Source organism: Haemaphysalis longicornis, unplaced genomic scaffold (assembly GCF_048455015.1).
Source record: "Haemaphysalis longicornis isolate Haplotype H1 unplaced genomic scaffold, Haemaphysalis longicornis Haplotype H1 scaffold_43, whole genome shotgun sequence".
Lineage (NCBI taxonomy): Eukaryota > Metazoa > Arthropoda > Arachnida > Ixodida > Ixodidae > Haemaphysalis > Haemaphysalis longicornis.
In genome coordinates this window covers 359,975-504,153 of record NW_027526371.1, presented here as the reverse complement: position 1 = coordinate 504,153, position 144,179 = coordinate 359,975, and the positions used below count along the sequence as shown (strand labels likewise).

General features: G+C 47.4%; 1 protein-coding gene across 2 annotated transcripts; it reads left to right on the top strand.

Annotated features, from left to right (window-relative positions):
• The first annotated feature begins 83,081 nt into the window (after window positions 1-83,081).
• Window positions 83,082-143,901, top strand: LOC144137646 (uncharacterized). Of its 2 annotated transcripts, XM_077669585.1 has the most exons (8): window positions 83,082-83,217; window positions 97,124-97,188; window positions 105,003-105,038; window positions 123,781-123,878; window positions 129,565-129,588; window positions 134,833-134,952; window positions 136,916-137,020; window positions 143,546-143,901. In XM_077669585.1, exons 2-8 carry the CDS (start codon window positions 97,137-97,139, stop codon window positions 143,642-143,644), a joined length of 534 nt encoding a protein of 177 aa, XP_077525711.1. In that variant the 5' UTR covers window positions 83,082-83,217; window positions 97,124-97,136; the 3' UTR covers window positions 143,645-143,901. The 2 variants fall into 2 exon arrangements, with proteins under 2 accessions (XP_077525711.1, XP_077525712.1); XM_077669586.1 differs by lacking the exon at window positions 134,833-134,952.
• The last annotated feature ends 278 nt before the right edge of the window (window positions 143,902-144,179 follow it).

The following is a 144,179-nucleotide window of genomic DNA, read 5'->3' as shown; positions in this document are numbered from 1 at the left end:
GGACGATCTGTGCACGAGAGCTAGTAGTGCGAGTACCAATCCGTTTTAAAGCTTCATTCGCACGTAAGCACTTCCTTGTGCTTTCTTGCGTTCTGCGTACTTGTTGGTCGGCTTGCATGTCTTCTTGAATGGGGACCACATGGCTCGGCCCTGCCAATTCACTCTACATGCGACCTTCTTGTCGGCGATGTATGCGTAACCATCAAGAAGACCTGCTGATTCTCACGCACGGTAGTTGTGAATTCCATCTTTTACCCCGTTAGGAATATCATTAGCTGAGGCACTTATGTAGATGCCAGTATCAGCGAACTTGTCAATGCTTATCCACGTGCCAAAGTGCTTGGTCCCAGGCTAGAATAAAACAAACCAGCAGCTTCTTAAGCAGTAAATTGGTCTAGCTCAAATATAAATACAACGGAAGAAATAACCGTGCTAAAACAACATTTTCATTTATTTTAGTTCATCCGCAATAAAAACTGTTCTATTTTGTGCGACCGATTTCGATGAAATGTCGTCGACGAAACGTCCTTCTACCAAACGGCGTTCGATAAAACGGTGTTCGTTGAAACAGCTTCCAGGAAGTGGCGTTCGATGTAATGGTGTTCGATGAATTGTCTGCAACCCAGGTTTCCTATAGAGATAAGTTTGAAGCCTGCCCTGAGAAACTGTGACAGTAACATCCAGAAAATTTAAGCGGTGCTTTCAGTAGGAGTGAGAGAGGGAGATACCGGAATGTGCCATGTTAAAAACCTCAATAAATGTCAAAAGTTCCATTTCATCATTCTGCCATATCATAAATATATCGTCTATATACCTTTTTTGGTCTTCGAATTTTGTGTTTCGAGCAAATTTGACTCTAGACATTTTAAAAATTTAATCACATAGTTGGGAACTATTTCGGTTCCGAATCACGTTTTACTGACTTGCACGTAATTGACACCGTGAAACTCATAATTGTTAACCTCTAGGATAAGGTGAAGAAAAGTTTCATGGGTGATAGAATCAATAGGCTTGTCACACGCCGACTGCTCATACGCACATGATACAGCGGTGATTCTATCGGCATGGGGAATGTCAGTGTATAGTGACACAATTGCGTGAGCAACGGTACAACTCGCAAGTTTTATAATCTGGACAATCTCCTTTATCTGGCTGTGAACGTTATCATCATGACATCATCTTCATCTGCTCAACCGCACCAGTCGTCATCATTGCTTCTTTGCAGTGTCCCGCCGGTTCTCGGCTTTTAGAATAAAGCCTCCTCCCCCATAAGCTCTTGACTCTTTTCTAGTGGTGAAGGTCCAAATGGATGCCAGGACGCCTCCTGTCGATACACCCCTGCACAAAAATCTGCATCTGTTTAAACGATACCAAATCACCTACCGCATACTCCCCTTTGCTTTCCTGGTAATTCTTCACGGACAAGAATTATTCCTGTCTTAATTAAAGGGCCCTTCATTTGCCATTCTGACTATATAAATATATATATATATATATATGAGATAATTGGAAAATAATGGGAGAGACCTTTGCCCTGCAGTGGGCGTAGATAGGCTGGTGATGATGATGATATATATATATATATATATATATATATATATATGTATAGTGTGGGCGTGGGTGAGTGCATTCAACGTTAATGAGCACTTGCTTCGCTGTAGGACCCTCATATATGCTGTGGCCAATCGCCGTGAGTTGGTAGGGCCAATCTCTCATCTGTGCGTACCCATTATAATCATCATCTTTAGATAATCATCGTCACGAGTGGTTTGTTCTGTCGAGTCACCGACGGGCGGATTAAAACCTAGACTGCTGGTACTGCTGCCGACTTGTGTGGGGTCTGCCCTCGCCTTACAAGTCGTGGAGGTTCCTTCTTTCGATCCTGACCTCTCCCTGACCAAGCTGCACCCCTGGAGCTCCGTTCCGGCCGCCGTGTGCTACCGCCAACCCAACCAATGGAGCGAGAAGGCGCACCGAATGCTGGCGCTTCTACCTTGCCGGCATGGATGGTGACTTGCCCCCAGCGCGACCCTCCATCCTTCGCTGGACGTCGTGGGGAAGACGTCGAAGAGTAGCTTGACCAGTTCAACCGGGTCTGCCAGTTTAACAGGTGGGACGACAAGTTCAAGGTAGAGAACGTCGGTCTTTCCCTGCATGAAGTTACGAAGAGGTGGTATCTTAACCAAGAGCCCACCATAACCGATTGGGCCTCTTTCACTGAAAAGATCCGCCAGATATTTGGCACACCGTCTGCTCGGTCAGATGAGGCCAAGAGGACACTAGATTGCCGCTGGCAGCGCCCAGACGAGACATATTCGTCTTACATTGAAGACGTCCTCTCTCTCTGCCGTCGGGCTAACCCAGACATGTCAGAGGCTGACAAGATTCGTCATCTCCTCAAAGGCATCGCAGAGTTTGCATTTAACTCGCCTGCCCTGCAAAATCCAACTTGTGTGGATGATGTTCGGACCACCTGTCAGCGACTGGACAAGCTAAAAGCAATTCGCCTGCAGCCAAGGCAGGAATCAGCTCCTCTTCCTCATGAGTCGGAGCTGCGTGCCCTCATACGCGATATTATCCGCGAGGAGCTCAAACAGCAAGGCCCATCGTGTTCTCATGGTGACCGCTGCACCAAGCCTGCCAGTGATTTGCGGGGAATGATTAAAGGAGCCATGAAGAGAAAACACAAGTTTGGTTCATTCGAAAGATTGCCTCGTTAGAACCATAACGACACCACTTATAACGCAAACTTCGCTCAAATAAGCTACATAATTAGGAAAAAAGGAAATGACCATGCGACCCACCAGCTCATTTTCCGCAACAGAACCTGTGATGTCACTTGGGAATGCTCTGCGATTGGCGGAGGCCGGCAAAAGCAAACGTATGTTAGGCAGGGCTTACAGTTTGCATAGCGAGCTAAATGCCCGTGAAACATACTGCACATTCTTTTTATGACAAAGAACGGTGGAGTAAACGGTTGAAGGTCCGAACGAACACGCAAGCGTGTGCGCCAATGCGTACGAAACTAGGCGCCGGCCGAGCTCGACATCTCGCCGTCGCGCAGACGAATTTTCGGGTTCGAGGCTCTTCGGGGCCAACGAACCGTTCCAGCACGCACAGCCGTGACCTTGCTTCGTATCGTAATCCCTTCACAGGAGGTTGGCCGTCATATCGCCAACCAGCAAAGGTAAAAATAGAAACGAGGGGAGTAAGGAACAGCAAGAAGCGACGAGATAGTGCCAGTCGTCGCGTAAGTTTCGAATGGTGTTGGCTTGCTGCTGTCGTTACGAGCTCGTTTCCAGTTTACAACCACTGAAAACTTCAGTTTGTTCGAGTACTTTACGATGAAATTTCGTTGCTGCGTTTTGAAATGCCCATGTAGTACGGGCAAATCGTCAAGGGAGTGCGACATCCCCGCCGGTGAGGAGATCTCCTTTCATGTGCTGCCCAACGACCATAGGTCGGCAAAACTGAAAGAACTCACTCAAACTCAATCACATTTTTTTTTATTTACGCTGTACTAAATCAAACTCAGACTCAAAAAGTTCGTCTGTTCACAAAATCACTCGTACTCACTCATCAAATACTCATTTGTAATCGTACTCACTTGTACTCAAACTCATTTGTGCTCACGAGTATTCGTACTCAATCTGTACTCATGAGTACTAAATCTGTACTCATGAGTACTCACTCTGTACTCATGAGTACTCACTCTGTACTCATGAGTACTCAATGAGTACTACTGCTCATGAGTACTACTCATGATTACTACTCGTTCTGCACTCGCGAGTACTACTCATTCTGCACTCGCGAGTACTACTCATTCTGCACTCACGAGTACTACTCATTCTGCACTCACGAGTACTACTCATTCTGCACTCATGAGTACTCAATTTGTATTACTCACGAATAATCAACTTATCTGCACTGTTAGCTAGGTCGTAGCTCGAATAAAAGACTAAGTAGAACAAATAAATTGTTTAATTGATTAGAAAAACACAGGTTACATATAAATCAGGACAGAGGAAGAAAACGTCTGACGCGGTGCACTGTCGTTGGGCGACTTACTGTGCGAAGGCACGTACACTGTACATGTGAGAAAGCGAAACGGAACGTAAGCACTCGCGTTGCGCCTGGCGTCTCGTCTTGTTCTCAGGCCGGGTCGGACTCAGGGGAACTCGGGGCTTGTCGGTGCGGCCGTAGCCGTAAACTGCGTTTTTCTGCCTGTCTTCAGGTGGCAGCTTTTGTCGTCCGTTTTCGTTTCCGGGCGCGCTGATACGTATCCTAATCGTGCTCTGAATCCGAAATGCGCCTGCCCCCAGGCACAATGAAGCGTTCGCGTAGATTGACGTCAGTTCGTATCCAGATCACTGTCCGCTTGTTCACAGATGCTGGATGCTGGCGTTTGTTTTTTGTTGTTCCAGATATTAGAAACTTCGTTAAGAGGGTGTTCGTCTCGTTGAGTTTCGGTGAATTTCAAATCTGCTTGATTTTATTGTGTGTGTGCCGTGGGATTCACTTCGTCAGACCTGAACTTGACAGTGTTTACGGCGTTGCGTTGGTTGCGCCGCTTCCGTCGGCGATTGTCTTCGTGTAGCTCGTCGCGTGCTTGATGCATGTGGGGGCGTAGACGTCTGGTTTGTCCGGTGGCGAGCTACACTGTGTAGGGATGGCATAGTTTGGCGCGTTGAGGACGTTGCTTGAATTGACGCGTGCGTTGCGTATGGTGCGGGAGCCGTTTGGCTTTTCGTTCAGTGTGCGGTAGCGGGGCGTTTTCGTAGGGTGGCATGGCTGATCGGTCAAAGTCGTTGCGGCTCCGTGCTCGCAGTCGCCGTGGTTGTTTCGGAAGTGAAACCGTTGTGTTGGGGAAGCGGGCGTAGTTTATGCCGTCCGTTCGGTCCCAGATTCCTCGGCGTCGCAAGCGTGACTTCATCGTCAGGGCATTCAATGCTTCGTCTGGATCGGGTTCATTCGTTGCCGTTCTTGCCGTGTCCGTGTCGTCGCTCAAGACCTCGTCTTTTGCCCGTTGTTTCGAGAATGCTATAATCGCTATCTCTCCCATACAAGCAGGATCCGTTTATCGCGAGTCTGCTTGCTCGCGGTTGCGTCTCTTGTACGAAATGGTGTTTGTCGTGTGATTCTCGATCGGAGCGCGGGTGCCGGTGATCTTGTTAATTCTGGCTCGGACATGCCGCATGCGCTGGCCGTGTCGTTGCTCGTTGACGGACCTACTTGCACGAGTGTCATGTCGTTCGTCCGCTGGACTCGGGCGGGAGCAGCGGGTGTCGGAGAGCTCGTACTTTCTGGTAGGGTTGAACCGCGTGCGCTGGGTCTTTTGTTGCTTGTGGCCAGGTGATTTCTGCGGTTGTGCCATTCGCTGGCCAAGTCCGGATAGCACCTGCAGTGGGAGCGGAGGATGTCGCGAACAGCAGTTTCCTCCGTGTGTGCTGCGGCTTGGTGGCGTTCCGTGCGTTGTGCATTTCGTTCTCCGTGGTCAGCTCCACTGGTTCAAGTTGGATGTCGTTCGTCACTTCTGGTGCGTTTCGTGCGCTGTGCGTCTCGTTTTATCTAGGAAACTCCCCTATAATTGGGGTGCGGTCGTTCGCCACGTATGGTGCATTTCGGGCGCCGTGCGTCTTGCTCGCTTGTCGTGGCCATATCCACCAATCCGGATGCGATGTCGTTGGTTGCGTGTACCCGCGCCGGAAGAGCACGTGCGGAAAATGTACGTACCGGCTCCATTGCGTTCTGTGCTCTCAGCGTTCCGTTCGTGTACGTCTGTAGCGGAAGAGCGGGTGCCAGGAACGTGGTGCCTTCTGGCTCGTGCGCGCTGCGTACGTTGCGCGTCTGGTTGCTCGTTGCTGAAATGACCTCCGCGTGGGCGGGAGCTCGTGGGCGATGTAGCAGAGCAACGTGTGTTCGTGATCTCGCCAGAAATGCACTGACCTTCGATGCGTCTCCGTAATCGTGGCGATTACCTGGGAAAAGTCCGGTGAGCACGCAATCACAATTTTGCATGCGTCGTCTCGTTCATGTGCTCGGATCTCGTGCAGTTCAGGCACCGGGGAAAACGTGCGGCCGACTCTCGCCAGTTGTCTCAGAAAACTTTCTCGTTCATCACGCAGCCTTCTGCTCTTAAACAGCGCCGCTCGCAGGGTCATCTGCCGTTTGTTGTCGGAGGCAGCCTGAAGTAGCGTTGGCACATTCGTTCGTTTGGAGAGATGGCGACGTTCTTCATTGTCCTCTAGAAGACGCAAGATGATGTCGTCCTTACGGCCAGAGCAGGGTAGCCCTCGTAATCGTAGTGCGCTCACGAACTGCTGTTTCTTCGTAGAGCATAGGACGTAGCGTTCCGTTGAAGTCAGCACTGTGTCGACCACCGCTGGCGTGGAGTGCGTCGGTGCCCCATGTCTGCGTGCTGCACTCTCGTAGTCATGGTTCGGTGCGGTCCGTCCAGGTTGTCCGTCCGTTCGTCCTCCCGTGGCCATAAATCATGATCCTGTCGGCTGCAACATCTTAGCTAGGTCGTGGCTCGAATGAAAGGCTAAACAGAAAAAATAAAATGTTTAACTAATTATAAATACTGAGATTACATATACATCAGGACAGAGGAGCCCGAGAAGAAAACATCTTACACGGTGCATTGTCGTAGGGCTTCCCACTGCGCGAAGGCACGTACACGGGAGAGAGCGAAACGGGACGTACGCACTTGCGTTTTAAATCGCGGGCTGAATCGCGGCTGAATCGCGGGGCAGTTGGCCAGTTGTAGAGAGGGCGCATTATGTACATGAAGCTACTTAACGGCGACCCCAGTAGCTCCCATGTGTACAGCGGGGCGTGATATTAAATTGCAATAATGAATTATCTTTATGACGGACACAGACAGACAGACTGACAGGCCAACATCGTCGCGCTCAAGTGGCCAAAGAAAGACTATCGTCTTTAAAACCATCTGGAAAGAGACGCTGCCGCCGCTGTTCCGAATTCTGCGAACATTGCGCAACCGTACCCCTCGCAACCGCCGCCAGCCCGCAAAGTAAGAGATAAACAGAAAGACGAAAACCGGCTAGCGCGCGAAAAGCCAAAGAGGGAGGTCCCGCCGCGAAAAAGGGACAGGACGGGCACTACGCGTCGTTGTGTCTATTTCCGTTAACAGCTAGGCCAAAACCCACACGGGTCTGATCTTACTAATTTTTCTATGCGTGTTTGTGCGGTTAACCAGAGCGCCCGACACAAATTTGCTGCACCTGGCGACGCGCCGACGGTGGGCCCGATTCGCGCCTCGGTCAGCCAGCCCGCGGCAGACGTGCCGCAACTGGCGGCACACGGCGCCGCCGAGTCTACTCTCGTTTTCCCATCGAGGTGGCCGGCACCAAATCATGCTTGGGACGACCGGCCCGCAAAAGACACGCAGCGACGAGTAGACTCTGGAGACGGCACCGCTGAGTCGCCTCCCCTTTCCCATTTGTGGCTCGGCTGACGCAATCACTTCTCCTGCATTCGCCGGATTCAAACTGCCGCTACTACTACTAAGTGGTTCAAGAGAAAAGGAAAGGAGATGCACTGGGGATATTATTGAGCCCAGCTGGGGGCTCGCCTGCATACAACCCAGTGCGGGGGGAGGGGGGAGGGGGAGGAGGGGTATATAAAGATTAGAGAGGAGAAAGGGAGTGATAAAGGGATAGTTAGGCGAGCAACAAGAGCGAGGAGTTCAAACTGCCGCCAGGGGTAGTCCTGATTGGAAAGATTCGAACTGCACGCGGCTGCGGCGGAACCCCGGGGGTATAAAACCAGCCCTGAAGCAGCGGCTGTGCGGCGGCATTTCATCGGAGGCACTGAGTTGAGAGAGAGAGAGAGAGTATAAACATCTTTAATTTGGAGCTTAATGGTGCAGGATGGTGAGAGCCCCACCGGTGGGGGGCGTCCGCTAGTCCGGGATGCCCTGGTCTTTGCTGGCTGCTCGTGCCCTCTCTATCAGCATGCGCTGGGTCGAGAGGTCCGAGCTGGACAGCCGGTCCACCCACTGCTCGTACGTGGGACGGGGATTGGGTGTGAGGGATGGGGATTGTTGGCACTCCCAGACCAGATGGTACATGGTGCCTGGTTGGGGGCAAAAGTTGCAGGTACTATAATACTGGGTGGGGTAGATATGGTGGAGGACGGTACAGTGCGGGTAGGAGTTGGTCTGTAGCCGGCGGAGTGTGGTCGCTTCGGCTCTGGAAAGGTGGGAGTTGCGTGGAGGGAACTGCTGGCGCTCGTGTCTGAAGTGAGCGAGAATGTCCGCGTAGCCATTCAGTGTGTGGGGAGCCTTCTCCGTGTCTTGGCTCTCTTCGGAAATGGCCCGGAGGGTGTGTACGCGGGCAGCGGCGTGTGCCGCCTCATTTCCGTCGAGAGACTCGTGTCCAGGGGCCCAAACGATATGAATGTCAGGTAGCTGCGGGATGGCATTCAGGATCTTGAGGGCGAAGGGTGATATGCGGCCGAGCTGGTAGTTGCGGCATGCTACTTGCGAGTCCGTAATGACTGTAACGTATTCGCTATGTGTTGTGGCTGCTAGGGCGATGGCGATTTCCTCAGCGGCGTTTGTAGAGGTGGTGGATATTGTGGCGGCTGTGACCTCGGTTCCCTGGTGGTCTATAACCGTGACTGCGTAAGCGGGTTTGCGGGTGTAGCGTGCAGCGTCCGTGTAGCGTGTCGTAGGGTTCCCGGCGTGCTTCTTCGTAACTGCATCGACCCGTGCTTTGCGGCGTGCTTTGTTGTAAAGGGGGTGCATATTTCGCGGCACGGGAGCTACACGAATGTGTTGACGGATGTGGAGGGGGACACGTTGGGGCTGGTCTTCTTTGGGCGGTACCGGGTATCCAAGGCGTTTAAGGGTGTCTCTTCCGGTAGGTGTCAGCTTGAGACGGGTGATTTGGGAACAGCGATGAGCCTCGTGCAGTTCTTCCAAAGTGTTGTGTACCCCTAGTTGGAGCAACTTGCGCGTGGATGTTGAGGGGGGTAGGCCAAGGGCGAGTTTGTAGGCTTGGCGGATAAAAGTGTTGAGTTTTTCTTTTTCGACGGATTTGAGAGCCAGGTATGGTGTGCCGTAATTCAGACGACTGATCAATATTGCTTGAGTTATTCTCAGAGTGTCCTTCTCCTGAAGGCCGTAGCGGCGGTGGGCGATGCGTCGTACGAGGTGCGTTAGTTGCGTGAGGGTGCGTTTTAATGCAGGTAAGGTTTGAGAGCCGCTTCCATTTTTGGGTATGTTGAGACCGAGTATGCGAAGGTGGGAGAAGTGCCTTTGTGCGAGCCATGTAACGCTCTTGCTACCTTTGTATATATTGTATATGAATGCAGCTTAAAATCACCGTCGGCTCGACAACTTCATCGCTCTCCTCTGCGCCGCGTCGATGACGGACTGAGCAGGGCAACGTCGCAACATCTATGCATCTGTATTGTTAACCTGTGGCTTTTACCTGTGGCTTTTTTTTATTGTTAACCTGTGTGTGTGTGTCTGTGTGTTCGGGGGGGGGGCGTGAAGAGGATATCGGTCGCAGTCGAGGGCCGCAGGGCACCCAGTTGCTGCCGGTACTTGGCAGCCGTTACAGCAGCGTAGAACTGCTCTGCCGTGCTTTGTGTACTCGAGAACAAAGTTTGTAGACGCGTTTTTCGGAGGCGTGATAGCTTGCACTGACGTCACTGTATTGCCGTGTTGGTGGCCATGGGTTGGTTGCACAATGGAAATCTGCAGCTGTTATCTCGAGCAACGCGGATGAAGCTGACAGCGATCGATCAAAAAGTGCGGTGACGTCGTTATGTTCAATCCACATGTTTTACGAGACGTTCCAAGATGCGAGCTTAAGCGACCATCCCGGCGTCTGGCGTTGGCGTTCATCAATTCAAAACAATTCCTTCACGAGGCCTCTCACAGTGCGAGCTTAAACTCGGCGGTATAGTTGCTAGCGAGGGGTGGTCGCCCCGCCTGTAAACAGTAGTGAAGGTAGGGGAATAACAACCACCGAAATTCACCATCATCGTCAGCGCCCTCATTACACGGTGGCATAAACGAGAAGCGGCGAATCGGGTTGCCAATCGAAAGTAAAGCCATTCGAAAGCAAAACGCTCCTCCAGGGGCAAGATGACAGAGCTCTTCGACAAAATGTGCGAGGCTAAGCAAGGCGCCGCACGCGTTGAACTGGATATTATGATGTCCGATTCACAACTCACAAACGTGCTTAGGTGTACTCGGATATTTTATTTCCATTGCTGGGGCAAATTCCACCGCCGCGCCTGCACGCCGTAGTGAACGGTGGGGCTATATGCTCACTTGTAAATGGCCCTACACGAGACCATATTACTAGCGAACCTGAGCAAAATGTTTCAAAACGGAAACCTAATAAAACAATATGGGCGCACGTACATCAGCCAAACTGTCGCTTGAATACGCACAGCGAACGTTACAAACCACGCAGTCGGTTTGACGCGAGTTACGTAAATTAACTGCGACTGTTGAAATGAGCGGTTCGGCTCACGAAACGACTACACAGCGTGACATGCGTTTACGGAAACTTCTGAAGACTGAAAAAGAGGGACTTCAGAACGCCTAGTTCGTGCGTTGTTAGCAGCCTCCACCGCCTCTCCCCTAAAACAATTGGAAGGCAGCAAGCGCAATGAAGCCGCCACGCGTTCACAGGCCGCGTCAACAAAAATAACTGCGGCAGTCAACAAGTCCCATCAGAGAAGAGCAACGGCGGGCGCGTTTACCGCCGGGCCCTCACCCCCTCCTTTTTCCCTCTTCACCGTGACCCCTTTGCGAGCGACCGCCGAAAAACGCTTACAGCGCCAAACAGGGACCGGGAAAGGAGGGAGGTGCAGTTTTCTTTGTCTAATTTTACCATGCGTGACAGTTAAGCTGCACAGCGGCACCGCTAAATGTTAGCGACTCGTACACGCGCGTCCGGACTCGAGCTCGTGATAAAACTTGTTTGCACTACTGTACTCAGCAGTGCATATACTCATGAATACACAGTACTCATGAGTACACAGTATTCATGAGTATTGTACTCATGAGTGCTGTGTACTCATGAGTACTGTGTACTCATGAGTACTGTGTACTCATGAGTACTGTGTACTCATGAGTACTGTGTACTCATGAGTACTCATACTCATTAGTACTCAAACTCATGAGTACTCATACTCATGAATACTGTACTCATGAGTACTCATACTCATGAGTAGTGTACTCATGAGTACTGTACTCACGAGTAGTGGACTTACCCCTGTACTCACTCGTCATCGTACTCACTGTTTTTTTCTGGGTGTGTGATCACTCATCATCGTACTCACTCGTGAGTTTGAGTACAAATGAGTGCAAATGAGTGTACTCACGAGTGAGTACGCCGACCTATGCCAACGACGAACCTAGGCGAAGCAAGTGGCTACGTTTTGTGAACTTTGCAAACGGAGGAGAAAGAGAGCTAAAGAAAGTACGAGTGTGCTCGCTTCATTTCCGAGGAAGTGATTACGGCAGGGACCCTTACGTTAGCTCACTCCTGGGACATGCTGGCGCTCGTCGCCGACTTCGTCAAATCGCTCTGACCTTGGGGAAACAAATGCCGTAAACACCGCGCATTGACGCTCGTATCTTTCTGGTCGAAGCAGAGAGCTCGCGCGAACGGCTTTCCATACACGACACCGGCCAACTGGCATAAGTGATACTGCTACTGAAATTGAACTATTATTAACCGTAATCAAAATACGGCACATACGTACCAGTCTATATTCGTCCGTCGCGACGGGGCTGACGAGGCAGCGGTGCCGACGGCTGGGCGTTCGTCTGTTGTGGCTATCGCGGAATGGTCGCTTTCCCGTCCACCGCGTATCCCACAACTCTTGCCGCTCGTGCACTTGGAAGCATTGAGCGTTTTAGTGGTGTGAGGTTGTTAAATGGAAGCCCGAGCTCCTCGGCGAGAGTTTTGTTCTCCGGATCAGGCGATTCCATGACTGGGGCTGCGGGTGCACTAGGTTTTACTAGTATTTTTAAAATGGCCGCCGTCTCGATCGACTCCCGCGTGTGGGTGCTATATGGAGTCGACATACTAAGTATCTGTTTCATGGACCGGCGCTATGACGCCATTGTACACGTCACGGAATGTTCAATTTTAGCGGGAGATTTAAAATTTTGGCTTAAATTGCCTTATTTCTCAGTGAATAAAGCATCATTTGCTTCCGGGAAAGCGCTTGGGGTACTATGAAACACCTAATCTTTCGAATAAAACAAACTTTTGTTTTCTCTTCATGGCTCCTTTAAAGAGGAGCTGGCGTCGATGACGTGTAGTCCACGAAGCGCCCCCGCAGTGGTTCTCGGCACGCCCTCGTACGCGGACGCAGTTTCGCATGCGCCGTTCTCGCCGATTGGAATTCCTGTGCCTCCGCCCATGGTCGGCCAGTTAACGGCCATTTCCTCACCGCCCCCTGCTTCGAATGCGTATTACAACTGGCGACCTCTTCAGGATTTCCATCGTAACGAACGGCCGGTCTGCTTCTATTGTGAAATCCGCGGCCACATCTCGCGGTTTTGCCGACGGCGCCAGCAAGATGAGCGGCGAGGCTACGCGCCCTACGAGCGTGACGTTCGCTACAGCTACGGACCTCGACGACCTGGATATCCACCTCACGACCGCTCCCCGTCGCCGCAGTTTTCTCCAGACCGTTCGCGCCGTCAACTGGATCCCAGACGCCGTTCCCCTTCGCCCGGACGTCGTTTCGTCTCGCCTCTTCGCCCTGTTTCGAACGACGCCAAACACCTTCCGGAAAACTAGATGCTGCAGTTTACGGAGGGGAAACTGCATCGTGCGAACTGTTCACAACTCCTCCGGCACACCCCTCGAACACTTTACCTGTAATCGTTGAAGGAATTTTTGTACAAGCGTTAGTGGACACTGGAGCCAGTATTTCTGTTATGCATAGTGATATGTGCGCTCGACTACGCAAGGTGAAGACACCCTACAATGGCCCTTCGTTATGTAGTGCAAATAGGAATCTCATAGAGCCTGCCGCATCTTGTACAGCACGTGTAATCATCGGGAACGATCGTCACCATATTGAGTTTGCTGTTTTGCCAGAGTGTGCTCATCAGTTAATTCTTGGATGGGACTTCCTTTCATCAGATTCTGCGGTTATAACCTGTCGCCAACCAGCCATTCGCATTTCCAACACAGAGCCTTCCCCTGCACCGAACTCACGACTGCAGCTCTTAACCTTGCGCACGGACTATGTTTTACCACCCGGTGAGGACCAAGTCCTTGTAGTGTCCTCCAGCAGCATTTTCGAAGGTGATGTAGTAGCGTCTCCTTCAAGCCGCTTGCTTTCCCGGGGAATCGCTCTGTCCGCATGCCTCGTCCGTTTTTCCCAAGGATCTGCAGCTCTGGCCGCTCTGAACACCACCCGAGAGCCGATTTTACTACCTAAAGGCATGACCGTCGCTTCTGTGATTGATAGAGAGCCTGTCTCAGTCCTCTCCAGTGCAGTACCTTCCTCGCGAAAGTGTGACTTTGCTTCTTCGGCTGGTATGTCCAGTATCGCTGCAACTATCAGCCCCGAACTTACGACGAAGCAAACGGAACAGCTGCTCACGATACTCGCGAAGCATGTTGCATCCTTTGACGTGAGTTCCAGCACTCTCAAACGGACGACCGTGGCTGCCCATCGAATTGAGACGGAAGGCTCGGCGATTGTGCGCCGGCGACCATACCGCGTGTCGTTACATGAAAGGAAAATTATTGAGGAGCAGGTCGCTGAAATGCTCAAGCGCGACGTTATCCGCCCATCGTCGAGCTCGTGGTCATCGCCGGTTGTGTTAGTCGAGAAGAAGGATGGGTCCGTTCGCTTTTGTGTCGACTACCGGGTGCTGAATAAAATAACTCGGAAAGATGTTTTTCCGATGCCTCGCATCGACGACGCTCTGGATAGTCTCCAAGGAGCGGAATACTTCTCGAGCCTCGACTTGCGTTCGGGGTATTGGCAGATCCCAATGCAAGAAGATGACAAAGAGAAGACGGCCTTTGCCACCCCAGACGGGCTTTTCGAGTTCAACGTGATGCCATTTGGGCTTTGTAATGCGCCTGCAACGTTTCAACGAATGATTGACACCGTACTTCGTGGCCTCAAATGGAAAAATTGCCTGTGCTACCTGGACGACATCATTGTTTTCTCAACTACATTTGAACAACACTTACAACGTCTGGACGAAGTACTCAGCTGTCTTTCAAATGCGGGACTGCAGATCAACACAAAGAAATGCACTTTCGCCAGCAAATCTATTAAAGTATTAGGACACGACAAGAACGGAATACAACCTCACCCAGAGAAGATTTCGGCCGTTTTAAATTTTCCCCGTCCACAACAGCAGAAAGACCTCCGCAGTTTCTCGGACTTGGATCATACTTCCACAGATTTGTCCAAAATTTCGCAACAGTTGCTTCGCCTCTACATAACCTTCCCCGTCCTGGCATACCTTTCGTTTGGACACAAGACTGTGAACGGGCTTTTCAGGCGCTCAAAGACGCCCTCACATCGCGCCCCGTGCTTTGCCATTTTAATGACAGCGCTCCAACGATACTGCACACAGACGCCAGTGGGAAAGGCATCGGTGCCGTCTTACTACAACCGGATGCTCAGCAGAAGGAGCGCGTGGTCGCCTATGCCAGTCGTTCACTTACGGCGGCAGAACAAAACTACAGCATAACAGAGCAGGAATGCCTCGCCGTTGTTTGGGCAATCCAAACATTCCGCCCTTACCTATACGGCCGGCATTTCACTGTCGTTACCAACCACCACGCGTTCTGCTTGCTGTCGACACTCAAGAACCTTTCCGGACGCCTTGGCCGTTGGGTTCTTCGTCTACAGCAGTACAGTTTTTCCGTTACATACAAGTCCGGGAAGAAGCATTTGGATGCAGACGCCCTTTCACGTTGTCCGTTGTCCAAATCGCCAGCCCCTGCCTCCGCATCGACCCAGCCTGCTCTGCCCATCGCACCCATTCCTCATGCCATGGCTTCGGACACAGTCGACCTATCCGCCCTGCAACGTGCCGATAGTTACTGTCGTCGAATAATAGAGAGAATTGAAGGCTCCGCACGACCACCAAACAGCCGCCTACGCCGACAGCTGAGGAACTATAAAATTGTGAATGGGGCCCTCTGCCGCTACAGCCACCATCCTGCAGGCAGTAGATGGGTAACTGTTTTACCTCGGAAGCTTAGGGCAGTCATCTTAGAGGCGTTCCACGATGACGCGTCGGCTGGACACCTAGGGTTCGACAAAACGTATAACCGAATCCGCAGTCGTTTCTCTTGGCCTGGGATGTCGACCAGCGTTGCAAAATACGTTTCATCTTGTGACAAATGCCAGCACAGGAAACGAACTACATCTCCCCCAGTTGGTCTGCTACAACCAGCTCCCTGTCCGCCTTCGCCGTTTGATACAGTGGGCATTGATATGTATGGGCCACTTCCGCGAACACCTGCCGGCTATCGCTGGATTGTGACGGTGGTAGACCATTTGACGCGGTGCGCAGAAACATCACCTCTGCGATCGGGATGCGCTCAGGAAATTGTAGATTTTGTGCTGCAAAATACCATCTTGCGCCATGGTGCCCCTCGAATCCTTTTGAGCGACCGTGGCAGAGCCTTCCTATCCCAAATTGTGGCTGAAGTCCTTCGAGCTGCCAATACTGTGCATAAAACTACCACGGGGTACCATCCTCAAACCAACGGCATCACCGAACGTTTCCGAATTCTTCCTTTTGTAACGTTCGCCTACAATACGGCTATCCAGCGCACCACAGGCTACTCCCCTTTCTTCCTGGTTTTTGGACGCGCCCCATCCTTCATCATTGATACCAATTTCTTTGCCGCACCGGACTCTCCTGCCGGTCCGTTTTCTGACGTGTTTGTCTCTCGCCTCAACCACTGTCGCCATCTGGCTCGCCTTCACACTGAAGCCGCCCAGCAAGAACGGAAAACTCAGTACGATTCAACTCACCAATCCGTTCACTTCCGCCCTGGGGAAGAAGTATTACTTTGGACGCCCGTACGCTCCCCCGGCCTATGCGAAAAGTTTTTGCATCGATATTTCGGTCCGTACATTGTGCTTGAGCAGGCATCTCCTGTGAATTATCGGGTGTCTCCGGCAGCTTCTCCCACTGACCGCCGAAGGCGAGGAACTGAAATAGTTCACGTCTTCCGCATGAAACGATACAACCAGCGCACACCGTAACTCACTGCGACCAGGAGGTCGCTTCCAGTCGAGGGGGGCAATAGTGTGGGCGTGGGTGAGTGCATTCAACGTTAATGAGCACTTGCTTCGCTGTAGGACCCTCATATATGCTGTGGCCAATCGCCGTGAGTTGGTAGGGCCAATCTCTCATCTGTGCATACCCATTATAATCATCATCTGTAGATAATCATCGTCACGAGTGGTTTGTTCTGTCGAGTCACCGACGGGCGGATTAAAACCTAGACTGCTGGTACTGCTGCCGACTTGTGTGGGGTCTTCCCTCGCCTTACAATATATATATTTATATATATATATATGTATATATAAGAGCGCGTAGGAATGGAATGACTAAATCGCCAAAGACACGGCAAGAACAATCAACAAAATATAGTTACGTATCGGCAAAGCGACTTGCCTTCATCAGAGTAAAGTTTCCGTAATATTGCTGCCATATTTTATATCGATTACACTCCTATACCTTCTCGCAAAATGGTGGGAAAGCAGGATAGATGTTTCGAAAAGATGATCAGGTTTTCTGAAACTCTCACGCCGCCCCCACCCCCTTAAGCAATGAAAATGACAGGATTTCATAGCAACACATATATCCTGAATTGCTGCACAGCTCTACCCGATATTTCAATTCAAAAAATTAATTTCAATTCATGTCTTGATTTCTCCGAGTAAAGGCTGAGAAGGCGTACTGGCCAAAACTCGGTTATACATCTTGACGGGTCCCTCGAAGCCCCTACAAGACAGCAACGGCGGCGCCGTACATAAATACAAAATAACAATGCATACAATAGCATCTATAAAAAACACTTCACGACGCAACCTGTCAGTGGTAGCGTGGAAACCTTGATTTCATGCACATCTATTGAAAAAGAAATAGTAGAACTACTGTACTTATAGAGGCACTACAAGATGCACTACAAAAATGTATCACTGACATCAAAACATTGCAGAAGCAAAAAACGTAAACAGGAAGGACTTAAAGGTTTACATATTATTCTCGCGGCTTTTGGAATGTCGGGAAGTTGTAGCTATTAAGAATGAATGGAAGATTGTGGTGGAGAATTTGAAATTTCAAATTGGTTCTGAAACGAGAAAAGAACCATTCATCTGTGATTCTCGTGGGGACCCAGATGACAGTAACTTTCAGAGGGGCATCTGGAGCCAGAAGATATTTCTACGTACTTGATGATAAACAAAACATGTGCAGCAATCAAAAGATGTACAACTTTTGAATTTAACAATATTACATAAGAGAAACAAGTTACACGTGGAGGGAAAATGAACACCAGCAATGTGGCACATGATTTTATTTTGCAAGATTAAAGTTTGATGACTGTTTTTATTGGTAAACCAAACAGTAGTAGTCAATGTAGGAAGCAAACAAAGAATTCCTATTATTCCGAAGAAGTTCATTCAACTCTGTTTACAACTTACCTAAATGAGAGATAATATTTGGCCGCATATTGCGATGTTTTTGCTGAAAATATCGTCGATAGCTGAGACTTCAGCCGTCCCTTCATTGTAACTATACTTTCTCATGCCTCGCCCCTACCCTCATGCTCGTTTCTTTCGCCGTCGCAACTACCGTGATAAATCCAATCAGCTTTATTTAATTCAGATTTCCCGCAATTGTAATGCTCCGTGCCACCTCTGGGACAGCTCGCGACGGTTTTGAGCGGCATTTTAACAGCTTCTGATGTTGTGTTATTTTCCGGAAAGAACAATTCAACTGTTATTGTTATCAAAACAATTTCATACTCTTAAGATTTTATGTAGCGTTTATGGAGCAAAGTATTCTCAGGGCACGCAGTCCATTTCTGCTACGATTCACTTATGTGCACGTTCTCCTCACATATCAAATTACAGGCTTTGCCTACTCGCGGGAGGCTACAGAACAGTGTTTTGGTTGGAATACGAAGAGAAGACCAAAACCAGTGAAGGTGGGTGAAAGTTTAGTTATGAAAGTTCACATAGAAGTAAATAAAAATCTGCATAAATTCACAGAATGCTCTACTAATACGTACTTATTACGCTTGTCTAGAGTGTGAGTTCCTTACAGCCATTTTTTTGTTCTAAATTCTGTCCAACTGATTATCTCCATTTAAACTATTATAACTATTACCGTTGTTGCTTCCGCCAAATCTGCATTGTGTGAAAATGAAGGGCGTTACACGGTTCGTCATTCTCGTTGTTTTTTGTATTTTTCTTATTTTTGGTTTTTCAAAATTATGTTCGGGCAGTTATTTTCTTGACGTTATTACAGCGACTAAAACTGAAACTTCCGGAGAAATCTGCATCATTGAGGAAATTCATGGCGCTACGCGGTTTTTTTCTGTTATACTTTTCTTAATTTTTGTTTTTCGAAATTTTGTTCTAGCGATTATATTTATGTACAGTATTACAGTGATTAAACGTGGAACATCTGCGGAATCTGCACTGTAGTAGAAATGCAGGGCGTTACATGGTTCCCTATTTTCAGCATTTTGTGTATTTTCCTATTTTTTTTCTAGATTGGTTTGGTCCAATTTTTTCCATTTGCGCTATCATGACGATTAGAGGTCAAATTTCCGCGACATCTGCATTTTTGTGGAAGTTCAGGGCGGTACGCTGTTCGCCGTTGTTGCTTTTTTTATATTTCTTTTGGCGAAATATAAAGCGTTAGTTAAGGTGAAGCTTTTGCGAAATCTGCATTTTTTAGAAATGCAGGGGGGGTTCCATTGTTAGCGATTATTGCTATTTTTTATATTTTCCTCATTTTTGGTTTTTTTTTAATTTTGTTTGACCAGTTAGGTTCATTTATGCTATTATAACGACTAAAGGTGGGACTTCTTAGAAATCTTCAATATTGTGGAAATTCGTGGCGTTGCATGGTCCTGGCTGGGGGGTAGTCGGCAAAGAATGCTCCGCATAAAATTTCAACACACTTTCTCAGTTCTGTTTAGAAAGGAGAAGAAAAACTAACAACTCTATTTTATATAAAACTTTGTTTTTGCAGCATCCATAATGCACGTGTTGGCCTTGCCATCAAGATGTTTAGAAAAGAGTAACCAACATTTTAAATAATTGACGCCTACGAAAGAATACAAGTCTCGATGGGCTTGTCGTATTGCGTACGCGAAGTTGCTAGTTAAGCGCATTGGGCTAGTGTAGGAACAGTTCGCTCCATACCAAAAGGTCCTAGCAATCTCCGTTGTAATAAAATGGCGCACGGAAAAAGAACTAAAAAAATTGTGAGCAGTGGTTATTTTAACGGATCCAGCAAAACCCCCCATTTTGAAAGATTGTAGCGCCCACTGCGCATGACATCTTTATTGTAGCCGTATAAATACCTTACACCGCACCTGCTTCGGTATGGTCCGGTTTCCAAGACCATAGTCTTTGTAGGGCTACTCTAATGCGGAAATAATGGTCTCTCTCTGCCGGTCCCTCAAATCACCCGCCAGGCCAAAGGTAATTCAGCTGTTGAACGACATGCTTATGGAGCCAGAGGCATTTTTTAACATTTAAGTCGGTCAACAGTGTTAAGCCAACACAAAACATTACCCATATCTTAGGCAAAACATCAATACGCAATTGATATTTGCAGTGTTCCTCCAATCAGAACACATGTGTGCTTGATTTAATGACAATTATGGCCAAAAAATTACAAAAGCGGTAACCCGCGGACATCCTGGCGGCATTTTAAAAAGTCAAGCAGCAACTGCAATGAAAACTTTCAATTGATTGCACGTGGAAGGCGCGTGAAGTCAGGACGTTGAAAATTTTAAAGTACCGTTATCAGCGAACACCTTGCGGGCGAAATAGGGGTGTCGTTGCCAGATCCGCTCCAAGGCTGCGGGCGCATCGTCTGCTTCCAATCGCGCGTGAGAACTGTTTCCAAAAAAATTTCCAATCGCACGTGAAAACTGTTCTACAGCTGGCGTATTAGCCCATTTTGGGATTTTGTTTCAGGAATCAGTGTAATTTACGAACCCAATAAGAAAAAGGCAACACAATCGCATTTGTTTTCTGCACGGCAGAGATATTAACGCTACGGGCAGCAACTAAGACGCTTTCTCAAGAGCCCTAAAGTCATAGTTACTTAGCCAGGCGTAGAGCTCCGCGCTATCGGTTTCTCGAGCGCTTAAAATTTCACGCACTGTTTGGATGAACATCTTTATCACCAGCTGGTTGTTTTTGCCCAATGGTGCCAAGTCCGACCACCTTTATTGTGACAGTTTAAAAATTTAGTGGTTTTTAAGGGGGCATGTAAGCGAACATCATCATGATAAGTACGCGCCAGTAGCATATACTTGATTTCTTTCTCATTTTCCGGGTGCATAAAATATAAACGCCTCGTTATTAGTAAGCGCACGGGGCGTACACGGAGTTTGTGTCCGGTTTCCGGCGGATAGGGCTATCACAAAAATGTTAGCTCATCAGGAAAGCAAATGCAACAATTTAACTTGAAAATCACTTTTACTGTTCAAAGCTCTAAACAGTTTTTGTCATCATAGGCAGTCTCAGTTGGGCTCGATTCAGGCTATATAACCCGCCGTAACAACATAACTATGGGTTGGGAGCGCGAGGAAGTGGGGCGCATGTCTTTCCCAACCGCATACGGAGCGTATGCGCGGTTTGGTTACCAGGCATATCAATTTATTTCAGACTATTTATACTATATTTATATACAAAACAACATTTCTATCTGCACTAGCTGCAAGACACAGCCTCTTTGATCATGCCGCCTTCAGGTTTATGCAGTGATATTTAAAAAAATTCCAAGTGAAGAAGTATACTCAACACAATGTCATGCGTTTTCGGTTTTTTTGGCAAGTACTGGGAGGTCCTGTCCAGAATGCAAAAAAAGGGGCAGGGGTCTAATAAATCATATAATTACAACTGAAATCGGTCTAAAGTTCTTCACTGCGCCTCCAACAAACTTGACGTAGGATGGGTAATCCACTCGGTGCAAAAACACCGAACGTTTGCTCCTTTCAATGCTTCACCGTCCGTTTCTTCAGTAACGCCCACCTCGGTCGACCGCAAGTTAAATACAAAATAAACAATTGTAAAGCCCTCTGTCAAGCCCTCGAACAGACTTATAGCTCCTCTGTAGGCAAATTGGTTCCCCCGAAACCTGTGCATCCATATGGCTCCTCGCTTCTTATGTGCCATGCCGCTTGGAATCGAAAAATGTGCCTATCTTCCTCTACCTTGTGTTGCTGCAGCCACAAAAAAGGATCCTGGCATTCCGTTGTACTTCATATTGCCTTTTAACATGTATGTAATAATAAGACACCCACAAAGGCGAGAATGCAAGCCGATTGCCGCACGATGGCCTTCGCCGAACCGAGCAGCTGGAGTGAATATGGAGCGTGTTTGTGCGGTTGGAAAGAGTAGGTAATTATGGCCTTTCCAAGTTACAGTGATTATAGAGTAGCAAGGTTGCACGATTCACGCGAGTCTCCACCGTATGGCGGTTCTGGCATCGCGGCTCGCAGCTTGGAGCAGTCGAACGCGGTAAGTTTGAGTGGACCTGAGCGAACTTCTGCGTGTTCATCTTGGGAGGCGCCACACGGCAGAGGTGGAGTATGAGAGGTGAATGGCAAAAAGAAGGAGTAAAATCGATAGTTGGGCTAGTTGGTGTCGATGGTTGAGAAATTGCGCTGTGGGAATGGAGGCGTCTCCATCTGCATGTCCCTTTGAAAGATGATGAGCGCGAGCCATTGTGTATGCCCTTACGTAACATTGAAGCTAAGCAATTGCTTTTTCTTCCAAATATATAGGTAGCATACCCTGTCAAGGACTGCAACTGCACGGCGGGCGGTATTTCTACCGGGTACCTGAGAAATAATACACCGTGCGAAGTAAGTCCATGCATATATTATGAATATGAATATAATATGCTCAAGTACTTTACTTCGTTTATTGCAACATATGAAAAATAATCGCGATGAGAAAGCCGAGAACTGGCTCATTGGAGAGAAATCTGACACTTCACTGCAGCAGCGGAGCGGCTCATAAAATATCTGAGACACTAGATAATAAAAAAACTCTCTCTAGACAATATCACGTTAACGTTTCTGTGTGTTATTTACCTCGGCACCTCCGGAACGCAATTCAAGGTCTAATCCCACGTTATCATCCTCATCTTCATCATCAGCCCTGTCTGGTTCACTGCAGGAACACAGCCTGTCCCATTGGCCTCCAACTGGTCCTTTCCCGCGCTGCCCGAGCCCACAGTTCTCCCCTGAAGTTCAGTATTTCCTCCCCCACTATGTTATTGGCCTTCCCCTTCTTCTGTACCCATCTCTTGGTATTCATTTTGTAACTCTGATTGTCCATCGGTTGTCGGTTCCTCTCATTAGATGGCCAACCCAGTTTCATTACTTTTATTATTTTAGCTATGATATCGTCAATTCTTGTTTTTTCCAATTAGCACGTTTATCTCCCTGAGTACTATACCTACAAATATTTGTTCCATGGCTAGTTGAGCTTACCTGAGTTTCCTTTCTAGCTTAGCAAAACGCCAAGTTTCCGCTCCGAGTGTTACCACCAGCAGAATAGACTGGTTGCTGATTTTTCTTTAAAGTGACAGCGGCAGCCTGTTTTTCATGATTTGGGATGCTTGCCGAGTCCACTCCAACCCACACATCTTCTGCGCATGATTTCTCTCTCGTGGTTGGGGTCAGCACTAACCATCTGCCCGAGGTAGTTGTATTACTTTACTTCTTGAATAGTTCAGTTTCGTAAGCTGAAAAAGATGTATTTTGCATGGATGTTCATCGTTACTTTACATTTATTAATATAAATTTTTAGCCCTATGGCCGTGGTTTTTATTGTATTTCCTCAAGCAATGTGTCCACGTTTTCTAAAGCCTCACTGAGCATGAGTATATTGTCCGCAAACCTCAAATTGCCCTAGCATTTCAAGGTTTTTTCTTTGTCTAATGTTTTCCACGTCAAGTTTTCCAAATGCCCCCTCCAGTAATGCTTCATAGTTTTGGAAAGATGGTATCTCCATCTCTTACTCCCTTTCGGATCGCAAATTTATCGCTTTGCTAGTATAGCGTTATCATGCCCGTGAATCTCTTATGTATGTCTTCTAGAAGGCTTATGTTGGTTTCCCTTTTTCTCTGCTCTTATACTGCATCTAAACCGGCTGCGGTGATCATGCAATCAAACGCTTTCTCCTAATCGCTCAATGCCATGTAAAGGGGTTTAATGTACTTTGAAGATTTTTCTATCACTTGGTTGTCAATATTGTAACGCCTCACATACTTGGACATGTACATGACCAAAGGGGAATCCCTGGGCTGGAAGAGAAAGAGGAACAATCCTTAGGCGTGTGCGTTGGGAGCCCCGTTCGTTCCTGTGAAGCTTCTCCGTCCTGTCCAGGAAATAAACCTCCCTTTTGCCGTAACATACTCGGTGGAGGTGCGGGGTAACCCCAGCGGACAGCGGCGTGACTGGATCTTCGTCGAAGCCGTCGCGTAGCTGGCCTCTCCCCCGTCCGAGAAGTGATGACGCCCCCGGCTCGAGGCAACTCTTCGGCGACACCGCCCGGCGGCTGGCAGCTGCAGCGAGAACCGCGGAAGTTCGAAAGCCAAGCGGAAGAAGACGTCGATGACTGGTTCACCCATTACGAACGAGTGAGCAAGTACAACCATTGGAATGCGGCAAAGAAGCTTGCAAACGTTGTATTTTCTTTGGAGAAAACCGCCCTGGTGTGGTTTGACAACAATGAAGCGAAATTTACGACGTGGGATCGGCTAGTAGAGTTAATGAAGGAAAGCTTCAGTGACGCTCAAGCCAAGAAGAAGCGAGAGGAGCAGACTCTTCTACAGCGAGCTCAAGTCCCAGGGGAAAGCTGCACCCCCTACATTAAAGACATTCTGCAGCTGTGTAGAGTAGTGGACATCGAAATGCCTGAAGACGACAAGGTGGGCCATCTACTGAAGGAAATTGCTGAGGATGTGTACACATTCCTCATTAGCAAGGAGCATTTGGACACCGTGTCGGATGTAATTCAGCATTGCCGCGAGTTCGAAGCGCTAAAAAAACGCCGTATAACTCCAAAGTTTGCCGCTTATCGAACGTGACTACTGTCGCAAGCGTTGACAGCACGACTCCCGCTCTCGCGGCTACCATACGGCAAATAGTCCGTGAAGAGTTGCGGCTACATGAAGACGCCCCAAGCAAGGCAGCAAGCTTCTCTGAAGGCTATCTGACGAAAGAGGCGGCGTGCCGGTGCCCTTGTGTCCACAGTGAATGCATGAATCCGTCCATCAACGCTGCAAGCATTGAGCCCCACCGAGCGCCGGGAAATCCTAATACTCCCTATCACAGGGACGCAGATTTTTGGCGGCCAGGTCGCTTTCGTCGTAATTATTATGCCGACTATTACGAACCGAATCTACAAATGGATCACTCGAACACAGGAAACTACGAGGTTGGCCAGCGTGCCTACCAACCAGATATGCGATATGCGTCTTTTGAACGGTCAGGTACGGGGCGTCGGCCGCCTGTTTGCTACCACTGTGGCATGACGGGGCACATCCAGCGATTCTGCCGTCGTAGACGCCAGCCGCCAACATACCGTGCCCCGGACGCATACCCTCAACGTTCTTCCTACAGGCTTGACTCATCGTGGCATCCGGGAGTACTTCGACCCCCTCCGGACAAAGTGCGCATCGAAGTGGTTCTCCTTCATCGGATCGCAGCCTGCCACCACCCACAATGCGCCCGAGGCGGTCGCCATCGCCTCGCCGCCGCCCGATGTCCCCACCCCCGGGAAACTAACCAGTGCGGCCGATGGGGATGAGGTCGCTGGACAGTCTGTAATCGATAAACCTCTAACTGTTTCTATGAAAAAAAAAAACAAAGTTCAAGTTTCGGTCGATGGAGTTTCAACAATGACTTTAGTGGACACTGGAGCCACCGTTTCTGTAATGAGTTATGCGTTTAAGGAAAGACTTGGCCGTAAAGTAATGTTCAGCTGGGATCAGTCTCTTTCGTTCCGGGGAATTGGTGGCGAATGGCTCCGACCTATGGGTGTTTGTAGTGTGAACGTCTCGGTGGCCGAGAAAACTTTTACAGTGGAGTTCGCGGTGCTTCCCAGTTCTACACACGACGTCATTCTCGCGATGGACTTTTTACGGGGTTGTGGTGCAAACGTTGACTGTGGCGCCGGTGAACTTTCAGTGAGCAGTCTTCTCTTTCCCTTGCCTGACGACGATTCTCCAGCTGAAGAAATTCTGATTGTTTGTGACGACGTGGTTCTGCCAGCACACACAGCATCGCCCATCACGGTGACGGCTTCTGGCATCCCTGACAGCTCCCTGGACGCCTTTGGGGAGCCACTGGCCGGGAACTGTGCGAAGAAAGACGTTTTGTTGCCGCGGTGCCTTATTCGCATCAACAATGGTCACACTTTATTGTGGACGTTGAACTGCTCCGCTCATAACGTAGTTCTACCTAGAGGCATGAAACTTGCCCGTTTTGAGGCTCACGAGAACGCGTCTGTTGCTGTGGTGTGTGAAAGTGAGCCTCAGGTTGCCACTAGCGGCGTGCCTGATTCTAAATGTCTGGGCATGATTGTCAAATCACTCTCCCCAGCTGAGCGTGCTACGCTGGTGACCGTTCTATCCCGACATGCTTCTTTGTTTGACTTCGCCCAAGATGACACCAACATCCGAATCCCGTCTTCACGTGCGCGTCACACAACTGAACCCGGCTCGGCACGTCCAATTTGACAAAAGCGCTACGGAGTCGCCCCATATGAACGCAAGCTTAAAGCGGATCAGGTCAAAGAAAGGCTGCAAAAGGGTGTTATACGAGAGTCATCTAGTCCATGGTGTGATGGAACATACCCGCGAAGGGGAATGACGCCACATTCTACGCGGAAAAAAGCCGAAGCTCAAGGCCAAGCGCCTGCTGATGAGTTGGAAGAAGAAGAGGTGAACGAGGCACGGGAGCAGGGAGCGAGACCCCAGCCAGGGAACGAGGCGGACGGAAGGGGGCACGGCTCTGTGCGACCTCACGGCAAGACGTCTGGTCTACGTGTCATAGTGAGGCAAGGCCGTCGCCAGCCTCCGCTACGGTTCCGGGCGTCGCCGCCAAGGCCCGGAACATCGTCGCCAGCACGGGCCACCGTCGACCGGGCTCCGGCGTTCCGAACGGCGCGTGACCGGGCTCGAGGCGGGAGCAAGGCCGTCAGCGGACCCGGCGGAAAGACTTCTGGCTTCGGAACCTGGGTAGCCAACCTCAACGACGCGGACACCGCTACGAGGGCGACGTCGGCACCCGCGTCCCATACAACCGATGTGAGCGTTTCCTGCCCCTGGACGTTTACGCGGGGACGGTGCGCGGACTTTGTAGTTGCGGGCGCTGGAGCGGGCCGCGTGGGCTGTTTTATTATCTGAGTTTCCCCATAACGCTTTGTGAATTCCCTTTGTCATTGCTTCAACCCTCTGTGCTGTCCAGTCTGTAAATACAATGTCATCTCCTCATCCGCACTAAAAGCGTTCCCTCCGTTTTGTGTTATCCGGCCCATTTCATTACAAAAAAGTGGCGAGCCTGCCAGGATCCTATCATTAACATCTGCGGAAATTGGTTGAACGCTGTGTGCGGACGAGTGATCTGACAGTTTGAAGATGGATTTGGAAAAGTTAATGGCAATAGGGTCACAGTTAGGCTTGACGGGACCCGAACTTCGGGAGTGGATTGCAAGCAAGCGTGCGGAGGAGAGGGCTGAGAGGGCAGCCGAGAGAGAAGTCCTTAGAGAAGCAGCGGAAAGGAAAAAGGAAGCTGACGAAAGAGAGTTGGCACTCCTCCAACTTAAGCTGCGCATCCAGGAAGGGGCGCAGAACACTCCGGCAGTTACTGGAGAGAGTAGCGCTGGCCCCAACACGCTTGTGATCAACCCACAGAAGTTGCTATCCTTGTTCGATGAGAGGCGAGACGATTTGCACGCCTATCTGCAAAGGTTCGAGCGCGTAGCAACAGGTCAGGGTTGGCCCCAAGACAAATGGGCTGTTGCCATTAGTATGTGCTTGTCTGGGGAGGCACTTTCAGTTATCGGCCGGATGACTGCAACAGAGTCGTTGGACTATGCGAAAGTCAAGAACGCTCTGCTGCAACGATTTAAGTTTACTGCCCAAGGCTATCAGGACAAGTTTCGCAAAGCACGAGCTGAGGATGGCGAAACAGGGAGGCAGCTAGCAGCAAGGATATCCGGTTATTTCGATCATTGGATTGAAATGACCGGGATACCAAAAACATTTGAGGGTCTCCGCGATCACGTCATTGCGGAGCAGTTCCTCCGCTGTTGCCATCCGAAGCTCGTAGTCTTTTTAAAAGAGCGCCAGTGCAAAACTCTGGATAACTTGGCAGATTACACCGACCGGTTTCTGGAGGCGCAAAACCTCCCAAATCTTGGGAAAGGCCCAGATGACGCAGATCAACCGCAGAAGGATGCGCAAGACGTGCAGAAGAAGCAAGCTCCCAAGTGCTTCTTGTGCAACCGGCCGGGCCACCGCGCTTCGGACTGCCGCAGCCCCACAAGGGATCCACCGAAGTGCAGCGCCTGTGTACGTGTCGGACACAAAACAGAGGACTGCCAACCTGGGTCAGACGGTGAAGAGCAGTTTGCTGCTTGCGCACTGACCATGGCCTCTCCAAATCATCCGGTGTGTAGCCAGCGGAGTGCTTCCGGAGGAAATGCTTATCCTTTCGGCCACGACCGCGGTCAAGTCACTGGAAAGGACGCGTTTTGCGTGAATGGCATGCCTGTCGTGGAAGGCCGTGTTCAAGGGAAGCCTGCTACAGTCCTTCGGGATACTGGAAGCAATACCGCCATCGTTCGAAGAGATTTGGTTGAAGACGGTTACTTAACCGGAAGAACAACACGTATATCACTTATAGACGGCTCCATGAAGCAATTAGCCCAGGCGAGGATCCATGTCGACACTCCGTACTTCGTAGGTGAACTCACCGTATCGTGTATGGAGCAGCCGATCTACGGTCTCGTCCTCGGGAACCTTCCAGGTGTCAGAGCGGTGGGCAACCCGGATCCTCACTGGAAAGGCCCAGGCGGGCGTTCACTCAATCTAGTGAAGGGTATCACCAAGGAGCTTGTCTATCCGAGCAAGAATGTTTTGGTGTCGGCCGTCGCACAGGTGACCTCATCAAACATCAAGGCCTGGAAAGCGCTTGTGATTCCGACCACGGACACCGAAAGAGAACAGCTCGCCCGGGAGCAGCAAAGTGATCCTTCGCTCAGAAGCTGCTTCCGCAAGGTTGGACAAACAGTCTCATCAGGGAACGGCGGGAGCTACCGTTTCGTGAAGACCAGCGACGTCTTACATCGTCACTTCCACCTTTCAACGGGTAAAAGATTCACACAGGTCGTTGTGCCCAAGTCCAAAAGGGAACCTATCCTTCGATTTGCACACGAAAGCTTCGGCGCAATTCATCAGGGCTTACGAAAAACCGTCTACCGCATCTTAGACGAGTTTTACTGGCCGGGTCTGCGCGGAGACGTCAAACGCTTCGTCAGGTCATGCGACGGTTGCAAGAAAACATGTACGGGCAGGGTTGGAATACCACGACATGGATTATCTCATCGCGTTGCTGGCTACAAGCAAGGAAAGTGCGACTTTGTGGAAACGAATGGGCCTTCCCTAAGCCACGGCATAAGTGGCTCGAACCTACCTCGTCCACGGACGTTACAGAACTGGCTTGCTTGGGATGAGTCTCAGGAGGCCGCCTTCCACACCCTGAAGCAGAAGTTCTCCCAACACCTTAAAGGACTAAACGACTTGTCTCCACCGGGAACCCACGCATCGGACACCAACCTTGGCGCCTCTCGTGTAGGCCACCGTAGGGACAATCCTTTGAAACCTGTCTCCCAGGCTCTTACTAAAACAAAAGAGCAGGAATAACATATTTTGACAATACCTACAATCGGCTAAGCTTGTCCACAGTTTTGCACTGCAGCTTGCCATCGTACCAAAATATTTTTCGCTGATTTTGTCACGAGCTCTCCTACTGTAGGAGCTTACCGTATTATCTACTTTTTACGTGCCTTAGCAACTTGCATGCTTCCGTAGGACACAATTTTTGTGAGGACAATGTTTTTGTGTATGTTGGACTGTTTTGGACTCTGCTTTGGACCGTAGAATAGTTGTTCCCCGAACAACTTTATTAAGCGGGGGGTAATGTGATGGAACATACCCGCGAAGGGGAATGACGCCACATTCTACGCGGAAAAAAAGCCGAAGCTCAAGGCCAAGCGCCTGCTGATGAGTTGGAAGAAGAAGAGGTGAACGAGGCACGGGAGCAGGGAGCGAGACCCCAGCCGCGCAGATCTTTGCTCCGCCGTGCACTTGTTCATTTCGGAATCTGGCCGTCTCCCGTGCTAGCCCCAGGCCATGCCGGGCTTCCCTCAAAAAGATCCCTGCGTGTATGATCGCTACTATCAGTGCCTTCCCGCCCACTGCCTCTCCTTCGCCAGCTTCCCTTCTTGTTTTATTTCTCTACGTACTTTTCATGTTTTCTTTCCTTTATTTTTTTATTTTATTTTATGTTGTTTTCAACACTTCCTGATGCTACGTCTCATGTTTGAGCAGTTTTTTTTCTGTATATATTTCCCTAATATTTTATTTACCTCCTTAAATGTCTTTCTTTAATTACTTTGTAATTTCTCTCTGTGAGCGCCCCTTTCCTGGCCAATCCCCCTGAGTGGGTATGAGCCATCTCTTTTGGCACCATCACCACCACCAGCCAGGGAACGAGGCGGACGGAACGGGGCACGGCTCTGTGCGACCTCACGGCAAGACGTCTGGTCTACGTGTCACAGTGAGGCATGGCCGTCGCCAGCCTCCGCTACGGTTCCGGGCGTCGCCGCCAAGGCCCGGGACATCGTCGCCAGCACGGGCCACCGTCGACCGGGCTCCGGCGTTCCGAACGGCGCGTGACCGGGCTCGAGGCGGGAGCAAGGCCGTCAGCGGACCCGGCGGAAAGACTTCTGGCTTCGGAACCTGGGTAGCCAACCTCAACGACGCGGACACCGCTACGAGGGCGACGTCGGCACCCGCGTCCCATACAACCGATGTGAGCGTTTCCTGCCCCTGGACGTTTACGCGGGGATTGTGCGCGGACTTTGTAGTTGCGGGCGCTGGAGCGGGCCGCGTGGGCTGTTTTATTATCTGAGTTTCCCCATAACGCTTTGTGAATTCCCTTTGTCATTGCTTCAACCCTCTGTGCTGTCCAGTCTGTAAATACAATGTCATCTCCTCATCCGCACTAAGAGCGTTCCCTCCGTTTTGTGTGATCCGGCCCATTTCATTACACATGGGCTGCACTTGTCATCCTTGTCAAGAAGAAAGACGGGTCATGGCGATTTTGCGTGGACTATCGGCGCCTGAATTCCATTACGAAGAAAGACGTATACCCGCTTCCTCGAATAGACGACGTAATTGACTGTCTGCACTCAACGTCCTACTTCTCGTCCGTGGACCTACGATCCGGATATTGGCAAATCCCGAATGAACCTGCACACAGGGAATAAATGGCCTTCGTCACACCTGACGGTCTTTTTGAATTCAACGTGATGCCGTTTAGATTATGCAACGCTCCGGCAACATTCGAAAGGTTCATGGACACAGATTCTGCGTTGATTGAAGTGGGAAATTTGTTTGTGTTACCTTGATGATGTAGTAATTTTCGGGCGAACGTTCGATGATCACAACTGTCCTGAACTGCCTGCAGAGGATACTGTCCTGAACTGCCTGCAGAGTGCCGGCCTCGTGCTGAATTCGAAGAAGTGCCGTTTTGGCGAGCGTCAAGCGCTGGTTCTTTGCCACATGGTTGACAAGGATGGCGTCCGACCGGATCCCCGGAAGATTGAAGCTGCCGGCAACTTCAAACAACCACGTTCTGTGCGCGAGCTGCGCAGCTTCCTGGGGTTGTGCTCATACTTTCGTCGCTTCGTTCCTCGGTTCGCGGACTTGGCATCGCCACTTACGCACCTTTTACATGGCAACGTCCCATTTCATTGTACGCCAGAATGTGAGGCGTCGTTTTCTCAGCAAAAATTTCTTCTGACATCAGGCCCTATTCTGCGTCACTTCGACCCTTCGGCGCCCTCTGAGATACACACTGACGCGAGCGGAATCGGTGTTGGCGTGGTGCTTGTCCAAAAACAGAATGGTGTTGAGCATGTTGTCGCCTATGCTAGCCGATGCCTGAGCGAATCCGAGCGAAATTATACTGTAACGGAGCAAGAGTGTTTGGCAGTTATTTTTGCTGTCCAGAAGTTTCGCTCCTACATATACGGACGCCCATTTACTGTGGTCACTGACCACCACGCTTTGTGTTGGCTCACTAGACTTCGCGATCCAGTTGGTCGTCTAGCCCAATGGGCCTTGCGTCTACAAGAATATGACTTTGTTGTGTGCTACAAGAGCGGCCGCCAACACGGCGGACGCCGGCTGCTTATCTCGGCTACCGTCCTCTGAGCCTCGGCTTCCAGCCCGAAGCAGACGCTGCCAAGTTTGACGATTACCTGGCAGTGGTTAGCTCCAACTTTCCTGATGCTGAAACTTTCACCGTGCAGCAGGAAAATGACTCCAGCCTACGACCGCTGTTTGCAGCTGCTCATGATTCGGATTCATCTCGCCGCTTCGTTATGCGGGACCGGCTGCTTTGGAAGACGAACTACCTCCCGTGGGGTGCCCGTTTTCTTCTGGTTGTGCCAACACGCTTGTGTTCGCAAGTTCTGCGCACAATGCACGACGACGCTACTTCCGGTCATTTGAGAACGGCGCGAACCTTGAATCGCTCAAAAGAACGCTTCTTCTGGCCGAATATGCATCGCACTGTAGCGCAGTACGTAGCCAGTTGTCAAGAGTGCCAGAAATATAAGCGCCCTACCCATGTTCCATCGGGACTTCTTCATCTAGTTGCACCACCCCGTTCAACGTTTGAACAAGTTGGCATCGACCTGCTAGGTCCGTTTTCGCGCTCTTCCACTGGTAATAGATGGGTCATCGTTTGCGTCGACCATCTTTCGCGATACGCGGAAACCGCGGCTGTTCCGACCGCCACCGCTGCTCAAGTGGCGCTATTCATGCTGCACTTTCTCATACTTCGGCACGGTGCTCCTCGGGTTATAATCAGCGACCGCGGGCTCCAATTCGTTGCAGACGTCATTGAACAGCTTCTCCGTCTTTGTACTTCCCATTTCCGTCACTCCACACCGTACCATCCTCAGACAAACGACATGACCGAACTCACAAACAGAACTCCTACTAACATGCTCGCCATGTACGCATACACCACTGCGACGCAACACTGCAACGCATCACGTACGCATACAACACTGCCACGCATGAAACCACATATTATAGTCCGTTCTTCTTGCTGTACGCTCATGTTCCTCGTAATAGTCTGGACTCAACTTGCTGTTTTCGGTGCATTGCGAGCCCTCGGTTGCGAAGACGCTGTGCCTTGCCGAAGAGGCTCGCGGCCTTGCCAGACTCCGAACTGTGGCGTCGCAGACGCGTTCTGAGAAGTGCTACGACCGTCGGCACCAATTCGTCTCTTATGCAAAAGGTGACTTGGTCTTGCTATGGACGCCAATACGAAAGCGCGGTCTCTGCACTAAGTTTCTGTCACGCTACACAGGCCCATTAGTAATTGTTGATCGCTTGAGCGACGTAACGTACGATCTGTCACGGCTCACTACGACTGGACGCCGGAGCAACAAGACGCAACTGGCTCACATCGCCCGCTTGAAGGCATTCGTTCCACGCTGTGAACAGTGACTTACCCTTTGGGTTTCGTCTGTGCAGGGGGGATTTGTAACGCCTGACATACTTGGACATGTACATGACGAATGGGCAATCCCTGGGCTGGAAGAGAAAGAGGAACAATCCTCAGGCGTGCGCGTTGGGAGCCTCGTTCGTTCCTGGGAAGCTTCCTTTTCCTGTCCAGGAAATAAACCTCCCTCTTGCCGTAACAATATGATGTGTTCCGTGGCTGAGCACCCTTTCAAAATACCAAACTGCTCTTTGGATTGTTGGGAATTGCGGCTGTCACCTATGTGGCTAACTATGACTATGGTAAACAGTGTGTAAACATTTGAGAGTAGGCTGATGGGTCTGTAATTCTTGAGGTCCTCGGGATCTGCCTCCTTAAAAATCAAAATATTCTAGATGTTTTTTCATGGTTTGCGCACTTTTTGAGTCCTCAAGCGTTCCGAAAATAGAACAGCAAGCTTTTCCAGCACAATATCTCTTCCCTCCATCAAAACGACTGCAGTTATTCCGTCGTCGCTTTCACGTTTTCCTGGTTCATGCCTTTGAGAGCCTTTTTAAATTCCTCTTAAGTTACGAGTGGGACTTTGGAAGTTGAGCTTCTATTCGAGTAGTTTCCGGTGGTCTAACGTCGCTGGGATACAGAGTTTTGAGAATCGTTCTGCTACCTTATTATCTCGTCCACATTGTGCGTATTGTTTCTCTGCTCACGTCTGAGTGCGTACATTCTGTCTTTTCCTAGGGCTAGAATTTCTGAATTGCTTTCAAGGTTCCCCCTATTTGCAGCGTTTCCTTGATCACAGCCATGTAATTTGCCAGAATTTTGTTCGTTTTACTTCTGTTAATCAGTTTTGACTGCTCTTGATTCTATCCGATCCGCATGTTGACACTTACATGTTAATACGTTTGGCAATTAGTTCTTTCTTTTTTTTAGTTGTACAGTTTAATCTCTACGTCTTGCTTCTCCTGATTTACTGGGCGGCGATGTTAGGTTGTCATTTAGCCTGCCTGAACTGACCTCGTTCTCCTCGTTCAAAAGCGAGAATTTGTTTAAAAGAGTTATTTTGAACTCTTGCGATTTGACTGGGACTGATTTAATGTGGGGTTTCCTAGTATTCACGAATTTCCTTCTTGCTCTTGTAAGATGTATCCTTAGCCTGCATCTAAGCATCCTAAGATCGCTGCTCAGAATTTTTGGGGGTACCTCTACCTCTTGCGCGATACCTGTGTTGTCACTTCAAATAAAGTCAATTTCGTTTCTGGCTGTAACATCGGACTTCTCTATGTCCATTTCCCATTCTTTCGTTTGTAGGACAAAGCTTTCTTCAATCTCAGGTTGTTAGTCTAAAAATCCACCCAGTATATCTTTTCGAATGTTGCGACAATCTATTGCGAAGTTTCTGACTGACCTTTCTCCCATTTTCTTCTTACCTACCTATGCGTTAAAGTCTCCCATCACAGTTGTGGACTGCGTTCTTGCATTCTTCATTGCTGATTCGGCGTACTCGTAGAAGCTATTTACGACTTCATCATTAGACTGGTTGTGGGCTAATATGCCTGTAATATATTTAACCTGTACCGCTTGTTTAGCCTGATCACAACCGCCACGACTCTCTCGCTTACGCTGAAACCTTCTCCGCGTTTCCTGCTATTTCTCAGTGAAATAAAAATCCCGCCCCGGGTACTTTCTTCTCTTGGGGCCCATTGTAGCATAAATATGCCTGCTAGTGAGCTCCATAAAACCTTCTCCTGTACTAAAGCCTTCACCTAACCATTTAATATCTCACTTATTCTCAGAAAGGTTCTCTAGTAGTACAGCTAAGCTTCGCTCCCTAAACATAGTGCGTGCGTTTAACGTTGCCAGAGCCAAGTTCTAATGGCGCCCTGTCCGGACTCAGAGATTCTTAGCCCCATCTGCTGTATCGCTTTTCTGACCGCCACCGTGGAGAGTTCTTGTACAGCTCCTGGGGAGGTGGTGGCCAACAACTACACCAGGGTGTCCAGACCCTTCTGTGGTGGGCGAGTGGCGTTTATATCCCTGAGAGGCTTTCTAGGAGGCTCACTCTTTCTGGTGTAGACCCTTAGGTGTCCGGGAACATGGTTACTTCTGGAGCAGGCAGCACTGCATGCCTGCATGGTTGGGCATAGAGAAATATACAAAAAAGAGTGTTCGGGCGAGAGACGTTTCCTGCCGACGACATTGCCGCGTACGCCTGCAGTGATATCGAGGGAGAGTTTGTTGGTTTCCCTTTTTATAAGGGCGGTTCTGAAAGAATACGCTGACACGCTGGCTTGCTGATGAGATTGACTGACGTCTGGCATTTGGAAAGGCAAGCCACTGTCATGCTCAAGTCTATGGCTGCAAAAAAATGGCTAGTTTGAAGCTCAATTGGTCAAAAACGGCGCTGAAATTGTATTAGAGTCCTTATCCGCCTTTTTAATACAATTCTGAGTAGAAAAATGTTTATCACTCGCTCACCCAACAACGGCGACCTTACATGGCAGATTTCTTGACGAAACTTTGAACATTCCCGCAGCTCCGTCTAAACTCCTCCCACTGACTGGAAGATTCTAGAGCATAAGTGGGCCTGCTTGTTTATCTTCCGGCTTCTGGCTGTAACTTTGCCTTGTCAAACTTTTGGAACGGCAATGCGATGACGTGAGTATGGCCTTTAAGCGGTCACCCTGTAGTGAATTTAACTAGCTGTGTTTTCCTTGCATGTTAGTCAACGTGCGTGCGCGGCCACTCCCGCGGCGACAGAAATAATACGTTTGTATCTGTGAATGTATTCGTACTAGAAGGTTCAAATTAGGTGCAAATGTGCTCTAGAACCTCACAAAATAGGAATGCGAATGAATTAATACTTACATGGCGGATTCCCTGGCGGAAATCCGCCATCAGCGCTTGTCCTGTCTCCTCTTCCTTGTGTCGTCGTGTTTATGCGCTGTCAACCCTTTATGAGGAAATTGAAAACTTTGGGCAGCTCCATACAAAACGCGTCCGCCATGAATGGAAGGTCCTAGAACATAAGTAGGCCTGGTTGTTTACATTCCGAATTTGGACAGACACTTTATGAAAAGTGCGCCTAGCGAGCCGATTAAACTTTTCAAACTATGGGAACAGTAACGCAATGGCGCGAGCATCGCCTCTTAGCAGTCATTCTCGGTCAGAGGCTTAGTGCGCGGCCACCCCCGTGCCGAGAAAAAGGAAACCTTCATATCTGTGAAACAATTGTACCTAGGATGTTCAAATTTGATACAAAGGTGCTGTAGCAGTTACATGCAGATTTCCTGGCGGAAATTCGGAAGTTCGTGCAGCTCCGTACAAACACGTCCGTCATGACTTCAAGCTTCTAGAACATTGATTGATTGGTTGATTGATTGATTGTAGGGTTTAACGCATCGATGCAGGGCAGGCGATGAGGCGAGCCGTAGTGGAGGGCTCCGGATTAATTTTGACCACCTGGGGATTTCTAACGTTCACCGAAATCTCGTACACACGCGTTTTTGGTTTTCGCCTCTATCAGAAAAGCGGCCGCCACGGCCGAGAGTCGAACCAGCGACCTCGTGCTCAGCAGCACAACGGCTTAGCCACCCAGCCACCCCGGCGGGTAGCTTCTAGAACATAAGCCAGCATCTCACAACAGAAATAACGCTACATCAAGGTACCTCGCTGGCGAAGGGACAGTAACATGTTGGGGGGAAGGGGTTCGTAAGGTAAGTCCACCACGACCGAAGCCAAAACGCAATCGCACTAACTCTAGCCCAGATGCAAGGTGGGATCATCATACGGATTCATAACTTGTGTGTTAAACGTACAAAGGCGAAAGAATATCCGTAAGAGACACACGACGGTGTGCTGATTGTAGTCAACGATACACGCCAAAATGTTATGCGGGGCAGGAGGAATTGCTCGAAGTTTTGTGAATGAAGTGATGATAAGTGATAGCGTGCATAATCCTACAAAGAGGATTATCAAGATCACTAGACCTCTACTATCTTATCCCTTCGCTGGAATCAAACAAGTACCACCATTTCGCGGAGCCCGACGTAACCAGTGACGGGGTGCACATATGGTTCCCACATGCGTGCCACGCCAGAAAACACATCTTATAAGATGAGTAAGAGAGCATATGCTGGCTTGGGTGCGGTAATAGCCGTTAGTAACGGTAATGTCGTCGTTGAAAAATTGATATACATAAAAATGTTACATCTCCACCGGTTAAGACAATTTGCACATAGCTGGTTTAAAATAATGTTATTACAAAACAGCGTCCACGTAGGCAGTGGGAACTGCCGTCATGGATACCTGAGTGACGACGACGATGTGCTGATTGTATTCAACGATACACGCAAAATGTTAGGCGCGGCAGGCGGAAATCCACGAAGTATTGTAAATGAAGCGATGATCTTATAAATGGCCATATTGACATGTGCGACCGCAAGGCTATGCTACGTTCAGTGCGTCGTTGTCTGACCTCCTGCTTTTATGGCGCCGTGCTCTACTGCTTACTTCGTAGTTGTTTTGGGAAAATATAAACGCATCACTATTCTTATTCATCAGTATGCCGTTTGGAGAGGTAGTGTGCATGAGCGAATTATCCGTAACGCGGCACGCTTTCACTAATTGAGCGAGTACTAAAAGCAACCAGCGCGGGCTGCCTTGCTACACAATCAAAACTGTTTCGGTCCGTAAGCCCCCAGTAAAAACGATGGGACTCTACATCGAGACATATTTGGTGAGGTTTTCTTCTTTCTAACATCTTCGAAACTTTTCTGAGTCCTTTCCACAACTCTACCACACTGTTCCCAGATTTGTGGCTTGCCCTAAAGATGGGACTGTAGATAACCCTGTCAACTTTTTGACCACGAGAACGCAGGCTAATATTAGATGGATGAGTTTTCCCATGTTGTTAAGTACAAACTTGAGCAGGCCCTACTTGACGATCGCCTTGATTTTTGTAACTGTACACGGCTCTATAAGATCAACCAGTTCTTCGTCTAGCATCTCCTTTTACCATGTTCATGACAAAGTGGACCATCATCTCCATCAAGACGACACCTCGAAGTAGCTCTGGAAGGGTCAAACCTCCGATAAAAATAGCACGTCGCCAAGTACACATGAATGTCCTGATGGCAGAGCGTTATCTAAAACCGGGCGTGCTTTCTGCCGCTGATTTTGAAAGCATGCGTTTTGCCACTATGTCATGTCAAGCCCAATCAAGGGCTGAGAGAAAGTGACGCATGAAATTTATGAAGCTTGCCAGTGTCTTAGTTTCTATGAACTTGTCATGAAGAGCTCTAAAATAGTCACTTAGAAACAATTGTGATGTGGTGCATTCTTGCTGTATAGTGGCCCAGGGAGTTCCACGGCGCATATAAGACAATTGCTTCAGTCTTCAGAAAGGGCCGTGTCATCATCAGCAAGCGGTTTGAGTAGAAGCGTCTGCAACTGAAGATTTTCAGCAATACTTAATAACGTTGTGTCCTTTTATATTTCAGTACTATTCAGAAAGGGTGACGCGAACGGCCCTGTGCAAAGCTACACATTTAGGCCTAACACAACTGGCGTAGCGCAGCCACAATGACTGCAGATCGAATTTGTGTACGTGGAATCGTAATCCTCAAAGCTGTGCAGTCGTCTATTCATTACACGAAAAAAAACCGGTTGGAAAAAAATGCGCGCCAATCCACCCCGTGAAGGCGGCTGGAAAGCGAAGCTGTAAACGAGAGCCACAACGATTACTCATGCGACGTCACTTGAATGCGCACACATGGCTCTACTAAAATTGAAACCAGAGACATCTGAAATGCACTAAACCACGCTATGGATTCCTTCAAAGAAATATTCTTTGCTAAGACTAAATCGATGAATGATCTATGAATGGTGGTTGGTTGATTTCTACCGGAGAAACACATAAATGGAAACTTTTTATTCAATATAAAGGAATCTCGAACCCGGTGTTAAACGATCTCACTTGTCCTTCGTCTCTGCCGCCGCAGACGGAGGGGATGAAGCCGGCGGCATAGACGAAGAAGGAGACGCCATGCGTTGGAGTAAACTTCCTTTAATTTTTGTAGCTCGTGCACACGCACAAGGCGCGCACACCGCATATACACGTGCCGTGGTCTGTAGCGCACAGCGGCGCGAAAGGTCGCGTGACGCTACCGCTTGGCATTCAGCGAGAACGCAATGGGTAAACCCGCAGATATGCTCGCTGAGTGCACCGACTGTCGCCCCCGTCTCTGCGTGACCTCGTAGCTCAAACGGTAAGACAATGGGCTCTCGCTGAATTTCTCAATTCTTTCCAGGTTCGATTCGTGCCGGTGCTGGTAACTTCTTTTATTCGCGGGAGTTTTCTGTTGACGCCAATGGTCGCCACAGAGCTCTTAGGGGGTTGAGGTAAAAACCTTCGCTTTAAAAAAACCAACGGCCTGTTGCGATTTGGTCCTTGGGTGGTGTTTTTTTATGTGTCATTTTTTAGTGTTGGAGACACAATTAATAGTAAAAAAATAATAACAAATTGTGCAAAATTGTGCTAATAACTTTAAAGCTTTTAAATTTCGCAATTGAGTTTCGTCACATGTTATTTTGGGTTGGCTGAGAAACCATTTCGGTGTCTTGAAAATGACTTCCGCCGAAAACGTGTTTTTGCTCATCCCCTGAAAGGTCCGTTGGCATTTAAACATATTCAGGACGAAATATACACAATAACTACAATACATAAATAACTAGTACCTTTCTAACAGTACCCTTTCTACAATAACTAGTAAATAAGGCAAATACATAAACAAAACTTTAATAATCATCTAAATATGGGGTTTAGAAGCGTAGGCCTCCAATATAACCGAATCCTTGTTTGGTTTTTATTACTTGTTCAATTTATGAAGACAACTTTTGGTGGAAAACCTTTTTTCCCCAGCAAACTCGGATGCTTAAGAGTGTTTTTCTTGAACTTTATTTCCCGCTATCCACTCCTTTTATTTTCCCTTCCCCACCCCACCACGGGCGTCATGAGTTGTCGGCATCCCCCGCCAGGCATTTTCAAGCCCTTTTCCCCCTCTCCCCCTTAAAACCTATAAGTTTAATTTAGCTTATACTTTAAACACTTCCTTCATCGGGAGGGTAGCAAATTATTTTTAATATCTGAAAACCAGTCTTAAAAGCCCGAAAGCTTTTGTCTAAGAGATACGCCACCCCTGTTCCTGAGGTGCGGCTCACATTTTTTATATTACTGTAGAACTTCCCATTGCAAATAAACAATTACTGTTACTATTCCTATTACTAATATACTGTGCAAAGCGTTCAGTAGCGCGTGGTTGCAAAATATTGGGCGTGTGTGTGCTCGCTTCGCTGAAAATGTCGTCTAGAAATTTTTATTTGTTCACCGTGCCCCTAAAGGCCTTCCGGAAGAAGGGAATTCTTGGGAGGGGGGGAGACAACATAATACGAAAATACGAACAAAAATACAGACATAATACGAAAATATGAACAAAGCAGTAATTAGCTGCAACGAATGAAAAAAACCCCACAAATATAAGCTGCAGCCATACCGCGTTGAACAATCAGTAAATTATCATTTAAATTGTGAAGACAGCACACAAGAGCTGCAAGATTTGCTTGAAACTATTTTGACGATACAATAGGCCGAAAAAAAACAATAAAGCGAAAAAACAAAGAAAAGAAAATATAGCAAGTGGCGCTATATTCCCAACCAGCCTGCAGCAAGAGTAAGAAAAATGATTGCGAGCTACACCTATCAGGCGTTATGCAATAATTAAAAACTACAAGGAAAAATTTCTACGGTGTGACAGAAGTGTGCAAAAGCTGTAACAATTTATTGGGATCTTTTTTGGTGGAAACACGTGCTGGAATATCATACCACTCCACAATTGTGAGCGGTATGAATGACTTTACGAAACGAAGTGAATGAATAACTTTATGGGTGTTTAAACCTTGATGATGTGATCCTTTCGTGTAAAGAGAGCAGAGGGGCTTTCAAAAAAACTTTCATTCAGTGATGGGTGATTTTAGAGCTTGTGAAAAAGCGGTAAACGCGCATGTTTGGGCGAGGGGCCAAATCCACCAGTTAAGCATGGTTTTTCAAGTTAGTGGCGCTGGAAAAGGAAGAATATTCCGAGTAAACAAAACGAGCAGCACAATATGGCAAGAAATCAGTATTTGATATGATATAGCCTTAAGAAAAGTGCCAAATTCCGCTGGGATATGTTAATTTACGAGGGAATAAAGTTATAAAAGCAATCTTTTTAAACTGGGATGGAGACTGTTTTAAATTATGTTTCAGAAACCCACCGAACGGTTAGCGCTTAGAAATGTAAGTTCGACGTGATGCTGCCATGTTAGATCCCGCTGAGACTGAAGACCAAGGTACTTGTAAGAAGATGGGAACTGAAGTGGCTTATTATTCATTCAGTATTAAATTGCAATATGCTTAATAGCGTTAGCAAAGGACATGAACTTAGTGGTAGAAACATTCAGCCACCTAACCCAGTTTCACCACCAGGGATTAATTTTTTCCAGATCAGACTGCTAGATTTAAAGTTCGGAATTAGAAGAAATGGCGCGGAATATTTCACAGTCGTCTACAAACAGTTTAACTTGAGAAAATAGAGAGTTCGGAATTGGGACCTGGAGAAAAGAAAAGCTTTTACCCCACTAAGGACGTCCGGGTGAAGATCAAGTTGTGGTAGTTTTAGTAATAGTGTGCGGTGAGGAACGTGGTCGAAGGCTTTAGCGAAATACAAAAAAAAAACACCATTGATCTGATAACCGGCGTCCAAAGATTTGTAAAACTTGGGAACAAAACCGGCAAGGTAAGTGTTGCAGAAATAACCCTTACAAAAACTGTGGTGACAGTTACAAATAATGCTATCTTTGTCTAAATAGCTTATGGCTGGACTGTGAGTTCCATGACTGGACTGTGAGCTCCATGAGTTTACAAATGGTAATAGTTGTAGATATTTGCATGTAATTCAGTGGGCAAGAGCGGTCACCAAATTTGAAGAGGGGACAGCCTAAGCAGTTAGCCAGTCTGGAGGTACAGTACTGGTAGAGAACCACTGTGAGAACAGAGCGATAAAAAGGGACTGATGCTGAATGACGTAAAGTTAATAAATCCAATATGGCCGGTAATAAATCCCAATAATATTTTTTTGTTTATTCTGCTACTTAAATGCCTCTCTTCTGTTCCCCACCTACCTCTTTTGCTACCCTCTTTCGACCCTCCCATGACAAACAGCGAGGAGGTTTGCAAAAGTAAATCCCTTTTTTGACAGTTCGTGCCATTCACTTGAATCTTTGGATACTCTTAAATCTGAAACACTATTTGTTTTCGAATTTTTCAGCCAAAATTTTGCTTTCAACGTTTTTTTTTCTAGCTCAAATATCCAGCACATATTTAGTTTCTTTTAAAAGAACACTTCGAGTTCCAGATCTGTGACGTTGTTCCTCAAATGTGCGTAATGTTTTGTGTCTGCTCGAGAGTGCTGAACCGTCTGAAGTATGGCGCCAGATTTGGTGGCTTAAAAAGGTTTTACCTCAATATATACTTCTCGTTTCAAAATTCTTGTCGTTTCGCTGGGCAGCTGAATGGATGGATGGACAGACAGACAGACAGACAGACAGACAGACAGACAGACAGACAGACAGACAGACAGACAGACAGACAGACAGACCAAAATGTTCTGCCTTAATTAGATCAAGAAGGACTACCATATTTTCACGTAACTAAAGCGACGCAGCTGTCTTGAAGGAAAAGCAAGTTTATGGCAACGAGCTTGTGCTCCCCTCACTGAAACAATACACACGCGGTGAAACTGCAGTGAACTAACTGGTATGCGCACGCTGGTGTCGGCGACTCGGATACCGCGGCCTCTGCTAGGCGGGCATTTATCTTTCGGTGCCGGAGAGGGTTTCTCGAACCGTCGAATTACATCCAGAACACTGTAGATCAAACAAGACTATTCTATGCTGGTAACATTAGTTCAAACACTCTCCCTATCAGAGCCTATAACACGTGCGGCATAAAAATTAAGGAATAGAACATGCACTTCACTTAGCACATTGATAACACCGACAACACAGCCTGGCGCAGTCGAGCGGTAAAACAAAACCTAGATAAACAAACCGAATTCATGGTTTGCAGCAACATGTAAAACCGATTGTAGGGTCTAACGCGGCGACGTAACGCAGGCGATGAGGCGCGCCGTAGCGGAGGGCTCCAGATTAATTTTGACCACCTGGAGATCTCTAACATGCGCCGAAATCTCGTACACACGGGCGTTTTTGCTTTTTTGCCTCCATCACAAAAGCGACCGCCGCGGCCGGAAATCGAACCCGCGCCCTCGTGCTCACCAGCGCAATGCCTTAGCCACTGAGCCACCACGGCGGGCATATGTAAAACTCAGAAGAGAGCGCATTCATAACTTGTTGCTGAGCTAGTTGGTACATACTTTAGGAAAGAAGAAAACATGGGGCAAACTAGACGTGGACGAAGAAAACAAGGAAAGACGCTTGTATATGTCTTACCTGTGTATGTCTTACCTGGTGCCTGTACATGTCTTACCTTATTTTCTTCGTCCACGTCTAGTTTGCGCCACGTTTTCTTCCTTCTTAACGCATTCATAGTTTGAAGCACGTGCCTGAGCATAAAAGCACTATGGCCCGGCCCGCAGGCCCGGCTCTACCTCCTCCTCTCGCCCAACACCTGTTGCACAGCAAGCATCAGAGAGCCGCGACGCAACGAATTAGTCATTTGTCCCTGTAGTTATGTCTTACGTTCGTGCCCACCATACAAACGTTGCAGCAAACTATATTCCCTGATAAACCAGAAGGCTCAGTCTACATGACACAACTGCTTTTTAATTTAATGCATCATAATATGAGCTTAGGATTCATGTTACTGGTCTTGATGTCTAAAAACATCAAGGCTAAACTATAACAGGTTTATTCTAAACCCATCAAAATGCTTCTGTGCACACTTCTTTGCTTGCGATTTAGAATTTGCATCATATATCACGTTTATTTTGTGCCCAATACCTGTTTAAAAGCTAATATCGCCCAAGACGTCCAAGGTATTGCAGGTGTAGTACATGAAGCAATATGTTCTTTTTATCCACCAGAAAAAAGATATGGGACACAACGATGAACTAACCCCAAAATGGGGGACATGTCATAAAGGAAATTGCGTTCTGATACCAATTCCATTTGGCTGCTCGGGATTTCCCAAGGAAAACCTACCGGTAAGATATCCGTTCCAATTTACAACAGACTACTTACGCGATAGCATTTGCCCAAAGTTGTTGCCATATGCTCCATTATATAGGTATGATAGCACAATATACCAAAACGCCATTCCAAGTCTTACGAATTAGGAGTGTACTAATACCAAAAATGTAGTTCTTAGATCTAACGGAGACCAAAAGGGCCTGGACGGACATCACAAGATAAGGCCGTCATAGGAAAGGCTCGAGTGTTTGGGTGAAATAAAATAAAATGAAAACGATAATCAGTACGGTCTTTTAAGTACTTGCGATTACTAATGTTCAATATACAACGCCTTCCAAAGGCAACTAGGCGCCATGTCGCGAACTTGCTCCTGGATTATTGTTATAACTTTTTCTCCTTATTGATACAGACTTTAGTAGGCCATCTTGCAAATAACAAATTCTCAACGGTGTCCGCGAATCACAAAATAACAAATGCTGAAATTTCTAAGTTTGGTTATAAGGCACATCACTGTTATAAGGCCCATCAAGGCTTCGCTGTAGCGCTGCGAAATATTTTCAATCTGAGAGAACAAAGGCACACATGAGATATTAGCTGACAATGTGCGTATATTGTTTTGCACCCTGACTGGGGCCCGCCTTACATTTGTTGTAGTGTGAACGTTGTCAAACACCCCAGCAAGAAATTTATTTTGGATCCCCAGGATAAAGGTTACGCCAAAAATTTTCAAATTGCTTTCCAATTAAGATTTATAAATACAAATTGTGCCATTCTCAACGATGCCAGTTGTTTACCGAAAGTTTTCCCGCATAAGTTGCACACCAGCTTTATCACAGCTGTAAAAAATTCACAATCAGCTCAACAGCTTCAGTTTTCCCTTGCAACAATGTCGCCCGCATCAATAAACGACGTGCAACCATTACCCAGAACGCTACGTAAAAGAAACTCTGAAAATTCAGCTTCAGCACCGAACGCTAGTTAAGCTTTCTAAACCGCCCCACCCGCACCAGAACTTCAGCAGAGAAGAACAAAACCTGAACTTAAGTTTCTTTTGATGTGTTTCAAACTTCACCTTGAAAAACGTGAAGTATAATCTATGAAGATATTTGAGGATCGTAGCTCCTAAATGAGTGAGAAAACACACTTTAAAAGTGAACGGGAAGTAGAAAAGACTGCAATGCAACACGACACGCACTAACAACAGACTTAATGGCGAAATACCTAACTTTTACACATTCCACGACAAAATAAGAATGAAGTTGATACACTTTGAATTAATATTTCTGCTTGGCGCTTATAGCTGGAATTCGAAGAAGCAGAAGTATTTTTGTATCCGGATGTGTGACCACTTCTCGCGCAGTGCGATTCCAAAGAACAGGGCGATTTTATGTGCTTCTTTGGCTTTTAATTGCGCCATTCAGTAGTATAGATGATCTGTAATTGCTGTTAGATGACGAAGTTCTGTAATAACGCAGGACTTAAACAAAGCGTATGAGGCGTGAAATGGGGCCAAATTCTGCAGCCTTCAGAAGCCTTGAGCAGTAAAAAGGTGTACTCGGAGGGTCCTCGGACAGTTGTTTTATAGCGATAACACTTCCACTGTTGTAGTACTAGGTGGTTTCAATGTGGAAGTGTCCGACAGAAAAGGGGGTAGTTTACGCGTTCGGTGTAGGAGATATTTGGCGTTCAATGCCACAGGATATGGCCAAACGACGGAGTTTATATTACAGAAAAATGTTTCTGTGGTTGCCAGAAAACGCATTACTGTATATCATGCGACGACAAACCCATAGTGACCGCCTTTACTAAATGACCATTAATTTAGCGTTCCCGTGAACATAAACATTCGCCGGAAGGGATTGCCTTGAATTATCTAAAGAGATATATTTTACTTTTCCCAAGTTTCCCTCTATTGCTATGATCATGAATCTGGCTTCTATTCACTGCGTGTCTTTCAATCCCCCTGGATGAAGCACACCTTCGCGTACCACAGCCGGTCTTTCACAGTTTCTCTGTATTTTAGTTGCTGTGGGCTTGGAAAGATATAGTATCTCAACAGCGTGAAAGACGCGGGAAGAACACGAAATCACCTCAGGTAAATCACCCCAAAGCATTTCCTCGCTATCGAGAGCACCAAAGGCCGCAAGCAGAACGGAAATGTTTTGGCAACACAAAAAAACATGGAGCAGACAGCCTATGAAAACTGTCTTTAAAATAGAGGGAAATGCGGCCATGCGTGGCAACCATGAAATACGGTCTGTATTATGAGCTCTTTACCTGGAAGATAAACGCGAAACAACAGCGCGTGACGGCCATGGAACAAAAAGACCGTGATCTGGGATCCCCACTTTTGTCCACGATGGCCTGTGCATGTGGCCTGCCAAGATGAATACCCCGCTTCAAAGCAGCGCGAATGTATGTTCACCCTATGCTTAGGAGCTGGGCATGATACAAAGAACGCGGTCAGTTTACTCTACGGGTTTTTCCTCGTAAAAGACATGGGCTCCATAACCCCATCGTTGAGGCAAAAAGTGCTGTTTCCCCCAGAAGATTGCACTACGAACATAACGGGATGCCACTGAGAAATAACAGAACGCCTTGCGCTGACAGCACTCGAAGGCGAAGCAGAAGATACTGGTTCCGGAGTATTTGGTCTAAGCCTTCTGTCGCCAAAGTTCACTACCTTCCCGTGATTTGATGGCTCACGTAGTTCGTGGACAGATGTCAAGAACCAGTGTCTCCCAGTAAACCACGTGACTGGCTGCATTCAGAAGCTGACAGCAGCCCTTCGTAAAGCCGGTGTGTTAAGCACCGCGGCTGCGGCGTTGACATGTTGTACGCAAAAATCTAGTACGTTCGCGCTGAGCGCCGACGGGCCTGCATGTAAGCTTGCTTCGCTCTTACCTTTGAGCGCATTGTTGCAGTATAAACTCTATCCGGGTCGACAGAAAACTGCCACAGTAAAAATAGGCGAGTTATTGCGGGTCTGTGTTAGTGTAAACGGTTCTGCACAGACTATATATCTAATATTTATAAAACTGCTACTAACAGGTCTAGATGCTGCCTAGCTACCCACTCATGGAAGAGGGGTCAATTCCCTTCGGGGTAGCACTTGACTAGTCGTTTTCAAGCATTGGCAGACATTATAAGCGCTCCTCAGCGTGGCGGTTTTGATTTTCTTGCGGTGTGAGTTCCATACTAGCAAAATGCTTTTAGACCTTTTCGTGCACTACACTCAGCACGCAACATTTACGCGCACATAATTTTAGAACTTAAGACAATGCCTGATGTACTAACGGGACTCTTTATCTCAAGTTTAGCTGTAATCATGAGAAGTAGAGTTCGAGCTGAGCGCTTTTCACGTAATTTTACTGGCTCAATGAAAAAGATTATGAAACCAAGATTATAGATTAGCAAAAATCAGCCCAGCTTCACTGACCTAATTTCGCTAATAATAATCTTAAGAGCGAAGCTGTTTGGCGTACAATAATTCCAAGGCCAAGCTTCCTAGAACTTCTCTAAGCTAAGATATCTAGTCCCGTTCGCGGTGTTCCACTGCTCGCGCAACCAACTGGACCCTTTGGTTACTTCGGAACCTAGAGCACTGCCATAGTAGGCGCCACGGGCGCTTTCTATTTTTTCACGGAGTATTTTTCTTTGCTCTAGCAAGAGTCACACATTCAAGTCTTTGTATATAAAAGAACAATAAAAATATATCTTACGTGTCTATATATTCCTAAAATACCCTAATGTTTTCTTGTTGCCCAACACAATTTGCGCGTGTAAGCAGTGCTACCAAATTTAGTAGCCAACAACTTTTGTTATATAAAGGTCGTCTCGATAAGGACTCTTGTACTTGCTGTACGTGTGCTTGGTGGTTGCTCTCCTCCTCGCTAAACTATGCCTCCACGTCGCTGCGATAGCGTTAGGACATTTATTCCCATGAAAGCCTCGACTTCGCTGTCAAAACATACGCACTTTGCCAATGTTGTACAGAATAACCGCGTGGAACGTATGTGAAGCGCCAAGGGCAACGCCGCAGCACGGCTGCCTCCCACCACCTGTAATTAGACCGCCATAATTTTGCATATTTCAATCGATTAGCAGCACCTGATGATACAACATCAAGTACCAGGACCACCGTGCCTTTTGTAAGGCAAGGTAGTCAGCAACGTTTAGTGATGTGGGTTTATTTCTAATACTAAAATAAATAACACCGCAGAACCGAAAATTTCGGATTTCCTGCCATTTTATCGGTTTCAATCCGTGCAAGTAAATATTTTGCGTGGCAGATAATGTTAACATAAAAGGAAAATAAATTGTCGCGTAGACAAGGATGAAGCAAGGGTTTCACTAAAGGAGCTTTCTTGAAGGGGACATGTACTCTGCCATAAAATATAACAAAACACACAAGCGTCCAAGAAGCAGTCAACAAAAGAACGTGCACACAGGCCACCGTCGGCGTAACGAATGCCACGGCGTTTGCTGCGCGAGAATTGGTCTCTCCGTGTTATTCTGTCCGCAAAAATCGAATACGATCGAGAACACTAAGGATATAATAAGAACATTCGAGTGCAGTGAAGACCGACAAAAATACCTTCCCCATCAAATAACAGACCCTGTAAGGCACCCAAATGAAAGAGGTCAAACAGGCACCTCTGCTCACACATAGATAATACAGCGGTACGCTGCCTCCTGCTGGAAAAAGAAGGCATTACACGAAGCTGAAGCCACTGTCCGCAGCAATAATGCAATTTTTTCTGTGTTTTAAACAATTCTTTTCTTGACCACCTCAGAACTCCTTTTGAACTCGCATTCCGCTGTTATCCGCGGGGAAGCCACTAAATAGCCATGCCTTGCGTATTATTGCGCATCAAATACGCCCTATTTATTCCATTTCCTCTGTCATTGAAAATGACTTTTCCTTTCGAAGAACATTTTCCTACAAAGGTTTATTGATGTATTTATAGCTGCTTCCTGCATGGGGGATTCTCCACGCTGTAACTGCAGCGTCACATAATACACGTAAGGCACACTAGCTAAGCCACCTGCCATGGAAAACTTGAATTGCCGGCGAGAACATTTTTTCCTTAATCAATGAGTAGCCACTGGCATTGTTTAAAGAGCTTGAGGCTCGTTTTATTGCTTTAATTGCAATGCCATCTCCGCTACGCCACGAGTAAGCTAAATCTTAGAATACTATATTCAACCCATTTATTTCCTAACGATAACCTTAAATTTTGTCAGAAGAACTTTATCCATTCAACTGGATGCATCAAAAAGTCTGGATCTTCCCTCTTCTTTCATTCATTGATGTATGCTCTTGCGAATAAACAAAACACATGCAGCGACTCATGCTTTTCTATGGTGTGTATTTTTATATACAGGGTGATCAAAGTTAAGTCGGCAGGTTTTTTTAAAAATAGCCGCTTAGATTTACACGAAGACCACCTCTACCGTGAGGTTAGGCACCTAATGGGACACCTAATTAGGAAGTACTTATTGATGTAGGTGGCTTAATTACCTAAAATTGATTAATTAGCTTTTAAGTGGCTGCAGTGACCAGGCATGTTTGTAATGAAAAGTTAGGCGCAATCGTGTTTCTACGCAGTTTCAATTGGCAGAATTCTTCTAGTGCGTCCGTAGTCCGAGATGTCAAACGGCGAAGTTTAAATTACCGTTCGCATGATTACGCATGCTAGAAGTCAAGAACGGCGCATAGCTCCTCGCTTTTGTTCGGTGTTTCGATAGCGGTTCCGAGCACTGCAGATTGCGATAACGACAGCCAAGAATGTATGGTTGCCAGTTATCACTTTTTCCTGTGCCTCCACCCCTTTGTCGAACTAAACACCGTACACAGCAAGCACGTCACAGAAGGGAGGAGCTGTGCGCCGGTGTAGGCTGTTTTGCATGCGTAATCATGCGAACAGCAATTAAACTTCGCCGTCTGATTTCTCGGACTACGGATGCGCTAGAAGTATTCTGCCAATTGAAACTGCGTAGAAACATGATTGCGTCTAACTTTCCGATACAAACATGCCTGGTTACTGCAGCCAGTAAAAAGTTATTTAATCAATTTTAGTTAAATAAACCTCATAAATCAATAATTATCACTTTTTTATAAGTCCCCCTGGTCGCATAACCTCACTGTAGAGGTCGTCTCTCATAAATCTAAGCGCCCATTTAAAAAAAAAATACCTGTCGACTTAACATTGATCACCCTATATATAACTCGCATTTTACAATTTCTCTTCTCTAAATATTGGGCTATACAGTACAGGCAGACTAACTGAAATTATTTCGTTAGCTCCTTTGATGCTAATGCCTAATGTGTGCAGCCAGTTATGGGCGTAATGAATGACGATAATGAATTTGAGTGATTCAAAAAGTGTTTCCATAGGTAGCGGATCATCAGATTCAACGTGGCCCAGATTTCTCCGCCAATTTGTGTACCTGCAACACTGTGCCGGAAGGAACAACAACGGGGCAAATATGGCACAGAAAGGTACATGCGAGATAAAAGCAATCACGAAACGAATAGAGCCCCCACTCGTGCTGTTCCAGGCAACACAAAAAAAGGTAGAGAAAGAGATGCACGCTATCGAAAAATGTGGGGGACGATCATTGCGAATGCTGGAAAATTTACTTGTTTTGAGGGAACCACCGTTCAATAAATATCACGAGGAACGCATGGGAGAGGAATAGAGGGAGAGGTGGGCAGGGGCGCTGAATAGTCCCGGCTTTTGACGATATTTGCAGCGAAATGAGGAGGTTCGGGTCAACGTTTATTTCGGAGTATATTAAGCCTGTTGTAATACCCTACTCAAATTACCTTCTTCGATGACGGAGATGACGGGCTATTATTAGATTAGACATTATTACATGACCGGCCATTATTAATTGTAAAAAGGCCGCTGAAACACTTTAGTATTTTAGTCCTGCACGGAGAGTCTCAAGGTTGTCAATTTTTGTTTGAAATGCCCCTGCTTCTTTTGCCGCACGTCGAACTCTTGGACACCATAATTCTTCTCCTCTTATAGGTAATAAAAACAAATCGTTTGAAGCTTACATATTTACATAGTCGCTTTTATTTTAAAAAATTCTTTTTCTAGTATCATATTGCCTGCCGATGTCATCAGTTTTCGCAAGTGTATGATCGGATTACAGTCCAATAGGAACTTGTGCAACTGATAACATAATCGGAGCATGAAATAAAAACAACTGTGGACGTCGTTGCGGACAACACAGCGGTTGCCACAAAATGCTGCGCTAGATCATTTGGTTTGATTTCGGAAAACAATCATGCTTTTGTAACTGTTGGCGTAGAGTGTTTTCGCGAAAAGTTAGTTGTAACAAGGGCCTAAGTGTCGTAAGTGGTAAACAGTAAATTGATTTAGGTTTCCTTTTTTTTCAGAAACGGGATCCCCCTCAAGTTGGATGTACGTTTATGTGCTTCAACAACTTAACGAAACGACAAGAATATGGATACTACCCGGTGAACAGTACTTGCAGGGTAAAGAATTTCTTTTTATTCAAATATATGGGTTAAATTGTTTTATGGATTTTATTTGCAGGGTGGTGATTGAAAACAATCGTTTGTCGTTTGAATAAATAGCGTTTTTTTATTTCTAACAGCAACAAAGCCAAGTGGCAAATTAGAGTGGGCATGAGAGCTATTGTTTACCTTGCGTGGAGCCATCCTGACCGTAAGAGGTATTGTTGACCTTGTATCAGAACTCAGCAGTTATAAATATCCGACGTGACAGCCCTTACATATGAGCTCCAAATAATGTGCAATAATGAAACCTAAGATACGGCTCCTCCGCTGCTAATAACCCAGGTGAACTGTTCGCTAGTCCGCCTTAGGGGACTAGCGTCGCCGAAGAAGACGAAGCAGCGCCGTGAGCCTTGCTGCGCAAACCTTGCGGCACGAGTGGTCCGTTCTCTCACCAGCGTTTTGTAGCGTAAGCTAAACTGGCCGAGGTTGAGCAGCTTCGCGTGGACCCTGAAGGGCAGTGCTGCGCAAGCGCGAGGAGCATTGGATTTGATTGGATTGGATCGGATTAAATTCTAATGTATTGTATTCGATTGGAAATCGAATCCAATTGGAGTACGGGTGTGTACAGAATCGGGTCTGCGCATTCGCCGGTCTGCAGGTAGTTGTCAGGAATTCCAATTTTAGATGCGGAGCATCTTATGCTCATGCCTGTGTCCCTCCCTCTCTTGTTGTCGTTGTTGTCTGCCGTCCGCACTCTACTGCGCACGCGGGACTCTTCAGCCCCGTCAGCGTTTGGCCTGACATAATCGCAGTCCACTATAAATGAAAGAAATAGGCTGCGTCCGGTTTTGAACCCACGATTTCTGGGCGGTTTCGAACCGACGACTCCCTGGGAGGTACGTGGCGCTCTTTCCACTGCGCTACAAACCGAGACTGGAGCACGGGCTACGAACGCGCCTTATGTCCTTCACTCATACAACCTACGTCAAGAAGCTACTGATACAACGAAGCCACGCGAAGCTGAACGTCAACGGAAACGACGAACTGAAAACATTAGAGTAGGATGTTGAATTTCCCGTGGGAAAGCTGTGGCGGGAAGCGCCACGTGCCTTGCAGCTCAACCAGAGAAGAGGACGAAGAGGGCGGGCAGCGGGGTAGGAGGCGTGAGCACACAATAAAGAAAGGCGAGAACCAAGAGGTGTTCGATCAGATAACGCAGGTGTCGGTCTCTTCGCAGTCTCTAGATTTCTACACCTTTCTCTGGCTCTACATGGGGGTTCACACTACGTTCCCATTCGTGCTCCGATAAATGAAACATAATGGCAACACAATGGAACCTACACGGAACCCCCATGATGCTTCGCACCCTCCTTATTGTTCCCCACGGGAAGATGGTGTAATTTTTTTAGATGTCTTAGAGAAAATCATTTGTAAACCTATTGAAGGAGAGAAATGTCGCAAATGAGATTATCCACATAGCGCGAGAGGTTTTCGGTAACACGTCCAATGCCAGAAACAATGGGTCGCCCTGGGTTGTTCACGTTGTGAGTTTTAGGGAGGAGACAGAATTTACCTTCTACTGGACCTAAAGGGATCAAGGAACGAGCCGGTGTTCTTTTTATTGTTGTATTTTTACGAAGCTCAGCTAGATAATCTTTGACGATTTGCTGATATTCTTGAGTGGGTTTATTGGGTAGTGCTTTGTAAAACGTCGATACCGATAGTTGCTTATTGGCCTCGTTAACAAAGTCGGTTTTGTCAAGTATTACGATGGCGTCTTCCTTATCGGCGCCTCCCGACATAATTATCAAACCTCCTACCCACTCTCGATGTTGTGTGACTGTATACTAACATCCCCCATGAAGATCGCATCACCGCTGTGTCGCTTGCGTATGAGTAGTCAGCATGCGACAAACCTATCAATTCTTCTACTCTGCAAACATTCCTTAGCTCTATTCTTGACCTTAAGGATTTGGGGTTTGACAGAGTTGATTACGTGCAATTTAGCGGAACGTCAATGGGAACTCAAATCGGACCCTACTACCCAATATCTTTATGGCTCACTTCGAATAAAACTTTCTTAACACTCAAAATTTAAAGCCACTGAACTATAAAAGGCATAATGACGACATATTCATGATCTGGCAGCACGGTGAGGCGGAGCCCCTCAACTTCATTGAGGCATTAAACCTAGCCCATCTTAGTATTTCCCTTGCTCATTCCTATTCGGAACACAGTGTAAACTTTCTGGACTTCACCGTTACTACTTCCCAAGGCCAGCTTCAAACTAAACTATAGAAAACCGACAGACACACGGCAGTATTTGCACTTCCCAAGTAGCCATGTCAGACACTCCAAGACAGCAATACCGCACAGTAAAGCCTTCCATTTTAGGAGAATTTGCACAAACCAAGGCGACTTTGACTCAAACTGTCCAGAACTTAAGACCGCCCTCCCGAATAAAAAATACCCGGAACAAGTTATCGACGACGCTATTGTGCGAGCCAACCAATAATACCGTAACGAAATCTGTAAGAACAAAGCACCGAGCGTTAACCCGCAAATAAACATAGTTTTAACGCACTCAGCTTCCCCTCCAAAAGAGTCAACCGTATTAAGAAAACAACACAATATCCTAATTCAAAGCGAACGCTTAAAAAGCATATTTCTCGAACAACCACGTGTTGTCTACCGGCGTAATAGGTATTTAGGCAACTTTCTTACTAACTCTCGTATCAACCGAACGGAAACTACTGGTTGCATGCCGTGTAATAAACCTGGATGTAAAGTACGCCCACACATGACCAGTACACAGCGTGCCACCAGCACGGGTTCACACTACTACGTAAATATGAAGGTTAACTTTAACTGTGACTGCGATAATATCCTGTACCATCTAGAGGGCACTGTTTGTAGGCAACAATATATCGGCCAAACTTAAACGCCCTTCCGAATACGGTTCAATAATCGCCACTCTCATGCAAAAAGTTGCCCTTATTTGCCCCTGTCAAGACATGTGAACAGTCCCGGGCATGCATTTGAACCTCTTAAATCAGTAATTTTAGAATCCGCTTTCAAAACCCACCACGACCGAGAGGTTCGGCAATCTTATCTCAGCTATAAGTTTGGGTCAGCGACGCTTGTTATTAATGAAAGTTACGGAAAACTACTGTGCTTATAGCTGGGTTAAAATTGGAGACAATTATAATTTTTATCACAATGTTCATTAGGCCTACCTTGAGTATCCCAGCAGAATGCGCAAAACTCCCCAAATATAGTAGCTTTATTAGCCTAATGTGACTCAACAATACAATTTGTCCCTGGGAAGAAGGCCACGTTCTCTCCGCCCCCCCCCCCCCCCCCCCCCCCATTTAGAAACGTTGAACCATTTAGCTCCTGCACAATGCTCTTTTTGCACTATATCTATTCTTTCCACCCACGGGTGGCACACTCAAAACACAATATTCGTTCATGCCTGTATGAATCCGTCCGAACCAGTCTCCCCACCAACTGAATACCTTATTGTATACTTTTCCCTTCCTTTTGGAACAGCGATTGCCCATCTTCACGGAGGCTAGATGCGTCAACGTCGCGGGTGCTTACAAGCTACCGTATTTAGAAGACGGCAACGTGGTAATTAAGCGCGAACAGCACCACGATGGCACGAAGAAGATGGCAGGAGCTGAGCCCTGTAACCTCGGCGTCTTGAATCGAGACCGAACGACAGGAACAAGAAGTGCGATGTTGCAATGGTTGCGCTACCGCGGCTGACCACTAACTAGACGAGGCTTGCGAGGACAACGAGGCGAAAAAAATCATGGGAGAATAAAAAAAACTAAATAGAAGGAACCGTAAAAATCGTACGCGCATACGAATGCTTTTCACAAGAAATTCCACTTCTGGGTCCCTTTACACGGGGACGCAGAAATTTTAGTTCCGATTACCAAGAGTTCTTTTACGTTGTCTGAATACAAAACCAACCAACTTATAGCTTTCTGTTCCGTTTAAGGGGCAATGCCGTTTAAGCGATTGCTGTTTGTAGAGATTCTACTGTATGTATGTATAGAAATAATACGTAGGAGAAGGTAGCGGCCTCAGACCTCTGCCAACGTTTCGACAAGGGCAGTTGTCTTTCTCAAGGCATCAGGGTTCTTCTCTGGCACACACACACACACACACACATATATATATATATATATATATATATATATATATATATATATATATATATATATATATATATATATAACATTGTATTTAAGTGTACCTTTCTCCTGCCGGTCTTTTGAATTGCCGAAGGGTCAGTAGTTACTGCGTAATGGAGGTTTTGATCACTGCGAAATGTCATTTCACAGTCCCTTTTGTGTAATGACTTAGTATATTACAGCCCCAATGAATGATAAGTGATTTCACTTTGGCGAATCATGACGGGGGAAACGGGCCGAAAGCATTGACGGTATCATCATCATCAACAACAACTAACCGCGGAGCTATGCTAATCAACATGGATACTGAAACTTAATTATGTGTCTTCCAATGCTGAATTACAACAGCTTCGCCATTCAAGCCTTGCGCGTCATTGCAAGCTTCAGTGAATTTTTGTTGCATTCTGTCAACGCCCCCCCCCCCCCCCCAATGCGAGTTGGCGCCGGGCGATGCCGACGCTTCAAATCACCGGGATTACGCTGCATGTCGCTGTGCTGGTGGAGGAGGATTCGTCGAAATTCTGTCGCATAGCTACACTTAGGTGTAGTGTAAGTCTTTTTTCATTTCAACATAAATGTAGGGTGCGGAAATCACACGTTCTCTCGAAACTGCTGTTTACAAAACATTACATTTTAAGATGGGATAAACAGTTGACAAGATATCAATGTATAACAAAGTTGCTATAAATAGAAGCTGTTCAGGCTCATAAATGATTTCGAATGTACAATTCAAAGAAATAACTACTATTTGCCAGAAAATATGGTTGAAATTTCTACTTGTTTCTAACGAATTTTTTGCTTTCTCAAATTAAACTTATCCCAAAAGCCCAAACATTTTTTCAGGCCAATAAAAATTCTAGACACACATGTACCCCCTTTTAAGGCTAATATCACTTCATTCATACGAAAAGAAAAATGAAATTTGAAATCAGTAAACATTTAGTGAACGTATTATATACGATACAGTCGGCATTTCTGCTGCCCCCTTGCCAGCTGCAGTGTCATGGCTTGTGGTATTCAACAAAGCCGTTGCGTTGCTTTTTCAGGAAAAGAGGTACATTGCATTTCGCGAACACAATTACGCTAAATGTGCTGTCGCTTTGTACGCCGCTCCTTCGTTGAAGTCGCTTGCTCGCCTCATGTGGAAGATGCCCAGCCATGTCTCTTCGAACATATCTTGGGGATGATTCGGCGTGAGTTTTGACTTTTTTGCGGAAACCGAAACGAGACTGGTCGGTAATCCTAGTGCTGCTTTTCCTGTGGAGACCAGTCTTTCTGATAAGTCGGCAATGTCATCAGCTTGAGTGGCCGCTACTTCAAATGATGGCTGTGGAGCCTGTGGACATTCCACGGATTCATGACTCAGGTGCACATAGCATGGCATATTAGATACATGTATCAACGCTTGGAGCACCTGGAGCAGTTGCAAGCAGTGCTAGAAAGCTTAAAAGTGATTCGTAAGTTGTGCCATCGATGGAGACCCACTGTATCAAATATGATACACGGAAATTTGAAGCAACTTCAAAGAGTGTTTGTGGCGGGGAGGATAGGTGGGCAGGGGGTCTTCAAAAACGACAACAAAGATATCATTTTGTTCGCGCGACATTTCTCGGAGAAGAAAATGGCCAAATGTAGGACAAAAGAGGAATACTCATAGTTTGTCGACTAAAAAGATGCCGTTTGGATGCCAGCGCGCGAGCTCCCGCGTGTGGCCCTATTTATCGAGCTCCCAGGAGACCTCTCTGGCGACGCCTCTCCTGGCGACTCATGTGAGAAAACTCTGTCTGTCTATCAAAAACGGCACTGTGGACTTTGGGCACAACTTGATGAAATTTACCGTCCCGTTCTGGCTTTTCAAACACCGTGTATCAAATTTGATATGCTGGACGGTTTGGGGTTATGGCCGCAATACGCAGGAAACTGAAACAAATGGAGCCTACGAGGAAACTGCCCAACTATCTCAGTGGTCTGCTCTTGCAGCGTGATCTTTGGTCGCAGTGCTGTTTTTCGCTGTAGGCAGCGAATTTGATGTTGCGCTGTATTGGTACTGTGCTCTTGTTGCGTCGTGTTTTGATGCTTCCTTCGTTGTTTGTCCTGCTTTGTCCTGTGGTATGTTTTCACTGAACCCGAGAGAAAATGTGCTGGAATCTGAAACAAAAACACACAACTTTTTTTTCGTTTTCAGCATATCGTAAATAGCAGCCTTACGATTACAACGACATGCAAACCGGCTGGAAACAAAACCATCTGCCGTGCAGAAGCGCCTTCAGTACTACCAGGTTGCTGAGAATGTTTTACTAACGCCACTGCATACGCAACATTTTGCATTCCCGAGGGTTTTCCAGAATAAAATGTATTAGGTTCATAGCGTTCCTTTTCTGAGGCATCGAACCTGTGCATTTCTTAAAAAGAAGTCGTAGTCGCTTCGCTAAAATCACACTGAAACAAAAAAATGTAACCTTGCTGTAAAAACCGCAAGCAAAACCACTGGACACCGCTCTTTTCTGGCAGCAAGCAACTATAACTACGAACGCAGCCAGTCACGGAAGAGCCACTAGTGACACCCTATTTTATTGTTTTAGTGTTTTATGTTTGCACAAGATGTCCTTCTGAGTCATTGGACACACAATGGATGGCTCCACGGTGCTCGTGTGTATACAACCGATACTCGCTTAATAAGGGGTATTATAGTCATGGATCGTACAGTGGTTTAGTGTGTTTACTTTTACCTGTCGCTGTGCCGGCTACACGACATTCTGCCGACCAGGATGTCTTCCACGGGCATTTTGCCAACGCCTCATTATCTTGCCACCCCCGGCACGCCCGATGTCCCATGAGCCCAATGGTTACGCTTCTTCGAGAGATTTTTGCTGGCGTCCGGAGCGACCAGCTACTCGCACCCCGTCGACGAGCCCTCTTGTGCATGGTATTGGTACAGAAGAACAGCGCATTTTCGACGAGCTTCCGCCTAGTACGCCGCAAACCAAGGCAGAGCTAACGCGTCCCAGTCGAAAAACACAACAGGAATTTCTGTCGCACAACAGATATTTCTGTCGCACGACAGAAATTTCTGTCGCACGACAGGGATTTTTGTTGGGACTACAGGATGGTCTGTCGTGCGACAGGAAGTTCTGTAGTACAACTACAGAAAATCTGTCGTACGACAGGCATTTCTGTCGCATGACAGGAATTTCTGTTCGGACTACAGGGTGGCCTGTCGTGCGACAGAAATTTCTGTAGTACAACTACAGAAAATCTGTCGTACGACAGGCATTTCTGTCGCACAACAGGAATTTCTGTTGGGAATGCAGGATGGTCTGTTGTGAGACAGGAATCTCTGCAGAATGATGACAGAATGTCTGTCGTACGACAGAAATTTATGTAGTACAACAGACATATCTATAATGCGACCGACATTCTGCAGTCCCCACTACAAAAACCTTTGTAATAGAACTAGAAAATTTCTGTCGCATGAGACCTTTCTGTTGTACTACAGTTATTGTGCAACACCCTGTAGGCACTACACAAACTTCTGTTGGCCCACAGACTGTCCTTCAGCCACTACATTCAGCATTCGGTAATTACCATTATTATCTGCCATGCGACAGATCATTTTGTAGTCCCTGCAGATTTTTATAGTGTGAAAGACAAGTTTAGATCCATTGCGAAAGTGTCACATGACAGACCGTTCAGTATTGCTACAAAATCTCTTGCTTACCCTGTCGGAAAACCCCGCGTTTTCCGGCATTAGGAGAGCGATGGAATAGCCCGGAAAGAACGGAATACACAGGAAAACGCCGCGCTGAACGACAGCAAGGCGGGGAGGTTGCTGGAGAGCATCGAATAACATGGGGACATTGCCTTTGGGGACAGGGCTTCAGCCAATGCGAAGGGGATATCACGAACGGGATAGTCCCGGACGGTATGGTGCCGCTGCTTGGCTGGACACGGGAATGCCGCGCGCCGCGATCGACGCAGATGCTGCGAAACTTGGTGTTTGCGGCCCGTGCGGTGCCGCAAAATCCCACTTTTTTAGCGTGCGCTGCACGGAAACAATGCTGCGTGCGAGTGACGGTCATCTCGTTCAATTGCATTGCAAGCGTCTGTTGTAATGAACGTTTGTTGCATTGCGGCCATTAGCATTCTGGCCGTGTTGGAAAAAACCTTCGCTACAAATTTGCAATTAACAACACAACTTAGCACAAATCAGACTAATGTTGGAGCATCTAAGCGTAGCCCCATAATAAAAAAAAATGGATACATAGAGAACTTCGGAAATTCCTTGGGTTCTTTGAGTGAATTGAAATTGCGTATATTGTACTGTGGACAATGTTTGATAAAAGAATCAGGCAACAAGGGTAGCCCCTCGGCAAAACGGACGCATAAAAAACAAGCAAGATGTGCTTTTTGAAGACGTGGTGTAATAATTGCAGTGCACATTCTGACATGTATTTCTGGGTGTCTTTGAGAGCCCCATTGTTTCAATCTGCGTGCTGTTGTTTTATTTTTTTAGCGAGCAATTTGTTTATTTTAACGCGAAACATGTGTCCAATCAAACCGAAATAGTTAAAATAAGATTTTAAAAACAGCGAACCAGTTGCCGCTACCTGTGTGAAAAAAAAAACAAAAAAACGGCGCCAGTGAACTCGCTGCATTACCGTGATGTGTTAAAAAAATAAATGTAGAAAGAACGAAAACGCGCGCCTAGCTTCCCTCTAGCCCGGCCCTTCGGAAGAAGTTCGGGGAAGCATCGTCACCACTGAAGGCATGTCGCGGCGCGGCAGAACTCGCGGGACGGGGAGACCAGAATACGAAGAATCGAGAGGGGTGCGGAGGGGTCGCGAAACAACTTCTCGTGATCGGCCGGTTCCCTCCTTACCCTTCCTTTGTTCCCTCCTGCTTTTCGTCTCCCGGTCAAAATTTGCGGTGGCTGCGTGGCCCAGTGGCTCGTTCACATTTCACATCGGCGCTTTGCCTAGTTGAAGTTAGGCTTAACTTTTTTGTAAAAACGTGCATCTTATGTCCCCGCGGAGTGTCAGCAGCAACATTTGAAGCTTCGGAAGCTGTGGTAAAAGCAAGATCAGTGGTCCGGATTTCAAGCATCTCGATGTGAGGACTCCTCCAGCGACGACTAACCGGGGTGCTTGGGATAATTGGCACTTTAATGTGAGTGAATGCGACGAATCTCGCAGTTAGCGTGATTTGGAATACGTGCGATGTGCTTCGACAATCGACTGAACTTGCCACGATCCCTGCGTGACTTCGGCAGGTATCGTGCGTGCATACTCTTCCAGATAGTGCAGCCCCACAGAGACGTGCGCTTTTCGCCACAGGATATCCTTCCACCCCTTGCTGTGCGAATGCAACGGAACAAGGTTCACAAAGGCAAGCATTCCAGCTAAAGATTGACTTTCCATTTTAATTTTCTCACGTTCTCACGTTTTGCAGTGTAAAAAAATATTTGTTCACTTGTGTTTTAATGGCCCTAACTAATATAAGGAACAAATTTTCGAATGGTTATTGTCGATGCTCGTTTAATAAAAATTATTTGTTTGGTGTAACAGCAACATAAGAGGGCAGTAAAAGCCTCTCCATGACAAAAAGTGAAGCCGCGGTAGTGCCCAGGAACAGTGTTGTAAAAAGAGGAAAATAAAATGGATAAGCACCGCAAACTGCTTTTTTTTCGGACTGTGATCAGGCATGTGCAATCTGCGTAACATCAAACTTTTGTATTGCATGCATGAATGTACCACTTGTTGCAATGCTTACATTGCCTTTTGGTTCAGCTTTCTGAAATCAGTTATTCACTGAAAACAATTTCAAGCTTGTACCAGAAAGGCAAGAATGACCCCAAATGCTTATGTTTGTTGGGCATATTTTTATGGAAATTGTTATTGAAATTTTGAAATTGAATGAAATTTTATTGAAATCCTGCATACTTCAGGTACTTAATAGAAAAAAACATCACGGGAAGTAAATTTCTTATGCCAAACAAGTTGAAATTGGAGACATGACAGGATTTACTACGAAAACAGACATGACAGGATTTACTACAGACTACAGAACAGGATTGACTACAGGGCAGGATTTACTACAGACTACAGGACAAGATTTACGACAGATTACAGGACAGGATTAACTACAGACTACAGGACAGGATTTACTACAGAATACAGGACAGGATTTACTACAGACTACAGGACAGGATTTACTACAGACTACAGGACAGGATTTACTACAGACTACAGGATAGGGTTTACTACAGACTACAGGATGTCCCATTCCCTCACAGGATCATTCTGTCGTATTTTTCTGTTGTGTTTTTCGACTGGGGTGCTGCACCCGGTGTAACGCCCACGCCAGCTGCGGCCGCCAGAATCATTAAAACCACTGCAACTACTGGAAGGCAAGACGGGATCAATAAAACACCGCGCCCACCCGACGAGTACGACGTAGCTGTTGAGATGCTTTCGAAGCATTTCGTCACCCCTTGCAACGTCCGCCTGCAACGCCATCGATTCCGCGTGTGTCGTCAACTCGAGGTTGAGCCCATCACTGATTTCGCAGTAGGGCTTCGCGAGTTAGGAGCTCTTTGCAATTTCGCTACGCAAGTGGACGAAAACATGTGTGAACAGTTCGTAGCAGGCGTCACGTGCCCACGGATACGAGAGCGATTGCTGCTTGGAGGAGATAAGCTGACGTTCGATCATGCTGTCGAGATAGCACGGCTTCGTGAGCAAACCCAGCGTGAATCCAAAGTATTCGCAAATCCGGTTCAGCAAATTCAGCAGCTGTTGCGAGACAGTTCAGCCAGGCAGGGTCAATGAGATGAGAACCCCCGCGGACGCAGCGGGCCTTGTTTCATTAAGGCGACTAGGTGCTTTACCACGAATTTTTTTTCATGGCGTTTATTTCCGTATTCCACCAAAGGCGGATAATTATTTTTTTGTGATTTCCTGTTATCTTAGAAACCAGTGATGCGGATACGTGGGCATGCCGGGTACAACTTTAAACTGTTTCTCGTAGAAACCGCGTGGCCACTGGAGCGCGAACATACAATTATATAAAAGCATTCCTATCGAATCGAATCACGTCCAAAGGAACAGTATACATTCGATGTAATCCCCTTCACATGACCAACAAATGGACGCCACAGGGCTCAGCAGCCTCTCCCCTGCTCCTTAACATTACCATGATCTAATGGAAAAAAGAGCTGCAAAGCATTCCAAACATATGGTGTCCTCTTAACGCCGACGATGTAGCAATATGGGCTACCAAAGGATCGCTGGCTCAAAAAGAAGAGGCACTTCGAGAGGCTACAAAATGGGTGGCAAAATTCTGCAAAAACTCAGAGAATTATCTCTAGACAAGCGGCCTAGGAATGGATAGAATTCTTATCCCGCTTTTCCTCAGTACGAATATTTTCCGGCCATTTTTTTCTTAATTCTGTACGACCAATTATCTCCGTTTACGCAATTATAACGATTAGAAGTGGACCTTTCCTGAAATCTGCATTATTGTGCAAATGCAGGGCGTTACACCGTTCGGCATGTTCCGTAATTTTTCTATAATTTCTCATTTTTTAGCGTTCCAAAATTTATTTCTATAAATTATCTCATTTACCCTAACATCACAATGATAAGTGCAATTTTCGAAAAATCTGCAGTACTGTGAAAATGCAGGTCGTTACACGATTTCGTATTTTCCGTATTTTATTTTTTTGTTTAGTATTGTTTTTCCAAAAGTTGGATCGACCGAGTATCTCCATTTACGTTATTATAACGATTACATTTGGAACTTTCACGAAATCTGCATTATTGTGAAAATGCAGGGCAAAACACAGTTTCTCATATTCCGTATTTATTTTATATTTTTCCTATTTTCTTCGTGTTTCAAAATTTCGCTCGACAACTTATCACCTTTTACGCTGTGATAACGATTACAAGTGGAACATTTGCGAAATCTGCGTCATTGTGGAAATGCCGTGCGTTATATGTTTTTTTGCACCATCTGTAATTTTTAAGCCTTTCGCTTATTTTTATAGTTTTTAAATCTCGATAGTGTAAAGGTCTACTACTCGAAACAGCTACCATTTGACACGAATCGTCGTCCTAGCGCGGGTTCAAATCACAAGAGGCAAGCTTACACTATATAGCAGAACCTTCCAAAAAGGCGAAGACATTTAGTCTGTCTTGTACACCACCTTAAAGTCTGCGCTTTTCATGGGACCTTTCAACATTACCTCAGTGTGCTGGGGCTAGAAAAAACAACGCCGCAGAAAAGAAAAGGGTGGAGTAAAATAGAAATTGCCAGATTCCTTTCCGCGGGCGGAACGGCGTTAAGAAAGCAGCGGGCGCCGAGATCGTGTTTATTTTTCACTGCGGAGCAGAAGACGATGACCTTAAATGTGCTCGCCATCAGTTGAATAGTGCAGCGTGCTTAAAATGGACCGAATGAACATCCTTACAAGAACGCAAAACCATGAATTATTCAAACGTTATGCTAGTACAAGATTTCAAAACTTGTCCACGAACATTCCATAACGTCAAAAAGGTCAAACGATTGCTCCATGGGCATGCCAAACATACAAACTATTTTCATGGGCTTCCGATTACAAAAAAACATAATTCCGAATAAGCGCACATGGAAGAAAAATACAAAAGAAAACAAGCATCAGCCATCACTCAACTAGCAGGGACGTCAGCTTCGCCAAAAAAGAGGAGCGACCTCCAAAACACTGTAAAACATCAGCAAATAAAACTAACCTACTGTACATGTAAGCACCTAGAAATGTTTTCGTTCTAGGTACTTGATCCTAACAGAAGAAAATGATCTGACTAGAAAAGATTGCTAAATAGCGAAGCCCAATTGTAAAGGTTGGGAAAAAACAGCTCTCCAGGAAATCAGGAAAATTTTTAAAAATCTACAAAACAAACCACAATGTCGAGCCCAGAACAATGCTACTTGCAAAGTGCGATCCCTGAGAAATAGAAGTCGCAAGCCAGTGTTAAGTAAAAATTGTGCAGAAGCAATATTGTTCTCGAACCTAATTCTGTAAGGATCACTGTAAGAAACTGAGTATTGTCTAAAAAGTGAGTTACGAAATATCTACCCAAGCAGTAAAAAAATCCACATTTGGGCGTCCACAATGTGGGAAAAATAGCATCAGGACTGGGCATATTTCAACTTAGGTGCTTCGTATGATGGGATGTAAACCACGACAAAAAGGTAGATACGAGACAGGCGACGAAGTGAAACCCATGTCCTACCCTTATCTCTGGAACTACGTGTACAACAGGTGATTGTCCCTTGGCTCAATGGAATTTAGAGGTGCGAACCTGAATATAAAGCCTATTGGAAGTGGTTCTCTGAAGAACACTCAATGAAATAAAGTTATAAGATACGAACACCTAAAGAAGCTAAGTTCACACCATTGAACGCAATTTTCGACATAACTTCAAGGCCATTCGTTATTTTACGCACCAACCATCGGGCACCCAAGGTATTCACGCGAGATTATTTATCAAGTTTTTTTTTAAAATGATATACCCAATACTATTTTATTCTTCAGAAGGAACAACTTTCATCTTAAAACTCAGCTATCGGAAATGTCAACACGCAGGGAACATTTAGGGAACAGGGAACATGTAGGGAACACGGAGCCCCTCTCAGCACTCGCGAGTGCGAAAGCCACTCGCGGAGATCCCCACTCATCACTCGCGAGTGCCAAGTGCCAGTTCCACTCGTGACGAGCCTCACTCCCCACTCGTGAGCGTGAGTTCCACTGGTGGCGAGCCACGCTCACTATTATCGATTGGCGAGTACACTCGCGCTTCTTGCGCGATGTGCGGGGCTTACGGCGGTGAGCATCACTTGCTGTTGGCATTCGTCGCAGGAGCTACTTGTTTGCTGTGGTTATTGCTTCTGGCGATATTTCGCGTTGTGCTTAGCCCAAACACTGTAGTCCCCGTCGTACTTGCTGCGCCGATTCGCTGGAAAGGGCTTCGCAGTCTAGTGTTCCTCCTATTTTGTGTCCCGTATGTAGATCATCGTCCGTATTCCGATGGCGTAGAGACTACCGGAGAGGTACTGTGTCCGCTATGTGGTGTGACGAATAGTACGCTTTCTCGGCAGTCGGATAGCGTAGTTTGTGAGTGGGTGGGTGAGTGAGAGAATGATCGCGTGCGTGCGTGCGAGTTCACATGAGTGGGTCCGCGTGCAAGTTCTTAAGTGCGTGTACGCGCGCGCGTGTTCAAGTGCGTTTGTGTGTGCGCGTGCGTGAACATGCGTTTGTGTGTCTGCGCCCGTGCATGTGTTTGTGTATGTTGCGTGCGTGTTCCGGCTTGTGTTCGTGCGTGCGTGCTTGTGTTTTCATGCGTGTGCTTGTGTGTGTGCGAACGTGAGCTTTTGAGCTTGCGTGCGTGTGAGTACGTGTGTGTGTGTGCGTCCGATGACTGTTATTCTCCGCGTTATTAGGCGCGGAGTACCTTAAGACCGCATATTGTCCGTCCGCGGCCATGCGCATAGCCTTTACAATCGCAAGAAAATGACACAGGCACCTCCAGTATTCGAGCCTGTGTCTTGCATACCAGAGAGAATCGGTGTTAGTCGTCTATGACCGTGAGTTAGTACCCGAGAGTCAAACAGCTTACTACATCGCCTGTAAAGGTGCGGGGTACCTTAGGACCTCCAAATTTCCGTCCGCGTCCATCCGTGCCCACACCACCATCACGCAAAAATCAGGCGAAATTTGATTTGAGCTGTGAGTCACAGTTTCAATTAGGGAATAATGAAGGTGCAACTCGGGGCTCAAATCGAATGACGTTGGGGCGCAAATCGGATATCACTCAGGGGGCAACTCGGATGTCATTTCGAGTCTCCGTACTCCGCACCCTCGCCATCATCCACAGAGTGGAGACACTGCCATTTTTCGTTTCAACGTTCGACGTGAACGTGTCTAGGTGCCCCGTGCGGGCGCATGACGGTGTAGTTTAGGATCAAGCTGTGGCTTTGCTCTGTGGCAGGCTAGCGCCGTTTATGAAGGGGCACGGGGAGGGATGCGGGTGCCAGGCAACTCTTCTTTATGAGGACGCAGGCGCAAGTCAGGCGGCGCCGATTCGCCGCGACTGCGCGGTGCCCTCTCTCCCTCGACTTGTCTCTGCCAAGCGCTCTAGGCCAATCGCTCCAGTAGCCTTCCACCTCCTTGCTTGGAGTTGTCTATGTCATCGTGGCAGTGTTTTGCTGGACACCCTCGCTTTGCGCCCCTTTTATCTGGAATTTCTTGAAATAAACCGTTTAGAAAGCTGTGTGGAACGAATTGACTGGCGCGGATAGCGCGCTTCGCGACAGGAACGTTTGTGCACTCTACTTAGTACTTTGACAAGTGGCCACAGCTTTGCTAAGCTGTTTTTCCGAACTGGACTATTTCTTTTGTGTTTGCTACCGCCGTCAAAATTTTCAGTGTTTCTTTTGTTATGTAGAAGCTGAGCCAAATAGCATACACAATAATAAAAAGTTATGATGAATGGCTTAAGGCAAATTTGAGGGAATTTGTTCATTTCGTAAAAGAGTTCTGCGACGATTTCCGCGTTGAAAGTGACATATCGAGACATGTTCTTATATCAGCCGAATATATACTTCGGAAAAACTGAGACCCCATTCCTCACAAACGTACGTCTTTGCTCAAATCAGTAAGTATTTCATGCCCGAAAATGATTGTACTGCCGACAGCGAAACGACGAATGCTGCTCATAATAAAAGCGAGGCATTAGTACTTGTAAAAATCAGAACCCACTTCAACGTCGACACAATAAAAGTACAGAAAATAAAATCACGGCCTATTGATGACTACGCGAGATAGGACGTGACGCATGTTTTGTTTACCAAGTATCTACAGAAGCCGTATAAGCTGCTAAACAGGCCAGATAAATGAAGGTTATCTTAGCCCTCTTTGTATGTATTTATCTTTATTTCTGACGGCTACATAATTTCATGGAACGAAGGGCATTTCGGAGAAAAGGCGTAAAAAATGTATAGAAAACTTAAGCGCACACGCATAGTTATACACACAAAAAGTAATCCGGAACGCAAACGTATTGCACACAAACCTCGCCAGGTTGTTTTATTTATTTGTTTATTTATTTGTTTATTTATTTATTTATTTATTTATTTATTTATTTATTTATTTATTTATTTATTTATACAATACTGCAGGCCATTGACAGCTCAGACAGGAGAGGGAGAGGACACAATTATTGCTTTGATAATAGAAATGCACATCATTTTCAAGCCCACAGAAATGTAATGCACAAAAATGCCAGTTGAAGGATTTTAAACTGTGACTTTGAATCAGGTTGGACGGGAGAAGCCTACGCGTTTTTATTCTCGCAATAAATTTTTTTTCTGTCAGTTGGATCAAGTTGTTCGGAGTTAATGATTGTTTTGGGGCATGTCTCATAGCCAATGTGAAGCTCATCTCTTAAAACACCCTATTTATTCCTCACTTCACGTAACATAGTGGTGTCGGTGTCAATAGGGCCGCATTGAACGTCTCCACAAAATGGAACAATTCATGTGGTTTACAAAAAAGACGAAGTTAAAAATCTCATGCTATAAAGAAACAAATACAGTTGGAATGTGAATTAGCGGTAGTTGCGAGTTAGCGTGAGTGGGGGAAGATTGGCGTGTGCGTGAGTAGAGGAAGCGAGTTGTGATTGCGAGTGAGTGTGAGTGGCCATTTCAAGCAGTGAGTGCGAGTGTGAGGGAGTGTAAGCGGTGATTGCGAGTGCTGAGCGAGAGCGTGAGTAAGTGTGAGTTGTGACGACGAGTGGTGAGCTGGCGCGAGTGAGTGCGAGTGGTGGGGACGAATGGCGAGCGTGAGTGGGAATGAGTGAGGGCAGACTAGGGTGCATGAGTCGAGTGAGTGCGAGCGGTGACGACGAGTGGTGAGCCTGAACGGGAGTGAGTGCGAGTAGTTAGGCCCGAATGGCGAACGTGAGTGCGAGTGAGTGTGACTGGTGAGGGTGAGTGGTGAGCGTAAGCGCGAGTGACTGCGACTCGTGAGAGCGGAGTGGTGAGCGGGAACACAAGTCAGTGCGAGTGGTCGGGAGGAGTGGTGAGCGTGAGCGCGAGTTCGGGTGAGTAGTAAGGACGGAGTGGCGAACGTGAGAGCGAGTGAGTGCGTTAAGATATGTATTTTCTAAGTGAGTGTGAGTGAGTGGCATCCAGTTTTGCCGAGCTATGGGTTGGAATATTCCGCTGCAACGACGTACCGGGTAGTGGGTTGCGAGAGAGAGAGAGATGGAACTTTATTCAGGCATCCGGCGTGCAAAGGACACGATTCCCGGCCACGCAGGGCTCGGTCGCGTCCCCTTTATCTAATCACCCTTGCGAAGTGTAAGTCCTTGGCCCGGGCAAGGTGGCGATTTTGGAGCAAGGCAGGGTTCATGTTCCGTGGGATGGGGGCCACACTGTAGCGGATCAAAGAGAGTCACTCAAGCTAGCCTTATTCCTGGGTTGCGTAGCAAACGAGATGCCCAGTTTCGTTAGGATGGACCGACCCCCGAAGTAGAGGCCATACTGTGGAGTTCGCTGAGATGCTGGGCTTCAACCAGCTCTTCGAAGGTAATAAATGTCCCTGTCACGATTTAGACCCGCGTTCGTAAACCTGGGAGGGTAGGGGTACCCTCCAGCCGAGAGACGACATGCAGCGTGCTGGTGGTGACGGTGACTGACCCCCGAGCAGCCGTGCTCGGCGGTGTTTACTGCCCGGCCACACACAAGGTTGCCCACCGAGCCTGCTGGGGCCACTGAACTTAGCGGCCAACAAATATCAGGGATGGGGGGCGCCACACACTTGTCACACCCCTCACCCCCAAGTTTGTTTGTCCTACACAAACACAAAACAACACCTGTCCCCCCGGCGAGTACCGGTCCGGAGGTCTCCGCAGTCTCTCACTCCGCCGGAGCACAGGTGTCAAGGCCGTTGTGGCAGCACTAGTTGCTGCCTGTGTCACACTCGCACCAGCTGTCAGCCTTCCCGGTGTCGAAGGACTTGCGCGTGGCGCCACAGTGGCGCGAATAGCACCAGCCCAACTTCAGCAACATCCGACTTCACGTGAGACACTGCACCTACCAGTACATCGCCATATTTCTCACTGGTCGCTCAGCATCCCTCTCCGTCCAAGGCCTTTTATTCAGACCTCATGCCCTTGCGCAGTAAAGGCGCACCTCAGGGGTCAGTCATTTCCCCTTTTCTATTCAACGTGGCTATACTCCAGCTCCCTCCCCTCTTGGAATGCATCCCGGCCCTGCACTACAGCATCTACGCTTATGACATCACCGTTTGGATAGCTGGGGCCAGCGATGGTGACATTAAGGACCTCCTTCAGCAAGCTGCCAACATCATCGCCACTTACGCCGACGAACTGGGGCTCAGCTGCTCACGGCAGAAGTCTAAGCTCGTCTTCTACCACTTGAGAAAGCGCCGTCATCGTGATGGCTGTGCGCCCGATATTCAGGTCACGCTGCAAGGCAACCTAATTCCGCACGTGCCCTCTATTCGCCATCTCGGACTCCGTATTCAAGAAAACTGGGCTAATGCCCAAATAACCCGCACCCTTGAAAACACCGCCATCCAGATTGGCAGACTTATTGCCCACATAGCAAACCGCAACCATGGTCTCAAAGAAGATAACCTCCTTCGATTGGTGCAAGCATTCATTACCAATGGCATCACATATGCCACCCCTTTTCTGAAGTTTAGCCAGACCGAAATTGAACGTCTCCAATGCATTATCCGCAAGGCGTTCAAGCTGGCCATGGGTCTCCCCAATCACACCTCTACTGAAAAGCTTCTCAACACCGGGACTGTGGCAAGTGTGTGGCGCCCCCATCCCGCTAAGTTCAGTGGCCCCACCAGGCTCGGTGGGCAACCTTGTGTGTTCCCGGGCAATAAACACCGCCGAGCACGGCTGCTCGGGGATCAGTCACCGTCACCACCAGCACGCTGCATGTCGTCTCTCGGCTGGAGGGTACCCCTACCCTCACAGGTTCACGAACGCGGGTCTAAATCGTGACACTGGCGACGACGGAAGAAGCCCGCGGAGCGGCCGAAGCCACCGTGAACGCCGCCACCGAGAACGCCGAGACTTCGCCCCCTCAAGCCAGCCGCCATTACGCCATGCCGCTGTACGGGAGGCTTGAGCCGTTCGAGGGTGAAGGGTCCGCCTGGCCGGTCTACGAGGAGCAAGTCGGCGTGTTTTTCCGGGCGAACGACACACCCGAGGCAAAACAGCGCGACATCTTCCTGGCCAGCTGCGGGACCCGCGTCTTCGCTCTCCTGCTCGACCTGCTCAAGCCGGCCACGCCGCACGACAAGCCGCTCGGTGAGCTGCTCGCTACGCTACGCTCGCACTACAGCCCGGCTCCGTCGACGTTAATGGAGCGTTTTCGCTTCAATAACCGGAGCCGCCGAGACGGAGAGACGCTCGGGCAGTTCGTCGCAGCGCTGCGAGGGTTGGCGAGTGGCTGCGCCTTCGGGGAGCAGCTCGACTCGCTGCTCCGGGACCGTTTCGTCTGCGGCGTCAACGACCCCGCCATGCAGACGCGACTCCTGGAGCTTCCCGACCCCTCTCTGGACGACGCCGTGAAGGCAGCGCTGGCGATGGAGGCTGCGGCCAAGGACGCGGGCGAGCTAGCACGTGCGGCCGGCTCACCGTCGGCGGAGGCGGTGGTGAACAAGATGGCGGCACGGCATGGCAGGTGCAGTCGCTGCGGTGTTGACCACCCCCCTTCACAGTGCCAGTTCGCGGAAGCGGAGTGCTTTGCGTGCGGACGAACTGGGCACATTGCTCGGGCGTGCCGAGGGGGGACGACGGCAGACGGACGGAAGCAGCAGCCGGCGTCGAGCACAGGTTCCGCGCCAGCCCACGGCCGAGGAAGTCGGCGCAAGGGTAGGCGGCGGGGGCGTGCGGCAGCAGCTTCGGATGCAGCGACTAGGCTTCACGCCGTGGCCGAAGACCCTCAGATTTTCGACATGGGGCACGCGGGCACAGTGCAGCCGTCGGTGCCACCATACATGCTCACAGTCGAAGTCTGCGGGCGCCCCATCTCCATGGAGCTGGACACAGGGGCCAGTGTGTCTGTCATGGCCGGGAAAGTATTCAGACGCACCTTCCCTGGCATGGCCGTCGAGGCGTCGGGCGTCATGCTGCGCAGCTACTCCGGACAGCTCGCCCAAGTCGAGGGTCAAGCCCAGCTCAGGGTCCGCCTTGGCGACAGGGAGGCCACCCTGCCCCTGTACCTGACCAAGGGGCCGTCACCGACGCTGCTGGGCCGGAACTGGATCCTGGCGTTGGGCGTGAGGCTGCCGGAGTACCAGGAAGCAGTGCATGCAGTGGCAGACGGCCCGAGCCTCCTGACCAAGTTCGAGGCACTGTTCCAGCCCGAGGTGGGGACATTCACCGGCACGGCGGCAAGCATTGAGGTTCCTGAGGGAGCACTGCCCCGTCCAGCCCGACTGCATGGACGGCGTCATCGAGCAGCTGCTGCACCGGCAAGAGGCCGGCACCAACGGCTGCGGGGTGCTGGGCACCAACGGCCGCCTGCTGCACCTGGTGGTGCTGGGTGCCAGGGCCAGCGCCCAGCAGGTGGCGCAGGCTATGCGGCAGGTGCTCCCGCAGGGTTTCCGGCTCGACGACAAGGCCCAGTACGCGCTGAACTTCAGGATCATCGCTGGCGACGTGGGCCTGCTGCACAACTCGTTTCGCACGGAGCCCCTGCCCCACGGCTGCCTGTGCGTGTACGTCAGCCAGCCGGGGCTGGAGTACATCCGCGAGAGCCTCGAGAAGACCCTGCTGGCCAACCTGGAGCAGGAGGACCAGCTGCCCTTCCACGGCCTACCCCTGGTCATAGTGTTTGCGGGCCAGGGGGACTTCCTGCGCGAGGAAGGCATCAACCGGGCCAAGAGCCTGCAGTGCCCCTTCGTGGACGACGGCGGTGGCCTGGACCCCATGCGGCTGGAGCAGGCGCTGTGCGCGCTGGTGGAGAGCATCGAGCGGCTGCACATCTACCAGGCGCTGCCCGCGGCCACGGGGCCCCGGCCAGACCTGCGGCTGATGCTGTGCATGCTGTGCGGGGACCCGTACGCGCCCGAGCAGGTGCTGGCGCCCCTGATGGCGCAGCCGGGCTGCCTGGCCACGGGCCCGCTGCACTGCCTCAGCCAGGACTCCTTCAAGGGGAGCCAGCTTTACCGACCGCTGCCAGCACAGCACCAGGGGCTGGTGCTATTCGCGCCACTGTGGCGCCACGCACAAGTCCTTCGACACCGGGAAGGCTGACAGCTGGTGCGAGTGTGACACAGGCAGCAACTAATGCTGCCACAACGGCCTTGACACCTGTGCTCCGGCGGAGTGAGAGACTGCGGAGACCTCCGGACCGGTACTCGCCGGGGGGACAGGTGTTGTTTTGTGTTTGTGTAGGACAAACAAACTTGGGGGTGAGGGGTGTGACAAGTGTGTGGCGCCCCCCATCCCTGATATTTGTTGGCCGCTAAGTTCAGTGGCCCCACCAGGCTCGGTGGGCAACCTTGTGTGTGGCCGGGCAATAAACACCGCCGAGCACGACTGCTCGGGGGTCAGTCACCGTCACCACCAGCACGCTGCATGTCGTCTCTCGGCTGGAGGGTACCCCTACCCTCCCAGGTTTACGAACGCGGGTCTAAATCGTGACAGGGACATTTATTATCTTCGAAGAGCTGGTTGAAGCCCAGCATCTCAGCGAACTCCACAGTATGGCCTTTACTTCGGGGGTCGGTCCATCCTAACGAAACTGGGCATCTCGTTTGCTACGCAACCCAGGAATAAGGCTAGCTTGAGTGACTCTCTTTGATCCGCTACAGTGTGGCCCCCATCCCACGGAACATGAACCCTGCCTTGCTCCAAAATCGCCACCTTGCCCGGGCCAAGGACTTACACTTCGCAAGGGTGATTAGATAAAGGGGACGCGACCGAGCCCTGCGTGGCCGGGAATCGTGCCCTTTGCACGCCGGATGCCTGAATAAAGTTCCATCTCTCTCTCTCTCTCGCAACCCACTACCCTGTACGTCGTTGCAGCGGAATATTCCAACCCATAGCTCGGCAAAACTGGATGCCACTCACTCACACTCACTTAAAAAATACATATCTTAACGCACTCACTCGCTCTCACGCTCGCCACTCCGTCCTTACTACTCACCCGAACTCGCGCTCACGCTCACCACTCCTCCCGACCACTCGCACTGACTCGTGTTCCCGCTCACCACTCCGCTCTCACGAGTCGCAGTCACTCGCGCTTACGCTCACCACTCACCCTCACCAGTCGCACTCACTCGCACTCACGTTCGCCATTCGGGCCTAACTACTCGCACTCACTCCCGTTCAGGCTCACCACTCGTCGTCACCGCTCGCACTCACTCGACTCATGCACCCTAGTCTGCCCTCACTCATTCCCACTCACGCTCGCCATTCGTCCCCACCACTCGCACTCACTCGCGCCAGCTCACCACTCATCGTCACAACTCACACTTACTCACGCTCTCGCTCAGCACTCGCAATCACCGCTTACACTCCCTCACACTCGCACTCACTGCTTGAAATGGCCACTCACACTCACTCGCAATCACAACTCGCTTCCTCTACTCACGCACACGCCAATCTTCCCCCACTCACGCTAACTCGCAACTACCGCTAATTCACATTCCAACTGTATTTGTTTCTTTATAGCATGAGATTTTTAACTTCGTCTTTTTTGTAAACCACATGAATTGTTCCATTTTGTGGAGACGTTCAATGCGGCCCTATTGACACCGACACCACTATGTTACGTGAAGTGAGGAATAAATTGGGTGTTTTAAGAGATGAGCTTCACATTGGCTATGAGGCATGCCCCAAAACAATCATTAACTCCGAACAACTTGATCCAACTGACAGAAAAAAATTTATTGCGAGAATAAAAACGCGTAGGCTTCTCCCGTCCAACCTGATTCAAAGTCACAGTTTAAAATCCTTCAACTGGCATTTTTTTGCATTGCATTTCTGTGGGCTTGAAAATGATGTGCATTTCTATTATCAAAGCAATAATTGTGTCCTCTCCCTCTCCTGTCTGAGCTGTCAATGGCCTGCAGTATTGTATAAATAAATAAATAAATAATAAATAAATAAACAAAAAAATAAACAAATAAATAAAACAACCTGGCGAGGTTTGTGTGCAATACGTTTCCGTTCCGGATTACTTTTTGTGTGTATAACTATGCGTGTGCGCTTGAGTTTTCTATACATTTTTTACGCCTTTTCTCCGAAATGCCCTTCGTTCCATGAAATTATGTAGCCGTCAGAAATAAAGATAAAATCATACAAAGAGGGCTAAGATAACCTTCATTTATCTGGCCTGTTTAGCAGCTTATACGGCTTCTGTAGATACTTGGTAAACAAAACATGCGTCACGTCCTATCTCGCGTAGTCATCAATAGGCCGTTATTTTATTTTCTGTACTTTTATTGTGTCGACGTTGAAGTGGGTTCTGATTTTTACAAGTACTAATGCCTCGCTTTAGTTCATCAGAAGAAGCAAACACCATGTAACGCGTCAAACTAAACGATTTTCAACAGGCTCATTGCTCCGTGGAAGTGTGAGGTTGGACATCTTTTATGAAGGACCAACCACTGCTTTCTGGATCACCCGGTGAAGTGGTATGCAATGTAAAGTAACTCCACCTTACCGTTCGCGCAAACCCCTTAAAAGCAAGCGCCGACGGAGGCGAAAGCGACAAACCCGAAAGAAACGTGACTTGTTCACCGCATTTAAATCCTACTTTTTTCCTACCAGATTGTCAGGACACAGACACTCTATTAAGAGTCGCAGGAAAAGCAACCAGAGTGTCTTTCACACCACAGGTTCATGCTCCCAGAAGCCGAAGAGCCGCCGAGTTTCTAGGCAACCGTAGGCTCTTCCGGCAAACACGCACGCATGTTCATGTAAGTGGGACTCTGGACAACGTGTTCCGGTTGTATACAGCTTCGGACGCTTTCTTTTGTTCTTTTAGTGCACTCAAGCAGACTACGCCGTAGACTTTTCTGTTTCTGGTTGCTTGAAGATCTTCTTGAACAATTTCATGCCCATGTGAACTGTTTATGGTGACGTGCTTGATCATTGGTGTGTAAACTGTTTTGTTTTCTACAAATTCGACTGTGCTGTGTGACTTTGTCAATTGGATTAGTGGTTAGGCCCTCTCTTCGACACTGACTGGCGTTCTCCATGTCTAGAGAATAGTACTTTCTAAAAACTTTCTGAAGAGGGGTGTAGTGTAGTGAAGGGCCAGTGCAGTGTGGTGGCCAATCCGCCGAACCAGGAGTATAGCACTGATGACCGAAGGCAATGGGGCCGCAGGGAAGATGAAAAGGAAGGAGCTCGGAAGCGGTCGGGAAAGACGACAGCATGACGGCGCCCTCGCGGTGTAGGCCCGAGGTCCGTCGCCGGCGCTTCCTTCCAGTTTCCGTCCGTCGCGGTGTAGGCCCGACGACAGCCCTGGACGCCGCCGGGAGAAGCCGAGGTCCGTCCCAAGAGTGAGCGGTGTGCCGGTGACGCGGAGCGCGGGCATCGAGGCCTCGCTTCGGGCCCAGGCTATTTCCTCCCGCCGCTAGTCATCGGCACCGCCACAATCTCCGCCGTGGAACACAACGCCGGGTTGAAGCTGCTCGGCGCACACGTCTTGTACTGCTGACAGACTACCACCTCGCGTCGACTCACCGAAGTCACCGACCCGTCCGCGTTCCATCCACCGTGCCAGCCCCAGCGGACAGTAGTGGACCAGTTCCTCGCCAGTCTTGTAAATATTGACCTTCCCCTTTCGTACCTGCCAATTTGGATTACCTTGTGAATATAAGGCGTGAGTTGGCTCAGGAACAGTAGTCCGGCTTATTGCTCCGCACGCGGTCCGGCCCAACATTCATGACAATCACCAACAAGCTTCTTCGGAACCTCACTGGAGCCGCGGAACAGGCGCTCACTATCTACATGAACACAGTGTGGACGTCGGGCTTCTTCCCGCCTCCTGGAAAACAAGCTTTTCCAGGAGGCGGGAAAACAACCGACTTCACGTGGGACACTGCACCTACCAGTACATCGCCATATTTCTCACTGGTCGCTCACCATCCCTCTCCGTCCAAGGCCTTGTATTCAGACCTCATGCCCTTGGGCAGTAAAGGCACACCTCAGGGGTCAGTCATTTCCCCTTTTCTATTCAACGTGGCTATACTCCAGCTCCCTTCCCTCTTGGAATGCATCCCGGCCCTGCACTACAGCATCTACGCTTATGACATCACCGTTTGGATAGCTGGGGCCAGCGATGGTGACATTAAGGACCTCCTTCAGCAAGCTGCCAACATCATCGCCACTTACGCCGACGAACTGGGGCTCAGCTGCTCACGGCAGAAGTCTAAGCTCGTCTTCTACCACTTGAGAAAGCGCCGTCATCGTGATGGCTGTGCGCCCGATATTCAGGTCACGCTGCAAGGCAACCTAATTCCGCACGTGCCCTCTATTCGCCATCTCGGACTCCGTATTCAAGAAAACTGGGCTAACGCCCAAATAACCCGCACCCTTGAAAACACCGCCATCCAGATTGGCAGACTTATTGCCCACATAGCAAACCGCAACCATGGTCTCAAAGAAGCTAACCTCCTTCGATTGGTGCAAGCATTCATTACCAGTGGCATCACATATGCCACCCCTTTTCTGAAGTTTAGCCAGACCGAAATTGGACGTCTCCAATGCATTATCCGCAAGGCGTTCAAGCTGGCCATGGGTCTCCCCAATCACACCTCTACTGAAAAGCTTCTCAACACCGGGACTGTGACAAGTGTGTGGCGCCCCCATCCCGCTAAGTTCAGTGGCCCCACCAGGCTCGGTGGGCAACCTTGTGTGTGGCCGGGCAATAAACACCGCCGAGCACGGCTGCTCGGGGATCAGTCACCGTCACCACCACCACGCTGCATGTCGTCTCTCGGCTGGAGGGTACCCCTACCCTCACAGGTTCACGAACGCGGGTCTAAATCGTGACACTGGCGACGACGGAAGAAGCCCGCGGAGCGGCCGAAGCCACCGTGAACGCGGCCACCGAGAACGCCGAGACACCGCCCCCTCAAGCCAGCCGCCATTACGCCATGCCGCTGTACGGGAGGCTCGAGCCGTTCGAGGGTGAAGGGTCCGCCTGGCCTGTCTACGAGGAGCAAGTCGGCGTGTTTTTCCGGGCGAACGACACACCCGAGGCAAAACAGCACGACATCTTCCTGGCCAGCTGCGGGACCTGCGTCTTCGCTCTCCTGCTCGACCTGCTCAAGCCGGCCACGCCGCACGACAAGCCGCTGGGTGAGCTGCTCGCTACGCTACGCTCGCACTACAGCCCGGCTCCATCGACGTTAATGGAGCGTTTTCGCTTCAATAACCGGAGCCGCCGAGACAGAGAGACGCTCGGGCAGTTCGTCGCAGCGCTGCGAGGGTTGGCGAGTGGCTGCGCCTTCGGGGAGCAGCTCGACTCGCTGCTCCGGGACCGTTTCGTCTGCGGCGTCAACGACCCCGCCATGCAGACGCGACTCCTGGAGCTTCCCGACCCCTCGCTGGACGACGCCGTGAAGGCAGCGCTGGCGATGGAGGCTGCGGCCAAGGACGCAGGCGAGCTAGCACGTGCGGCCGGCTCACCGTCGGCGGAGGCGGCGGTGAACAAGATGGCGGCACGGCATGGCAGGTGCAGTCGCTGCGGTGGTGACCACCCCCCTTCACAGTGCCAGTTCGCGGAAGCGGAGTGCTTTGCGTGCGGACGAACTGGGCACATTGCTCGGGCGTGCCGAGGGGGGACGACGGCAGACGGACGGAAGCAGCAGCCGGCGTCGAGCACAGGTTCCGCGCCAGCCCACGGCCGAGGAAGTCGGCGCAAGGGTAGGCGGCGGGGGCGTGCGGCAGCAGCTTCGGATTCAGCGACTAGGCTTCACGCCGTGGCCGAAGACCCTCAGATTTTCGACATGGGGCACGCGGGCACAGTGCAGCCGTCGGTGCCACCATACATGCTCACAGTCGAAGTCTGCGGGCGCCCCATCTCCATGGAGCTTGACACAGGGGCCAGTGTGTCTGTCATAGACCCACCGGTTTCAGTGCCTCATTCAAAAACCACATAAAGTAACAAAAAGACTACCTTGTAATAATGTTTTAGTTGGGGACAAGTTTATGAATGCGTCTTTTTATGTCGCCTAAACTAAAAAGTATGTTGCTGCACTGCTCACTCTCATTATTGCGAGCATTCATTGTGTCGGCCTCCTCAATAAGGCCGGTAGAAATAGAAGTCCCACTTTCCAACGCTCTAAGGTTCTCTCAAGGAAAGCATTACGGTTCAAGTTATATTAAGGGATGGCTTTTAATTGGAATCGAAAGCATATATTCCTTAAAAACTCGTTTTCTGTCCTTTTAAGACGAGGCTTTCGTAGATTAGCAATTGGGGAGACACGTGCAATTCCAATAAAGTAAGGAGGGAATGGCCTGAGGTGGCCGACCGTTAGCGTTGCGACTGCCGCATGATAGCTCCTGTCGTTTGAAAGGGCGTGATTATTTGTCTGCCGCCTGAACGTCGGTCAGTGCGACCGTAACCAGCCTGTTCGTCAGTAACGCTTAGAGTGTCACACTCGCTGCATAACGAAACCCGCGCAATATAAATTCAATATCTATATATCTAGACACCCGGCCTGGAGAAGTGGAGCGCGGTAAGTTTAAAATGATGTAAGCAAACCTTCGCCGTCTTTACCTTGGTAGGAGCGCGACGCAAGAGGAACAACAAGAGGCGTGAGCGGGAAAGTGAACGTAGGCATTTGCTTGGCAAAAGTCGATAAAGACCATCGTCTTTTGTCGACATTTGCAACAAAAGGAGCGGATACGCGATCAATTTTTTCGAACGAGTTTCTCGAGGTGTGATACTTCTGCATTACGATGAGGATGTGGTGCAAAAAGCCTACCTGAAATTCATTTCTTACAGTTTCTAAAGCGCACAGCTTGAACGAGTGAAGCCCGTTGCAATGTATGTATTTCGCAACATCTGACCGAAAGAGCAGCGAATAGATCGGGCAGAAGTTCCGGACGCATACGGGGAGTGCAGTTATTAATATTTGAACATCGTGTCAGTCGCTTCAGACTTCTTGTCGTTTGAGTTATCCTTCCTGTCGATTTAACCTCCGCGTTCTGCTGTTTCTGTTGAGAAATGTTTTTTGATGCTGTGGTACTAATGCGGCCAGTTAATTTTTCTCGTGTCTCCTTTAAAGGAGCACTGACACCAATTTTCGGCGTTAATATAATTGCACAGTTCGCTTCCTTCACTCAACAGAATACCCTGGCTGAAATATGAGCGGCCTGCGATGCGAAGAACATAGTTCAATTGGATCGCATTTATCGCGCCGACGGAGCAGCGCGCGGAGCGGCACTCAGCAAGTGGACATCAGCGTGACATCACTCCAGGAGAGGAAAAAGAAGTGACGCGACAGCGCTCGCCAAAAACTCGTGACGTCACTTCACGTGCGCGGCCCCACGAGTGGCGAGCGGGCGCAACACCCTCTCAAGCGGGCGCCGGTGACGTCCGCACAAAGCGGTGAGGTCAAACCGGGAGGCTGTCATTTGCGCCGTTCGGGATGAAAGCGCGGGAATTTGAAACAAACGATTTTCAGGCCGTTAAATGTAATTAACTATCGCGCGCTGAAGTATTTGAAGTGCTGTTTCAGGTTCGCGAGACCATTAAGCATCGATAAAAGCAATAAAAGTGTAACATGAAATTTTCGTGTCAGTGCTCCTTTAAGCATGTCATGAACTCCACGCACATGGAAGTAGGCACCCGCCAAAACGTCGAGGATAAAGTACTATGTCAGCTGGAAAAGAAGTCCATGAACCGGTTGGGCTGCTGACGATTCCTAGATATGCGGCTAGAGAGGAAGCAACTCTGGGGTGTTTCAGAAACGAAGGGAGAAAGTCAAAACACCCGCGAGAAGAAAATATGAGTATTTCTTGCATGCATCGTCTAAGCACAAAAACACTCAGTTCTGGTGAATTGTTTCCTCAACCATTGGACGAGTACAATCAGGCCCCGGCCTGCCCGAAGCTTCTGTTTTGGGGGGTGTGAAGCGCTGGCTTTGATTACTGCTGGTGAGCCGCGCAAAGCGCGAGGACTGATATATACGGGATAATATGTATATGAGCATACCGGATACCTGGGGAGTGATATATATTGGTATACGTGGATAGTGCTTATAATGAGCTCAGAAACTGCTTGTTCACAGCTGCTGCTTCCAAAGCTCCTTCAACAGCATGGTAAATGTTTTTTGTCGCTTGTGAATTCAGTCCAAGGTTTGTGACAGCCTACAAACACGGCCAAGCACCACTAATCATGAAACGAAGAAGGCAAGGCCAAGAAGATAAAGCAAATGCTACACAACGTGGAGCATTACAAAAAGGCGGAATAATGTTCAAACATTACACGTTCCCGGACACGTTTACGTGTTTTAAAGGCAAAAATGCTTTCAAAAAAGCTGTTCTCCTCCAACTATCCTCCCCGCCAATTTTCGGACGTCGTCTATGACGAAAAATCCCAGTACGCGCATATAGCCGCCTGTTGGGGTGTTTAAGCATCAATACCTCTGCAAGAACCAACGAAACGTTAATGAATGAGAAAACATCATTTCATTTTTGCGGCTGGGACTATCTGAAACCGAACAACAATGATGTGTACCATCATTAGCATAGTTGGAGAGCTGGCTGTGACAACCGTATGATATATTGTAGCTCCAAATCATACTTTTAAAAAAGTGCCCAACCCCAGCAAAGTGGTTGGCTAACCAGGTGTGCGACCAGCCAGCCAGCTAATTCGTCAACGGCCTAAAAAAAATGGTGGACCAAAATACCTAACATATCCGGCGTGCATCTTTATCATGACACATGGATATATTGGGCGCGTATTTTTGTAATTACACCCTTGCGTGAGGAAAAGGACTACATTGCAAATAAAACCATCGTGGAGGAAAAAGCAGGGTATTGTGTGTTGACAGCCCAGATTATTACCCTTCCCAATTCCGATATTTCAATAAATCAGCCGCTCAGACATACTCATTTTTTGTCCCCATCACACACACCCAGCTACGCAACACACTTAATTTTAACGTCACGGTGTCCGATTTTCGCACCAAACATTTCACCATAAGATATTTGGGTGAACCAAAGTGTTTGCGCAAAAATTGCTTGCTTTATGTTTTAGTCTCCGAAGAAGGGAGGCTACCTTTACAAAAGCAGGGGTACAAAAAGTCTCAGTAGCTCTGCATGTTACGCAAGACAGCAAGGGCACAGCGAAAATAAATGAGAAAAAGACGTGTATGCACGATTAATAATCTGGGCAAGCCTATTCATCAATACAAAACAAGAAAATGTGAACTGAATACAGTGTAACACTTTTAGAGCTACATTTTCACTAATAAGATTTTCAGATTTGAGCCTGACGTGGGAACGAAAATCCGCAATAAATCTATTTTTTTAATAAAAACTTTGTCAATATAACAAAGCAAGTCAGCGCACATCGCAAAATCGACACGCGCCGTTCGTGACCTTTTCACGTTTCAGAAACAAAGAAGTTGTCAACATTTCTTTTTGTTTCCAAACTGTCTAAACAACGCCGATAGCTTATTGTCAGTGAGCCATAAATCATCGCCAAAAAAATGTTATTTTTGAAACACGGAATGTCGGCAAGAATGATGAATTTCCATGCCTGTTTTTCCTACACAAATGTCTTCACGTGGTAGCTAATGTTTATTGTTTTTGAAAATTACCTTCAAATGCCTACATTTTGGACATATAAAAACGTCACAAGGTCAGACGTATGTAATAAACAAAGAGAGGCGTTGGAAGTCCCAAATTATTTATGAATCACCCGAAAAACATGTTTGAAGGGTTCCTTGCAACACAATGATGTAATGCGAAGCAGAACATCAGCATTCGTAGTCCACGTCTCGTCCCGGCTGTCCACCCCATGCGCACATTGCGGTGTCTGTTTTCTTAGATGATATCTATCCACACAGTGGAAACAGGTCTATCCGCTAGCTACGTGTAAGTGGAGATCCTTCGGTGAATTAGCCATCAAGGTACGTTGCGGATTTCGAAGCCATTTAACTTAAAACACCCGAAGAAAGAAAGAAGGAGATTTTTAATTTAACACAACCTAATGATTCAGGACGCTTGCCGTATGATTAACACCTCAACACACCCCATTCAGTATCGTAAGCCATCTAATGCTGCTCAGCACATCAGAGTTCATTCTGTCGTCCGTTCACGTCGTACAGTCGACACGGCAGACGCTGCAGCATTTTGATTTATAACGCGCACTGAACGGCTCGCACCTGCATGGAAACCGAAAAGTATCTTAATAATGCCGGTACTTGATAAAGGTCGCATTCCAATCATACCTATAAATGAAGAACATCTTTACTTTTTGAAACTGGGGCTACTAAGGGCACGTATTCGGTGCTGGAAAACAAAGACACAGGCCAGAATTAGATGCATCAGATCTGTACAATTACACATGAATGACATCGCCATTCAGGGTTATCATGAAGGAAAACTTCCCTTTTTTTCGTCATTGCCGTTCCCTCTCTCCGATTCGAGATGATCACCTTGCTACCAAACCAACGATCACATATACATATGTGATAGCCGATGTGATAGCCGAAAACATATAGCCGATTTCTTCTGCACGTGGGTGGCGCAACGGATACCTCTACGGTGATATGGTGTTTTTGTTTTTAGTCTGGGGAGCATTGCTGATGATTTATGTATTATTCATTTTTTGATTTGTATATTACTCTTGAACGTTGACGAGTCTTCGTAAATTTATGCTTGCGTCAGTGCCCGGGGCGCCACGGGGGCAGCCTCAGGGTTGAAAAAATGGCTTGAATCCGTGCTGTGAAGGTAATTGGAAAGCAAAGCTTTAAACGACACCCACAATTGCTCTTGCGACGTCCCTTGAATTCACAAACATGGCTCTACAAAAAGTAAAAGCTCAGATTCTGGCAGCCGCTACCTGGAATTTCTGGGGGCGGCATCCCGAACGGAGCAGCGACAGCAAGGACCGGGCTAGAGCGGAGGACGCCACCGCTGTAGCCCGGCTGTTCGTCGGCAGAAAAGAAATGGAGAGGAGCGTCTTTCGAAGGGTGAGATAGCCATTCCGATGTGCTAGCTCGGGGCTACACCACTGCGCAACACAAGCGCTGACACCGAAACGATTCATCATTGATAGCAATTTCAACTAGTTAGTTTATCAAGTTTGAGAATTGCGAGAAAGCAGAGGAACCTTCTATAATCACCATTTATCATAACAAGTTGCTCCATTGTCATTTTGTAATACCTCTTAAAAGCACAACCGAATTGTTATTCACCAATTTAGAAAACGGAGTCTCATTCGTGGGAAGCAGTTCGCAAAAGGTAGCGTTTCTCTATCGGCCAGATGTCTGTATGCAGTTTCTATATTTTGTTTTCCCTCCCTGCAAACCAATCTTTAACGTACGTCTTCCATACGACCACTTAATTCCGTCGGGTCCGGGTTACCCACGAGGCGCTGTCGAACAAGTTAATCAAGCCGCGCAAAGGTACAGCACAATGTACGCGAAGTTGCGCGAAAACAGGTCCCAAACACCGTCGCTAAAGCAGACGACAAAGCCGTCCCGCCGACGCGCCCGCCTGTGTGACCAGGCACCTGCGGGCCGGGAACACTGGGTAAGCATTCACCGCGCCATCTAGACTGTGCTCCATGAGTGAAAATCGCCCTCCCCCTCCCGATCCGCGTTGGGAAATTCTTGCCCGCACGCCAAGAAAGAACCGTTGGCTGGTAGAGATAGAAAGCTCTGCTTTAAGAATACAGATACCACCGTGCGGCACTCCCGGCAGAATTGACGCTCTTGTAAATGAAAAAGGAATGAAAGCCCCGTCGTAGCGCTCATCCTCGATTACGTCAACTACATCGGGAGTAACACGCATGTGATAAAGGTTTGGTTGTAGGAGCTTGTGTTGAGGAGCGTTGAATAGGTGACCTACAAGCCACTGTCGCAGCCATTAGGCGTTCAGGGCAGCCGGGAAAAGGCGGGTCGCCCGTGGTTTTCTCCTTTAGCCTGAAAATCCGGAACACGACCCTGAAGCAACAGACAAGCTATGTAAGTGATCCAACCGTCGACCGGGAACCAGGCGCGCGATGCCCGCCTTTTTATTTACTGATCGGTGACATCGCAGTGAAATGATGCATGGGAGCCAACACAGAAGCAGAGGGAATACTCTCGGCACTGCAACGCCTGCAGATGTCTCTGTACGGGAGCCGCCGATAACGTGGCCCCACCGGACGTTATTCTAATTAGGCAGGGTGTCCAACGAGCCAACGTTCGATGCTCGACCTTAAACAAGTGTGTAATTGATCTTCAAATCGATATCTGAAGCCTTTCATGTTCTATGTTTTCGATACATAAATTATTTATCGCATTTACGCTTCCATTACGCATAGCAATGGCTGAACCAGAATATTTCCCCGAAATTTGGAAGATATGTAGGTGGTGGTTGGGGGGGGGGGGGGTGAGAGGCAAGATACCGTAACAGCGGTATTCAAGTTAGCATGAGTTTCTATCGTTCCTCCTTCCGATTCCTATCAAAGCCCCAGCATCCGATACAACAGTCGGACCGGAGAGGGTGGCGATAAGATCAATTGGCTAACCTCCAATACCTGAAATGTAATTTGTAAAGGTAAGTTCGTACTTGGTCATATTAGTGGGGGATTGTATAGCAAAGCACGAAGCTAGGTTTGTTGATTGGGTGAATAGTTCTCTTAGCGTGTTAATCAATCGGGAATATCGTGGCAACCAATCCTAGCCAAGACAAGAAATACGGCGTTATGAGTACAGAAAGCATCAGGAGAACTGCGTACGAAGTGTAAAAAAGATAGCAGCGTTGTGACAGGTGTACGCCGAAGCTTAAATTTCTCACTGCGAGACGTTTGCGTAGTTCTAGATGTAGCCTTTAAAAGGAGGGTTTAATGCACAATGCTGCAATGTTTTGTTGTATTACTTGGACTCTTCCGGACAACTGCAGCACTAAAGATACGCGTCACTGGATTCTTAAAACAGTCGATAGCTAAAAACCAGACACCCATTTTTTTATTGGGCTACAGAGTGCCTTTAAACTGACATAGCGGAGGGAAATTGACACTTTTTCCAAGAGTGCTTTGTTTAAATCATTTGGCGCAATTGTAAGGCATCTCAGGCATTCAACGTTACTTCAGGGTTTGGGGAAACTGAGTAAATTAACATGGGCCACCCAACAACTGATTTGAAGGGGCCGTTGAAGAAACGATCGAATTTGAAAAATGCGCACTAGATTTGTTTGCCCATATTCACGTGCTCCTAACCAGTATGCGCACGCTTTCATGTGCTTGCCAACGTAGCTGATAATAGGTATACATACAAGCCTTCTTGTAAACAGCCTGCGAGCATAGAGCGTTTCGTAAAACAGGGATAGCATGCTCCCTGGCGGAATACTAGTCTAGTTGGACGCCGTAGCTATAAAGTGTATGCTTTGAAAATTCGTCCCATCCACTCAGGGAAAAAGGATGACCGGTGAAACTTCGCTCAGTCTAAGGAGTGCACAGAAGAAACACCTTTGTTATTCGGGATTGAGCATACTTCCTAGTAATTGACTGAATGAATCTTGGAAGGACTAGGGCGTTATACCAGTTGACAGACAGAAGGGTGTCTGTTTCCCTCACGCCCCGTGCGTGAGGGATACGGACAGCTGTGGAGTGCTACACTCTTTGTAGCATGCCCACCAAAACCACTCGAACAGGAATAACAGCGCTCACGTCACATCTTCCCATGAGACTTTCACGTTTAAATCTACCGCCAGCACAGGAGGCATGCCATAGGTGAGCACGTCGGGGCTGGCTGTATGTGCAGGCCTCTTCCTCCCCCCAGGAAAGCATAAATGAAATACCGTTGATCTTCACGTGCTTGGGTTTTAAATACGCCGGCCGCAAATTCACTCAGGAAACCCTTCAACGGCCTCGTTTCTAGGCGGAAATAACACTGGCCACAATGTCAGTCCAGCGGCCTTTCAAGAATACAACATAAAACACTAGATCTGTAAAAACACTTTGAGTTGAACGCAATTTTGCTAAGTGCATGACATATTATTAGCCTGACATAACAATCGTCGCTATAGAATTATACAACGAAGAGTGGTATAATTGGGGTAGTTGAATGATGCAGGTAGTTCGGGCACAATACACCATCCGGAAACGCGTTGTTATTTATCGTCGGCTAGCTATTACAGCCTCCCATATCGGAGTTTAAGTTCGTTGGTCAGCTGATACACTGTACACGACAGGCGTGGTCTGACATTCCCTGCCAGACTTGGTTCTTAAATCTTAGAAGGCAGAATTGCGGTATTTACAACACCCTCTTAAAGGCGAAAGCCCTAAGTTCCCTAGTCAGTGAGAAAACGCTGTTTTAATTGTTGCCCTGTGTCTGGTGATTTTTCTGCGGATATGCCTTTGTGTGCTATATAGTTACACGCGCAATTTTCCCCCAAAAAGCCTGGCGCTCACTTGAAGGGCTGCACGCACAATAAAGAAATATATAATTGCCGAATATAGTTAACGGTAGACGAAATCAGCTGCCACATTTATGTGTATGGCAGCGTGTATGGCACGTTCCTGGCTTGCGATAAGATCGCTGCACTCGGCTGCGGTGAGATGTATGCTGCGTGCGTAGTCGATGCTGCTAGCTAGACTGCATACCTCGGGAACCAATCTCGTCGTTAACGGCAAGCTGCCTTATGGGAGGATGTGGCTGGGTGAACTTGTTCCTTGCGCGGCCATGCCGGTTCGCCCGAAATGAGGCTGCGTGCGTAGTCGATGCTGCTAGCTAGACTGCATACCTCGGGAACCAATCTCGTCGTTAACGGCAAGCTGCCTTATGGGAGGATGTGGCTGGGTGAACTTGTTCCTTGCGCGGCCATGCCGGTTCGCCCGAAATGAGGCAGGGGTGGAGCTTCCGGTGGTCTCCTTGGAGATTCACTCAAACAATGCCCTCACATGAACACCAGGCGCTTTTGAACACCTGGTGCTTAAAAAAGATGCGAAGCTTCTGCAGTTTAGCCTCTGCCAATACTATACCTAAATATAGACCTACCGTTACGTCATCAGCTCTTCCGCCAAATCTACTTCATTGCATGGTTTGAACAAACTTGCCTTGAATTCTGACGAGGGTGTTACGGCTTGCTACAAGCCTGAAGTGCTACATTTCGCAAACATGCTCTGAACAATTAACCTGCCGCAAAAAAAAAAAAAAAACAAGCTGCAGCAAATCCCTCTTTTAATTGCAACCAACAGCTTAATCTGGGGTGAAGTTCCCGCGTGCATTAGCGGCATTGGCTACGCTCTGGTGGAGACTCGGTTGCATAGGATAAAAATTGAATTTGTCGAACAGTGTTGAGGTACTCAACCGGAGCAATGGCACTAATCAGAGCGCCTTTATTCAACTTGCTCCTACTCTAGCCAGTGGTGCTAATTGTGGGCTACCTAGTATCCGTCGTCGTTTCCTCAGCATACTCCAGCCGGCTACAATTATTTTTTCTCGGGCACGCAAAGGACACGCAAAGGCAAAATAAATGCAATAACGGCCAGTTCAGAATCCTGAGTTAAATCTGTTAGGTAGGTCTCTTTCTATCGTTAACCCCGTAATCCTCCTTCGCATTTTTAGTAGCAATGTCACTTCGTAGTTAAGATTTTGTTTAAAACTCGCCTTGAAAGTAAAACATTTTTGCCCAGGGTAAAAGTTTAATAGGAGGCTGTCTTTGGTCGATGTGCGTTGGACCTTCGGCTTAAAGAAGATTCTTCGTAGTTTGTTTGTCGTTTGTTTCGGTAAAACAGAGAAGTAGTCGACGCAAGTCTGCTTCTAGTGATTAGCAGATCTCGTGGGCGTGTTAAATATAGGCTGTCTTCTGCCTCGGGTCGAGAAGTCACAAGTTTCCCGGTGGGCCGGTACCTACGTTCTGTGATTTCCATCGATTTCAGATGGTGTTAACGGTGTCATCCCTTGAAGACACAGGTTACGAGATGGAGTGATTCTTTTATTCATTCACATGCTCGACGAAGCCTGCTCGAAGTTTGTGGGATACTTTGTTTTGCCGGTGTATGAACAGGCTTTAACCACGGCAGTGAAGTAGATGCAGTGCTTGCGTCGTATACTGACAATTCCGTGATTGTCACCGGTGGTTTTGGCATTAGTGATTCGTCTGCGCGGACAACTTATTTGTGATTGGAAACTAGAGAGGTCAGTAGCTGGTTCTGTGGTGTTTGGAAAACATTGCCTCAAATCCATGCTGTGAAGTTGGTTGGAAAGCATAGCTTCAAACGACATACACAACCACTACCCACGCGACGTCACTTGAACTCACACACTTGGCACAACAAAAGTGAAACCAGAGATCCGATCAGCAGTTACCTGGAATTCGCAGGGGCGTCATCCCGATGTCAGCAATAGCGTCGGCTACAGCCGGGCTAGAGCGGCGGACGCCGCCGTGGTAGCCCAGCCACAGCCGACGCTATTGCTGCGATCGCGATGACGCCCCTGCGAATTCCAGGTAACTGCTGACCGGATCTCTGGTTTCACTTTCGTTGTGCCAAGTGTGTGAGTTGAAGTGACGTGGCGTGGGTAGTGGTTGTGTATGTCGTTTGAAGCTATGCTTTCCAACCGTGAGTTGGGAAAAAGAATGCGGAGAGGAGCGTCTTCTGAAGGGTGAGACAGCTTTACCTAGCCATCCTTATGTGCTAGCTTGGGGCTACACCACCTTGCGACTCAAGCGCATACACTGAACAATTATGCATGTGAGTTTAGTGTTTTCTATTTATTCGATTAAAACGAATTAGTTTCGTGAGTTTGACAAATCAAGAAAGCTTAGAGAACATTTATAATCGTTATTTATCAGACCCTGTTGCTCCTTTCGAATTTAGTTATACCTCTTAAAACACAACCGAATTGGTATTCACCAATTTAGAAAACGGAGTCCCATTCGTGGCAAGCAGTGCGCAAGAGGTAGCGCTTCTATAGCGGTCAGATGTCTGTACGTAGTCTCTACATTTTGTTTCCCGCCCTGCAACCAATCCTTATTATATGTTTGCCGTACGACCACTTTACTCTGTAGGGTGAGGGTTACCCTATATGTGCTATCGAACAAGTTAATCAAGCCGCGCGAAGGCAGCGCGACATGAACGCGAAGCTGCTCACGTTGAAAACAACCACCGCTAAAGCAGACGACAAAGCCGTGCTACCGACGCCACCGCCAGCGATCATGCACTTGCATGCGGGGTACACTGGATTAAGGCCCCTGTATTTTTCAAAGGTAGCGCAAACCATTGTACAAAAAGGAGAGGAGAATATCCTCCTCGCCATCTGGGTCTCTCCTCACCCCGTCGCCCTTTTCTGCTCCCCTATTGGACCAGGCTCAACACGTGACCAATGACCTCCGATGACAACCCCCCCCACCCCCCTGGGTTTCCCTTTCACCGGGCAGCGATGCCATTAGGGAGCGTAGGATGACGGGCGCGCATGTGCGCTGCACGTGAAGACAGACGCAGGTACATCTTTCTTAAGGCCGTCTCGGCTGCATCGCGATACCGACTTGCTGTGTCATTGGCTGCTTCGTAGCATTGCAAAAGGCAATCAGCTGTTGTTGTTCCAGGAGAGAAAAATGACATTAAACGACGAGCGATATGGCTGCACTGCACCAATGAAAAAAGCTTTTATTGTCACCGAGGAAGGATTTTCGAGTTAAGCAGTCACTACTAAACTCCTTCATGTATACTTGCCCCTGGAAGTTCTTTAGATGAAAGTTAGGCTGATACTGACTTTCGGGTTAAATGAAACAAACAAACAAAAAAAATACAGCATGACGTTTCCATCGACGCTTTCTCACATGATTTAGTAACAATGAAAGCACGATCATGTCTAGCTCGCTCGCATTCGTTGATGTGTTCGAAAATGCCCACGGTAATTACTGCAAAATCTTTTGCGCTCGCGATTTTTTTCTAGTTGCAAAAATTTGCAGCGGAAGAAATACGTTTCACCAGTGACCTCCTTTATAATATATTCTATTCGCTTGAACTCTATGTGGTCGGTCTTTCTCTTCTGAAATTGTATTTTAATTTACCCCATTTTTGTGCACTTTCATGACGAATGTGGTGCATACGTATGTACTTATTATGAAAGAGTGTACTGTTTTTAGTTGTGTTTTTATGGGGTGCTTGTTGTGAGCGTACTTGACAGTGGTGAACACAGGAGAAGGGGGAGGGGGGTTGATTTGCGAGTTTACCATTAGACATTATTTCAACAGTTCCTTCAGAACAGGGTCCTCAGTAGACGTGAGCGATGCAGCATACAAAATAACTGTGATCCAAAAAATATTTCTGAGGCATTGATAACAGGGAATAGCACCGGCATACGAAAATATTAGCAATTGAGCAAGGATAAAGTCCCTGTGTATGCTCTCTTGGGAACAAAATGTCCTATTTTTGCAACAAGAATGCCAGCATTAGTTGCCATAAAATAAGGACGATAGATAAGTCGCAAGTAAAACCACGATGCAGAACGCGTACACACACGGGAACAAAAACATTCTTTAAAACTGAACGGGAAAAGTAACCACGTGAGTGCAGTTTGTAACCTTAACAAATTAAAGTTGGGCGTATGTAGGGAATAAAATTCCCTGCCATGTAGCGTGCATAGATTGATGCAGTTTTTTTTTTTTCGAAACGCGTCCACTAATCAGAGCACCTTGCTTTTTAATATACACGGGCAGTAACAAAAACTGTCTAGGAGTGTGTTTTCTCCAGATCTATGCTGCGCCGATTACGCTTAGAATTGAACATTTCCGCATGCAATAAAAGTACTTTCCTCCCACTGGACGGTTTCAGTATTTTTTGAGCAAATTGTACACACACGACCAGGGCCGTAGCCAGGAATTTTTTCGGGACGGTTTAAGGGGTATTGGAAGGAGGGAGTTTTGGTGAAAGGAACACTAGGTCCTGTTTACACGCTGCCTGGAAAAAATTTCGGAGAAAGTCCTAACCCCCCTCCTCCACCCTTATCTCCTCTTGGCTACGTCCCTGCACACATTTCTGAAACTAGGCGTATATGTTACAACTTTTAGTACGGTTCTGCGGTTAGAACTCTACTGGTGCTCATAACTTTTTGACGTGCCCTTCCGCACATCTGTGAACTGAACAAAAATGTATTAATGCTAGGTTTTTGACCTCCAAGAAGGGTCTCAGATTTTAAATCTCCGGTGGGATACCAGTAAGGGAGATTGAAATGGGCCGGCACGAGCGCGCAGTTTGTTGCCCTCAAAACGCTGCATGATAGCTAAGGCATTCACCAATCACAAACTGTTCTTCTTACACATTATCTGCGAACACCGTTGTGAAAGTACGTCCAGAACTGTCGCGTTTTAAAGGAGTACTGACAGCAAATTTTGACGCCTAAAAATGATATAATTGGTTTGAGTAGTTTGTACAGATGCCTCACAGAAATTTTTCCAGCGACCCAAGGCCGCAATCACATCTAAAATCGAGTTTGATTGTCCCGGCCGCCAGCTTCCACAAATCGGCAGCACTAGCGAAATCGCTTTCGGCGTGACGAAACATCGGCCTTCGTGTCTGGCCGGTTCACGGCGACGTCATATAGTCGTTTTCGGAACCGGAAACGATATCCTGCGCTGCTGTTGTCGGTGGTATTCGTTTGGGCAGGAGACGTGGGTGTAGCTGTGTGAGCAATGCTTGTAAACTTTGCGCACTCTGCCTGTTCGACGTCTTTGCTCTTCAGTTCGTGGCCGGCGCATGGTGTTGCCTTGAACTAGAGCCGAAAACTGCGCTGCGTCGACACCGCGCTGTGCGCGATGTCGACGCGCACCGCGGCGACGCGGCTGTGCGCGTCGCCGAGCTCGCTCAAGTTGTGCTATGGCAAGCTCACGGAATGCGAAGTACTGCTCGTGGAAGCCTCTCCGAGGAAATCGACGACATCGCCAAGATATTTTCCACGCGACGACATGCAGCGCTAAACGTGGACTGAGTTCATGCGTGGCGGCGGCCGCAAGAACTGTCGCCCAAGCCAGCGGGCTCGGCGTTGCTCGGTTCAGCTTGGGGGTTGGGAACTTTAGGCTTAGTATCGTGGCGAATATTGGATCGCCGGTATCTGTACAACTGCGAATGACCATCCCTTACACAACTTTTCAATCCACCATCATCCCATTTTTCGCATATAGAGCATTATTTTGGCGATAATTCCCGTTTCAGCGATCGGTGATCAAGACATCTGCCATGGCCTATTTTGATTCTAGCGCGCAGGCGGCGGCATCTTTCGGCCGCTTGCCGCACCGCGGTGCCAGCAATGCTGGGTCAGAGCGCCGAACCTCCGCTGCCGGTCAGCGTAGGCTTACCATCGCGGCATATATCTGAATGCCGCTTTTAAATCAGCGCTCATAACAACCCCTAGCACAATTTTTCACCACACTAACATCTACTTTCTCGCATGTGGAACTTCTTTTGCGCGATCAGATTGATTATAAGAGTGGCGACAAGCTGTTACTATCACGGTCTGCGCCGGTTGGAGCCGCAGTGATATTAAAAAACGGACGACGGCGAAGACATCGCCGGCCTAATCGCCTAATCGCCAAATGAAGTTGTTCTGTCTGTCGGCTGGCAGCGACTCATCCGAGTCTGACGATTCGGACGACATGTCGACTACGCGGGCAAGTGCGGACCATGTGCAATCGTAGCAGACGATGCGGCGAACGTCCCTGACGTCACGGGTGAGACCGTGACGTAAGGCTGGCCGGCTTGCAGACTGGCCTTCGAACGGCCATTTTCCCGCGCGACGACCGAATTTGAAGCTGGTTGCAATAAACGTGCTATAATTAATTCTATGCCGGCGGCTGACGGCTTTCGGTTTGATTTTCGTAATTACTGGGCCAATAGGTATTCTTTACAGCATAAAACCTGAAAGCGAGAAATTTTATGTCAGTACTCCTTTAAGCACTTCAACGCGCCGCGCATACGAAACGAAACGGTCCGGCGGCGCGCTCCGCGGGAGTCGCTCACTAATGGCGGCCGAGAGAGACGGGCGAGGAGGAAACGGTGCGCGGAAGAGAGTTTGCGCTACCTTTGAAAAATACAGGGACCTTGCGCTGGATAAATTCGCCGCGCCATCTACAGTGTGTTCCGTGAGTGAAACCCTCCGTCGCCGCCTCAGTCGCCCCGTCGCCGCCTCCGCGCGTTGGGAGTTTGTTGACCCACGAAAGAACCGTCGTCTGGCAGATCTAGAAAGCTTTGCTCTAAAATACAACTTTAGGAGCGGTGTAACCAGATGTGCATAGGGGATTCTGCTTCCTGTATTGCAGCTCTGTACTCACTGCGCTGACGGCGCTCCTTGTTAATCACTTTTCGCGAAGCAACCACTTAGTTTAAATAACCTTTCCGAGATTTACGTCTGATAATTTCTATTGACTTGGGTAGCCTTCTAAGTCCAATAGGTTTGTGGTCTGATTGCCAAACTGTGCCCGGTTGATCTCCTGTCGCGGTGTGGATTTATAATAGAATTTCAGAATACTTGGTTTGGAAGATGCGTGCTCCAGGACGCAGTATGCTGCAGAGGCGGTGTCGGAAATCAGTGGCCGGAGTTCTTCCCCGAGTCACTGCAGTCGTACCAAGCCCTCGATGTAGTCTTAAGGTTTCACGTAGTCGGTGTAGTGCATCGAGCATTCAGCCTTGGCGAGCGCTGTTCAAGGGAAAACCCCCTAGGATGAGGAGATCAATAGACAGAGAGGGAGATAGAGATAGAGAGAGGGTAAACGCGTTTACTGTAAAAAGCAAAGGGCAAAGTATTTCTTCTGCCCTCTGTTCAGCAAGCGCTGATCATTCAAGCCAGAGCGAGACAGAGCTCCATCCTAAAGCTCGTAAGAAGAAAGGGAAGGATTTGCGAAGTTTATAAGTAGGAGTGTTCCCTTGCTTCGCGTGCCTGAAATATGTGCTCCAAAATTATTGAGTCAACTGGTCCGTTGCTCCCTTGTTTCACGGCCCCAAATGTTGAGAAACTGGATGGCAGGCCATAGCACCGTTTAGAACAACTTTGTTTCACGAATTTCGCTCTAAGCGTCGTAGGAAGGGAGTCACACAGCCGATCGTCCGACCGCTGAGCCAGTAACGAGCAACTGCCACGATCGCGACGCACAAGCTACGCCCATACACCCGTATCTGCGTGATTGGCCTCTTTATTATCATGAACAGGCTTAGGTTCTAGTAGCGCAGGATTGCTACGGACGGCAAAAATGGGAGCTGAAAACAACGAGGTGGACATACAGATGTGGCAACGTAGTGTTGGTATACACGGTCCATCTAATCATAAACAACGCTAGCATGCTTTTTTTCTTAGTTTGGGTATGGATCGCGTGCGTCATCTCACTTTTGAAGAAATGGCAGATCTTCGAAGTAAAATCGGTGCAATTGGCTGCTAAGAAAACTTTATAATGTCATATCTTATATATTTGTCATATAATTATGACAAATAACTAAGCGGAATCTCCTCAACGTCTGTGCCTAAATAATTTTGGGCAAGGACTAGTGAACGCTTTGAAACTTCCTATACTCCTCGATACTTGTACGCTAGCCGCCTGCTTAGATAAAATGGTTGTAACTCACGTTTTACAGAAGTAACCTTAAAACAAAGTCTATTGCATGTTTTACCTGAAATGATTGCATAACTGTACAGAGTTTTGCTCCCGCCTCCATAGTTTCTGATTATATTATTCGCCGCTTTTAAATAGTACGATAAGAGCACCTATACTAACCCATTGAAATAGCACCACAAAGCAGCGAAGAGAAATGGAACACACAGCCCGGAATTCATCCAGCTGGATTTGAGTTTTTCCTTGCGAGCTTGTTATCGTAATTCACTGTATTTTATTATACAAATAATTAGATAAAATACAGTAATTGCCCATGCACTTGTTTGTGATGCCGGCCATGGTAAACCATGTTTGGTTGGTTGTGATCGTTTGGCAGTTTCTCTCTCAAACTACGTTCACAGCGTGGGTTCTGCCAGTGAAGAGACATCCCTTTGAACACAGTTTTGATACAAAATCTTTAAATTTGCAACTCAGACTGCTACAGACTAAATTGCATCCCTGATTTCAGCGAAGCCGCACACGATCGGGGCGACCATACTCGTAACGCACCGTCAGTTGCAAAGGGCATTCCATCACAAGAAAGACCACGCTCGAGCAGAAATGTTTCGCCCAGTTCTTATAGAACGATGACCCAAATAACGGCATTCAGCTTTGAGCCTCTGCAGAGCTAATGAACAAGCTGTGGTCCTAAAAACAGTGTTAGCCAAAGTTGATGACATTCTTTGATTTCTGGTAGGCCCTCACTGGAACCTAAAACTGTTCACACAAAACTCGAGGACTCCGCCGTCTGATGGTAGCCTCATTATATGGAGAGAAGGTGCCTGCAACAATTCAACTGAAAATGATTTAACAGACGTTTTTCTGTCGTAGAAAAGGTGTTATAAAGCAGGAGCTGGGTGCTTTGTTCTTGATTTGTTAACACTAAATAATGAATGCGGTGGAATTAACAGCATTCGCAAAAAAACTGCGATCACTGTTATTCATCTAAACATGAGGAACAAATTCTAGATCCATTCACTACGGTCCTTTACAATCGAAAACTTACTGCGAGAGATTTTGACGCAGAAACCTCCTTTAGGGTCAACAAAATCTTTATTGCCGTGTAGTGTCACCCGAGTAGTGAGTAGAGCCTTACCTTATGCAGCGGGACCTAGTTCATACTAACCACCGTCTAGATTATATTACAATGAACGTATAATATGGCGTGGAATAAGTGGAGTTTTTGTGCATGACATAGACAAGCTAGGGCGCATTACAAACTACTTCATTTTTGTTTTGCAGGAAACGAAGTGACATGATCCCCACATTGACATTTGTTTCAATTACCCTGGCGTGCTTTGCGAAAGGTAAGATGCTTTTCGCCTTGCAATTAAGGACATTAAATACAAATAAAATTAGAAACTCACAAATTTGCCTTCGTAAAAACAACTCCTTCCAGTAATTGTTTTGCCTTTAAAAGACATTTTTAACAAAAAATATAAGCCTACGTTTGTATAGAGATAAGAACAGCGCTCATAAACAACCTTTCCCCGTAATTAATGCAAACTACTCTTGGCAGAAAATCACAGTCATGTTCTAAACGTGAAATCAATATTAAAGAAGGGCACTTTAAAAGTGCTACTCATATTGTTACATGGCGGTAGAGCAGACAAAACGAAATATGAACGATGGCGAAGGGATGTATTTACAAGCAGGGTATTTGTACAAGCGGCGATGAAAGAGCTAGCGCCAGCTACACCCGTCTCGTCGTCTCCGGTGGTGAGTGTTGGCCCCTTGAGGCATTCTGCGTCTGTGTGTCCCGTTACTTCACCACGAAGTTGACAACGACCATCCCTCTCGAGGCCAAGGTTAAGTAAAGATGGCGATGTGGTCAGAAATGCGTTGAGAATCTACCGTCAAATCCTTGCCCCGTCAAACCCCGCAACAGCAGTGCCCGCTAACACCACGAAGGACCGACCAACGTCATGAGAGACACACCGGAGATCTCGGCAAGGGAATGTCGCCGGCTTTACGTCCGGTCACGGCTTCTGAGGTCTTCTGGTCTGGGTGGGTCATGGTAAGGGAACACGGGTATGGGAAATGTTTCCAGCCATGGCTCACCGGGGCTGGGTTGGACTGATGCAATCCAAAAGCCTGGGACGGATTTTCATCGGGCAATACAGGCCGTAGCTGGGATGCTAGGATGCGTGTTTCCAAACGCTTCACTGCAGAGTGCCCCACGTGCCATGTGTGATGTCATGGCGCGTGGCATTATATCAAGCTCCTCCTAAAGCGCCCCGCCATTCGGGCTCTGTGGGCTCGAAGCAGAGTTCCGGGTACTCGCACTTATGCCCTGGTTTTAAGCCCCAAATGTTTTTTTATTTCAATGTTTTTTGTGAAGTCGATTATTTAATTGCAAAATAACTCACTTCTTGGTGTTGTGTTTGTTATGAATGGTGATTTCGTATGTTTTAGGTAGCTTTAGTTTCTGGGTGCAGCATGTGACCACGTTTAATAACGTTCTGAATGGCGCGCCGACACCTGTCACGTTGGGCGCTCTGACGCGAAGCATTTCGATATATGCTGCCATGATGTGGATGTTAAACCACCAAGGACGTTAAGTGGCCGCAGAGCAAACGAAAGTTACCATGAACGATGGTGAAGCGTTGTATCCAAGCGCTGAAGCGTTGTAATCCGTGTACGACCGGTCATGAAAGAGCACGCGCCAACCACAGCCTCAGGGTACAGTGTGTTGGCGGGCAATGGTACCTTGAGGCATTGTGTGTCAATAAGTCCTGTTACAATATTTTCATAGGCTGTTGCCCTTGGCTCCTTTGACAATGAACTGCACCTCTCGATCAGATGTGGCCTACACCTATCTACTGGTAAGCGACACTGTGTTTAGCCGGTTCATAGACTCATAGAGTAAGGGGAAGACTCACGTGGTGCTCGCGTGCGTAATTTTCTTGGATAATCAGAGCTGGCTTTGCTGCCGCTGCTATCTTGCACTTTCGAATCCGCTTCCAATAAATAGTGAATACATCCCATACGCTGCCATGTCACATCTTGTTGTGTGGGTTGGCCGCGTACTCTCTACATACCACCCGCCGAAGCAGCTTGAGAGAACACGGAGCTTCGGAGCGGCCTCAGATTTCTTGCTGCACCATGCTGCCTATCGGTGATTCTAGATGCACCACACCGCTTGTCAGCGTCTATCCGTCCCGTCACTACGGCTATATCTCTGACCCTAATGACGTCGACGGTGATAAATTGCTCAGCATGTTTGAGAACATCGGTGGCCATAACCGGTGGGCTGAAACACTCATTCTGGTTCACAGTATGTTCTACTAAAACGAAGCAGCCCAAGTTTTGTTAAAACGCTACAAAGAGGAACTTACAAGCTAACACATCTTGAAAGAGAAGTTCCAGAGTTTGTTCAGCAAGTCGGTTAAAAGCACCAGCTGGCTGTAAAGGAAGATCTCACCTCGTACCCCTGTTTTGTCTAGGACCATTTCTGCGACATTAGAATAAAAATACTCCGTTACTACCATGTCGTACCTAATTTTTCACCATTTTTGCCTAATCTTCTAGTTAGCTCCGCCAGCCTCTCTGTCGCGACGTCCTAATTAGTACCTGACGTAACGCTTATTTTCGGCGACGAGGTTACTGCATTTCGGTCTTCCCGCTTTATTAGTCCATTCTCAAAACCTTCCCTGACTCTGTCACAGCTTCTTGTGTCATTCATCTCGCTTTTCAATCTGATAAATTCGAGGCCCTAAAATTTTTGCAATTCTTCCTGAAACTCGTTATCTGTAGCTACCACATGGAGAACAATCACCACCTTCGCTTGCGCTAGCGGCAATCAGCTCCTTTGGCGTGGTCCTTGTATGCCGAAACAAAGCTTTGTTTAAACGGCCATAAGCCTCTGTACAATTCGTTTTGACGACCCGTAAAGGCGTCCCAGTATTAATCTGATAAGCTGACCACACAAATCGACTGAAATGCTGCGGGTATATTTGTATGTTCGATTACCATGTGCATCGTTTGAATTTCATGGCAAGTTTTTTTTTTTTTGGACTGGGCAATGCGTGTAGACATATCACCACGATCTTGAACGCTTCAATAACAATTGCTTCACTTTCTTTAATTGTGGCTAGTGCAATTTCCACCACTTTTAGAACCATAACTTTTTCATCTCTTCCCAAATGGGTCTACCACAAGGTGTTCTTTTCTCAGAACTTTTGCTTCATACTTTGATGACCGCCGGGTTTGTATAAACGATCTCTGACTTCCGCGGTCAAGCAGCAGTCTTGCATTATCTCGTCCTGGTACTCCCCCTAAGCAAGTCACGGCTTTCTGCCGTACTACTCCAGTGAATCTTCTCGATGTGCTGCGCGCATTATACATGCCCTGTTAGATGCCTGCTTTTTAGTGTCGGTCGAAGCGTTACTTCGTGCTTTGTCTCTGAGATTATTGCTGCAGATCTGCATTTCAAGCGAGCCCTCACCCTTTCTGTGTCTAACATTGGACCTACCGACACGCCTTTTGTAATTAGGTCATGTGCACCTCAACTATGCCCAGCTCGTGGCCAACGCCGCTTTTTTATTTCCATCGAAACCTGTCTGCATTCATTCTCTGTCATATGATCCTGTTGGTTACACAAAAGATTACCCTATCTGCTGGCCATAAAACTCGCCGATTTTCCCGTACTTTCCTCGTTCTTCCATGCTTTCCCACTTTTGCTCTTGTTCTGTTTCATCTCTGCATTCCAATTGCTCACGAAGAAGTGCTAGCAACTTCTTTAGTGTCTCACAGTTGTTCCTTCGGACAGAGTACCTTATCTCTCCTTGAGCATTGTTACTATCCGGACTCGTCATTGCGACTTCTTTCATCTTAAACTCAACAGTTAGTTCCGGAGGCAGCACTCTCTTATGCACAGGCATCAGCGTAGGCGTAGAACACTCTGTAGAAACATTCAATGCCTCGTCTGCTAGTGCGTGCACTTCTACTGTTTGGAACAGTCTGCCAAACGTATTTATTTCTTGTGGACATTTAATTTTATGTAGCTATAGCAACTCATTAATGTTCAGGTCAACAGATTGGTATTTATTACCATATAAGTCCTCCAATATTTTCACTTCATTATAGCAGTTGTTTTCGGAGTAATGAAGCGCTTCGGAAGCGGTGGTTGCCTTTCTCGGCAACGATGACATCAAGTAATTCGATTTGTGTCTTTTGATGATGTTTGGCTTCAGTCGTACAGCGGACTCGCACTGCGACCAAAACCACTGCCGAGTTCCACCTCGTCTGTCCGGTGCGTCTTCTGTGCGTTTTTTGCGGTTAGTGGCTTGGTTAACCAGCGGAATTGTGCACAATTTTTCTTTCAATTTCGCTACCTGCGGAATTATTCGAGTTGAACTACTCGATTTGCACACTCGTTTCCTCTAGATTGGCAGCTATTACGTTTATGTGCGCTTGTCGTACGTTTAACGTTGGCTTGTACGCTCCGTTGGGAATTTTTTCTTCCCATAGGTTCGTTAGCCGCGTAATTTGAGTTCCTTGCGCTTTCCTTTTCCCGATCGGCGTTTCCTTACTAATTCTAACGCTGTAAATGGGCGTACTCTTCAAATGTACGTAATGCGTCGCCTCTCGTTACCCCAGTCCCTATCACTGTCTATTTGTGGTGCAGCTTGCTCAGCTGCTTCTTGCTGTACTCTTCTCTGCTACTTTGAGGCAGGTAGGGCGCTCGTTTACAGGGCTCGGAGGTAATCCTCGTCACGGCACATTCGATTGTTGAGAACAGATACATAGTGGGTGTCCGCAAGAGCAGTTTGAATTGCGGAGAAAAATTAAAGGGACACTGAAGGCAAAACCGAGCTTCATTTAAACAAATGTACCGCATTCACAGAAGACGAATGTACCAGTCTCTGGGGCAGCATCTTGAAAACAATCAAGTTAAGAATTGAAAAAGAAAGCGATCAGTCGCCAAGCAGAGAAGACGTAAATCGTGTCTGAGGGGACTTGCCAAGAGTAATGTGAAGAACAAAAAACGAGAAACCCCGACACAAGCTCTCAAAAAACGCGTAGAATCTTCCTTTGTACGTTACTTTTATAATAAGGGATAGTTATAAATGTGCAGACATAATTGAAGTTGGTCTGGCATACGAAAGCGGCCAAGCGGTATAGCCCAGTATCACGGAGCAAGAATAAGATAGGAGGAGAAACGAAGCTTTCTAGCGCGGCCAGATAATCTCACAAGTGCTCGTCAGACATTAAGCTAGCGGCATCTGCCGCGGGCGAAGAAACTGTGCGGATACCGCGATCGGCATTGCACTGCACAACCAAGGAATGAATTGCGGCCGCTCTCAGCTCGTCCATCAGGTGCCGCTACCCTCTCCTTCGCCGTCGCAGCTACGAACCTTGGCAGTCCGTCTTGGTTTTCATTGTGACATTATCTGGTCGCTCGCCCGCTCATGCCGAAATGGGCCGTTTACCCTGCTATATATTCTTGCTCCGTCTATATGCAACTAGTGTGAGTTAAAAACGGTCCCAACTTTGCGTGCATAGGGGCAGTTTGAAGTGTGCAATAAGCGCAAGCCTCGGCTGCGAGTCACTCCCAAGGTTGGTTGTGTCGGCTGCAATCGATTGAACGCGTGCGTCGTCCGCTGTGGGCATTCCGCGTGCGGTGAATTGCAGGAGGCAGGTTTCTGGCGGGCCTGTATACGACCGCACCTCTGACTAAGGCTGCTCCATGAATTGGGTTAAGCGCCCAGACAAAACACAACCGATAGCAGCCATAGCTATCCTAAGCTGACGTAATCATCGCGGGGCGAGTCAGAGGTCGAAAAGAAAAACATTACAGTAAACCGCGTTCGGCGCAAGTGAAGCAATCTGCTTCATTGTGCGAAGGGTTCGCGAGCCAGAACACACCCGAAGAAGTCACGCCGACATGAAAGAAGCAGAAGTAACCGGTTTATTCCGGAAAAGCAAAACAATGAGCAGAAACAGCAGTTCCTAACACATACGGTCATGTAAACCACTCGACACTGAAAAAACGCACTGTACCGATCATGCAGAAATAATCAGACATCTCCACGCCGTGAACGATGCTGAGGGTGCGAAGCTCTGGGACGCAAGTTGCGTATTGCCTGTGTGATGAACGTCATCGCCCGTGCGTGCTGATGCGCTCTGAGTTTTAAATGATTTTGAGGTGCACAAAAGGAACTGTAAATAACAAGCGCCACAAGAAAGACAATTCCCGTCCCAGTACTTCGCACCCTCGGCATCGTTCACGGCGTGGAGTTTCGTGTTTTTATTGGCCGGAATTGGGATGAATTGACATGAATTATCGCGCATAAATGCATTATTGAATCGACAAACGTGTGCGCAGTGTATATATACAGTGTTTTATTGACGGTATTGGTGGTACGTTGCGATAACTTCCGGGTTGCGTTTCCCCTTCACGATCACTGCCTTGTGATCCGTGAAGTGCAGAGACGGTGTTTCTTCGAGCGGGGCTAGATTGCAGTTGGCAAAGACAAGGTCTATGCACGTTCCCCCGATGGTCGTCAGTTGATTCCGGAACGCGCTTATATACGCATTGCAGCGGAGCGCCCTCTCGTGTAGCTCGCTGTAGTCACTGCAGTTTTAACTTTAATTGCAACTGCTGTTTTTCCGGGAACTTATGGTTTTTGCTGTGTTTTGTCGTTTTGTACCATTTGAAATTCGCGCTCTTTACTACTGTATTTTGCGGCACTCTCCCCAGATGGCGCGCAGATGGTACTACAATGTGTGCCGCTCTTGGTGGATGGCTTACAATGCTTTGCGCACGGACAACTCCAGACAACGGCACGGACATTGCGAGGGCCTAAAGTTCTTCGCACTTCAAATAATACGGCGTTTCGCTCTACACTCACGACAACGTTCGAGTCCATGTAACAAGCGACTCCATGTGCACCCACGACATGCGCTAGTTAGTACGAGCTGGCAAGGGATCGCCTGTCCGGTTGCCTGCCGCTCGCTGCTACCATTCTGGTCCCGCTGCCGCTGGGCTCTGCCATCCAGCTCACTCGTACCACACCCGTAAGAGCAGTCTTTATACCTGACGGGGTCGTTGTGCCCATGTTCCAAGCTTGGTACCACCACACGTGTTTCTTGTCCGCTCACTGTTCCTCGTACGAACACGCAAAGGGCTCATGAGGCATAGGGGATGACGTCCGTATCTGTGTTCGTCGCGTGTTCACTGCGCTGTTACTACAACGAGCACCATGCGTAGTAGCTGCGTCCCTACAATGTACAGACCATGTTCGGACGCCCATCAAGCAGGCTGTTCGAGTAACCACTTGGGAAATTGGATCAAGAAAATTTGACTGCTGCTGTGTGCCGTTACGAGCAAGATGTCTTCAAATGCGGTAGTTAGGAATATTGGATAGAGATTAGGTCATATCCCTTAATGGCATTCAGAGTAAGCAGGTGGCCCTTGCCTTTGTGCAGCTGCAGGCCTAGCAGTCTTGCCTCGGCTTACTTTTTTTTCAGCATTTTCTATGTCACCACCTGCCACTCCGGTACATTATTTGTGCGTGACGGTTTTGAATACTCCAGTTTGGATGTCATTTCTGCTCCGGCACTCCATATCCGCTTCTAACGTTGTTCGCAATCGTTTGGTTGTTACGCTGTACAGACGACTGTTCCTAAATTTCTGCACTAGTTCCGTTGAAATGTTCTTGAGAAATGTTTTTGTGGCGTCCTCTCATCACTACCGAAGAACCTGTAAACTCATTTGTGTGGAAACAGACACGTTGACACAAGCTTGGGAGTGGGCCTGGTGATAGCGCAAGCCACTATCAAAGCCGGCTTCTAGAATTGCGTTAGGTGTCCCCGTATTATGCCAATATGTGAACGTTGACACTGAAGTCGCTCCTAACGAGCACAACAAAGGACACTATTAAAATATATCCGTAGGATTGGCCCCACAGACGCAGAGCGCGAGAAATACGCTGCTTGTGAGGCAATTCTGCCTGTATTAGTCATACCAGAAGAACAATGGAGTTTGTTGTACGCACTGGCCATACATATATAATGAGTGAGACCAAAACTCTCTCAAAATATTTTATTCATCAGAGTGTTGGGGGCACATTGATGCCAATGGAAATGGTTTGTATAGATTCATCTTCTCTTTCAGGTTCGCAGGGTGTCGACCGACAAGCCATAGCTGCCGGTGAGTTACTTAAAATCGTGTATTTTAAAGAAATGAAAAAAAAAAAACATTTTAACTGCTACCAAAATATCAAATCAAAGCGGCCGACCGGCTCCTTTGTTGTCGTTATGAGTACAATATTATGAACTTTGCTGCATAATATTTAAACCTATTTGAGGTATAGTTGGTGTCGCTATAAGAGGAACAAAATTACCAAGATCGCGCGATTTTTAGTTGTAGGGCGATTATACAGCGATATTTTAGGTACACATACTCATTAATTAATTGATTGATTGATTGATTGATTGATTGATTGATTGATTGATTGATTGATTGATTGATTGATTGATTGATTGATTGATTGATTGATTGATTGATTGATTGATTGATTGATTGATTGATTGATTGATTGATTGATTGATTGATTGATTATGTGGTTTAACGCACCAAAACTGCTCATATAACGAGGTGTGCCGCAGCGTGATGTAGAGAGCTCCGGAATATTTTGACCACCTCCGGGTCTTAAGGTGCGCCAAAATCTCCCATACCTGGGTGTTTTTGCTTTTCGCCTCCTTCGGAAAAGCAGCCGCCGCGTCCAAGAATCGAACCCGAATTTTTGTTCGCAGCAGCACAACGCCTGAGCTCCTGAGCGACCACGGCGAGTGGAAAGACAATAAATACTGCCTCGCATTTAAACGTGATGCGCGATTTTGCTACATAGCGTTGTATGCTAAATACCCCCACAGCCAGACGCTCGAACGCCATGAACTTCCACAAAAATGCAAATTTGGTGCAAGTGAAATCTTTAATCGCGTTAATAGGGTAAAGGAAGATAATTCGTAGGACAGAATTTCTAGAACCAAAAGATAGAAAAAAGTGAGAAATAAATCCTTACCAAAATTATTTGACAAAAATTTAAAAAAAAAATGTGCGTGTATACATCTTTAAAAAAATGAAGAATGACCAAAAAAGAGCAAAGAGAAGTTGAACGTACGAAAGGGATGTCGCAAAAATGGTGAACCGTGTGACAGCCTGCATTGCCACAAAAATACAGATTTAATGGAAGTAACAGCTTTGATTCTCGTATTCGTGTAAATGGAGATAATGGATCAGATAGAATTTCGAAAAACCGAAAAATAAAGAAAAGCAGTAAAACAAAGATTTCGCCAAACTGATCTGCAAAATTAAAAAATATGCAACTTATGCATTTCCCCAGGGAACTGGTGTGAAGAGGACGTTTTAAATACGAATAAACGGGAGCGTAAACCGACGCCCTAACTAATTTACGGATTAGAAGACCGCTATCTACCGCTGAGAGATTGCCGTGCAGCGCCATAAACATAGCCGCTACGGAGGAAATGGAAAGGCTAACCTGCATGGGCGATGTTTGCTGTCTGCAACAACGCCCTTGATAGGGTTTAAAATGTACTCGAGGGATTATAAAGCCAGAGAAATCGCAGTTCGAAGAAAAATGGGAACTTGGAACTTGTTAGGTAATTTACGTCTCCTTGTGGTGTTGAGACATCATAACGTTCCGTGTGTACCATGTCCGATAAGATATCAGCTCTCGTACCTTGAAAACTGTGTCCACTATATGGCAGTAGCGTCACCTCGGGAGCTATTTTCATTTACATTGAAGTTGACACCTCTTACTATCAGTCTCCCGACTAGGTGACGATTTAGTAATTCCTTGGAACATTTTGCCGAGAACCGGAAAGCTAGGCATACTTAAGCAAAGTCGATGCAGGACCAGAAAGAGCGTGCTTCCTAAACCATCACTCAAAGGTTAAACACGAAAACTGTTGTCCCTACTTCAACGTTACGCTGTTTTCTACGGGTGGAGTATCATTAGCACAGAGACCATAAATTGTGTTTTACAAAAGAAACCACAGCTGAAAAAACCGTCGGAAACTTTGTCAAAGACACTTATGCCGTGGTAAATATTCAAAATGTTGTAAGCCACACCCTCACCCAAAAGCAGATTTGGTGCAACACCATTGCAACGCCAGAATGCCCGGCTATTTCGTTGCAAATAGATCACCTTGAAGCTCTGTCGCATGGCGACGTACTGGTCTGCAGAGAAATGGCTTCCGGAAGTCACTTGCCTTGAAGTGTGATGCTAAGCGGTTTCCCTTGTTTGGCTTGCCCAAACATGGCTTGCCATATTGGGCCGTCTTGGAAGATATATTTTTTGGAGATGAATTGCAAATGTAAACTTTAAAGGGAAGGTTTGAATTTTCATCGTTCAAATATCTGCGTGAAATGAGATCGTGTAATACCCAGTCATTCAAACAAGCAGGGCTGTACCCAGATGTTTTCTTCCAATATCAGCATCTAAAAAAATGTTTGCATCTGTATAGCACTCTCACAAGCTGTTACATCAGTTTTACATCAGTTACATCAGGTTTTTATGGGTGATTTGAATCCATGAAGGAATTGCGGGCTCGCACGTTACCAAGCAGAAGCAGTCGCCAGCATCCAGATTATTGTCCACGATGTGTCCCGTATGTTCACGTATTGTCGACAGCATTACGATGTTTAGCGTTCACAAAAAGTAGTGTTTTTTTACATGAGTATCAAAGGCGGACAACACCTTATTTGACAAAACAACATTTGGGTGCAATTCAGCTTCTTTGTTCTTAACAAGAGTATACCTCTGACAAGAATATCCGACAGTACAGAACAAGATGGTATTACGGTATCTTGAGTGGTCTACAAGAAGGGAAGGCCGTTAATCCGATGGAGGGATGAGATAGAGAAGTGCGCGGTAAACTGTGGACTCGAGCTGCGCTGGACAGCAGCGGTTAGAGGTCAGTGGGAGACGCATTCGTCCTGCAGTGGAGCTGAGTGGGCTAATAAGGATGACGATGACAATAATGATGATTAGGATGATGATCTTGATTTCAAAGAAGGTTGCTATATTTAAAGGCAGGTGTATTAAATACTTCAAAACATTCCCTGCCTGCAACTGCACACATTACACTGAGTCTGTAGTTCATTCCTGGTTCCATTCTCAATTGTAAGATGGTATTGAAAAGGCCTCGGGAAAATATAGGAGTCCATAAATCTTGAAGTTTCATTTTACGATCGCGTGCCCAAATATGCATTGGTTAGTAATCAGTAAGCTTTCAAGTGTTTGCGTTTGGGCTAGTTCATGTTTCGTAACATTCATCTTATGCGCACAAAAAACACACGGACAAGAAAGACAAGGACAAGGGAAAAATCCAAGGACAAGCGCAGAGCTCAAAAAACAAGGACGAGCGCTTTTCCTTGTCTTCCTCGTCCGTGTGTTTTTTGTGAGGATAAAATGAACGTTTCAAGGGTGTTCGATCAGAACATCTTTCTAGAGGTTTTGATAGCATAATATTTCATGCATCCATAAAAGTAAACAGCCGCCATGTAAGACACACATCATCAACACACTCAAAGGATTTACTGCAGAGGCGGTGCTCGGGAATTATATCTGTGCAGCGTCTACTGTTCATTGGCATATTATTCCAGTACACGTTTCATATGCTATCCAAGTTTTGTTTGCGCTTTACGAAAAATGAGTCTGCAACAACACGCCCAAGTCGCAGTTTTTCCTTATGGAATTTTGTAGGATGTTCGAGTAGAGGTTTTCTTGATAAAATCAGTGCTCACTTAATAGTGCCCTCACACTGTATTAGCTGTCGTGTGGTTACAGTGGAGTTAAAATCCTCCTCAAGCACTTGTCCCGTTCTCTAACATTGCCCGTGTTTGCATGTAAAACAAACCTTTTCTTCGATTCAGATTTGGCCCTCACGACAGATTTGGTCCTCAGATTTGGCCCTCACGATGACCCTCACGACTCTAAGCCTGCCTTCGCTGCGGAAACAATTACGCAAAAAATTCCTTGCGATTCTTAAGAGGCAAAAACACTTTACCAAGATGGTGCTGCGTCAAAATGAATGTATGTCTAGGTAAAGCAGCTACGTAAAGGCACCGATGATGATAGAAAACTGGCAGCAACCGATGTATAGAAATTCCCTCCCCTCATGCACCACAGCGCCTAACAGGACGGCGCCTTTCAAATTCAACTCAGGCATACAATCGGCGCTGTGGTCATACAAACGCCCCCTTCCTTCACACTGTAAGCGAAGGTGGCGTAGGGAAGATTTATTTCCGGTCTTGGGGTGCAGGTTCATGTACATAGACAGCATATCTGCTAATGTTCGAATAAGGCGCTCCATGAAACCGTTTGTTTCAAGGTGGTAAGCTGTGCTTTTCCGATTGGTGCTGTGTGCCCACCGGAGGTAGTCTTGCGTAAATTCTGGCCTGAAAGCTGTGCCGCCATCTGTTATAATAACAGCAGGCGTGGCAGAGTACGATGTTGTAGAGAAACAATGTCGCCAAATTTGCAGCAGTTGCTCGTGAAGCGGCAACGTCTGAATTTACCGCGTCAAACATTCCGTAGCTACAACAATCCAGTGGTTTCCCGTTGATTACCTTCGGAATGTGCAAAATAGGTCCTTCCCAATTTGGCTAAATGGTGCTTCCGGTGGATCCAGCATGTGTAGTAGCCCTGCGGGTTGGGCGGTTGGGGTCGTGCGTCGCCGGCAGTCATGGCAGGTCTTTACTTACTGCTGCACTGGTGGTAGTAGTTTTGGCCAGTAGTATTTTTATGGATTCGATCAAACGTGCGACTTACTCCTAAATGCGCAGCGGTTGGATCATCATGGGGGACGTGCAAAATTTCACCACGCAATGGTGATGGAAAGACAAGGAGAAACTTCCCCTTTCTGTGGTAGTGGTTTCTTTTGTAAAGGACGCCATACCGCAGGCACAAGGAATTTAGACCCCTAAAAAAGGCACATGAAGCCGCGGCATCGTTTCCAGGAAGGTTCTCGATGAGTGGTCGGAGTTACGCTTTGGCCAATTAATGGGCTGCATATCTGTAGTATGAATGTCACCGATTGTGGATAGTCTTCGTCCACGTTGGATGAGCCGGCCGAAACCGGCGGTGGCGATAAGCAGTCAGTGTCGCAGTGTTTTCTATCCGATTTGTATACGACCATCAAGTCTTACTCTAGCAGCCACACGCTCCATCGAACAAGTCTTCTGGAAGGGTCCTTGAGGTTTGCGATCCAGCAGAGGGCATTTTGGTCGCTAAGAGCACGAAACGGCCTACAATGCAAGTACGGGCGAAATTTGCTGGTAGCCCACACAACTGCTAGACATTTTCTCTGTCGTCGAATAGTTAGTTTCAGCTTTACAAAGAGTGCGACTAGCATATGCTATTACTTCCTTTACATCGTCCTGCCACTGCCCAAGACTGCCACCGATGCCAACGTTGCTGGCGTCAGTACGAAGTTTAATGACAGAAACATCGTCGAACTGGGCCAGTAGTGGTCAAGCTTGCGAGCGTTCACGAAGAATGTCAAACGTAATTTGCTGCTCCTCACTGCATTACAAGGCTAGGCTATGTTTTGCAAGTCGCGTGAGGGGTCCAACTGTCTCAAAAAAGGCTTTCACGGGCACCTGTTGTATGCCAAAGTCCCCACAAGCGCCTGTCAGCCTTGGTATCGCTGGGTCAAGGAAACGAGGCCACAGCTGTCGTTTTCCCCGCCTGTGGCCGGACGCCATGACCACTCCCAACATTACCCAGAAATTTCAGTTCTTTGAGGCTCAGGTAACATTTCTCTGGTTTGATGGTCGATGGTGTTGCACGAATGGCTTCGAGGACGCTTCCTAGGCGGGACAAATATGCGTATGTGCCGGAGAACACAACCACGCCATCCTATTACAGCAGGCAAGTCTCTCATTTCAGTTTAGCAAGAACAGAGACCATCATGCGTTAAAACGTAGCCGGCGCCGATCATAGGCCGAAAGGAAGGACCTTGAATTTGTACAGGCCGTCAGGAGTCACGAACGCCGTCTTCTCCCGATCGCAATCGTCTACTTCTGTCTGTCCATAGCCAGATTTCATATCCAATGAAGAAAATAATTTAGGAGCGCACTGGGGGTCTACTGGTAACCAATTCTGTGAAGTGGATAAATGTCTCGCTTTGTGACACGGTTCAATCATCGGTAGTCAACGCAGAAACGAAGGGTGTTGTGTTTTAGGGCGCAGCCCTCTGGCGGCGGTCTCTGTGCTGATCCGCGTTGTCGGCGCAACCGAGTGAATGAATACCAAAGATACCCCCCAACCCGCCCGGATTCACAGCCAACGACAACAGCTGTCGGACGCCGTGCGCTAAAACATTCGCCATAGGGAAGAGGACTACCGCCTAGGTGACAGGGTGTGGGTGTGGACACGGATCCTGCGTTCGCGATTGTCAGAAAAACTATTAAAAAGGTACTTCGGACCTTACAAGATAGTGCAACACCTCTCCGATGTCACCTCCGAAGTTCTCCCGGATGGCACAGTTGGACAAAGCCGTCACCGCGTACCAAAACAGTGCACGCAGTCCAGCTAAAGCCGTAATTTGGCCGGTAACAACGTACCTGTAAGTTAAACTTCAAAGTGGGATCGGTGGGTGTCCCGATGATCGCTGATCCGATGAAGCGAAGACTTGCTGGCTCGTTGACCGATGGCACATAGCCGACGACGATCTACTGAAAGTAAAATTAAAATCTACAATATGTACACTTAATTTCCATTACGTATTTGCAACTCATGGCTTCTGATCGTGGTCTAGCAAGGCCCGCGTCGAGCAGAGCTCGCCGCTATCCACCCCCGGTCTCTGTCCTCTATGTTCCTGCGCAATCCCTCAAAACATCTGACTCCTCGGTTTTACCACTAAAACCTCGCCCACAAACGGGACCTCACAACTTGAGAGCGAGGATGGCTCATTGATTAGCCCAGACCAAGCCACTGATTAGCCACGGTGACAAAGAAAGCTAGGTGTGTTCAAAATAGTCACGTGACCCACCTCTCACTCTCATACAGAAACCCAAAGGTATTCCGCAAAACACAAATATAACAGAAATGAGAACCAACCAATTAAAACCAAACCCAACGACAGGAATCGGCTCTCGGACGGCGCGTCTTAAAAGTATTGTCATACCGTGCACGCCTATGTTTGTGCTCCGCGCCTCCACATGTCCTTTCCTTTGTTAACACGTGGAGCTCCTAACAAAGTCTGGTCGCATAACCCATTCACGCACCCCAGCTGCCGAGTCGCAAGACTCAGACACGTGACTAACTGAAACTTTGGCCAGTAAACTTTGAGCAGTGTAGCCGTCAAGGACTGAATGTCTGGTGACCAAGGTGTGACCCCTTGACCGACCTTCAGCTGACGTCCGGTTCGGGGATTCTCGTGGCGGTAAGCGCGGTCGTTAAATATCAACGGTGCCCCTTCTCATGCTTCTCAGACGAACGCATAGAAATCCTTCTCCGAAAGCTTACATCGCTGTCCGCTATTATGGACTGGCCGACGCGCTTGTACACGTCGTCTCCGGGCGCGCTCTCCGGGTAGACACAAAACCGCGGCGAATAACAAAAGCCTCCGCTGTTTCTCCTTACGCACCTCACGCCAAATCCGCTCAGCCGGCGTGACAACAACCTCAATACAGGTAAACACGCTATGCCCAACCAACGATACCTAGCCGCCGGGCAGTATTATTAAGTGAGGGGCCCGAACTTAACACCGTACCTGAGGTGTGATGTGCTTGTGCGCGTCTGCGTGTGGTGTATCGTACCTTCCAATTTACACAGTAGTGGCACCTACCATCGTGTACGCAAGAAACTATGGTTTGTGCCGTGTTATAACCAGTTATCAAACTCAAGGAACTGTCGGGACATTTTTTTTCTTCTTTACTTTTCATTAAGTGCCTATTAGTTGAGTATCGGGCCGATGCTTTCCTTAAGATGCTTGCCTCGTACACACGGGCGTTATTGCTTTTCGCCTCGAGTACAGTGGAGAAGTTCCGTTTTTTACTGATACAAATAACAACAGATACGTCAGGGACAACTGCTAAGGTGCGCAATTAATCCCTTGGCACGAAACTGCACCCCTCGACCTTGTCTTTGAAGCAGAGACAGTAATAAAGCAGATTACATGTGCAGAAAGGCAGGCCGGTACCTCACACTGTCCCATTCGCCCAGCGATCATGTTTTCTGTTTGTTATGCAATTTCGTCTCTTTCAGATCTGCTTTTTTCAAATGTGCACTTGTACTGACTGCCCAACTCGGTACATTACTTCTACTGCTACTCGTTCCGGAGGGGAATACTGCTCTGGACAAATAAAGAGCGTATACCGGAAAAAGTCCCATCTCATGCTCCGCGCGTCAAATTTCCCATTCATTTTGTAAGAGTATATTTTGTTATAAGATTCCGCAATGTAGCACATGAAACGGTGGCCGTGGGTAAGGCGGTACGATGACATACCGATTGCAATGCACACATACAGCATAGCTATCGCACAAGGACTTGCAGTGGTCAGAGAAATAATGCAGTGACTGGACGCTAAGTAAAGCTTACATTTAACAAAAGTGTGGCTGACGCATTCGATAAGGTGACAGCCAAAAAATTATTCAGGGTGACCAAATAATCTAAATCAGTGGTAGTATTTATGTGCCTGTTGTAGGATTTTTCTGTTTCGTTACAAATAAAAAAATGTGTGCCATTGGTTTTAAGTGCTGGTATTTGAACGCGCCAGTACGCAAGCGTAAATATAAGGCTTAAAGGTTAGCGTGATGGGCGATTCCATGGCGACGATTGCGATTTCAACAAAAAGTAACCGGGCAGAAAGTAAATCCCACCTTCATATCTCTTGGCGGTGGCTTTACGAATAGGGGCTAAGAAAACATAAAGTCTGGGCGAGAAAGTAGGTGGTAAGTCGTCTCCACTTCATCTGTTTTTCTAATATCTTGTTCAGGCCTCCACACCGTAGCCCCACCACAAAGGACGCTAACTCAATTGGTTCATTTAATACACCGCGTATCAATCGCCGATTTGGATTGCAAGAGTCGGGCACCTTGTGCATGGTGCCGGCAATACTAGGCAGCCGCATCGCCTACGGTGCACCGTACTTGGCTCTCAAAAAGAATAAGGCAAGATTGATTATCTTTATCCACCAAGCCTATAAGACAGTCATAGGATTGCCCTCCAAGACATCGACGAAGAAACTCCTTCAACTTGGATTGCACAATACCTGGGAAGGGGTAGAGGAAGCCTATCATACATCTCAAAAAGAACGCCTCAAATTAACGCCAACAGGATGAGCGACCATAAGATGATCGAACTATACAACGCCGCCATTACAAGTCCACAAGGTTAGGATTCCCTACTTATTCGACAGTACATCAGGGTAACGCCACTACCACGCCACATGCACCCAATTTACAATCAAGCTCAGCGAATCGCACGAGCCAGGGTCATGGACGTAACGTATGGCCGAAACCCGACTACAAAGTACACTGATGCTTCTCCTTATCTTCAGCGGCCAGCCCACGCGGTGTACGTCACTAGTTCCACAGGGCAAGAAATGACCTGCCTCGCCGTCCCTGCAACACAGACGGAAACCGCTGAAGAAGGGGTATTGCCCTAGCCGCAACGACTAGTGAGGGCGCAATCACAGTGCTTACGGATTCCCGAGCAGCATGCCGCAGCTATCTACGGGGACGCATCTCCAAAACAGCCCTCCGCATCCTCGAAACCAAGGGCCAGCTACCCATAATAGAAATCGTCTGTGTACCTGGACACACATCCCTCGCCGGTAATTAGGCGTCCCATATTCCACTGCCCGCTCGCACGTACACCGGGCCATTATCTACCAGGGGCAAACATCGCCTGCTGCTCCCAGCACAGAACCTCTTGTTAAATATGGAGACATTCTGGCCACTATCGCCAAAGCAGAAGAATATTGCCGGCTCCACATCCCCATTATCGAGACCAGAAGCCACCAGCCTGAGAATGCAAACTGCTATACCCATCGCACCCTTCTTCACGCGATCTACCCCAACATATACCCGGTCACCTGTAATTTTTGTCTCTTTCACGGCACGCTATACCACCAAGTATGGGAGTGCGGACTAACCCCAGGCCTACCCCCCAACCCCTTCCACCCTTACGAGCAGTGGGTAGCCTGCCTTAAACGTCCAGACCCTGGAACCCAGCGTATAGTGAGGAAAAGGGCCTGGAATTTTAGCCATGGCCAGGGAATCTCGGACTAGGGATGCCCCCCGCCGGGTGGGTGCCCTAACAGCAGCACCAGCGCTCGTGGAATAAACATTTATTCCGCCTCTTGCTCCTCCTCGTAATTGTTTAAAATTTCCTTTGCAATTGTGCCACTGCCCTCGGGAAACAGTGGCATTTTGAATTTTTGTTTGTATTTTGATTGCACTGTCGTTTTAAACTACTAAATATTTTTTTTTCTAATTTCAGTGATAATTCAACTCATTGAACCATTTCACGAACCGGTTCAATCTCCCGAACCGTTTCGCGAACCGGTTCGATACGTGATTTTGTCGAACGGGAACTGAAGCGGAACGAAATGATTGCGCCTGCACCAGAACCAGAACCGAACCGATGTTTTTGTCGGTTCGACACACTGAATACTGATATATATATATATATATATATATATATATATATATATATATATATATATATATATATATATATAAACAGATAGGAAATGAGGGGCTCGTTGAGGAAATATAGAAAGTTAGGTCGGCAGTCTACAACGCCAAAGAAGGCATAGGGGTGTTGTTAGTCTCTTTTTTTTACTACGGTTGATCACGTTACCATTTTTGAAATATAGGAAAGAAAGAAAATCACGCGCCGCACTCTGGGCGCGTGTTTTTATAACACCGTAACAACACACCTATGCCTCCTTTGGCGTTGTAGACTGCCGACCTAAGTTTCTATTATATATATATATATATATATATATATATATATATATATATATATATATATATATATATATATATATATATATATATATATATATATATATATATATATATACATATATATATATATATATATATATATAGATGTATATATATATATCTATATATAGCGAATCAGAATAGGAAATTAGGGGCTCTTTGAAAATAAGACAGAAATAAAGGTTGGCTTTTCTCCACTTTCTTTATTTCCAAATTCTTTATCTGCTTCATTGACCTACCACATCCTCCCAAATACTTTCCGAGGTTTTCTTGACTGCCAACCTTTATTTATGTCTTATTTTCAACGAGCCCCTCATTTCCTATTCTGATTCGCTACATGCATAGTGAGGGCCCCTGTTCTGGCAGTCTTGGTGCCATAGGAAGCTTAAGAGGGTACAACGTTGGTCGACCACTCTCGACATGTCGTAGACACCCGAGTCACGGCCCGGGGGTTAAAAAGAAGGTCCCCTTCACCCCGAGAAGTCGGAGTGGCGCTGGCTACCACCCCTAAGCACAGGAAAACATTGCATTGACATAATAACCCCAGAAAGTTGAGGGGGAAAATAGCCCCGCCGGTAGCGTAGTGGTTATCGCACCAAACCGGAATTCTGGAGGTCGTGGGTTCGGATCCCACCAGGCGGGCATATTTTCTCCACTTTCTTTATTTCCAAATTCTTTATCTGTTTCAGTGACCTACCATATCCTCCCCTTTGCTTTCAGAGGTTTCCTTGACTGCCAACCGTTATTTTCTGTCATATATATATATATATATATATATATATATATATATATATATATATATATATATATATATATATATATATATATATATTGTAAGGAAGACCATCGCCAACACCATACTCGTTTAAATAATGTAGGAGCATGGACAGCACTGGTCATTCGCAATACGTGGGTATGTGACACAGAAGCCACACATGGAAGAGGCACCAACTCGTGGATGTCCGATCGCCATCGCTGGGACGAAGAAGAAGTCTCGTCTCGTTGGCTCTCCGTCTCGACTTGCTGGTCAGCGCGACTTGGTGCTTCGGTGCTACCGCTGCTGCTGGTGCGGCTGAGGAATAAAGCCTGAAAACCCTCTTATAGTTTTGGTGGAGGTGCAACAATCTTCGTTCTCTTACGCTGGAGCTCCGCAACCGGACACTCGACCCTCCCAGCATGTCTCGAAACGATGACCCCCGGCCTGCCCCAACACCCATCGTCTGCGCGGGTGCAATTCGTGAGCGGGACCCTCCCTCATTCAACGGCACCGACGAGAAAGATGCAGAGGACTGGTTTGCTACTTTTGAAAGAGTGAGTACTCATAACCACTGGGACGACCGCCTCAAGCTGAACAATGTCGAATTTTCCTTGACTGGGCTCGCAGAGCAATGGTTCTGGAACAACGCGGCACGTCTTAACACGTGGCCTGAGTTTAAAGACGACTTCATAAAATCATTCGGTCGCCCCGCTGCTCGAAAACTCCTCTCAGAGTAGCGTTTGCGTGAGCGGGCACAGAAAAGGGGTGAAAACTTCACTTCTTACATTGAGGATGTTGTCGCCCTGTGCCGTAAGATTGACAGTGCCATGCCCGAACCAGAAAGGATAAAACACATTCTGAAGGGCATAGACGACGATGCCTTCCATATGCTGTTGGCGAAAAACCCCCAAACTGTGGCCGAGGTCGTTACTATTTGTCAGAGTTACGACGAGTTGCGGAAGCAAAGGGCTCTCACTCGGCGACCCCTCGCAGAAAATCAGTTTGTCTCCAGCTTGGCCGCTGATGACGGCGACGGTACCTTGTTGCAACGGATCCAGCAGTTTGTGCGAGAGGAAGTGGCTCGGCAGTTGTCCATCATCAACTATGTGCCCGAGCAAAAATCTTCTCTCAGCCCTGAACTCAGGACCGTTATCCAGCAGCAAGTCGCTGACTCCCTCCAAGCTGCACTGCCGTCAAGCCCCGTTGTTGCCCCTGTGCCCTATGCCGCCACCATACCCCAAGCTCCAGTGACTTCAACCCTGCCTTATGCAGACTCTATGCACCCCGTGACGATGGCCGCTCCAATACACTTTGCCGACTCTATCCCTCAACGACCTTACGCTGAAGTCGCTGCCAGGTACATGCCTCGGAGCCCCGTCGTTTTCCCCACCACCCGGCCTTTACGTCCGCTGGTGTTGTCTGGTCCCTCGCTCACCAACCCTTGGAGGACGCTGGACAATCGCCCAATTTGCTTTGCCTGTAGGGCTCCTGGACACATGGCACGCTATTGCCGCCGCGCCACGGTGACAGGACGCAACCCTGCCGCAGCTTCTTCCTACGCCCATTCCCCACTCATGCAGGAAGCCACCGCGTATTCGCCGATGACGTCTATGCCGCCCGATAGTCGTGACTTCGGAAGCCGTCGGTCTTCATCTCCGCGACGCCGCTCACTATCTCCCATGCGTCGTCGTCCTGTTCCAACGGAAGCGGAAAACTAGGCGCCGCAGTTCCGGAGGCAAGAACCGCGCCGTCGTCGATCTGCCCAAGGCCTCCTCCTTCTCCCGCAAACGTCATTCGTATTACCATAGATGGCGCTGAAGTCTTAGCCCTTGTCGATACTGGAGCCGCCGTTTCTGTCATGGACGCCAAACTTTGCCGCCGCTTGAAGAAGGTTAGGACGCCGCATCTTGGATTCTCATTACGGACTGCTACGGCTCATCCCATTCATCCAACTGGCATGTGCACTGCCCGTGTCGTTATTCAGGACGTCATGTATGCTGCTCAGTTCGTTGTCCTGCCTTCCTGTTCCCACGATGTCATACTGGGGTGGGACTTCCTTTCTGAACATAGAGCTGTCATCGACTGTGGCCGTGCCGAAGTAGAGCTCTTCCCGTTCATGGATCAAACCACCGGTGAACCGCCCGCTCCTTCTGCCATCAAACTGGTCCTCACGGAAGAAGTTAGCATTCCTCCTCATTCTGCCGTGCTAGCTTCTTTATCCTGCCCACTTCTGTCCAATGCTACAGTACTCTTTACGCCTTCTGACCTGTTTCACCAGCGACGTTGTCTTCGGCTTCCTTTCTCCCTGCTTCCCATTCGTAACTGCCAAACTACACTTCTCCTTTCCAACTACGGGTCGTGTCCGTGCACCTTGCAACGCGGAGAGTGCGTCGGCCATGTCGAGACCGTTCATTCTGTTGTCGCTGTGGCTGTGCCCGACGATTCAACCCCGCTTGAAATCAGTGGACTGTGTGCTCCTTCAGGAGCAAAATCCTCCCCGTCTGCAGACGTCTTCCTTCGCGCCATTGATGCCGACCTTTCATCGTCCCAACGAGACCAGCTTCTCGCACTGCTGAACCGATTTCGGACGTCTTTTGATTCTGTCCAGACTGGTCTGGGACGTACCACCACAGTCGCACACACCATCGATACCGGTGGTCACGCACCCTTACGGCAACGTCCCTACCGTGTCTCCCCCACTGAACGCCGCGTAATCGATGAACAAGTCGAGGACATGCTCCAACGCGGTGTGATTCGACCCTCCACCAGTCCATGGGCATCGCCGGTAGTACTTGTCAAGAAGAAGGACGGCTCTATTCGGTTTTGCGTCGATTACCGCCGGCTCAACAAGATAACTTGCAAAGACGTATATCCGTTGCCGCGAATTGATGACGCCCTTGATTGTCTACAAGGCGCAGAGTTCTTTTCCTCCATTCATTTACGCTCGGGTTATTGGCAGGTTCCCATGGCAGAGGCTGATCGTGCAAAAACGGCCTTTATTACTCCTGACGGCCTGTACGAGTTTAACGTTATGCCGTTTGGCCTCTGCAATGCGCCTGCAACCTTCGAGCGGATGATGGATAATATTCTCCGTGGACTCAAATGGCAGACGTGCCTTTGTTACCTCGATGATATTGTGATCTTCTCTCCCGATTTTTCGACGCACCTGATTCGACTTGAGCAGATTTTGACGTGCTTGACGACCGCAGGCCTTCAGCTTAGCCTGAAGAAGTGCCGTTTTGCTGCCCGAGAGCTTACTATCCTTGGCCACGTTGTCTCTAAAGCTGGTGTCCTGCCCGATCCTGCCAAGTTACGTGCTATGGCGGAATTTCCCAAGCCGACAACTGTGAAGGCCCTCCGCAGCTTCATTGGGCTGTGTTCATACTTTCGCCGATTCGTTCGCAACTTTGCATCTCTCATCGCGCCTTTGACAAAGCTCCTCAGCAAAGAAGGCGGCATCTGTGAGTGGTCCACGGCCTGCGACGACGCATTTACTAAACTGCGCCATCTCCTCACATCTCCGCCAATCCTGCGCCATTTCGATCCTGAGGCCCCTACCGAAATTCACACGGACGCGAGCGGAGTTGGTTTGGGGGCAGTTCTCGCTCAGCGCAAGGCAGGATATGTCGAGTATGTCGTTGCTTACGCAAGTCGCACGCTAACAAAGGCCGAGACAAATTATTCTGTGACCGAGAGAGAATGCCTGGCCGTTATTTGGGCGCTTGCGAAGTTCCGCCCGTACCTCTACGGGCGCCCTGTCCATGTTGTCACAGATCACCGCGCGCTTTGTTGGTTGTCCTCGCTCAAAGATCCTTCTGGGCGGCTAGCGCGCTGGGCTTTGCGGTTACAGGAGTATGACATTCGCGTCATGTATCGCTCAGGCCGGCGGCACAATGATGCTGATGCCCTTTCGCGCTCCCCGCTGCCTCATGACAGCGACCGGGTCTCGAGCTCCGACTGCTACGTGTCGCCATTGGAGATCCACTCTATGTCGTCCGAGCAAAAGAAAGACCCTTGGATTTCCTCCATGTTGGACTTTCTGTCTGGCTCATCAACGAACGCTGCATCTCGGACACTACGCCGGCAAGCGTCGCACTTTGCCCTTCGCGACGGACTGCTTTTCCGTCGCAACTACCAACCCGAAGGTCGCAAGTGGCTCTTAGTAATTCCGCGCCACCTACGCTCTGAAATGTGTGCCTATTTTCACGAAGAGCCACATTGCGCCCATGCTGGTGTCCCCAAAACATACCAGCGTTTGCGCTTGCGGTACTACTGGCGAGGCATGTACCGCTTCGTTCGTCAATACGTCCGTTCGTGTGTTCGATGCCAACGCCGAAAATATCCTCCCCGCCAAGGAACTGGGCCTTTGCAGCCCTTACCGTGTCCAGCAAGACCATTCGACCGTGTAGGAATCGACCTTTATGGACCTCTTCCTTGCACTGCAGATGGCAACCGATGGGTCGTTGTTGCTGTCGACTACTTGACCCGTTACGCTGAGACTGCCGCCCTGCCTGCTGCTACTGCACGCGAAGTAGCCTCCTTCCTACTTCGGCACTTCATTTTACGGCATGGGGCGCCGCGTGAACTCCTCAGTGATCGAGGAAGGGTTTTTCTGTCTGAAGTTATAGAGGCCCTTCTTAAATCCTGCCGCACGATCCATCGCACCACCACGGCGTATCACCCTCAGACCAATGGACTGACCGAACGTTTCAACCGCACTCTGAGTGACATGCTTGCTATGTACGTCGCGGCGGACCATTCCGACTGGGACGCAGTACTACCATTCGTGACCTACGCATACAACACCACCACGCAGGCCACGACCGGCTTCTCTCCGTTTTTTCTTTTGTATGGCCGTGAGCCTTCATGCACACTGGACACCATACTTCAATATCGGCCCGATGAGTCAGAGTGCACGCCCATCTCCGACGTTGCCAAGCACGCCGAAGAGTGTCGTCAGTTGGCCCGATCGTTAACTACGGAAGATCAGCAGCGTCAGAAGTCGCACCACGACGAAACGACTCCCGCTCCTACCTACTCACCAGGGTCGCTTGTCTGGCTGTGGGTTCCAGTGTCGTCGCCAGGCTTGAGCAGTAAACTGCTTTCGCGCTACCAGGGTCCCTACCGCATCGTGAAGCGGACGTCTCCAGTAAATTATGTGGTTGAGCCTCTCACTCCGTCGCCCGATCAGCGTTGCCGCGGCAAAGATATAGTCCATGTTCAGCGCCTCAAGCCTTACATTGACCCCGTCGTAGTTTCATCTCCCTGAGTCGCCAGGATGGCTCTTTCGTTCCCGGGGGCAATTGTAAGGAAGACCATCGCCAACACCATACTCGTTTAAATAATGTAGGAGCATGGACAGCACTGGTCATTCGCAATACGTGGGTATGTGACACAGAAGCCACACATGGAAGAGGCACCAACTCGTGGATGTCCGATCGCCATCGCTGGGACGAAGAAGAAGTCTCGTCTCGTTGGCTCTCCGTCTCGACTTGCTGGTCAGCGCGACTTGGTGCTTCGGTGCTACCGCTGCTGCTGGTGCGGCTGAGGAATAAAGCCTGAAAACCCTCTTATAATATATATATATATCTATATATATATATATATAGATATATATATATATATATATATATATATATATATATATATATATATATATTTATATATATATATATATATATATATATATATATATATATATATATATATATATATGACAGAAAATAACGCTTGGCAGTCAAGAAAACCTCTGAAAGCAAAGGGGGGGGGTTGTGGTGGGTCATACAAACAGATGAAGAATTTTTTGAGTCAGAAAGAAAGTGGTGAAAAAATGCCCGCCGGGTGGGATCCGAACCCACGACCTCCAGAATACCGGTCTGGTGCGATAACCACTACGCAACTGGCGGGGCTGTTTCCCCACCACCTTGTCGGGCATTTATGTGAAGGTATTTTTGTTTCATGCACTTGGGGGTGGTAGCCAGTGTCACTCGGGCCGTGACACTCGAGTCACGCCCCGGGGGTTAAAAAGAAGGTCCCCTTCATCCCGAGTTGTCCGAGTGGCGCTGGCGACCACCCCCAAGTGCAGGAAATAAAAATACCTTAGCATAAATACCCGAAAAGGTGGGGGGGAAGAGCCCCGCCGGTAGCGTAGTGGTTATCGCACCAGACCGGTATTCTGGAGGTCGTTGGTTAGGATCCCACCCTCCGGGTATTTTTTCACCACCTTCTTTCGACTCAAAAAATTGTTCAATATGTTTCTGTGACCAACCAAAACTTCCCCTTTGCTTTCCAGGGTTTTTGGACTGCCAACCCTTATTTTCTATATATATATATATATATATATATATATATATATATATATATATATATATATATATATATATATATATATATATATATATATATATATATATATATATATATATATATATATATATATATATATATATATATATATATATATATATATATATTTATATATATATATATGTATACATACATATAATCCAGGGAGCAGTTGAACCTTGAAGGTGGGAGAGAACACAAGAAAAGACAAGTTTGAACAAGGTTAAAGCACGATTGTTGCCAACGTTTCAGCAAAGAGACGCTGACGAAAGCAAGTCTCTTTGCTAAAACGTTGGCAACAATCGTTCTTTTACCTTGTTCAAATATATACATATATATATATATATATATATAGATAGATAGATAGATAGATAGATAGATAGATAGATAGATAGATAGATAGATAGATAGATAGATAGATAGATAGATAGATAGATAGATAGATAGATAGATAGATAGATAGATAGATAGATAGATAGATAGATAGATAGATAGATAGATAGATAGATAGATAGATAGATAGATAGATAGATAGATAGATAGATAGATAGATAGATAGATAGATAGATAGATAGATAGATAGATAGATAGATAGATATACATAACGTCATATGTCAACCTTGGTAGAAAGTAAAGCTTTACGTTTGGCTACGCGCGAACTAAGAATACGCTGTGCAAGTATATCGCTCTTGCATCATGCATTCGCCTAACTAGGATTACCATGCTAGTTCCGACAGCTTACGAGCGCTGTGTGTTATTAGTGTATGTTCTAATATTGTGATGAATAATAAATTTTCAAGAACTACCTTTTGTGGACCCGGATCCAACGAGTGTACCTGATGATGAATCACTCCAGCGATTAAAGGGGCTCTCGGATAAGCAGTGCGAGCACAACACTGTAAGTGCTTTGAGAACTTTTAACTTTCGAATTGCTCTCAGAAAATCAGTGTTTTTGGTTGGGTCGACAGCTACACACACGACGTTATATTGTTGTGTTTGATTACATTTTCAGCTTTCTCTCTTCAAAAATGTCATAATATGTATGGGTTTTTTACCTGCAATCATTTTAAATTTTTTGCTGATTTACTCTTCAAAATTTGCCATTTTTGTGTATCTAATCGGCTTTAAGATCATACTTTAGGAAATTTCTACCTCAGACATAATGTCTACCTCAAATGCCGACATCAAACGGGCCAATGGCCTTCTTTCTCACCAGCTTATTAAAACGTCCGGCGGAAGTTTAGTAAAACCTAACGGTGCTCTGTCTCCTGAAGAGGCGTTGTTTCTCTAGATACCAATAACTTGCCGAGATATATTTCTGTTTCAGTAAAAGACAAGAAATCAGGTATTCACGAAATAATCCACAGCGACATTCCATTTTCTAATAGGGTAGGACCCGTGCATGATGTGGTCTTAGATGGCTACAAACGAGGACTTTCTAGGCGGGCAACAATTACTAAAAAATCGCACTTCAGAATATTGCGACTTATAATTAAGCTCTTCTTAAATATCGCTACATCAAGCTGACAATTGAAATTTCAAAAGGAAATGTCATTTCGTGCAAAGCAATGTTCTTAAAACATTGTTGCTTTTTTCTCTACTGAACGAATGTTGCAAATCTCATGTGATACATCCTAAATTTCTACATCTCTTCTGAACAAAAATTAGTAATCCGAACTCAGCACTTTTAAAAAGACCCTGCAACATTTTCTTCAACTTTTGTTAAATCGTAAATCCTTTCAGCACGAACTCAACAAACATATGGTGTACAGCGAATTTGGGGCCACAAAATCCCACAGCCGAAAACTGCTGCTTTCAGCCTGTCAGATAACTTATCAACTTGCTCAAAAATATTTTTGTCTGACATTCCTTGAGCGCCCGCATGACGTCATTAGAGCATTGTAGCGGCTATTGCCGGGCTATTTCTCATTTGCATAAATTAACTCATAACGCATTCTTCAGACGGTTTAAAGAAATCACCACGAAAGCAAAGCAGAAACGAAAAGTGGATCTCGTGCGACGGGCAAATCAAGCGGTGCAGACTCCTGCCAGCTGATGAATATTGCGTCTACAAACGGTTCCAGACTGGAAGAAAAAGGTGACAGTGTTTTGGAAAGTTTGGCAGAATCCATTTCTAATATTCTTGTACGGCGGCTTGCAAGCGCTAATCACCTCAACGCTTACTTTTACATACAAATACTGCCAATAAGTTTGTATTAGAGGAGACATCTCTTCACTGAGAAGTTTGAAATCATGTAACAAAATTGTAGTATTGGTCGATTTCCTTTTTGTGCGCAACTGCTTGGAAAAGTCAGCCTGGTTTAAAAGAGCTGTCAATGACGAGGTAACCGCAAGAATCATCGCCATCAACCGGCGTATGGAACCTGCACACAACCATCCAACCCAAGTATTCCAATCAAAATAGTCTCAAGAACCCTCTGAAAACCTGAATAAAATTAGTCAATAGGGCTCTACGTCCTTGAAATAACAGGGTGATATGCTGATTATTTTGGTGCTTTGCCGAAACATACCAAATAAAACGCCACACAGTGACGTAATTATGTCGCTAAAGTTTGGCTCTGTCCGAGAAAAAGCACCTGTGCTCATTGTATATAAAACTTTCATTGTAACGTGCCATGCTCTTTGGGATTTTGTTTCTATAATGCACATACCATTAAGACCTGTTGACCTTTTCCCCCATAATATTGCTTTTTAATATTACCCAATCACAATTTTCAAAGCCACACTATGAGCACAAAAATCATGCAAATAATGTTCTATGAGACATGCAGGTGGTTCTTCAGGTTCTGCTCGTGTTGTCCGCCACCTAGCTCGGAAGCTAACGAACGATCTGGCTTGCGTTCACTGGAACGTTCCCCTTTCGGCTCACGATTTTAACAGCCCTCCTAGCCGCCCTAGACGCCAGTGACGTCTATACAAACAAAGTCGGCCTGTCAACAGCCCCCGAAAAGACAGAATTTGTCGTTATACATGGAGGCAGGCGTTCGAAATCGAAGACTGCGGAGAAAGAGGCGATCCAGTTACAACTTCGACAGAGTTCAGTACAGCGGAAAGCCGTAATCCGCATTCTCGGAATGTTTTTGGACGAGGCATGCACATCCAACACGTGGCAGGCACGCATAATGAGAACAATAAAGCAGGTCACGCACATCTTCCGCCGGATCACAAATCGAGCGCGGGGAGTAAAAGAACGAGAACTGCGCTACTTCATCCAAGCGTTCATCCACTCGCGAATACTGTACGGGGAACCGTATCTTTCCCTTACGAAAACGCAACTACTGACCCTAGAGCGCCTCAACAACGAAGCTCGCAGGATTGCAACCGGCCTGCCGAGATACATTCCCATAAATGCCCTCAACAGCTACAGCATGATAAATACTGTTTCGGATCTCATCGAGGTACAAATGCACGCGCAAGTCGCACGGTTGCAGTCGACATCAGCGGGGAGGGACACACTGGCGAGACTTGGACACAACGTCAGTGTACTTCCCCCATTACCTCAAGAGTCACCGCCATGGGAATGCATTTCCCTGACAGATGCCAAGCCGTTACCGCGGAACATGGGAAATGTTCAAGCAGCCAGAAGACGAGCATACGCAAAATGTCACGGAAAGTGGCTTCGTTGTCTAAAAGACCACTCCCCCGGAGGCGAAAAAAGTGGCGTCTTCTATACCGATGCGGCATCTATCATGCACCTTCTTAACTTCGCCACAGCGTGGGTTAATGAGGACGGCACATAACAAGGACGCAAACTTCACATCACAAAAGAACCGGGACACAACTCCGGGACAGAACTTCACGCCATATTGGATTTAATGAAGCACCTGAGCTTTCAGCGCAGTTCAGAAGACAGTAGTCTGAAGCACATCTATCATGTCTTTACGGACTCACAGGAAGCGTACAGGGCATGTGACAACGCTTGGCACACGCCCACTGTAGTCAGCCACTTTCGTCAGTTCATCAGCGGGCTCCACACCTTGGGCCACGCCTTCACAGTTCACTGTACACCTGGACACTGGGGCATACCGGGTAACGAAAAGGAAAACCGACTAGCGCGCGCTCTACTCCAATCCGCGCAATCGGGACGCCCTAGTTCGGAGGACGACATCCAGCACGAAACAGAGACGCCACCAACAAGTTACGACCCGAAAGAAGCCATCGTTCAAGCTAAGAAGTATCGCCGTGAATACTTAACGAGCGCCCACAACCCTTTGGGCATCCCTCCTCTTCCTGGCCATGTCTTCAGTCGTCGGCAGCAAGTCACTATCCGCCAAGTCCAGTCTGGCACACTCTTCACCCCATTCCTACTGCAGTGTTTCCGTAGACCCCAAAACGCTGGTTCATTCCGCCACAGCTTGGGCTCATGTGATACGTGCCTAGTTCAAGCGGACCTGGATCATCTGCTTTGGGCCTGTCCGCTCTACTCGCTGCACCGGACTCGAGCCCTCGCCACTCTGCGGCCCGAGGTACGCCCGACCTCCCTTCGAGCTTAGGCCTGCCCGGACTCATCTACCCCAATTGCGACCGCCGTCGAGCTCTGGCGGGCATTGGACGAGTTCCTTCTGGATCCAGCTGCTCCGCCCACTGGCGCCAGGCTCCTTGCCCTCGGGCATACCGCCTGAGGGGCACACCAGAAGACCTCCGCAATGGACAATGGCGCCGTGGGCCCCCGATCCGCAACTGCCGAGAACCTCGTTTCTTCATTTTTGATACCCTTAAGGGTCTTTTTTTTCCATTTCACAGCAGCCCCCCAGGGGCAATTTAAGTGAAATAAAGACGTAAAACAACACAACATAGTCGACCTTCCGTCGTACGGCGTTCGCACCTCTCCTCCTCGCTCCCTCTCCACGCCAACTGTGATAACGCCGCTCTCCTCCTCGCTGCTCGGCTCGTCTTGTGCCGGCTCAGGAAGACACCGGCAACACTGCGCGATAGCGCGCGCTGCTCCACCTCTCCCCTCTGCACACCAGCTGTCTAATCACGCGCATGTGCGCTGTTCCTCCTCTCCACTCCCTCTGCTCTGCAAATAAACACCGTCTGCGCTCCGCTCAGTTGCTTCTTCGGTACTGCGCCGTCTGATGTCTGGAAATGGACGCCAACGATTCCGTCAGCGAACTGGCTGGCACAACTTCAACTAGCGCCAGCCAGCACACTGTCAGAACCGCGAGCACCTCCGAAGACAAGGCCACACAGAGGAGAGCTCGCGACGCCGAACGTAAACGGCAGCGTCGAGCACCGGATTTCTCGCTTCGAGAACGAGAAGCCGCTTTGAAACGCCAGCGGCGAGTATCTGATTGAGATGGCGTTTGGCAACGTGACAACGCTTCAAAACGCCAGCGCCGAACAGCGGATTCCTTGCTTTGAATCCGCTTCGAGAACGAGAAGCCGCAAAACGTTCCCCACTACTCAATAAATAAAGAAGACATTTAATACGCTACTACACGTGTCTCTACTTTAACAACCAATTAACACGCTACTACTCCACGGCGTTGCATCCCCTCAGGGTTCCCACGTGGGAAGATAGTGCAATTTTTTCCCCTATCGACGTTTAGGTCAATGCTAATCTATCGGCATGCGAGCGCAGCGGGTGCCGCAAATACGGTGTCAGTGTAGCTGCCGGAATGCGCCTCCCTTAAGACAGAATTCATGGAATTAACTCGTTTAAAAATGACAGCCCTAATTTTACGAAGTTCCTGATATAACGAACTAATTTGTGGTCTCCGCTGACTTCATTAGATAGGGTTTTAACTTTATTTAGTTATCCACTCACCTGACCACCCGGTAGTGAGGTCCTTTGCATTGTGGCCTTGGTCTCGTTCAATGTCCTTGTAGTTAAGATACGGAGGTCCATGCGGATGCCTGGTACGCGCACGCGCTGCTCTTGCAGGAGGTGGCCCGGTGCACTGTTCTTTTCCGAGGCGCCCTCTCCAATGAGCTTGTCTGATCGTTACGGCCCTTTAACTGGGTAGTCCTCGCATCCTCGTTACACCTATTTGTTCAATACCAGCAAGCAAATTCGGGTTAGAAGAGTAGCGGCTCGCTGGTGACCTTCGAGCGGTTAGCCTGTTTCCTAAGATGACGATGATTACTTCTCGAGCCCGCTTCCCGTGCCATAGCTGCTGGCCTCTGCTTCCGGGTCGTCGTCGTGCCTACCAGAGCATAACTTGTAACAACCGCTAACCGCGCTCTTGCTCGTGAGGCGCGCGTAATGAAGGCGCTGCTGTAGATGAGTGCCGGATAAGCTATAGACTCTTTGTGATCGCCGAGTAAGTTAAACCTGTCCCACTCCACGTGAAAAGGCAAAGCGTAGGCTTCCTCGATTACTTAGTTCATGGTAACGATATCATTGGAATATCAACATCAAGGCGTCTCTCTGTGTTATAACAAGAATAATGAACGGTATAAATTATGGTAATTTCTAAAGCTGTTCAATAAATATATTTGTGTTCTTTGTATGTTTTAAATTCTGAACCGAAAGAAATGCTGCTTTGTACTCTCAATATTTGCGCGAGTTTACTAGATAAAGCAATTATTTTTCTGACCGCAACTTTTTTATATTCCAGGACGTTGAACAAGTGGAGTGCCAGGTACGTACCTTCCAATATTATTGCTCTACCTCGAGGAAATTTGCTGTAATTAGTGCTATCTATTTGTGTACATTGCACGCACGCCGCAACAATATAAAAAAGTGATTTATACCGCTTTATTGCCCGCCTGTTTTGAATCAATCAAAAATCAGCTTGCACAGGCATAGCTATGTTGGGGACTTTGAGGGGTGCATAATATTCTACGAAATAAATAAATAACTTTGGTTGGAAATAACTTTTACTTACAATTCATCACCTTACGTATTCAACTTTTTAGGAGGAGGAGGAAGAGCAGTAAACTTGATGTAGGCGCAACTATGCAAGTATTGTCCTTGTGCGGGTAGCGCACCGTCCGACAATTAACGGTCCTTCCATTCATCGGTCATGAGGGCAAATCCGGTCGCTGAAGCTAGTCTCTTGGATCCAAGCTCACCAGAGAGCCGGACCACTTCTGAGCGGCTCATGGGGAAATAGGGTGATGAAATATTTATTAACGCGAAAACACTATACCCTTTATCGCGTCATACAGCATCGGCGTTACAGAGTAATGGTCAACAAAGTCGCAAACTAAATGAAAGTAAAAAAGCAAGGGTTTTTTGCATATGATATGTCTACCCGCGGCCAAGGACGTGTGAGTCTTACATCCCTCTTTATCTAGGGCCCATGCTTGGCTGAAAATATCGACTGATTGATTGATTGATTGATTGATTGTAGATTTTAACGCACCGATGCAACGCAGGCGATGAGGTGTGCCGTAGTGGAGGGCTCCGGATATATTTTGACCACTGGGGATCTTTAACGTGCGCCGAAATCTCGTACACACGGGCGTTTTTGCTTTTCGCCTCCCACAGAAAAGTGGTCGCCACGGCCGGGAATCGAACCCGCGACCTCGCGCTCAGCAGCGCAACGCCTTGGCCACTGAGCCACCGCGGCTGGTCTTGGCTGAAAAAACTTTCCGGCAACTGGCGACACTCTATTTTCGCAATAAGGTTAGATTTTACGACTGTTTTCAACATTTTCTTGCTGCTGCCGTGTCCTGTCTCCCTCTTATGTATTTTTAATTTTTTTTCTGCTTCAAGACACCTAGAATCTGTCCTTTTTGTACCCCACCACGTGCTTTCTTCTTTTTTTATTTTGGGTGTGCAGAGCACTTTAAGGACTCGCCTTGCCGTCCTAGCTCCCTAACGGTCGATGCGACTGCAGGAATCAGGCGGCGAAGCGAGATAACGGACGCAAGAAGAGCCTTCTCTACCGTGGTCAGCGTGTAGCGTCGAGGCTTAGAAAACCACGCGGTTTAAATGGTCCTAACCATTCAAACCTCGTGAACCGCTGGCGCTTGTCATACATATCCCCGTCATTTAGCGCAAAGCAAACTGTAGGTACATTTCAGGCAAAATCAGTGTATATAACCGGTAGCCCCGGGTTCCTTTACTTAGAACGCTCGTTGGGCTGGTTTTTACGAGAGTAAGCGAAAAAAGCGGCCGTGCAAAAAAGAAATGGCGCGTTCGAAATGACGCATAGAGGCTCCAGCCGCGCAAGAAAAAAAATTACGCGTTCTAAATCACCGAAAAGAGCTCCATCATATGAAATTAAAGCAAGCGCAAAAAGAACAGAACTTATACTGGCACAGTTTCAGGCACAGAGCACGCGAGCACCGCGAAGGCAGGAAATTTGAAATGTAGCAGTGAGCGGATAATGGCGCTGCAGCCCATTATGGTGCATCATTGCTCTGCACTTCTGACAGCTTCCACATTGAGTGGAACTGCTTTCATGTTTTCTTTGAGCGCTGTACTTTGTAAATGGTCATGTATGTTTTTACACTGAAAATGTTTTTTTTTTTGCCAACGTGATTAGGTTGGGAAGAAAAAAAAGGAAAGAAAAGAACGCGCTATCTAGCGATAGCACGCTTGGAATTTTTTTCTTTATTGCCTGCTTGGCGACAACACGCACTCTCAGTACACAAATTAGTAGCTCCAGCCACCAATCGGCTAAAGGGAGTGGCTTAAAACATCTTAAATTGCACTAGAACATCCAGAATGGGTAACCATTCAGGTTCTTCCGGCATGGCTCGATCAACTTCTCTTATATAAGCAACGCTTTCAGTGAAGTACTGTCGCACTGAGCGAGCATCCTCTTCGGCATTTTGAACCGCCATGCGAGTTTTCCACATAGAATGCAGACTAAGTGCCATGAACATATCATAGGGCACGCCTCCATCATTGTTTACGTGCAAAAAGCGAATACCATAAGGCGTTAATGGTAAGTGTTTTTTCAGGGTTTGTTGGAGGATGCCCCAGTGCAACACCGCATCCCAACAGTCCAGATGTGCTTAATTGTTTCCAGCTTTTGGCATAATCTACAGTTAAGTGTTCATGGGTGTACATATAGTCCTTTTTTCTGAAGCCAGGGTTTTACCGTTAGCGTGCCGCTATGAAGTTTAAAGAAGAAAGATTTAAAAGATCAACGTACTGGCATTCGCTTCACTCTTTCTAGAACATCTTTTCCTGAACCCACTGCATATAACTGACAATAAACCGGAACAGGCAGACACACATCAATCATATCTTTGTACAAACCTTTCCGCGGTACACTACTCAAATACTGCGAGGAAAACCTTGGGAGGGAGCACGTTTTAAATTGTAACCTATTTAATCATCACTATCATCATCATCGCCAACCTATCTACGCCCACTGCAGCCCCAATGCCTCTCCCATGGATCTCCAATTATCCCAGTCCTGTGCTAACTACGATCAATTTATCCCCGCAAACGTCTTGATCTCATCTGCTCATTTAACTTTACGCCGCCCCCTGCAACTCTTGCCTTCTCTAGGGATCCACTCTGTTACCCTTAATGACCAACAATCAATCATATTAAGGTACTTGATTGGTGATGTTAGGCGAGCCATCCAGGTCATCCGGCTTGTAGACGCAAACTACGATATCGCGATGAGCACCCTCGCTGAGCGATTCGTTCTGCCAGACTTACTCATCAACAAGCACATCTATTACCTCTTGGCGTTGAACCGGATACATAGCTCAATAGCGATGGGCAGGTTCCGAAAACTAAAAGACAAGGTTCACTCTCGCTTCATCTCCATGAAAGCCTTTGGAGTCTCGCGAGAGGAATATACCGCGGCCCTAATCCGTGTGCTCTCCCGAAGCCCGCCCGATGTCTTGACCTTGATGAATCGGTAAAAGGCGGAAAAGATGGGCCAAGTGCCAACGGATGAATCAACGATACATTAACGACGAGTTTGCCAGTTGAAGGAATTAATAGAATTTCTAAATCGAAAGACACACGGGAAGACACACCGCACCGTATTTTGTGCGACAGCCGTGGTCACAAGTTGGCGGAGAGCCCGGTCAACCTGGCGGTGACGGAAAAGAGGACGACCCCGCGCGATGCTCGCGGCAGCTTTCGCTTCGGCTTACGCTATCAGTTGGCTGGACATTGTAGAGCTTCTGGCAACTTGACGTGAGTCACCTAACCTCTCTATGCAACGTATTATATTCGCCTTACCACACCATCACCGAATTGACGCCTCAGGTAAAAGTCGAAGAGCGTGCCCTTACTTTTATGACGGCTACCATTGGCCCCTAAGGAGGAACAACATCCGGGATACTTCAGACCGCACGTGCCTGGGCAGAAGGTGTTTGGTGACGCTTCTAGTGCGAGCACATGTAGACGCCGACAGACAGCGTAATTTCATTTGCTGGTATGTGTGTAAGGTCGTAAAATCCACTATTCTCGGCCCGGAAGAGGTTTCTCTGGTAACATTGGGCTGCCCGAAGCTATCAACGGTTATTCGGCACCAGCGAATAAAGGTGACAATACGAGGACAGGCTCGTGAAAACCCCATCATGTTAAAAGTCTTGGGGTTCCCGTATTTCGCCGTTGGTAGTCTGCAACTCGACAGCGTGGCAGGGAACATCCTGGATAAAAAACACTACGTTACGGCTGATGGCTTCAGCCGAATAAGAGAAAAGTAGATGTCAACTGGACGTAGACGTCACGCTGTCCACTGGAAGGTGGCCATGGCAAACACAGAAAAGAACAGCACCGAGTTTCCAGTTGTGTAAACAGATTTAACGTGTACGGTTAAGAAATGGTCATATGTCTGGTATGTAAGTCCACTAGTGTCATGTTCCTAATGGAAAGGAGACGGCAGAATTACGACTTTCACAACTTCAATATTTGGCGGTGAAACGGCTGTTTCAGTTCATCGAAGGAAACCTAAAACCTAGGGTCTCTCCGAACACTCACAAATAAAGCAGTGGAAGTAGTTGTAGTTGCAGAATTCGAATGCAGTTGAAAACGCGATAACGAAAAATGGGACGAAAGTAGGGCGCAGAGCTGGCAAGTAGGTATCGAAGCTCGAACCTGTCAAGAAAAAAGCCCTGTTGAAGTCCGCATCGTGGAACCCAGACCACAAGGCAAACGCCAGTGAAAAAGGGGCGCGTGAAAATCAAACCAAAAGCTCCTCCTCAATATGCCGTTCGAGAAAACGTGAAGTACCTGACCACATTCAAGGAATTGCTAGTGCCATGGAGCTAATGAAAGATCGCCAGAGGAGCCAGTCCTTCTATAGTCCCCCGACACCATCATTCGGTGTAACGTCTTTGGGGGGCAAACTTTCGGTGAACCTGAAAGTGTAAATTAGGAAGTTGCAAACAACGTTATACTCGTGGTACGTCCTGACAACTTTTAAACCCAGGGTGAGGCTAGGCCTGACGACAGGTATTCGCATACGCGCGTGGTTCCCTTTCTCTACTCCGCAGCATTCTTTGCGCAAGCCTCCTTTCAACAAAAAAATATTGAGTGTGAGTTTACAAAAAAAAATTAGACCAGGTATGATTATCGTTCCTTCGATGTAAAAGCTGCGCTATGGTGCACGTGAGAAAAACACACATTACCAGTAAAATTTTCACTTATATTTATTATAAATCTGTTGCACTACCTCTGTGAAGCAAGACGGTAAATCTTGCTGACGTCAAGCTGGAGTGTTTAAGTGTGGTTACGCGTGGCTATGATTGCCGTCCCTCATTTGCACCCTGTTTGTGCTTTCGTCTATAGTATAATTTCACTAACGCTTATATTTGGTAAAAAAAGGCTGCTTTTCATGGCAGTTCGAGTGTTTCACGCACATTTCTGGAGATTACTTTATTCAATTTTGTTTCTTAAACATCGCTTAGGGCACACTGTTTTTACACATTTGGGCTGACAGTGGTAAAATCTTTTACAGGTTGCGGCGTATGGATACCAGCTTGAGTTCCACTGGCAAAAAGGGTTCTGTAAAGGAAAGAAATGCGTTAAGCGTGATATCCCGTATGGATGCAAAGACCCACAAAAGGCAATTAACAAGGTAAGTTAGTGAGTTATACTGGGAAAATAGAAAGCCAAAAAAGCCCTTTCAATTTGAGCTGGCATAACGCCTTTAAATACTTCTACGTACTCTTTTATTACGTCTAAGTATAAACACCGGGACACAATATGATCGGTGGGTTAACTTTGTCAACCCAGTAATTCGCATTTTCGCAGCATGTTAGGCCCGTTAAGCCGTTGTTATCCCATGCTATATGTAGACAACCTGCAGTTACGATGTTATTTGACCGTAGGCGTGAGGTTTTTGTGCATATGTTGGTAGCTCTGACGTCGTTACAAATATCGGGTATGCCCTCGACGTTTCATCTTAACATCTTCTATAATCATGTCTGTTAGCATTGTTGTGACGGGTTGCTCTCTTTCCTGGATTTTTATTACATAAATGCGACACACTTTCAGTATATATTGACTGCATACAAAAGTGCACGTTCGTTAAGTCGGTGGTACAGCAACGTGCGCTGCGCAGTCATCACGTAGAACGCCTTGTGCATAGAGAACAGCCAACCGAAACTGCATAGCCGATATTGGCAACGACTTCAGCTATCAGGAAGCTGAAGTGCTACTCTCGCCCCCCCCCCCTCCGGCTACTTTTTTTCCTAGTTCCTGAGGCCAAATCCAGAAGCTTAAACTAATACTACTTTAACACCAAGCGTTTACAATGAAAGACATTGCACGCTGTAGTTTTTGCACTGAAGTCCCTCGTATCCCGAACTTTTGATTAACTCAGCGGATAGATTTCCACGACGTTACTGACACACATGACGGTAGGTTCGGAAACATTACTTATGTGATGTCATCAGACAGCAGTGTACCAATCTAGCCCTCCTCAAGCGCACAAATCTTGCGCAACAGCTTTATGCGGGATTAGCAACCAAATCGTCCTGAACGGTGTAATAGACTGATTAGAAAAATTCATACGGATACCTGATGCTTGTAGTAACATGTTCTGCGGAGGATATTTCGGCGATACTATACATAAATGGAAGCTTGTTCTTAGTGCTGGTACCTGCGAAATTTATTAGTTTTTTTAAGAAACAGAATCAAACCAATATGATAACTAAGTTACACTTGAAGTTCTGTATACCAATCTCAACCCATTGTAGCTTATATGATGCCTTTAAATTTCCTGAGGCTGAAAAATTGCGAAATTTCGTTCACAAGTCTGCATTACGCTGAAAGAAATACAGCTACTACCTGCATGAACAGTAGCTGTTGTACAAAAACGACAATAACTGCACCTGGTGGCATACACTGTGGTTTTCTCTCGGGTTCTGGACTTCAGAGATGCTATGTGGTTCCCAACTAAATTTATCTGGGGAAATGAGAGTCCGACTCCTTCGCACTTCTCATGGTGTTATAAATCATCGTATATAATATAATTGGCAGAGAGCGGAAATTAGCGGCTTGTTGTGAAAACACCACCAGGATAGAACGCTACTTCTAGCAGTTTCCCACATTCTTATTCTACGTAGCAGAAGGAGTGAACAACTTTTTTTTCTTGAGCGCAACAAAACTGTTTTGAACTCTTTCAAGCAACCATTTTATTTCATTATTTTTCTATGGGAATCGTTGCGAGATATTGCCAGTGAATTCTGGCTCCTTACAAAGCCAATGCAGATACGAATATCCTGGCAAAAAATCGACAAAAACTTCAGGCCCTTTTTTCTCACATACTTCCGCGCCACAATAAAAAATACAGCTATTAGGAGCTAGCCTATTGTCAATAGAACCACTATTTAATATAAAAATATTTAAGATACCCCCTGAGCAGATGCGTACATTGAGTACAAGCGGCTTCAGCTTACTCGAGGATAATGTCGCCAAGTAACTTATCGCTCTACGGAGATATGGTTTTCCCAATGTGTAATTAGTAATTACCACGCATTCAAAAGATGGATATTTCTACAAAGCGGTCTTTGAAGTGATCACCCGTGTTTTGACAGGAACCTGAAGGAAGGAGCCAACTTGGCTGTGGTTACCTTTGCTTTAAAGAAGGCAGCCAGACGGAACTAGAGTACGGAATGTACCCGGCTGGCACTCTATGCATGGTAAGTGGTTTTGTTTTCGTCGCTCAGTCCGACACGTTACCTGATGGTTGCAAACCTCATAAAAGCAGAAGCAGAAACTAAACAGAGGCATCATTTTCAACAAAAGCAAGACCATTGCCAAACAAAACACATTCACCCAATTTTACCATGATTTGCCACAAAAGCCTAGTTGGAAGCCTTCACAACTGGTAAGCTGAAGACAGAAGGATAAGGCATTATGCTTTCGTATAATTTGTTGTGGCGAATACAACCACAAACCAAATACTCTTTTTCTCTTTTGGATGGCGCACAGAACTGAATTTGTCATTCAGCATTGCTGCGTGCAAAAGTTACCAAGCAGATGTTGGCTTTTTTTGTTCTCTTTTTTAATCCTAGGCTAAAAAAACACCCGTGAAATAACATTTAGGTGCTTGACGAAGCGCTGTAGCCTAAGGCACGACAGTGTTCAGACGTTCATTGCGAACTTTCCCGCATCCAATGTAGCCGAAAGGACGGCAACAGAAATGTGCGAAAGAATACTTTTCCCCCCGCCAGCTGGGCGCTAATCATTCGAGGGAAACCCTAAGAAAAAAATAACCTAACACAAAGGAGTTCCAGATGCGGGTGGTACCCATGGGGTAATGTCACATCTTGCTTGCACCGCCACAATGATACACAGAGTACTGGATATAAAATAACATCAATAATAGCTTGAACAGGTGCACAGTAAACCAGGCAGTAAATTATATCGCAGGTTTCATTCATTGTAAACTGTCTCGCAGTAGGTTTTTCCACAGCTCTAATCTGTTTTTTTTTTCGTGCTTGTCGATATTCCGCACTGATGCTTGAAGCCTTGTTATTCTAGCACTGGTCGTGCTGCCCAGAGTCTTACAATAACGCACGTTACAAACTCCTTTCGCAAGGAACTTCCCTATTTGTTATAGTAGATCGTGGTCGGCGTAACGTATTAGAAGGGCACTTGAAAAAATTAATCGTGAGCTATGTGGAAAAGTTCCATTACTTACATAGAGTTTTCTAGTACCCTTTAATGCCCTTGTAACAATGTGTAATTTTAGGTTTTAGCCATATTCGTGGGGGTGGGGTTTTTCCTGTTGTACCGCTTAATTCGTCTTTTTAAAATGCTTTCAAAACTCACAGGAACAGAGGGGGAACCTTGGCAACGTATTTCTCATTTTTTTCATCTTCCAAGAATTTTGGCAGCACCCAGGCGCAGGAAAATACTGCAAACCAGGAACAGGCTTAAACCTTTTATCGCTGCCGTTGTTCTGAAAAAATTAAGCAGATTTTTGTGAAATTAAATCGATAAGTAATGCCCGGCGACATTTATCTCCATAGGTGTCAGAGCAGTACCTTGCCCAAGATGTCGACACAAATGTGTTTTGGAACGTGATAAATACCACCCAATGATGACAAAAGCGTAGAATCGCTTTGTACGAAAAACATTTCACCCCAAGCAATTGAAATAAATATGTAACATTTATAATTATTATAATTATTATTAATGAAGGCACGGGCCATCTCCACTGATGTGGAACCTGAGGAGGAGTGGAGCATGCAGTGTATAAACATATCCTTGGCGGCTTGAGTTTTTGCCAACGGAGATGAAACCGTTGGGTCGTAGCCGTATGCAGCTTTGCTGTAAAGGTCGTGCCCTTGAAGCACGAAGCGTTCTAGCGCGAAGCGTAAACGAGTGTGGTGGTGTTTCTTCAGTGCGCGTTACGAATCGTTCCAGTGCGAGGAGTTAACGAGTGCACCGGTGTTTTCTGAGAACGTGTTACGTTCTAGCGCGAGGCGTAAATTATTTCCCTGTGTTATTATTGTGCCGCCACTACATGAGACGACGATTACGACAACGACATAAGGGGCTTCCCCTAAGAGTGAGAGAGATGCAGAAGTCTCCTTGACATGACAAGAGGCCCCTCTCAAGAGTCGGAAAAGGGATAGCAAGTACGGAGTGAGGAGAACAGGAAGAAAAATCCCCGGCCACATCCACAAACATGAAACCTGGGAAGGGGCGAAGCATGCAGTGTTAAGTGTATTCCTGGCGCCTTTGCTTTTTTTGCCAACTTAGTTGAAACCGTTGGGGGGTATAGGTATACAGCTCCCATGTAAGTATCTTGTCTTTGAGACACGAAGCTCTCGAGCACAAGGCGTAAACGGGTATCACGGTGTTTTTTAGTAGGCGTTACGAAGCGCTCCAGCGCGAGACCTAGTGACCCAGTGTTTTTTTATACGCGTTACGTTCTAGCGCAAGACGTAAACGGGTTCCGCGGTGTTTTAGTGCCGTGACTGCATGAGACGACGCTTGCGATGGCGATGTCAGGAAACGCCAACTGCCCCAGCCCCTAACCGGCTTCGCCCCTATATAAGGCAGCTAAAATCAGTCCTCAACTCAGGTTTGTTTGATCGAAATAAGCAGAGTGTCCAGCAGGTGCTTCCTATGCGGTGGAGCTCCAAGTGGATTGACACAAAGTCTGCTGGTCGTAGCTGTCCTAGTTTCTTTAGGCAACGTTCTGTATAAATACTGAGTGCAGAATATTTTCACAAGAGATGTCGCACACTGCACAAGGCATCGGTCCCACATTTCTCGCAGTTGGAAGTTCTGTACGAGTTGCCCCGCCCGCAGTGATGAGCCGCACTAGGCGCAAGCGCCTTGGCCATTCTTATATGTATTAGCCGCACGGTTGTCCAATGGTTGAATCTGGGAGGCAACGGGTTGGAGTCCTCCGGAACTCTGTTTAAAATAACGGCCTCCAGCTGGGCCTTCAATAAAGCGGCGCCGTCCTTTGCGTCCATGTCAGCCTCCTCACCTGAATGAGCGAATTTTAAAGTCTTGCTCGCAATGAATACGAAGTCGTTCCATTGCGATTTTGTGGGCCTCTTTATTGCCGTCAATCGCTTTAAGTCCAGGAACCCATTATATTTAATATTGTAGGCACTGTGTTGCCAGTAAGAAATGATTTTCTTAATTGTGCGGACAGTGCAGCTAGAAGTTAGGACACTTAGGACAATACGCAAATGACTGACTGAATAGACACACCGAAGTTGCCTTAGCAATGTTATGGATAGGCCACAGATATCTGACGCTCTTATAATTGCTCACGGGGTTTTCGAGACCTTTGCGGAGTAGGTATAAAGTGGGCCTATGTGTCCTTCGCAGCCTAATTACGTGCACAACAACAACGTGGCCAACAACACACAAACATGTGCCTGAATTGTAGAGGAGAAGGTTTAAACTGCACGGATCATACTTTTTGCCCTCGACCGAATTAAACGTGTTAAGTCTCTCGCAGAGATCAAATTTTAGAGTTGCTTTGACATGACGCATAATCATCCGGACCCTAAGGAGCGGCCATCTTCATGTCTCTTGTTACGTTTCACCTCTACTGGTACTAAAATACTTTGAATTTTATTTTATATCACTGTAACTTTGTCGCTGGCACTCTTCGCCTAGTTGCTTTGCACCACCAAACACCAATGACCATCATCATTATTTTTTGTTGATTGATCATCTGTCTGTGACATCTTCAACGCACACAGCCCAAATAACGGCATGGAGGCAGGCACTCAGAAGGCACGACAAGGGATGATTCCTCGTAGAGTTCACATTTGATAATATTTCGATGCCGGTATTTCAAACTACAAATATTTTCCATTACAAAACAAGAGAGCGCAGGCATATTGCAAAACAAAAACTATAGCCGACACTTTTTTGCGCAATGTCTAGACATATTTACGGTGCTCTTTTATGCAAACAAACAATACGCCAATGTGCATCAATTGAACTGCAATGCTGATAATATATTAGTCGAAGTAGTGGCGCAGAGACTGTGCATTCGTGGCTTTCACTGGCCGGTTCAGTAAAACGGAATTTTGGAATTTTGACGTCACTATAGCACGTACCCTTCCCAACGAATGATGCTCCCTAGTTGTACATTTCGTCTTGGTACTACATGCGACTGCGGCAGCCAGATGACCAAATCTCGATATGGTCTCACGCGATTGCTTGTTCGTCGTAGATAGAACTGACATTTTATAAAATGGCCGGCAAGATGCCTAAACCGAAACAATGGTTATTCGACCACAATGGGAAGTGAAATAGAGAAGGTTTAACAGAATACAACGCGACGTTACTTCCGATGCCGTACACAGAGCTAAGATGGTGCCTAAGTTGCGTTCTACGAAATTCTCCAATGAAGTGTATACCATTACAATACATGCAGCAGGGCAGGATTATCTAAAGACGTTTCATGTGCTTCCATACAAATGGAGTTGCGATAAAACTTGCAACAAACTTTCTGCAAGAAAATATAGCACACTCCGGCAGCTGTATTTTGGAAGTTCAAAATACGGTGCTGCATGTGAACCTGGCTGATTTTGTCTTCTTCATTTTGATTTTCAGAGAATAGGTCAATAAGCCTAATGCGCTCCTTCTGCAAAAGCTTATAAAAGCGATAAAATCATTTTGAGCCAAATAATACTTTATTTTGAAGTTTTTTTGTGGCATAGTACACATGATAAACGTCTCTGATGGCATTTTAACTTGTTAGAAAAAATGGCGTACCATTTCACAGGCCTCATTGCAAATCAGTTACATTGTCAAGCAGAGGCATATGCGCTGCCTGAACTACCTTATGGCTACAAAACCTAATAACAATTTTTTAGAAGATGATAGTCATTGTTGGGCTAGTTAAAGGCAGAAATTCTTGTCTGTCTGTATGTCTCTCTGCCTGTCTGTGGCTCGATTCAGCCACCCGCAAATTGTGAAGTAGAAACTGCGCAATATTCTTATACACTCACTCCCAAATCTAAGCGTCTAAGTACGGTGTTAGTGTTCACACTTGTCAACATTGTTGAACGAAAAGGAGACATTAGGCAAATATAAGGCAGAAAATCATTACGTAAGTGATATTTGCAGTGTTCTTTTAATAAGCCATTCACAAATATTTGGTTTTTGCGATAGCAAATCAAATACTTCATTAACCTAAGAAAATCGTCACCTGCTGTTGCCCGCGCTACTATAGCTCTTAGCAGCATTTAAGAAATCAAACGGCAACAGCAACGAAAGGTTCCACTAGATAGGTTTCACGGTCTGCTTGGAACAGTCGTGGAGTAGGGCAGTTTGGTTCTATAAACGATGTAGTATGGTGCCTCTATTCACACCTGTCGCTGCCGTATGGCAGCGCTGGCATCGAGGCATGAGACTCAGAGCAGTGAAACGGGGTAAATTTAAATTGACTTGAGCAAACCTTTTGCGTATTATTTCGCGAGGCACGAGACGGGAGAAGAACAGCATGATAGGTGAGCCGGAAAGAAAAGGGAGGCATTTACTTGCCAGGGGCGCCATTTGACTGTCGTCTTCCGTCGACATTTCCAACAAAAGCAGCAGATGGGCAGCCATTGTTTTAAAATTGTCAATTAGGGTTTGCTTTCTCCGTTTTATTTCGTCCTTGCTTATCGCGCAAAGTTTGTATAGTCATGCAGTTCTTCAATACAACAACTCAAGGTGACCGTTCATTTGCATGGCGATAAGCGATCGGGAATGTGGTATTCACGACACTATTTGAGATACCTATTCACGAAAACTATGCCGCTCTTCACGAAAACCATGTCGCTCTTCAATTGTGAACTGTTATGTAATCTATGAGCGACCAGCCACTCTGTTTTCCCGATACGCTTCCCATATGCTAGGCACAGCTGAGGTCCCCGTATACTGGTACGCCGACTTTAGAAATATAACTGACGGGTGTTGTTTAGAAGCTGTTTATTTGCGCCATTTTTAGAACAAGCTCTCACTTACCGAAAAAAAAAATAGGCAAAGCTAAAGCGTTATCCTGCCATGCTGCAGGTTAGTTCTTCAAGGGCTACTCGCCTGATCGCATTCCTATAGGAGTTACTACTTTTAGACCCAAGGGCTTCAAAAGCATCATAAGCCGATAAGAAAAGGTTAAGCACGAAAAGCACAAAAATGTCAAAATAAGCATCGTGAATGGATAACAGAAATGGCGCGATCACTTTTTGAGACGAAAGGAGTGGTGCCTGAGCGGGGCCTCAGCGCCACCGACGCCAGCATGCAGAGGTGTGCGCCGCTGAATCATCAGCTGTTTGGCTTCGCCGCTAAAACGCTGCAGTTAGACCTTATCCTAAATATATGATTTAGAATTACCGTAATCGTCCGCCCATTTTTTTCTTTCGTTATCATTAAAGAAAGCAACAGCTTTATTCTTACTCCAAAAACAGTCTGCCACAAACATCAGCAACTCAATATTTGCTTGTATCCTGTTTTCATCCTGTATCCTGTATCCCACTTGTGTACTGGCTTGCTTCCAGTGCCGCGGTCTCTTTTTTTTATCTTCCGTTTCATGTCAAATTTCGAACTGCTTTGGGCCAAAATGTATTAACTAACACAGATTAGGGCTTTTCTTCTTCTATAAGACCTGCATACAACAAACGTTTGCATTTTTCTTAGTAGGTCTTTTAAGATGTTTTCATGCTGTCATGTAATTTCGTTTATTTGCTTTTCAGCATGCCATTGGCCTGAGAGAATTGAAGGATTTGAAGTGTATTCAATGGCAAAACTACACTGTCTGTAGAGAAACTATGCCAAGACCTCTTGGATGCTAGACTGTCCAGACGACAAGATCTCCTTTGTGGCTGCCCATTTAGGAAAATTTACGCTATTGCCGCTGGCAAAATATATGTTACCTCTTCACGTAAGAAGTCTAGGCTTCCGGTATACTCTGTGCTACTTCTTGTCTACAAGAGATCGCACAGTGCATATTGAAAGAAATAAAGGTGACAATCTCAGCACAAAATCATTGAAGTCATGTTTATGTACATGCTTAGTTTGCGAGACTTTGCTTATTACACAGAAAATTTGAAGTGGTACTTGATGCATGTCTTAGTAATGCCGCAAGAAAATAAAAAGCTCAAAAGTTGAACTTTTGTTTCCTTTCTGTCATCTCGCCTTAATCCAAAATCATGAATGCTAGTTTGGAGCTTTCATTTAGGTCGTGGCGACATAAGAAATGCACAAGCATGCATTAATAAAACACGCCAACGTAAAAACTGGCCACGCCAGCTTGTGCTGATTGTTTTATTCTAAACAGCAGGTCATGCGAAGTAGTACGCAGTCACTTGCAAAATATTTTTTGGACTA

Excerpts from the sequence above, each read along its gene's own strand:
- LOC144137646 (XM_077669585.1), top strand. The coding sequence starts at position 97,137 with ATGATCCCCACATTGACATTTGTTTCAATTACCCTGGCGTGCTTTGCG. Across the intron at positions 105,039-123,780 it reads CCGACAAGCCATAGCTGCCG|AACTACCTTTTGTGGACCCG; the intron begins GTGAGTTACTTA and ends TAAATTTTCAAG. Across the intron at positions 129,589-134,832 it reads TTGAACAAGTGGAGTGCCAG|GTTGCGGCGTATGGATACCA; the intron begins GTACGTACCTTC and ends AATCTTTTACAG.